The following is a 125,042-nucleotide window of genomic DNA, read 5'->3' on the forward strand; positions in this document are numbered from 1 at the left end:
ACTTTTCATCTTTACAGTTTGAACAATTTCAGTGACTTCATACAAAGTAATATTTTCTTCAAAGAAAAGAGTGACATTCTTTCACATGATTTATTTAAATTTTTAGAACATAATTCTTTAAGGTAAATGAAAATAAGCAGTTTGCTTTACAGTTTTTGCCTGTTGCTTGAACACTATAGACCCATGCTTAGACTAAAGTAACACAACTTGAAGCTTTTGTTACCATACCTCAAACAAAAGCGCAGCTTTGCACTCTTGTTGCAATTCTGCAACACACTTACTCCTTAATGCAACACACTTGGTCCTGCATACTACACACTACTTCATACATAAAACACTTTGTTCAAAAATGAAATCTCAGGGTACCATTGGGAAAACACATCTATTCAAAATATAACACACATTGTTTACAGTTTTTCTCCATCGATTTGGTACATTTCTCCAAACTCAGGTAACAGCTCTCAAAACAGTTAACACAGCAAACTAAACACACTCTTATGCTGGCAAAACCGTTAAGTATTCACTGCACAATGAAACACAGCATTTTATTCTAGTAATGCATTTATTAAAATTCAATATTAACATCAAAACTAAAAGTGTGTTCTCTGTTGATTTAACAAATTCAGCTGAAGATACACAAAGAAATAAATGAAAATACATGTTTTTTTATTAAGTTCTTTAATGAGGAGTTCAGGTGTATAACAAGTTGTCACCCCACACACACAAATATATATATTATGCAAATAAGTGCATAGGTATATAAAAAAATAAAGTGATAAATGTACTGCATTCATTGAATCAATTATTTTATTGATCATGCCTCTCAATTACATCTGGCCAGAGAATTTCATCAACATCACAGAAAATATTTTCACGAGTCATGCATCGTGGGGAAAAAAATGCCTTGAATGCTGTATCCATCCTTGACATGCTTGTGCCCCAATATCTCCACAGGCCTCTTCCATCGCTTGAAGAAGACTTACTTGGTTGTAAGGGTTGCGATCATGTACTTTCCATCTCCAAGAGGAGAAGAATTCCTCAATTGGATTCAGGAAAGGAGAATATGGTGGAAGAAACACCATCCTGAATTGTGGGCGATTCTCAAACCACTCTCGCACTAGTGCTGAATGGTGGAATTGGACATTGTCCCAAACAACTACAAAATTCCGCACCATTTGCTCCCGATCACCCTGCGGAAAGAGGATTTCATTGAGGAGGTTTAAAAAATGTAGGAGCCTTGCTGTGTTGTATGGTCCCAAGACACCATTGTGTGCCACAACACCAGTTGTAGAAATTGCTGCACAGAGAGTGATGTTGCCTCCTCGTTGTCCAGGGACATTGACTGTAGCACGATGGCCAATCACATTTCTCCCTCTTTTTTTTTTTTGAAGATTGAAGCCTGCTTTATCAATATACAGGTACTCATAATGAGTTGCGCTGCTATCCAACTCCAAGATTCTCTAGAGTAAAAAGAACACAAGGTAAAATATAGTAAATTTGTGTTTTACAGTAATGGGATTGATTGCAGTCAATACTACTGTGAAATTGTTGCTGAAGTTTGAGTTCACACTTTGAAGCAGCAGTATACATAGATATGCCTAAATCTTTTCACATGTAGTAGCATGGAATAGTTTATGGACACATACTTAAAATTCAGGAAAAATATATCTTTGAGTTGACAGTAAAATTGCAGTAATCGGGTTGCACATACTTGAACAAACTGGAATCGCAACTCCTTCACTCTAACATAGTTCCTCTCAAAGGGCACTTTGTATACTTGCTTCATTCGGATAGCATTTCTTCTTAGAACACGGTCAATTGTGGAGAGACTGCATTGGTGGATATTGTGGAACAGTTGATTGTCCTGTGTTATTCTTTGCTGAATTTCTTTGAGGCGGAGGGTGTTGTTCTGGACCACCATGTCAACAATGGCATGCTCTTGTTCAACTGAAAAAAAGTCTTGTTCGTCCACCTGAATGTTCTCTAACTTCAATTCTGAAAAAGGTTTGGACAAGCAGGAACATTTACTGTAGAGATCTAGACCTATGTCAAACAAGACTACATGGACTCTCATTGTAAAAGTAGAATGATATAGTTACTTACCGGTTTTCCCTCTGAAATGTACGGATAATTGAAGCCACTGTGTATCTGTTTATATTGGGCTGAACTCTCTGGCCAGCTTCTCTCAGTGAGAGACCATGATTTATGACATGGTCAATAAGTGTGGCTCTGATTTCATTTGAAACACGTGTGTACCCTACCCTCATTCTACCTCTCCTCCCTCCTCGTACACCTTGGCCTCCTCTTCCTCTTTGCCCTCCTCTTCCTCCCTGTCCACCTCTTCTTATATTTTCTCTTTCCACTATACCATTGCCCTCCAATCTATCCATCTCTTCAATCTCTTCTCCTCTTCCTACATCCTCAGCTCTTCTCGCTCTTCCTCCTACATCTTCAGCTCTTCCTCCTACATCTTCAGCTCTCATCTCTTCTTTCTCTTTCTCTATCTCCTCTTTCTCTATCTCCTCTTCCTCTTCCTCTTCTCCCTCTACCCTGGCCACCACCTCTCACTCTTAAACCTCTTCTGTTTCCACTGCTCATACTTCTTTTTTTTTTTGTCTTACTGTATCTCCTCATTTGTCTTCTTTGTTCTTCTTCTCTTCCCCTTTTGTAGTTGTTGTAATTACGTAAGACAGCTGTGTGAACAATTAGAAAATTGGCTTTTTCTGTGTTGAGTGGATTACTAACTCATCAGATAACAATTTGGCGTTAATTGAAGACACAAGGTGTGCAACTGACTATTTTACAATTCACAGAGTTTTGTTTGTTGTGTTTTGAAAATGGTACAAAAATGCTTGTGATCTTTGTGAAGAACAATGAAAAAGTTACAAATGTTTTTCCTGATATATTAAAGATTTGGTTGGCTGTATGAACTGCTGTGATAAAATTTGGGATTTTTGTGCACAGTGTTTTGAAAAAAATATGCTTTTGATTTGTGATTTGTATGAAATGAAGGAGAATTTACTATCTGTTTAGGACAATTACAAAGTGTACTGATCACTGTGTTAACTGTTTTGAGAGCTGTTACCTGAGTTTGGAGAAATGTACCAAATCGATTGAGAAAAACTGTAATTGAAAAGACGTTGACACACACCTCAAAACATTTACTTACAAAACTGAACACCAATCAGGCAGCTACAAAAAGGCCTCAGTTAAGCCATTTTGAGAACTTTGCAAGCATGGAGAGCAAGAGGTGGAGGCAGAGGAAGAGGAAGAGGAAGACAAAGAGAGAGGAGTAGGACATGGTCAAAGAGGCTATGCACGGAACAATATTTCAGATGATATTAGAGCAACGGTGGTGGATCATGTGGCCAGACCCAAACAGACGGCAGGATCTATAATCCCACCCATGCACAATTGGCCTGTTTTTCTGTTTTTACAGTAGTGTATTTTGTTTTATTTTTGTATTATTTTTGCGTTACTGCATTTACTGTACTTTAAAGTATAGTACTGTGATGTGCAGTATTGAGTTGATGTCATTTGTAAACTTTCAGTACTTTCATTATTGGTTGTTGTGAAAACCTTGCATTGAGCTTCACAGAATGCTAACTGATGAACTGAATAAAAACAGTGAAAATTAAAGACTGCAGTGTTTTATATAAAGTAGACTAGTGTGTTGCTGCTGATCTGAAAGTGTATTCATATGATGCAAGTGTGTATCATTTTGTCATCAGAGTGACATTTTGACAAAGGATTGTTAGGTTTTGATAGCAGGGTTTAGGTTTTGATAGTCAAGTCAAGTCAAGTCAAATTTATTTATATAGCGCTTTTACAATTGGTAATTGTTTCAAAGCAGCTTTACATATTAGAAGCACAGAAAAAAGGGAAGTGGTTAAAAATAAGCTGTACAAACAAGCGTGGTAATATGTAACATATACAAGATGGTGCTACATTAAGCCAATGTCGGCTGACTCCCAGGGGTGGAAAAAACCCCCTAGGAGAAAAACCCAGCGTGCTAACACTGGGAAAAAAGTCCTAGGAGGGAAAAAACCCCTTGGAAGATATATATAATATATGTAAATGGATATGGAGATCAAAATCTGAATTATACATTTTTATTATAGAGATTAAAAATAGATTATATATAAATATATGTAAGCGGATACGGGGATTAAAAATCTGAATTATAGATGCAGCCAGAACTGGATCTGTAGGCCCATTGTCTCCTGGGCTACGTTGTAGTCAGGTCCAGACACAGGTTCTCCATCTGATCTGGATACGGCCTGGATCCAGCACCCGGCAAACCTCAGGATAAGATAGTAGAGTTTCAATTTGACACAGATGTGAATGGTATATTTCCCAGTGTTGTGTCATGTTTACTTGAGTGTAGAGTTTTGGCACAATGAGCGAAATTTTGCAAAATGTGTTCAAGCAACGGGCAAAAACTGTAATAGTCTGTAGTAATTTACGGAATTACAGTAATGAGAAAAAAAGGTAGAAACTAAAAGTACATACTGTAATTCAAACAAATAATTGAGGGACTAATCCTGCAAAATTGCAATCAGCAGTGTTTGAAAGGCACAAGGCTGAAATCTATTGTGTTTTGAATGTGTGGTTCACAGTTTTGACAGCAGAGTGTTAGCATTTGAACAAAGTGCTATAAATCCACAGTGTTGTGCAGGTTGTGGTTAAAGTCATGGGATAAGTGTGTAGAGTTTTGAAAACTGTGTTCAAGCAATGAAAAACGAACTAGAGTTTGGTCCACATGAACTGCTGCTGTGCAGACTGTACTTAGAGTTTTGCACATGTGACTCCAGTTGTGCCCACTGTCGTTTAGCAATCGAAAAAAACTGTAATAATAGATAGCTTAGCTATATACTACAGAATTTTCTTTTAAAATTTAAACTAGGCCTGTGAACTAATAAATGGGCAGCATGAGATAATGAGATAATGTGTACAAAGAAACTTTGTATCCAACTTATTTTTTAATGTAAGAGCATGCAGCTTTTTCACCTTGAAGTGTCAGTCGCTAAAAAAGTTTTACTAATGTTGTTTGAATAACTTTCACATGAAATTGCTTGTAAAATAAATAGCGGTGAAAAATAAGTTGTATTTTAGTCCCTGGATTGGTTGATGGTCCCTCTGAAAAGTTGAAATCCCCTGAAATATGCTAATTATTACTCTTAGGCTATTAATTATTATTATTATTATTATTATTATTATTATTAATTATAATTAATTATTATTATTATTATTATTATTATATGACTTTTGAAACGCCTGCTTTAAAACTGCATTTCCCATAATAGCTCGCGGTGTGAGTGTTTCGTTACCCATAAGGCTGTTCGCCCTCTATCTCCAGGCAGGAAGGTCGTTGAGAGTCAGACTCAGCTCGAGCAGATCTAACACTTCAGCGGGAAATAATGCTTGGACAAGCCGTGCGACGATTCGCAACTTCTGCGGTTCGCTCCAGCCACTATGCGGAGGGACCAGGAAAGGTGAGGAGATTTTAGGATATGACCAAAACTAGTCGGTTCTTGTTTAAAGCCTCAACGCCTGAATGCCTAATCGGCACAGGCCTGGTGTTCACCTGAAGCCCGACCGGAGGTCGTTGAAAGCGTTTAGTTTAAAGTGTTTAGTTTAAAGTGATCAGGCTGATTTGTACATAGCTGCGGTTAAGCTTGTATAAATATATGTATTAAGTGTTAAACAGTGATTGTGATACGTCTGCAAGGGCTGAATTCAGGAGTTTCCTTAGCTTAGCTTAGCTTAGCATTTGATCAGGCCACCGCGCCTGTGTACGTTAACCGCTTATTTTACATGAAGGAAGACCTTCAATGATTTTCAGTATGAGTGCATTCATGTACTTTTATCTATGATTCAAGCAGGCTAACTTATGTTACTGTAGTGTTTAATGTCCTTGAATTGTCATTAGTGCACCTGCTGCTTGATATATTGTCTTTATTTCACGGTCATGGAGAAGTTGGACGTATCACTTATAGTCAAGGAAATTAATAGTTTTAAATCATGGTCATTTCTATTGTTACTAACGTACTTTTTTTTTTTTTTTTTTTTTTTTTTTTTTTTTTTTGCAGTTATGTTTAGCTCTTATATTTTTCAATTGGCAATAAATTGCTTATTGTAATTATCCAAATAAATTACTATTATTTTAAATCAAACGACTGCAGAAGTCCTTGAAAAGTTATGGAAATCCATTGATCTAAAAGTGTGAACTCTTTCCAGTCAGTACACATACACACAAATACACCTAAATAGTGAAATGCATAATCTAAGTAATTCAAACACTTTGGCAGAGATTGAGCAGTGTGATCATTTTACAAGATTCCCACTGCAGTGGAAAACCTGGAAATATCAGAGAATGTTAAACCTATTTTAAAATGTGATGATAAATTCTAAAAATATTTCTTTTTCTAGTTAACTCTAGAATATTTAATTGTCTAAAAATGTCTCTTTTTAATCTAATCTGTATACAGTTATATCCAGTAATAACAAATGATTGGAAAAGTCATGGATTGATTGGTCAGAAGCTCACTCGAGGATTCTGGCCAGGTCACAAAAGCCTTGTTCAGACTGAATGCAGACTTGACGGTCCAAATCCAAATTTTGTGCATATCTGATTGGAATCCAATCAAGTGTGAACAGCAAAGTAAATCATTTAGATCAGATTTCAATTGGATACACAGAAAAACGGATTTGGACTGACACTGTGGACGTAGTCAAAGACCTTATTCAGTTTAATATATTTTAAGGAAGCATATCTTCAGTTATAAAACCAATAGTCATAAACCAGATGGAAATGTTTATCGTTTTTTACATTATTTTTTTTTTTTTCCTTAATGTGGTTTCAGTAATTTTCAAAATAAATCATTTATTTTTGCAGAATCTGCCATTCTCGGTAGAAAACAAGTGGAGGCTCCTTGGCATGATGGTGCTGTTCTTTGGCAGTGGATTCACCTTCCCGTTCATTGTTGTCAGGCATCAGATCCTGAAGAAATGAAGCTCCTATCAGTCGCACATTGTAAGTACCTTTGCATCATACAAATTCTGAGCACAAGTACTTCGTGACTCTAAGGGTGTACTCACACTAGGCGCTCTGAACCGTGCCCGAGCACGTTTGACCCCCAAAGCCCGGTTTGACAAGTGTGATCGCTCTGTTCCGTGCCCGGGCGTGGTTCGTTTAGCCAGCCCTGGCCCACTTGGAAGAGGTGGGCCAGAGCACGGTTCGGTTGGGCTCGAGCGCAGCTCGCATGCAGTGTGAGCGCTAACCGTGCTGGAGCACGTAACAGCTACTACTTTGTGTGCGCTACTGTCATCATTATGACGACAAACAGCTTCATTACTACTTGGATAGTAAACTTTTAAATTCATGTACTTTTAATTTGAGTGTATCTGGGTTTATAACGGGTCTGGTTCTCACCTTATTGATGAACAGGAATTGTAGTTTGTGAGTAAAGCTGCAAAATTCCTCCATTAATGTGAGCTGCCTTCGTATTTTGTAATAATCCTCTGATACATGCAAGTGAAAATTGCTGCGCGGCATAAATGATAAATCTATTGGGCAATATCTTGGCGAAAGAGCATTTCTTCGTGTTTTCTTGCGTACAAAAAGTTGCATCTTATATGACGTAAGCGTTAAGGGCTATGTGAGTGCAGGCCAGCAGGGAAGGGGGGACAATCACGCTCGGGCTTGGTTCGAGGCAACCGTGCCTAGTGTGAGTACACCCTAAATGACCTTTAATGCTCTTTATCTCTATTAAAATTTGAACACCGTCACATTGTGAACCATCCAAACAATATTCAATAATTTAGAATGCCATTGTTTATTCTCCTCTTACATTGCTCCTTTGTGTTTTGTTTTTTTAGGTCAGTGTGATTCTTGTGCAACACAGCTCTCAATTTCTACTGGTGTGGATCCTGTAATAATGTTGTAAATAAAATGACCGATTACGTTTACTTTGTGTTTTTTTTTTTTTTTTCTCCTCCTTTATCCCATGCTTTTCTGAAACTTCAAAAACATAGGTTGAAATTACACATGAAATATTTACAGGGATTGAGTCCCTCCAGTATTTTGGAATTTCTATATCAAATAAGCAAACCTCGCTATTCATGCTAGTTTAATTAAATGTAGTTAGTCATTTTTTTTAATGATAAAATGTTTACTTAAAAAAATCATTGATTAGTACAAAGTAAGCTACTATGAAAACCTGTGAAGATTTTAGTTGTTCACAGCTCTTGCATGGTTTTATGCTCATACAGAATCCTAGGAGAGCTCTCAATGAGAATTAAACGCATTCTACGACAGTGTGATTACAGCATAAATAATATTATAATGAGAATGTCAACCGGAATGTTAGATATTCAGTGAGATGTCAGTCACTAACAGCTGGGAAGGTGTTTGGAAGGGTATTGTTTTCCCTCCACACTTTTCAGCTTTATGCCTCTGCTCCTGAATTTCATATATGAACCCATTATAGTTCAATTAACCTTCTACTGCCAAAAGCTATAAATATCTGGGAACAAAACAACAGGGAGGGAGATTTGCAAAGTGACAGGGTAATATTGGAAAAGAACTGGCATTACACTTTTTATTTCACTGGAAACTGGCTCAGTCGAGTTTTATGTACATCATTCAAGGCAATGTGGCTTGCCAATTTTTAAGAAGACCAAAGGGGTAAGGGGTTGTAATAGAAATGAGCTGGAAAACTAGCTTGTCATTTAAACCATCTTGTTCATATACAGTTTGGTTGATTGATGGATTCCTCTACTTTTCAGTGCACAAGAATCGCATGTAGTTGGTTCTGTATGGGAATGCCACTACTATGAAGTAGGTTTGTAATGTGCAGCCGGCGTTCAGACATTGAACTCGGAATCGCTGCACTGTTTACTATGTGAACAGTGAAGGAGACTGACTTGGAAGAGACATGGAGTTTAATAAAGTCATTTATTTTTGTTTTTGCGCACAAAAAGTGTTCTCGTCGCTTCATTACATTACATTAAGGTTTAAACACTGTTGTCACATGGACTATTTTAACAATGTCTTTACTACCTTTATGGGCCTTGAAAGTGGAAATAACGCTGCAGTCAATCGGAAGCCAGAAAGCATGCTGATTTCATCAAAAATCTTAATTTGTGTTCCGAATATGAACGAAGCTGGGTTTGGAGCGACATGAGGGTGAGTAATTAATGATGAACAAACTCTAACTCAATAAGTAAATCCACTTCACTAGCTAATTATTCTTAGACAGCAATGTCATAGAAATATACAGAGCTAATGCAAAAACAGAAGTTCAAAGACAAAATTCTAAATTGTGTGCTCATTTCTCTGGTGAGGGTTAGTTCACCCAAAAATGAAAATTCTGTCATTAAGTAGGCTACTTACGGTCATGTTGTTCCAAACCCGTAAGACCTTCGTTCATCTTCGGAACACAAATGAAGATATTTGATGAAATCCGAGAGGTCTGTGACTCATCCATAGACAGCAATATAATCACCAATTTCAAGGTCCATACTAACGTCGTGAAAACCGCCGACGTGACTACAGTGGTTCAACCTTAATTTTATAAAGCAACGAGATTACTTTTTGTGTGCAAAAACAAAACAAAAATAACTTTATTCAACAATATCTTCACTTCTGTGTCATTCTCATATGTTGTTTACTTCCAGCACTTCCAGGTTCTACGCCAGAACGCCGACTCATTGAGTCGTAATTACTCATTATTACTGCATAAGGCTAATGATGGAAGAGAAGAGATTGTTGAATAAAGTTGTTATTTTTATGAAGTGACAAGAATACTTTTTGTGCGCAAAAACAGTCCTAGAGTCCTATACCTCTCAGTTTTAATCAGTCTTAATTTGTGTTCCGAAGATTATGGATGTGGAACGACATGAGGGTGAGTCGATACCAAATAGTATAGTTCAACCAAAAATGAAAATGTGATGTTTATCTGCTTACCCCCAGGGCATCCAAGATGTAGGTGACTTTGTTTCTTCAGTAGAACACAAATGATGATTTTTAACTCCAACCGTTGCCGTCTGTCTGTCTTATAATGCGAGTGAATGGTAACACAATTTATAAGAGTCAATAAACATGCATAGACAAATCCAAATTAAATCCTGCGGCTCATGACGGCACATTGATGTCCTAAGACGCAAAACGATCGGTTTGTGCGAGAAACCAAACATTATTTATATTATTTTTTACTTCTAAAACACCACTATGTCCAACTGCATTCAGTATTCGCTTAGTGAGGTCTGATCGCGCTCTGACGACGGCAGTGATGCCTTGCACTCATTGAAGTATATGCGCGAGACATCACTGCCGTTGTCAGAGCGCGATCAGACCTCACTAAAAGAGTGCAGAACGCATTTGGATATAGTGGTGTTTTAGAGGTAAAAAATTATATAAATAATGTTCGGTTTCTCACACAAACCGATCGTTTTGCGTCTTAGGACATCAATGTGCCGTCACGAGCCGCAGGGTTTAATTTGGATTTGTCTAAGCATATTTATTGACTCTTATAAATTGTCTATAGGTAATGATAAATAAAGCATTAACCGACGGGAACTTATTGTAACGTTTTATCAATTATTTTAACTAAAGTAACAATTAAGTATATTTAATTCACATATTCACTTTTAGGTTGTCTTTATATTCTTGTGAGAAGGCTGACTGTTAACTTTTGTTTTATGTTGTAATTGTAAACATTATCTCTACTGTCAGTGTGAACTTACCAAAGACCTCTTTTTCAAAGACCTGGCTTAGCGTAAGTGTTTATGTATCCCTATAACACTACGTCCTTGAGAACAAAGATGCTATCTTTGCCAGCGCCAGAACTCTAAGGTCACACAGAACAGGCCATTAAAAACCAGCCACCCCTAAATCAAAGTCTGCCAGATTGTATGATAACTCGTCCCTGGACACAGACTCTGATTAAAACAAAGCAGAGCCATTAAAAATCTATTCCATAATTGTATATTAATGTTTAATGATTTTGGACCGTCATGCAGCTCTATAAAGTTAATGTACCATCAAATTTGCCATAAGCAACAAAAGGGAAGGCAACAATAAACTGTGTGTTAATTTTGGATAAATTTGTATTTGCTCCAGCTTTGAAAAGAATATTAAATTCTAGTCTGTTTAATGGAAAGCTACCATTTTACCTCTGGGCTCTTTATATCTTGTAAATACAAAGATGTCTGAATGGGTCTAACTTTTTTAGGTTAATTGCCAAAATAATTAGCAGTTTAATGGCTGTTGTATTTGCTCTACCTGTACCATGCAGTGACTTTCAATGGAGAATGGACATGCTAGGTCATAAAGTGTTTATATTTACATCGGATTTTATTATCACATGTAGTTTGAAATGAGGAGGGAAGCATCAGATTTTAGATGTGGGAAAGATACCTCCAAGACAGCAATACTTAATAGGATATGACTTGAAAGGATAGTTCACCCGTAATTGAAAATTCTGTCATCATTTGCTCTCGTGTTATTTCAGATCTCTTTCTTCTATGGAACGTGAAGGTTTTTTTTTTTTTTTTTTTTTTTCAATATTCAAAATATCTTCTTTTGTTATTTGCAGAAGCAAAAAAGTCATACAAGTTTGGAATGAAATGATGGTGAGTAAATGATGAAAGAAATGTTGTTGTTTTTTTTTGGTGAATTCTCCCTTTAAAACTCTATGATCCCATATACTCTATGATCCCTTATACATTTCCATTAGTTTACCATAAGTCACTATTGAAATGTCACAAGACAAAACATTTTTAATGCTTGTTCTTAACCCTCTGGTGGTGTTCGTTCATTTTTTTTTATTTTTTTTTTCATCCGAATGGTACCAAACTCGATGATTTTTATGGCAGTTGCTATGTGACCACAAAAAAAAAAAAAAAAAAAAAATTGTAGATTTGTAGACTGATTTGAAAAAGAAAAATGGTCATAAAAAATAGTCACACTTGTTTTGTTTGTGGTCAAAAATAACCGCCATAGGACTGCCACTTACACACACTCGCAGACACACATACAACACATATTATACACACAAATCAACTGTTGGCTGTAACAATATGGCAGAATTGAGCCAGAAGACTCAAATAAGAGGTTAAAATCAGGTTGATTTACCTCTGATAAAGCATTTCTGTTCATTGTTGTTACATGTTTGTTGAATTTCGATGTTATGTGTAACAAAATGTCTTTCTCTATGTTCATGTTTGACTGTGGAATTAATGCAAAAACTGACACTTCAAACCAACATAAAAAAAATAAGAAAAATTTAAACCTTTACAAAAAGTTGTCTTTGAGAATGTCTAATTATATATCCAAATATCCAAACTTAATAATGTCTAAAAATAAATATTTGTCTAAAAACAACTAGATTTTAGAAGTCTTTTTATATAGAGCTAGAAACAAATCTAGTGCTTAAACCATGGCATTACAGTTGGCACCAATCTGCCCTCAAAAACTTTATTTTAAAAACATTGTTTCTATTTTAACATGAAATACTGCTTTACTTGAAAAGTAATAAAAAATAGAAAAAAATAATTATTTTCAATGGGGGAAAATTCTCCTAATTATTGCATTAATACCATGAAATACTATTCTCTCAAAAACAAGATACAAAATGATATATATATTATTGAACAAAAATATATTACATTGATTTTACTGAAAATACTACAAAATACAAATACAAAGAATACAAAGTTTCCCGGGGAAACACAGAACATTTTGCGAGTGCACGCAAAGTTTCTCAGGGAAACGAAAAACATTGACGAGAGAACGTAAAAGCATTGACAAATAATTTGTCCACCCATCTCTTTTTTTCCCCCCTTCACCGTGTCCCATTATGAGCTCCTTATTACATTTGCCAGATTAGCTGTGGTGTAAATTTGGAAGAAGAAAAACAAAATATCAGTGAAAATAAAATAAAAATATAGTAACCCAGAAAGAACAATAACAACAGTAAATGTTATGTGAGACACTCACTGACTCTCACGCGATATTCTGCTAGGTTTTTTGTGTACTGTAACAGGTAGGGTAGATTTTATTGACATGAAAATATCAATAGAAATTCAGTCTGAAAATTTGTTTTTATTGTGGCATCAGTGCCTGGTTGTGTCTGGAAACATTTACATGCTTTATCAGTGTGTACATTTCTTGAAGAAAAAAAAAAAAAAAAAAAAGTAAAATGCACATAATGAACAAACAAACAAGCCAATAAAGAGTTTAGAATTCCTGTGAAATAAAAATGTATTTTCCCCAAAGATTTATTCAGATTGAATAAACAATATCTGCAGGTTGACAGCAACCAGAAAGTTTGGAAAGAAATGACAGGTTGAGAGCTTGTTGTTGTTGTTTCATAGATGACTCTCCATACAGTCTCATCAGAGGCAAACAGCATGAAATGATGAAGGCTTTACTCTGTTTCTTGCATTTCTTTTAGACTTTAGACTTAGTCTATCAAAAAGGAAGTATACATCATTTAGCTTTGAAGTACAGGTCATTTCTCTTGACATTTCTTTCAAAAATATCCTAACTTCTGTCAAAGATTAATTGCTGTGCTTCAAGATCTCATTAAGATCACAATTTGATACTTTCCTTGAGTTAATTGATCATATTTTCCTTTGAGTGAAAGGTTTATTTTCCATTCATTTGCAGCAGAACTGACTGGGTAGCCCACCATAAAATATTTTCAACATGTAGCAGCTGTAGAGGAAGTCTTTTTTTGATGGCTTTCTTTTTGGGGTATCAAGCATTTTTTTTTTTTTTTTTTTTAAATGTCCTAACAGTTGAACTATATCTGAAAATGAATCAGACTGAGAGGATATTAAAGGTTTACATGCTATTGACATTGGATGCTGTTAATTTTTAAAACACACTTTACAGATTTGAATTCTGTTTGGGAGACATTATAGTGTTTACTCCTAATGAGACATCGAGAGGGTGGTAACATATCTTTCCACTAGTAAATAGGATTAGCCAAGAGTACATAACTCTCCCATTATGCCTTTCCTCTGCCACAATGTTGTTTTTGCGTGGAGTTTGGGGGCCTTGAATCATTATTTGTTCCTTTTCGCAGCTGCAAGCTCTCTTTCCCACCCACGGACATAAATAGATGTCTTTTGAACCTGACGTCTTGATGGTTCTGAGGTCTCGTCTGTTAGTTTCTACCTGGTTGTTCGTGCATTGGCAAATCTTATCTGGCCTCTAAAATACGCCCTCACAAAACAAGTCATCAAGTGCCAGATGCAATATGTGTTCCACTGGAGTGGTGGCAGACACTTGTCTTTATTATAACCCTGTCCTTCATGCCACAGCGTTAAAATGAGATTCTTCCTCAGTGTTTATCAAGTACATCTGACCTTTTAATGAAAAGTAGATTTACTAAAGATAAATCGTTGTGGCTGTGAGTCTTTATAGGGTTCAATAGGGCCCTTGTTTGAAATAAAAGAATGCTGGATGTTATATTAAAGGGTTAGTTCACCCAAAAATGAAAATTCTGTCATTTATTACTCACCCTCATGCTGTTTCACACCTGTAAGACCTTCATTAATCTTCAGAACACAAATTAAGATATTTTAGTTGAAATCCGATAGCTCCGTGAGGCCTCCATAGGGAGCAATGGACACTTCCTCTCTCAAGATCCATAAAGGTACTAAAAACATATTTAAATCAGTTCATGTGAGTACAGTGGTTCAATATTAATATTATAAAGCATCGAGAATATTTTTGGAGCTCCAAAAAAACCCGAAATAACGACTTATTTAGTGATGGCCGATTTCAAAACACTGCTTCAGGAAGCATCGGAGCACAAATGAATCAGTGTGTTGAATCTGCTGTTCGGAGCGCCAAAGTCACGTGATTTCAGCCGTTGGCAGTTTGACACGCGATCTGAATCATGATTCGACACACTGATTCATTTATGCTCCGATGCTTCATGAAGCAGTGTTTTGAAATCGGCCAGCACTAAATAATTCATTATTTTGTTTTTTTGGCGCTCCAAAAATATTCTCGTCGCTTTATAATATTAATATGTAACCACTGTACTCACATGAACCGATTTAAATATGTTTTTAGTACATGAATGGATCTTGAGAGAGGAAGTGTCCATTGCTCCCTATGGAGGCCTCACGGAGCCATCGGATTTCAACTAAAATATCTTAATTTGTGTTCCGAAGATTAACGAAGGTCTTACGGGTGTGGAACGGCATGAGGGTGAGTAATAAATGACAGAATTTTCATTTTTGGGTGAACTAACCCTTTAAGAATCATTACCGAAACTAAAAAGGAAGACAAATTAAGAAAATTACAGCTGTACAGTAGACCAAAGGTGTTTTATGACTCAACATTTATTTGGTTTTCATATATATATATATATATATATATATATATATATATATATATATATGTGTGTGTGTGTGTGTGTGTGTGTATATATATATTCGTGAGAATAATAGCCTGAAGAGTTCATTCCACCCTAAATTGATACTATTGACATCTATGCCAGAGGTATTTCCACTATATGATAACATGCAATGAGAAAGAGAAACAAAAAATATAAAGAATTTTCTAAAAAACAATTTGAAGCAGCGTGAGATTTAAGCACCACCTATATTAAATGTTGCCTGACATGGAACGTTGCATAATATATGAAACCAAACAGGAGTGATGGGAGAGATTTGCCTCTCAGCAGAATGATTTTGTTAGAAATAAAATCTTTAGAGAGCTGCTGATGATGCGGATCAGCTTGGTACAAACAATTCAAAATTGCTAAACTTACTCTTTGTCTTTCTCAACAATTTCAGAGACTGACAGTTTTGTCACCCAGGCAGTTCACTGATGACAACAGTAAGCGCTTGTCATTGTTGCAATTTGCAGCTCCTACTGCTGTCATTTGTTCCAGCCTTGACATACACAACAGCAGAAACACAACCAATTGCTGATTGGTTGCAGCTCTTATTTCAGTTATTGTTTTCAATACCAGTGCCTTTTTTATTATTGTCTTCATTATCACAGAAGGTTTATTTCACCTGAACGACACTGCAGCTGTGGCTTGTTTGAGTTTAGATGGTCATGTGTCTTCATTTGGGAATTTGGGTTATTTTTTAAATCTTCTTTAGCGTGTTTCTATAAAATCATTGGTAAATGAAAGAGATTATTGTTGAGGCTAATTTCAAAACAGTAGATGTGAAAACATTAAAAGATAGTTTTTGTGTGAGACAATAAAAAAGTCTCCATAACATAAAACTATAAGACTTTATAGTCTTTATATAACTTAATTCATCTGTCTAGCACTTTTATTACACTGTCTTCACCATTATAGAAAGTATTCAGGTCATCTGAGCAAAACATAATCTATATTTGTGGGTCTATATGTTTCTCTTGACTGTTGTATGTGTGTTTGGTAACACTTTAGTTTGGGGAACACATATTCACTATTAACTACAACTTATTGATAGTTAGACCTAGTTGTTAAGTTTAGGCATTGGGTAGGATAAAGAATGTAGAATACGGTCATGGAGAATAAGGCATTAATATGTGCTTTATAAGTACTAATTGTCACAGACACGTCAGGTTCCACCTCACTCCCTTACCCACGCACCCAATCACCGGAGTACTGATCACCGCCACCTGCAACTCATTATCACCATGATCACCTCATTACTTAAGCCCCACACTCACACACACACATTGTCCGGTCTCGTTTGTTATACACAAGTTGTATGCTTACCTCAAGGACTCCCAATACGATACTTACCTGTCTCCATACTCTCCATCGTCTCCTGGTCTCCTCGTGTCTCTACCTACCTGTGTGTGTGTGAGTGTTCCCGTCTGCCAGCTCCAACACCTGCATCTGCAACATAAACAAAGGACAGTATTACCTCTCTCTCATCTCCAAGTTCGTCTAATCCATCATTGCATTTACCCGTTGCTCTGCTGATTGTCTCAATAAAACCCCAAACTGCTTCTACATCTGTCTCCGGTGTCTATATTGTAACACTAATAAACAGCCAATAGTATATGCAAGCTAATAAGCAACTAGTTAAAAGACCCTAAAATAAAGTGTGTCTTTTTGTTTGTTAGTTGACTGTTTTATCTTTATCAGTGTCATCTAAAACAACAACACACAATGCAATCTACTGCACATCATGATGTCTTGTCTTGCAAAGAAGACACTACTCTATCTTTTTTAAAGTCAGACCTTCATTAGCCACAAGCTAGAACCAAGGAAATGCTACAAAGGCATTGCTCATTTGACTTCTATCGTCTTTCCCTCCAAAGCGAATGTGAGATTGATATAACACAACTAATAATGTTGCAATGCACGGATGAAATATCTACAAAGGTTCTGGACTTCTGAGGCAGAGACAGTTCAATTTAAATCTCCTTTCACTGTAAATCATTTACAAAATCACTCAGTCCTGCCTTCATTCAAAGTCCTTGCCTTGTACCAAGATTCATACCTGAAAGGTGAAATGGCATTGAACTTGAATCCAGAGATTCTCTGAAATTATCACAGCTACTAAGATAATAAAAAAGGATTATTTTCACTTGGTTCCTTACACAGTACTATGTTATGACCTCAAAACATTTTTAACAGTGTATGATTCATAAACTAATACATTTTACATCACATATTCAGCTCCATATGTATGACTTTTCTTGCTCAGTTATAGCTATAGCATTGTACTTGTGATGCAGAGCCCTCGGGTATGATAATATAACAAAAATATATACGAATACGATAAATGGCCTACTTGATAAAACTGCTCAAACACATGTAGGTTAGCTCAAATGGCAGGGTTGTTTCAGCGAATAGGTTTTTATCTTACGTCTGCTTTTGTCAACAGTATCATTTAGGTTTAGTGTATGTGATATTATTTTAAAACGTGATAGAACATTAACCTTTTAGCAGCACTCACAAGACATTTCATTTCATTTCAACTCTCATGATATGTACAATATCGTGAGAGTTGAAATCTGGTTCATATAACAATAAAACCAGATTCACATTCATCTGAACTTTTAGCACCACTAACTGCAAATTCACTAACTGCGAAATGTGCAAGAAGATAGTAATGTGTCAGATCGTTTTACAGAAATGTCAGGTTCTTCCTTTAATGAGCCTGGGTTGTAAATGTTTTAATTACTGCTGCAAATGTATATATTACACATTTCATTCTTAAGTAGCCCGGCTTATACTGAACAAATGCTTAAAGGATTAGTCCACTTTTAAATACACTTTTCCTGATAAATGTACTCACCCCCATGTCATCCAAGATGTTCATGTCTTTCTTTCGTCAGTCGAAAAGAAATGAAGGTTTTTGAGGAAAACATTCCAGGATTTTTCTCCTTACAGTGGATATCAATGGCTACCAACAGGTTGAAGGTCAAAATTACAGTTTCAGTGCAGCTTCACAGGCTTTAAACGATACCAGATGAGTAATAAGGGTCTTATCTAGCGAATCGATGGTCATTTTCGAAACAAATACAACCGTTTATGCTTTATAAACAAAATATCGCCTTGAACGTACTTTCCGCTTCCGCATTCTTCATAACGCTTACGCTGAATGTTCCCTATTCAAGTTATGGAAAAAAACGAAACTGGCGCCGCGTTCGTTCCATAAGTAGAATAGGGAAGGCGTAGAACATTCAGCGTAAGCATTATGAAGAATGCGGAAGCGGAAAGTACGTTCAAGGCGATATTTTGTTTATAAAGCATAAACAGTTGTATTTTTTTTCGAAAATGACCGATCGATTCGCTAGATAAGACCCTTATTACTCATCTGGTATCGTTTAAAGCCTGTGAAGCTGCACTGAAACTGTAATTTTGACCTTCAACCTGTTGGTAGCCATACTGGAATGTTTTCCTCAAAAACCTTAATTTCTTTTCGACTGACGAAAGAAAGACATGAACATCTTGGATGACATGGGGGTGAGTAAATTTATCAGGAAAAGTGTATTTAAAAGTGGACTAATAGGCTATGTGAAAGATGACAAACAAATGACATTTTATTGAGTACCATTTAGTTCACTTCCAGCCTCAGTGCCCCATTCAATTAGTTTTGAATACTTTAATTAATTGAATTTATTAATTTGCTCTCCATGTCTCGACAATTTGGTTCTTAATGGAATACTACTTCAACCTTTTTTGCAATGCTAATTGATTTTCAAGATCCTTAAGCTTTGGGTGGATTTGCCTTATCATAGATTAGCTATGTGATACGCCTCTCCTTCCTGAATCATTTTGTGTGATTTTTGCATGGGTGGGCATGAGAAAGGGTTGTGAGAAGTTAATTACATTTTATAGAGGCCAAAAATGGTCTTCCATACGAAACTGATTTAGAAGACTAATGCTTAAAATGACTCTTTCTTTTTCAGTCTCACAGTAAGTCAGGCTGGAATTAACCATTCAGTTTTAGTCTATGATAAATGAGCTGTGTTCTGTAATTCTGAACTTTTATTAAATAGATTAATCATTACTTCATTAAAGATGTATCCTTTGGGTTGAGCAGCGGACTGAAAAAGCCATCTCTTCCTCATATCAGTTCATCTCTTTCTGTCCAAGTCTCTGAGATATTGGGTTAATAAAAGTTCCAGGCTTTTTATGTCTTTAAGAACAATCTGAAGAAAGAAGAGTCAATGGTCTGATCATATGCATCAGCAGTTTGTTAATTTAATTTCAGCTAAAGTTGGTCAGACTCCCTCGGGGGAATATTTGACATGAGAAAATTAGATTCAGGATCAGCTGTGCTGCTCCCCAAGTCTATATTTAACCTTAACATCTTAAAGAAATAATAGTGAACCTGTGAGCAATAGTAAAAAGCTGTTACGATTCACAGGATCCCTACAACTGCTCCCTATACTCAGAGGGCACATGGCAGTTTACTGTGTAAATAAGTACAGATTTTCCTAATTTCATTTCACGAATTCACACTTACAAATAGCCATGTAGAGTAAAAGCGCATTTGGTATTTGGCATGCTGTCCGAGGGGAGGCCTCCAAGCTCCCGGATTACTCCTCCCTTATCCCTGGCTGGGATAGGAACCAGTGAGGTTCGGGGTGGTGGAGGGATGCAGAAAAACAGTCGAGGAACATAGGTGAGTTGCCTATACACACATATATATTTTGCACATTTGCAACCCTTAAATTCTTTGCATTTAAAAACACAAGACACTGGGCTGTGGAATAAGGCCTTGACACTTGAACCCAATGGTCAAACACCTCTGTCTATTGCATGTTTCAAAGAAAAACAGTGCCTTGGAAATTGGAATGCAAAAAATGCATTCTGTGAGAACGGCCCGTAACCACATGCCCGAGCGCTTAACCAACGCTCTGCCAATCCATGGTCTGGCTGAACGTATTTACCATACTCTTTTGTATTGGTATGGAGGCAACAAATTTCAGTGTTCAAGGGGGCAATAGAGTTACATTCAAATTTCTCCCACACTAAGCCTAATACATTATTCAGGTAAGCTGCTATAAATTTTACTAAAACTTTAACTAACTTGCTTTTCAAGACTCTCATCAAACTGTTGCTCTGCCACGGCAGCAGTTGACCTGAAGAGGACTCATTTGATGCTAATTCCATAGGAATTTCATAGGAAATTGCATGCATAAATCATTCGTTGTGCGTGTCATATCCATACACAGAGAAAGTAGCTCTGGCTACGGGCACATGCATGGTGTGTGAATAGCGCAAAGCTGAAGTTTTGTCAGAAAGATTTACTATGGGTCGTTCAAAACGGGAAACTTTTGTGGAATCAGTGGTTTCAAAACAAAAACATTTTTATTTATGTGTCTATCAGGTCTGGTAAGATGTTCTATATCTCAAACCCCAGTCATCTCTGCAGGGGAGCTCAGAGGAGCCAAAACATAACTAAAACAATGTTCTTCCACAAGACACATGCAGTTTTATTTTATCTAACCATTTTAGGGCCAAACGTTACATAGTGTAGCTTTAAGTTCTTTCTAAAATAACAGTATTGATATTGCTTTTTAATATGTTAAAAATAATGGCAATGAGAGATGATCAAAAATTGTCCCACTTTCTTTATTTCCACCCAATATATGTGTGTCTAATCAACCCAGTTTGATCACATTCACAGTTTCCGAAGCTAACAGGGAATGTTCTCAGAACTTTGGCTAATGTTCTGGAAAGGTTCTTTCAAAGTTCTCCCAGTAACATTTATAGAATGTTTGTTTGAAGTTATCTGGTCTTTAATAATGTTCACAAAAACTTTATTTGTACATCACTCATGGGATTTTTATTTTTTTTTCCTGAAACTTACTTTAAATTATCCTACTTGTTCTAGAATGTTCAGAGACCATTAAAAAGTAACACGCCCATAATGTTTACAAAATGAAAGTTACCTTCACGTTTAATAATAATAAAAAAAATAATAATAAAACATAAAAAATTCAGATACCGCGTTTTCATAACTTAGCAAAACATTCTTAGAGCATATTTCTGTTATCTGGATTAGAAAAGTTATTCTACCAACACTTCAGGAAACTATGTGCTTCCCACTTAAATATTACACATTGCTCACTGTGCATGGGTTTCCTTAACATCACTCTTTAGTCCATATTATTTGTCTGATCAAACAGGCAGTGCATGTGTCATGGCTGTCAGCTTTGAATGGGAGAAGAGATATCAAAAGTCTTGAAGGCAGACAATCTAACTCCTAGTGTGAGGTCCCCGACGGACAGCGAGAAAGAGTTCAGGGATGGGCCGGGGCCAAATGAATGATGGGGGTCCAATCTCTCAAAAGCACTGAATCAAATCATTGCTTCAGCTGCAGAATGAGATATGTGAAGTGTGTGTATGAGGCAGAGAAAGAGTATGTGAGAAAAGGAGACAGAGTGTGAGTGTGTTTAACACAGAGTGTTCTTCTTGATAAAGTCTTTAGATGAAAAGAAACTGGGCCCACTGAGGACTTCCATCTGTGTGCTTCTTATAATCTTAGTCTCCACGAGGAATAAAAGAGAGATAGCATGTGAGAACGCAGAATTACAGATAGAATGGGGGGAATCAAAATTAGAAAGGGCATGTGGCATTTGGAAGTGGTTACATTTTCCCCCCAAAAAATACACACACATTCTTAATGAATTTCCAAAAGGATGAATTCATTCCCACAAAATTATTACTGAATGCAGCCTGCATGGATACTTTCCACAAACAAAGTTTTGTGAATAAGCCTCAATCTATAATCAGCCTAATTTGGTTTAGCACTATTTTAGCGTAATTTTGCAGTTGGTAAATGAATAAGATATTTTATTTAGCTGAAATGTTTAGTGGATTTTATCACATTGAATTTTTCAGTTTCTAAATTTTTGCATTCTTTCATTTGTGTCTTACATACTGATTGAAGTCATAGTGCTCTCTCTCCCGTGTTTATGTACACTATCACAATATCACCATGGTAACACCTGTCATATTTATTAAGTAAATTCTTATGGACCTTGTTGGAGCCTTGTTTACACACAACTTGATTTTGCATTCCACTACACTGCTTTTCCATTGTTTTTCAGTGTAAACATGCGCTAGACAGACATGTTTGAACATTGCGCTAACTTCTTTTGCCTTGTCTCACTCATGACACAGCATTGTATAAACATGGTGCTCAAGTTAAAAGTAGTTCAGCATTTAAAAAACATTTTCCTGATACTTATTTGATATGAAGCACTCCTTAGGGTCCGTTTACACAGAACGTGTTTTTGTGTTCCACTGCACTGCTTTTCCATTGTTTTCTACTTAAACATGCACTAGACAAATATGTTTGATTGTTGCATTTGTGTCTCATGTCTTTTGAAAAAGAAGATCAACTTTAAAGGATTAGTTCTCTTTCACATGACAATTACCACAAGCTTTACTCACCCTCAATCCATCCTAGGTGTATATGATTTTCTTCTTTCTGATGAACACAATCTGAGATATATTAATAAATATCCTGACGCATCCAAGCTTTATAATGGCAGTGAGGAACACCAATGAGTATTAAGCTGAAGAAAGTGCCTGCTCGGCACAGAACTGTTCAGCACAATGATTGGAACAGCAGCTAATCCTAATGAGTGTAAAATATTTTAAATCTGAAGTGTCTAGAGCGTTTGTTAATCGATTATCTGTTGAAGCCACCAGCCTGAATTAGTTCAGCTTACTTTTAAAATGATAAAATAATTAACAGTGGAATTTGTGTTGAAAAACTACATTACCCATGATGCTATACAGACAATTCCACCAGAGAGTCGAAACGAGCATAGACAGACCTTCAGACTGACAGCAGTGGGTCTGGAGTCTGTCAGAGTTTTCATTGGCCAAGGACCGCTCCAAGAGTACATTTGACTGACATGTAACGCAACCAATCACAGTTTGCTTTGTTCCGCGTCGTGTTTAGGGGCGTGAAAATGTAACGTCAATGTCCCTACAATAACAGACTGGCGTGCATCTAATAAATTATTCATTCAAGAACATTGTGCAAGTTTACTGCAACAATGGAGCCGCGAACTTCACATACTTTTAAATCCAGTGTTTAGTTGATCCTGATAAGCGCTCGTTGTCACAGTTGTAAACACAATGGCGTTCTTCTTCCACAAGGGGGTTTGGCATCACAGCATTTGTTTTCCGGCGGACTGTTAAAGAACGTGACACACACGTCTCCCGGACATCCTGTATAATTCAACCAACCAGATGACGACTTTGAAAATGTGCCATATGCATCAGACGTTCAGCCAACAGTCCGTGGGTGTGACGTCTGAGGCTGAAGGTGCTTTCATGCAGCCTCGTAATTCCTGTGGTTACGAGATTCTAGCTTGTAAAAAGCGTTCATGTCCTCGTAGAGCTCGTAATTACAGCTTGTAAGCTGGGAGTTTTCTGAAAGCTCCCAGATGTACCACGTGGCCGCTGTAGATTCATAGGCGTTGATAGTAACAGCTCCAAATATAATGTTGCATGTTGTCATCTCAAGATTCCAGTAAATACGAGGTGCCATGAACGCAGCATGAGACTAAAATGAGCACAACACACAAAAAAGCTCTTTAGCTCCACCCCCGTCCCATGAAGCACCACAAATGATGAAAAATCGAGTTGGTCTCCCTACGATCTCAAAATACTTAAAAATTTGTGTATGCATATTTTGAAATAAATTTTAAATATTGTTTTTATATATAAATGAGTAGTTTTGCTTCAAATCAAAGTTTGTAATGTTATGATTCACCTCATCACTGGTTGGCTTGGTTTGTGGCTTATAACGCCTTTTTTTTTTAAGTCCCTATGAGAGAAATGAAACAGGGAGAGAACTGAAGAGGAGGAGGGTTTTTCTGTGTTCGTATGCAGCAAAATGTGACAAACTATGGTGCTGACTGCTTATACCTGAGCGCCAACTCAGGGAGGACAATGTGCACTGTTGTTCAGCAAAAACATCAAAGTTTGTTTATCACCTCCCTCGCCCTTGATATGGAATCACAGAAATGAACTACTGTGTTTTCTTCCTTGCTGTGAGCTCAACAGTCCATATCAGCTTTTATTACGATTCAGTTTTACAGAGTATGTGCACTATTGTATCTGAAAATCTAGAGATTAACGTCTGTGTCTCAGACTCTTCGTTCATTTTATTGTTTTGCAAAATCTTATTTGAGGTTTATTTTTCTCCCTCAGGTGCTTGCTTGCAGCAAAGTTTAAATCTCAAGAAAGAATACAGAGATAGTAGTAAGGAGTAGTAGTAAGGATAGTAGTAGTAGTAGTAGTAGTAAGGATCTTAGTAGTAAGGATAGCAGTACAAGTAATGTTCCCATAATGTTTGCAAAATTATAAAGAAGAATTGTTGTTCTGGGTTGCTTCCTCTGATGAACCACCATTATATTCCAAATACTTCTACCACCCTTTTCACTCAGTTTTCCATATTTTAGCATTTAAAAAGTTACATACTTCACTTTTAAATTACATTTCTCAAAATCTATCTATGCACAGAGATCCATCCCAAAATACATCACTTGTAATGATATGAGCTTCCTGCTTTCCCGCCCATAACATGAGAGCCTTGTTACATGAGGAAATTATGGGCTAAATGGACTCTTAAGAGGGTTTTGTTAAGTGCTAAGATGGACTGGGGTCTTGTCCTGTCACCTTCAGTGTTTAGCACTCTCTGATGGACGCTATTTTGGTTTCAAGCTACACCACTCTACACTTTAATTACCATTCTGTAAGCGAGCCCTTTAGTGATAAGCTGTTACCCCTCCCCCTAAAATGAATACGACACTATTTTTGAAAATAGACTCAACTTCAACTCCCGTAGAATTAAACAGTTGAGTTTGACCATTTTCTAATCCATTCAGCTGATCTCCGGGTCTGGCGGTAGCATTTTTAGCTGCAGCTTAGCATAGATCATTGAATCTGATTAGACCGTTAGCATCTGGCTCAAAAATGACCAAAGAGTTTTGATATTTTTCCTATTTAAAACTTGACTCTTCTGTAGTTATATCGTGTTCTAAGACCGGAAAGTTGTGATTTTCTAGGCCGATATGGCTAGGAACTATAATATCATTCCGGCGTAATAATCAAGGAACTTTGCTGCTGTACCATGGGTGCAGCAAGCGCAATGATATTATGCAGCGCCTGAAAATAGTCCCCAGCAAGCTCATCTTAAGTGTATTCCGGTTCAAATAGATATAGTTCAGGATCTACTCCAAAGTAAATGTCTTCTGAATCGGCTCTCACAAATGTCTCCATGGTCGCAAGGCGTGGTACGGCAGCAAAGTTCCTTGATTATTACGCCGGAATAAGAGTATAGTTTCTAGCCACATCGGCCTAGAAAATCGCACTTTTTCATTTTCCGGTGGTCTTAGAACACGATGTAACTACAGAAGAGTCAAGTTTTAAATAGGAAAAATATCGAAACTCTTTGGTCATTTTTGAGCGAGCTGCTAACAGTCTAATTAGATTCAATGATCTATGCTAAGCTGCAGCTAAAAGTGCTACCGCCAGACCCGGAGATTGGCAGAATGGATTCGAAAAACGGTAAAACTCAACTGGGGAGTTGGAAAATTAGCCTATTTTCAAAAATAGTGGCGTGTTCCTCTAACTGTCACCCCCCTTTTTGAGCATAGATGTGAAAATGCACTATTCAAACTTAAATTGACCCAAGTTTGGTCTCTTTTTAAAGAAGATACTCAACAGATTATTGCTGAAGTGAAAGCACTTCAAAAAAAAAAATGTAAAGAAAAAAAGTTATAGAAGTTTAAATTTATTGTAAAGCAAATGTACTGTACTAAACATTTTTTTAGTTTATATAAAATGTTTTACAAAATAATTTTTAATCTAAAAATTATATAAAATCAAAGCCATATATTTAATCAAGTTATGTTCCAAATTTGATATCACTAAAATTAGTAGTGAAATTGGTAAAGTTCCTTTGAGATTGTTTATGCACTGTACCAAAAATAGCCACATTCCATTGGTTTTTATACATTCTTCTGTCACAAATTAATACATTTTTGTCACAATATCACTTCTATCACAAAACAATCAGCAAATATGTGTTTTATCAAGAATAGAAAAGGTTTTGATCATAAAATAGTGCAGTAAAATTTGTAATATGAAACATGACACCGCCCACTAGGGAGGAGGAATTTTAGAACTGTTTCCATGGTAAGGCAATGTCTGATTTCAAAATAGTTTTCACATGAGAAATTCTGAATAAAAATAAAAATAGAGCGCCATGTGTTCAGTTTTTGTTTGAGAGTGTTTCCAAGAGATTGTTAAAGAAATCCAGAAATCCTTAAAAGAATAATAAAAATGATTCTCAGCTTTTCCTGCATTTTTCTCTAGGGTTATTATAAATCAGAGGCATTGAAAAACAATACAATGTCAATCCAAAACTGTAATCCCAAATCAAGAGGTAACTCAAACTTTGAATGGATAACCTCCCCAAATACAAAAGACAGAATAACTCTTCAGTTTTTAGAAGAAAGTAAAAACATTAAGTCCAATGACACATCAGCTTTATCCAACTTTGAGTCTCAACATCTTTAACACAGATGCTATATAAAAAATTGTGAAATTATGAAAAAAACATCAGACCTGAAGTCCAAATCACAATCCGCAATACTGTAGCGTGAAATCTGCAGCTATTTCACTACAGAAATAATAAATGAACGTTAGGTATTTGGTAATGCACTCTATTCATCTTTTTGAATGCTGCTAATGGCACGAAACACACTGCATGAACTCTGCAAATTCAAAAGGAAGCTTAATTTAATATCAATCAATCAAGAGCTACTGTTCAGTGACTTTAGCATATAAGCAGAAAGAAGTGGTAGATGGAGGGTCAAACAGCAAATGAAGGAAGAGAGATCTCTCTGCATGGTTAAAAGCTCCTCAACATTGGAAACGTGTTTGTGTGTGTGTGTACAGTTTCTGATTTGCACACAATGGCTCATCAGTTCCTGGGATACATCTCCTGTTGTAAGCTATTAATCACATTATGCATGCCTAATGATGTAGAAACATTTCAAATCATAGAAATGACCATTCTGATGCTACTGACTAAATAAAACATCAATTACTGTATTTACTAATGCGTTTTGGGCGATATTCATCCCACAATCTCAGGGGAAGTCACAGGGGAAGCAAAAGAAATCAGACACCTTTCATCAAACCAGAAGTAAGTTCATGAAGAACAGAGCAGAATGAGGAAAAAACACAAGAAAAAGGTTTTGAGATTTGCTTTATTAAAAGATGCTCTTCTGAAAATGGCCAACTGTGGGCATTTGATCCTCAAGCACTTTTTTTTATATTAATATTGTAGGCCAGGGATGTCATCTGGTACAGGATACACAGAGACCAGCAAAATTAAAGAATTAGTTCACTTTCAAATGAAAATTACTTTTCTCACCCTAAAGTCATCCTAGGTATATATGACTTTCTTCTTTCTGATGAACACAATCGGAGAAATATTAATAAATATCCTGACGCATCCAAGCTTTATAATGGCAGTGAGCGAGGATCAACAAGTATGAGTTGAAAAAAGTGTCTTCATCCATATCCATCCATCATAAACTTACTCCACACGGCTCCAGGGGATTAATAAAGTCCTTCAGAAGTGAAGCAATGGGTTTGTGTAAAAAAAAATAAAAAAAAAATCCATCTTTAACAAGTTATGAAGTAAAATATCAAGCTTCCGCCAGCCCACACAGCAAAAAGGACTCCGCAGCGGATCGGTCGCGGAGGTATCGCGGCTTCCGGAACGTATCCGCGAACGGACCCATATCAGCGTCCACTTTCGCGCAGTGATGGATCCGCAACAAAGGCGGATTGCGGACCCGCCGTGGCTCCGCGCTGCATCCGCGATTAAAACCTTACCTCCGCGGCGGGTCCGTTTGGGACCCGCAAATTGATACAACCATTACAATAAAGGCGCGTGCGCGGATCTTGTAGCAGAACTTCACTTGCGTTAGCATCCCATTGACTCCCATTCATTTTGGTGTCACTTTGACAGCGAATAACTTTACATCTGAGGCGTTTAAAGACTCCATTTGTCCATTATTTATTTCTAAAGATACACGACAATGTATAAAGGGCTCCATTACCTTCTATGTTACATTATGGCCCCGTAGAAACAGTTTTTGTAAAAATAGGCTAACGATTGCGTCATAACCACTCGACTCTCTGTCGCACAGTAGAGAAATTACCATACAGACAGGAGGAGAAGCTCGCAGGCAATAGTATGCATTAACTTAATATGGTGTACTGGGGTTACATTTTAAAATACTATACAAAATAATTAATCAGAATACTTACTCTTGCTCACTCACGCCAAAGAACTCCCCGCTCAAGCTCGCGTCTCTGCAAGATTAACGATGGCAGTTTGCACGCACAGCTACTAGAAGATTTACATCTGTCAGACAGGTTGCTGACGTCATCAAGCTTAGTGTGAGTCTGCGCGTCAGAAACAGAAGTGCTAAAAATCGCTAAAAATGGGCTTCACTTGTCTCAATTGAGTTCCAATGGGGTCGCTGTGTCCATTTCTTTTACTGTCTATGGGTCTGCTCAGGATCCGGTGATTGACAGTAGAATTTACGGCGCCGCCCGGAGGTGGAACTGATCCTCTGGGTGGTGCCAAAATGAATGTGATAGTCACGCGGGTTTGGCGACTAGAATGCGGATCCGCCTAGGAGTCTCCTGCTGTGTGGTCTCCACCTTCCGTAGCCTATTCGAGTTACGAAGAAAGTGTAAACTGGCATAATGTCAGTTAAGCTTTTTTCCATAAGTTGAATAGGGAAGGCGTAGGACGTAAGTGTTTTAAACTGCGAGAGTTTTACACTTTCTTCATAAGTAGTATACGGAAGGCGGTATGGTGGAAGCTAGATATTTTACTTCATAACTTGTTAAATATGGATATTTTTTTTTACACAAATGTATCACTTTGCTTCAGAAGGCCTTTATTAACCCCCCGGAGCCGTGTTTATGATGGATGGATGTGGATGGAGGCACTTTCTTCAGCTCATACTCATTGACCCTGCTCACTGACATTATAAAGCTTGGATGTGTCAGGATATTTATTAATATTTCTCTGATTGTGTTCATCAGAAAGAAGAAAGTCATATACACCTAGGATGGCTTGAGGGTGAGTAAATCTTGGGATAATTTTCATTTGAAAGTGAACTGATCCTTTGTTGTTTGGTCATCGTACAAGTAGAATGCGACCACCCCTCTTCCACTGTGAATGGACGGCTGGGTAAAAGGTGATGTTAGTGATGAGCATTTTACCCAAAGTTGGACATTTTTCAACTCTTGGGGACTAGAAAGAAAAAAAAAAAGATGAAGTGGTGCAACTGTCAAAGACATCCCTGTAGTGCATTTTAAGAGAGCTTTACAACAACTAACAACTGACATCAGAGCTTCTGTTTAACTGGCAGTGATGTCCGAGGAAATGTACCAGTGATTTTAGAGGTGTTGGGTTGATTGAAGTTGGTTTCATTGCTTGGCATTGGAGCCAAGTCAATGTCAGGCACCTTTGTCATATCAGCTTAATTAAATCAATAAATCACCCCTCAGGGTCCCTAATTCAAGACACACAATTTAGCCCAAGTGCAACACTAACTTTATGAATTTCCTAGGGAGAAAGAGCGAAAGAGGTAGGTGTCATTTCAGTCCCACCCATTTAAAGCTTACTGAAATGTTTCTTGTGGCTGAAAACTGTAAACAGGATTTATGCATTTTAATTAAGCATTTCTAGAATTACCTTTATTTACGAGTGCAGAGGCCAGGCTGAGGGAATTGGTCCATTACTGGTGTCTGGGGACTCTGGAATTTTCTTTCTCTCTCATTGTTCCTACAACAAAAGGACACTATTCTTGCATGGTCGTACATGTCACGCATGAGCAAACGTCACATTTAAGTCTGAACATCATTGATTTGTAAGGTTGCTGGTTTCTGGTGCAGCCAAATTTATGGGTCAGGTAATTGAAAAGGCACAAATTTGGCAGGAAAGATGGAAGCCAAGGCTGCAGAAAAATATTTAAAGAGAGAGGAATGAAATTGGAATGGAAGTGAAAATCTGGAAAAATTCAGTACAAATCTCTCACAGGTCACAGGTGACAGTATGCCTTATATTGTATATCTGTAATGAGGTGAAACTGAGGCTAACATGTCACATTTAATTATGGCCTGTCAGAGTTACAGTTTTTCTCAGTCGCTTTGGTGCATTTCTCACATCACTATTTACATTTGCACAACAGTTAGTTCAATCTCCACAACATTTAGTCATTTGTGCACATCATAGTAGCAGTTTCTCATTCCTTCGAACAAATTGCAAATGCTTTTGGACATGCATCAATTGCTTTCATACAACTCTCTGCTGTTTTATAACATTATCATTTGCTTATGTCATGTCAGTCAAAATTAACTATACTTGTGAATGCTGAATAGTCATTCCATATAAAACTAATAGTCCTCATTTCATTGCTTGAGTCATTACATACAAAAATGTTGAACTAGTTGTCAAAATCTGTCAAGCAAATTTTACACATTTTTTTTTTTAAATCTTTTTTTTCCTGAAAATGTCTCCTAAATTGAACAATTTCTCTCAAGTGAATCTCAACTTTCACTGATGAGAAGGTGTGTGTGAAGCATTAGTTGCAACCAATGATAAGCCACTTCTCCACAATCACTGTCAGAGGTGAATCCCATAAACCCCCATTTTACAAGCATATACGAACCAAGCAGGACATAGTGTGTACCATTTCTACAATACTGTGACACAGAAGTGGAAGGTCAGCCTCATGGAAGAGGGGTAAGGGTGCGGGGAGGAAGGGGAAGGGGACAGAACAGGGGAAGAGGATGAAGAGGCCAATAGGCAGATCCCTGATGAAATCAGGGCTACAATTGTGGATCATGTTGTCAATCACGGCCTCACAATGGCTGAGGCTGGTCGAAGGGTGCAGCCAAATGTTGGGAGAACCACTGTAAATTCAGTTATTCAAACATTTCGTCATGAGAACAGGTGTGTATAAATGGACAGTAATTCAGCACTAAACAATCTGCACTGCACTACTGTCATCGTGTCATACATGAAGCTTGCAGTGGGACAAGAACTTACAGTTTACATTTAGACGTACAGCTTTACTGCATCACACATTTAGTGTATTGTAGTGTACAGTAGTGTTACAGTAAAGATTTGCCATATGTACTGCAATATTGTTTACAGTTGTGCACAGCTCTACCCAAAGGGAGTTTATGTTTGTTGCAAATAAGGGTGTATTTTTTCTATTGCACAATGCTGTGAACAAATTAGAATTGCAAAGAGCATATGCAGTAAAAATGTGAAACATACATATTCAGTGTCTTGTACTCAGTTACCTCACTAAATACAGTAATGTGTAACTTTACTGTATTTTTCAAATGGCTGTGCAAATAGTATATAGTGCTGTCTTGAGCATTTTCAGGTAGTGTCACCAAGATCTGACTTTTTTGCATTGGAAAACATTGACATTGAGTAAACTGTCATAATGAAAACATGATAAAGCCATTTGACTATCTTGTTCATAAACAATGGCGTCAGGACTTTTCATCTTGATGACACTGACACTTTCATTGACATGAATACTTGCTTTTGAGGAATGACCTATCCATTTTGAGCAAGTGACACGCTTTTGCAGGTTATCAACTAGGTTTTGCAGTTTGTACTAATTGTTTTGAGAACTGCATTAACTGTTGTGCAAATGTAAATATTGATGTGAGAAATGCACCAAAGCAACTGAGAAAAACTGTAAGTTTTGCTGCCAGTTTAGTCTTTCTGTGGCATTAATGGAAGATGCCATATTAGATAACTATGCTTTAGCTATAGTGAGATTTGGTGATAGGTGTTTTGGGAAAGACATTGTCATTGTCCTTCACAATAAAATATTCATTAAATTGCTGTCCCGTCACTTTTACTGCTGTACTCTGACTGTCTATGGCTTCAGAGGGAATATGTCAGTACATCACATAAATGAAAAGACGCTTACTCTATATCAGGAGAACTGAATTATCCGCTGTTTGGATGACTGAACTGCCTTTGTTGCAATGGCCAGAGGGACCCCTGCTGGAGAGAAAAAAAAAATCTTTTAATCAATGTGTGTGTGTGTGGAAGGTCATTGTGTGTGATTATTTTAATTAAACAGCTTTACATATATACAGGGGTATACAATGACGTACCCTTTTGTGTGTGTACACAATGGACACACTGCGCATTGTCTCACAAGCTCATAAACACGACATCTTTAATATTTACTTGCTGCAATGTTTATTTCACGGCAGTCATAATAAATATTTGCTTTCATATGCACATTTTATATTTGCATTCCAGTGTTCCTTAAAAAGCAACTTAAAACAGTGTATACATCACTTTAACTGCAAATATCAGGACATGTAGCTGACAGTACACAATGCTTAGCCTTAATCAACAAGAAGAAGCTCCTAATAACTGCAGGAAACCACTGTGTATACCTATGAGTCCCTAAATGCTACTATACATCTGTATATAAACTTAAATATGTCCCAGAGAAAATAGGTAAACAGTAATGTAAGGGGATAGATAGATAGATAGATAGATAGATAGATAGATAGATAGATAGATAGATAGATAGATAGATAGATAGATAGATAGATAGATAGATAGATAGATAGATAGATAGATAGATAGATAGATAGATTGATAGATGATTGATTGATTGATTGATTGATTGATTGATTGATTGATTGATTGATCCATTCCCATGGGGTCTGGCCAACTTTGCAGTTTATTCTGACCAAGAGCTTAAATATAAAAAATGACATTGGTACCACAATAATATCTGATAGCTGATAGCTGATATCAGCAGGCTCTAGCTGTTATGTGTACGATATGAATCAAATAGTCTGTGAGACTGTAGGCTCTCCTTTGGAGTATTTACGATACGGAATCATGTTTTGAATCAAATTTTTTAGCTTTCTGTAAGCACTGACAATTTAGCTGCCTCAATGGGGAGTTTAAGGCACTATTTCCCGTAAAGCTGCAACCATATGTATTGGGAAAGTGCTATACAAATAGATTTAAATTGAAGTAGGTCTATGTGAAAATGCATGTTTCAATGAACAGTAAAATACACCGAAAAATCTTCTTTCTTATACTAATTGAATGGTAGCTACTGGCTCATTTAACGTTAATGGTTCTGTACTACCAAGTTTAACCAAACGAGGGCAACACAAACACAATTTTGTACTCGTGTCACTTCAGCTTCCTGTGTTATATGGCTCAGTTTATCTTAAACATGATTTTTCTTAATGGCTAATGGGACTGCAGCTACTAAAAGGTCAGCAGGTCATAGAATTAACTTCAGTTCATGAGTTAAATTCATCAAAATCAGGGATATGTCATAAGTATAAGCTGTTAACTAAAATGTGAAATTAATTCAATAAAAAATAAAATAAAATAATAAAATAAAAGTCACAGAAAATATATGGAAATTTCCATTGAATATATTCCTTAGTTACCCTCAACTCTAAAAAGTAATAATAATAATAATAATAACAATAAAATTATAATAATAAAAATTTTATATTTATATATATATATATATATATATATATATATATATATATATATATATATATATATATACAGTACAGTCCAAAACTTTGGAACCACTAAGATTTTTAATGTTTTTAAAAGAAGTTTCGTCTGCTCACCAGGGCTAAATTTATTTAATTAAAAATACAGTAAAAAACAGTAATATTGTGAAATATTATTACAGTTTAAAATAACTGTTTTCTATTTGAATATATTTCACAAAGTAATTTATTCCTGTGATGGCAAAGCTGAATTTTCAGCATCATTACTCCAGTCTTCAGTGTCACATGATCCTTCAGAAATCATTCTAGTATGCTGATCTGCTGCTCAAGAAACATTTAATGTGTACAATTGTACAAAATATTTGTGTACAATATTTTTTTTCAGGATTATTTGATGAATAGAAAGTTCAAAAGAACAGTGTTTATCTGAAATCTAATCTTTTGTAACATTATAAATGTCTTTACTGCCACTTTTGATTGATTTAATGCATCCTTGCTGAATAAAAGTATTCATTTCTTTAATTTCTTTTCAAAAAAATAAAAATAAAAATTATACTGACCCCAAACTTTTGAACGGTAGTGTATAATGCTACAGAAGCTTTGTATTTCAGATAAATGCTGTTCTTTTGAACTTTCTATTCATCAAGGAATCCTGAAAAAAAAAAAGTACACAACTGTTTTCAACATTGAAAATAATCATAAATGTTTATTGAGCAGCAAATCAGCATATTAGAATGATTTCTGAAGGATCATGTGACACTGAAGACTGGAGTAACGATGCTGAAAATTCAGCTTTGCATCACAGGAATAAATTACTTTGTCAAATATATTTAAATAGTACACAGTTATTTTAAATTGTAATAATATTTCACAATATTACTTTTTTTACTGTATTTTTAATTTAATAAATGTAGCCTTGGTGAGCAGACGAAACTTCTTTTAAAAACATTAAAAATCTTAGTGGTTCCAAACTTTTGGACTGTACTGTGTATATATATATATATATATATATATATATATATATATATATATATATATATATATATATATATATATATATATAAATGATATAATAATATAATACATTTAAGGATCCACAAATCAAAGTCATGTAAATTCACTGTTTAGAAAGGTGTGTGAACCCTGCACACAGCATCACCACCACACTGCAGTCTGCAAATGAGGGTTGAATGCCTCTAACAGGATGTGCACATTTTAATGGAATCTGATGTTTCTCTTGTTCAACTAATGAACTGATTTGTCAGAGGCTAATAAAGCCAATGTGTTTCTCTTTCTAAGCCCTAAGAGTAGCTTTCAGTCAGCTAGTTTGTTTATTTATCTTTTTTCATCTCACTGAATAGGTCAGTATTGGAGCTCAGAAATGAAACGGGCCTAGAGGCTTCTGAGCCAATCTCTCTTTTTTTTGTCATTGTTACGGTCTCTCATAAAGGAGCTCTTGGATGCAGCTTGCCTGAGGGCATTCATAGTGAAAGCTAATTGAAAAACTTGAGTGGAGCTGACTAAACATCAGAGAACATACACTACAGACTTACAAGAGAACAGCTTGTTTCTGAACTGGCAGGGAACCCGAGCCTTTTTGATACATGTGACATCAGAGCAGCATAAATGATTCTTGCACACAGACATGCTTGTGTGAAGCCTGATTGTGATGATTCTGGTTTTGTTAATGAAAGAATATTAAGTTAAAAAGCACCTTAGGAGCAATTACAACAAGTCAGTTTTTGCATAAGCTTGTCAGCCTTTGTGTGTGCGTATGTGTGTATGCATGCGCGAGTGCGCGCGTGTGTGCGTTTTGTGCAAGCAGAAGGCTTGCATAGGCTAGGACAGAAGTACTCTCGCAGGGCTCCTGTGCAGGCAGGAGTCACAGATGGGCAGCTGTCACGTACACTCAACCTCATCAGAGCCACAAATGCTTCCTACAACCAACCGTCCAGAGAAGCTGCACTGAAGATACTTCTCTTACTTTATAGAAAAACAAGCAAGTTTTCTAATGTAGGCTGATAAAGGAACATATTATGTAGATTTTTGCTATTCAGAACATAGTCAGTAATGCATGTTCTAGCAAAATATGCTGTCGTTTTTTTTCCACAACACACAGTAAGTATTTCGGATTCACAACTGTATTTTATAACAGGTGTGACTCCCAAACTGCCCCTTTCACACTTATATACCGTATTCGAGCTGCGGCTGTATGAACCAATGTCAATCTCCTTTTTTTGTTCTCGTGCTAGACATGAATTTCACCAACTTATGATGTCAACGTCCATTACACTGGCAGTTTTAATAATCAGTAACAGATAATCAGTTTTATTTTCGGCATGAAATACTCAGCATTGTGACTATTGTGAGTGAAACTTCACAAGAAAAAATTAGGGCGGGACTTCATTTTGTCCATCAGGAATTGATTGGATCATTGGATTGTTGTGTTTTGCTATTGCTGTGATCTCATATATGAGTGACAGGTTGTCCTGCCCTAAAATATTAGTAAGTAAATATTTCATCACAGAAGAGAAGAGATGCCATTGCAAGAGAGAGGGAAAGTTATTTTGATTAAAGATTATGGGTACATACATTTAATTAAATATATAAATAAATAAAATAAATAATAATGTGCACAGATAAATAATTAATAATAAATATACTGCAACATTCCAAAAAAATGACAAAGATTTGTCAACTTTGATTTCACAGTGACTTTAAGAATGAGCTCTAGAATAGTTTTACCCATACTGCGATTAAATTATCTGTGCAGTACTTAGTAAAACATATTAGCTTTTCTTCACACAGAGAAATGGAGCATGCCGTGTCTTTAAATAGTGAAAATGACATAAAATAACAATAGCATGTTTTCGTGTAAGGTCTGTCATATATATTAACTGTAATCAATTTGTTTATTAAATGTGAAGAAATATCCAGAGATCTCAGAGTTTCATTTCTCATTTCGATGAAGAGACTTTCTGCCCTGCACAGCAAGCAGTGTAAGGTTGGATAAAAATAGCCCATGTATTGCCAGTAAGGACAAAAGCATGCCTTGTAATCTGCAGGCAAATCAACATCTTCTCTAAAATGTGAAAGCTGAGACCTACAACAGGTGTTTTAATGAGTCATTTGGCCATAATTTACAAGAGTGGCCAAAACATTAGCTGATTAAATGAGATTTAGTCAGTCATGGTTTAAGAGGAGTTTATCATCATTAATGTTTTAATATGGTACACAAGACTTGCCCACTCCAGTCAGTGTAAACATATTACTTGTGGATGTCTTGCCTATTCCTTTTGCTTATTTAATTCCAAAAAAAAGGGAAGAGGAAGTGTGTTCTATGTAGTGTCCACATGTAAATTCCACCCTCAGCAAAATACTGAAGATACTGAATACTGCAAGATTCTGCCCTTCCTTACGACAAGTTATATAAGCTCTGTAAAGTGCTGCTAGTCATTAATGCTTCTTCAGTCAAACGGTTTGCCTCAAGAGGGGACAGGAGTGATAAATGTGATTTCTCATTGATCGACCCCACTTTTCAGCCTTTTGAAAGGACACACAGACATGGTGGGTGGCTGTGAAAGCAATTGTACACTTTTTATTCAACACAGTTTCTCATCAGCAGTGCATTCACAACACTTTTTACCAAAACTTTTGAGTAAATGCTTGCAACTGACAAGGACAAATGTATATAGCCTATATATTGTCGCTGTTGGGCAGAAACCTTCAGCTTCGACCGCCCTCACCACTGTTGACAGCATTGACACCCCCTGATCATGCTGCTTTCTAGGAGCTGTACCGTACAACTGACCTCCCCTGCATGCTACCAAGCCAATGGCCCAGGCGATCGGCAGTGTGATGGCCAGTTTGGTGATTTTCAAGCGCCACCTCTGGTTAAATTTAATGGAGATAAAGGATGCAGAGAAGACCACTTTTCTCGACTCCCCAGTTTCTGACATGAGCCTGTTTGGCTCCATAGTGGACAGTTTTGCTAAATGCTGCACTGCCTCCCAGAAGTCATTGCAATCTATGCACCACTTCTTGCCAAAGAGGTGCAGCTCGGCTGCTTCTTTAAGTTGGCAAAACAGAGCCTGATGTCAGATAGCACTCCCGTAGTACCAAGTGCTACTCTGAGAGGAGAAGACACTCAGGTGGCCTGACCACCTCCCAAGAAATCTTGTTTTCACCCCCAGCCCCAGCCTGTTTAGTTCCAAGCATTGGGGGCACTGTGTTTCTTGCCAGTGTTGGGTTTGCCCCACTAAATGTGTGTACCCAAGCAGTTCAGCGCTGTTATAGAGAATCAAAAATAATTTAAAAAACACCTTTAAAAAAAAGTGCACTTCTCTTCACTTGCTCTCTTGCAGTGCGGCGACCTGCTGCCCATGGTGCTCAAGCCCCTTGTCAAACAAGGGGTTTGTGTTATCAAACAAGGTTACTCGCTCCAAATTGCTTACAGACTATGGGGCTATGGTCCAAAATTTGGTACAGAGCAATGAAGCTCATATTCTTTGTTCTGAAGTAGAGAGCTAACTAACAAAAGGTGCCACGGAAATAGTTCTGTGTGAGGTGTTTCTGACAACTGCAAACTGCGTGGATGTGGCCCTCTCCCCCCTGAGATGGAAGGGAGTCCACATCCTGAAGTATCTCGACAACTGGCTTGTCTTGGCCCAGTCAAAAGACAAACTGTGCACATACAGTGTGTTTATCCTGCTCTTCAGCCACTGGAAAGGCCAGGGGTTAAGGATCAGTTTAGTCAAAGTTTGTTGTCTCCCACCCAATGAATTTTATTCCTAGGTGCAGTTTTTGATTTAGCCCAGATGCGGGCGTGTCTCTAGCCAGAGTGTTATTCAAGGTTGGGGTCTTACTTCCCCTCAAGACATTTCAGAGGCTGCTGGGTCAGATGGCTGCAGCCTCCTCCGTAGTACCCCTGGGCCTGCTGCACATGTGGCCCCTTCAATAATGGCTTGAAGCCTGTGTCCCACCCCGCACCTGGCGATTGGGTCAACTCAGTCTCAAGGTGACCCATGGCTGTGTCAGAGCCTTGGCGCCTTGGAAAACATCTCATCTGTATCAGTTGGGGGTGGATCTGTTTGATGGTCTCTAGAACAAAAGTAGTCACAATGAATGCCTCCAACTCAGCGTCCAGTGTTTGTCTCCTGGTCAAGCACCAGAGCAGCACTGGGAAATCAACTGCCTGGAAATAATGGCAGTTTTTCTGGCACTCAAAGCCTTCCTGTCAGAACTAAAAGGGCACCACATCCTGGTCTGTTTGGATGACAAGACAGTGGTAGCTTACATAAACCACCAGGGGGATCTCTGGTCATGCCCTCTGTACCAGTTGGTGAGGCGCTTCCTCCTATGGGCACAGCGCAACTTCCATTTGTGAAGGTGGTGCACATGCTAGACAGACAGACATGCTGTCCCTGAAAGGAGTATCTCTTGGGGAATGGAGACTCCACCCCCAGATGGTTCAGATGATCTGGAATGACTTTGAGTGAGCAGAGGTCGACCTCTTTGCCTCAGAAGAGAATTCTCACTGCCAAATTTTCTTCTCAAGGAAAAAGGATGCGCTACCCCAGCTTGCACCTGTATGCCTTCCCTCTTGTAGCTCTGCTCCCTCAGGTTATCAGACAAATCAAGCAGGACAGATGCTCGGTTCTTCTAGTAACCCTGAGATGATTTGGCACCCCCCAACCCGAGCCTCCATCTAGTGCCTCTCGACGGGAGCCTTTGCGCCTACCCCAGAGGTTTATGAACACCATTTCAGAGGCCAGAGCACCTTCTACTGGGTGTCTCTATGCCTTTAAATGGTCTGTCTTTTCCAATTGGTGCACAGTCCAGAACGAAGGTCCCTTATCTTGTGACAGTGCGTCAATCATGTCTTTCCTACATGAGCTGCTGGATGTGGGGCACATTCCCCCATAGCCGACCAGTCAGTGGGTAGAAACGACTGAGGTTTCTAAAGGGGGCCAGAAGGCTGAATCTGCCTCATCCCCATACGCTTCTGAACTGGGACTTGTCCACAGTTCTCAGGGCCCTTTTAGGCCCTCTGTTTAAACTGCTACAGTCAGCCAAGCTGCAGCAGTCAAGAGATTAGGTGACCTGCAGGCCCTGCCATTGAGTGCATCCTGCCTGCTTGAGTTGGGGCCAAATGACTGCAAGGTTGTCCTCAAGCCGAAGCATGGCTATGTACCTAAAGTGCTCTTCAATCTGTTCAGAACACAGGTCATTAATCTGACCTGTGCTTCAGAGGCTGCACTAAGGGGCTGCCTGTTACAAAGCAAAGACTATTCTGTTGGATAGTGGATGCAATAGCGCTGGCTTATGCCTCCTTGGGCTTACAATGCCCTAATGAGAGCCCACTCCACCAGTATAATGGCTTCCTCCTGGGCATGCTCCAGCGGAGTGTCCATTGGTGACAACTGTGCGGTGACCGGTTGGTCCTCACTGTCTACCTTCATCAGGTTCTATATGTTGGACATCTCTGTCCTTCTGGCATGGATCCTGTCCACTTAAGCCAGTCGAAGACCTCTGTCTAGTCTGCTTAGGGTATTATGCCCCAGGCTGGGCATGCCCCAAGGGCTCCAGCCTCATGGCTTAAGCCTAGCTATCCTAGGAAAATTCTTGCTTCGCCCCAGATATCTTTCACCCAAGTATTGGCCATGAATAGCCTGTTTGGGGCCCTGGACTTGAGTGCCCTAGGGCTGGGCTCACAGGATGGGCTTCCATTCTGCATTTTGTAGCATGGTGCTATTGGATTGCATTCCCCAAAGCATAAGCAACTGATGCAGTGCGAGTGAGCCATATCAAAAGGGAACGTCTCGGTTACTCACGTAACTTCAGTTCCCTGACATAACGGGAATGAGCATTGCATCTGGATGTGATACATTCTGATAAATGGCATTCAGGGCTGATTTATATTGGCAGGAGGCCCGCCTGTTTTGGTGGGCTGAATTGCCATTTGTCTTGATTCAGGCTTTAGTATTTCGGAGAAACGTTCCCGTTATCTCAAGGAACTGAGGTTACATGAGTAACTAAGACATTTCCTGTGTTTAGTTCCGGTTTCCTATGTTTCTTATGCTCCCTTGTTAGTTTCCAGAGAGTTACCCTCGTTAGTCACCATGACAACTCATTTTCTACATCTCCAGTTCCTAACTCTTGTTAGCCTGTGTATATGTACCACTGTGTTTCAGTCTTTGTTGTTCACTTGTTGTGTCACATTGTGTCTCCTGTTTCCCTGTTGAATTATTCTTGTCTTCCTTGTTGGATTTATGTTTTCTTGTTTAAATTCTAGTCTTTTGCCTTTCCTATTTTGTATTATCTTTGTATGTGTGTTTTGTTAATAAAAACTGCCTGCGCTTAGATCCTTGCCTCTCCTATTCTATTATCTTCTCACTGTGACAGTTAGTGTCATGATGATGTCTTGCTTAGTTTCATTATCTTGTTCTGTTTATTTTCACAGTCATGTGATATTTAGCTTTTTGGTCATGGTTTTCATTGTCACTGTCTTTGCTTGAGTTCTCCTTCATTTGTAACTATGGTTTCTAATTAGTTTTCACTATTCGTTGTTCTGTGTTAACATTTGTGGTACAGTAGATGTGTAGTGTTTTTGAGTCCCTTTGTGTTTATTAAAGTTTCTTGTAAGTAGTTCATTCTGTGTAAGTAGTTCATCGTCTTTGAATAAGTCCCAAATACTGAGTATTACACTGTAACTATAGGCTATACAGTATATATCTTGTCTGTCACCATTTGTGCTATGAATATTAATGGAACCTCAAATTGTACAGCTTGTACAGGTTAAAGGTTACTGTTCTTGCGAATGGCATTTGCATGGGGGACAATAAAACAGCTGAAAAATACCATATAAACTTTCAATGAAGGAAAGATGAAAGTCAGATTTTTTTTTTTTACTTTGGCTATAAACAAAAACTCACAAGATGCTAACACAGTAGCATCATGGTGGAATATTTTGCAAAGTCAAGCACCATTTACATTTTCTTCTTATTCATTGCATTTAGTTGATTAGGAATGTAATGCTCCACATATGGTCAAAATGAATGTGGTGAGATACAGTCTGGCTCTTCTGTAACAACATATTGTCATACACTATAAATACAACACAGGCATTGAGGGAAATCTTAAAAGCGATTCACGTCCTCTCACTCCATGATTGTCTGATGGAAGCGTATTGATCCAGCTCTCTCACGAGTGGCTTTATTGAATCATCTTGAGAAGTTCTGTGATTGATCGACTGCGAAAATCGCTGTTGCCAGTGATAGCATCACATGATTTTAACCCACTCCATGGTTTAGCTTAGTTGTTGGAGATTTCACAAATGATAAACCACTCTAGTATTTCATTATACATCTACAATTGGTGGCAATATCAGTGTAAATATGTCTTATCTTGTGAGTGAAGTGAGAGAAGATGCGTCAAATTTTGTACTCATGTCACTGTAAGTACAATTAGCATTAAGAATGGTCAGCACTGAGTTTGGACTATAAGGCATTATGAAGAGGAGGAGGCCAGTTGAGAAAATGTCTTCTGGGACTTTCTATTATTTACAGTCTGCCTTCCTGTGGACTCAATGTGAGTTGACAGCAACCATAAGAAGCTCATGAATAAAACCATGGGTGCTTAAAAGCAAGAGAGAATTCACAAAGATTGTGAATTTTTATGTTGTCACTGGCCAAGGGTGATGGATTGTGTGTTTTGAGGTTTGAAAAAAATAAAGCTCAGTTAATATCTAATAAAGCACGACTAATGTCCTTCAATTTTCTTATTTCCCTCTATTTCCTAAAACCTAGAGTAAAACCTAAAGCCTTGTCAGAAAACATTCATAAATGGACACACTGAAACCCAAATCACACTAATTTAATGAGAGTTTTATGCACCACTGTCTTATGCTATATAAATGCATATACAATGGGTTCCAGAATGAGGCTACTAAAGTTTTACACTCTTTTGTAACGTAGTACAAAATTTTAATTACAATTTGAATTAACATTTAGCATAATATTTTGAGTCTTTTACTGTTGTGTTGCGTCTCACTGGCTGCATTATTAAAAATGGGATTACACTTTATTTTAAGGTTTCCTTGTTACATTGTAATTATACATTTGAGTACTGAGTAATAATAATTAACTACATGTACTTTACTGTAGGGTTAGGATTAGGGTGTGGTGCAGGATTAGTTGCATGTAATTATGCATAATGTATAGTTATTACTACAGTAACTACATGTCACATGTGTAACAAAGACACTGTAAACCAAAAAATGGTACTATTATGCAGGATCTCACGTTTTAAAAGCAAAAATCAGTTCTGTGTGAACTGCTCCTTACGCCTGTCACTCAGAATTCAATAATGTAGTAAAATCAGACAGATCAGAAAACAGTACTTAGTTTAAAGGTAATTTCAAATGATTAACATTCCAGAGTTTACCGCTAATGTGTGAATGGTATTTTAACACTAAAAAAGCCAAAACACATTGCTTGTGTGAAAAGCAGATATGGAACAAGTATTTCTTATACATGACTACTATCATTTGCTTTTAATTTTTCAGAATTCTAAAAAATTCAGTATATTTCAGCAGTTTGGATCCCACTGTTTACATAAGAAGATAACATTCATTACAGCTAATTTAACAAATGCTTGTAATCCAACTAACTGCAGAAGCTCTGCAGCATCTTGGGAATAAGTGCCTTGTTCAGGGCCACAGTGGTGATAGGAGAGCTCAGTATCCCTAAACACTTGTCACAATCTCATTAAGATTCTATATTGTCAATCCCTGTGGCTCCAATGTGTCTTAACAAGCAGCAGATATTAATACCTCATTATATCACTCATTATGTCTTTGAATGCACGCCAGTGGAATGAAGATTTTAAGTGTGCTACATCACATGGTCTCGCCAGAGGCAAGGATTATAGACTGAAATCATATGTTTAAAAAATTCTTTCATAACCAATCAGGAATTTTTTTTTTTTTTTAAATAAATTGACTGTGACAAGTTATTCTATAATGATGATAGTTTAAACACTGCTGTGCTCTTATATTCACTTAAATTCAAAAAGATCTTCTAATGAGCACGAATGCTTTATTACTTATACAAACATCTGAATGACGAAAACAACTTCTTGTTTATAAAAAAAAAAAAAGGTTGTGCTTTTAAGATTGTAGGAAAGTAAATATAAAACACATTTTGCAACCAATTTTACTTTCATAATCTGATGTATTTTAGTTCCAAGGATCATGAAATGTGGTTTTTATATACCAGAATAAAGCCAGGTGATTGAACAGGAAGGGATGAAAATTTAAAAAAAAAAAAAAATTGTTTTGTCATCCAAAAAGAAAAGACATTTTGGTGGATAATTTAGATCAAAGAAAAACATAGATATATAATATAAAGATTTTTTTTTTTTACTTGGGACAATAATACCAGGAATGTGCATTAGGAAAGTAAATAAATATTCTATTATGAATTTATGTTGTCTGTAGAGCTTTCATGCTCTGATGAAGTCATCCAGCTGACAATATATTTCAGAAGCCTGTCATCCATGAGAGCCTTTCAGTCTGCCATGTTATGGATATTTCAGCCTAAAAAAAATTTAAGAGGAAAAGGTTCCCAAAAACGAGTCCTCATGCAGACTCTCTGAATGTTCTTGTCAGTCTTACCACGGCAACTCCAGACGGGAAGAGAGGTGAGCTGCTCTTGCAATGCTGGTATAAAATCATCTGTAAATTACATTAAAGCTGCTCTGCTGTAGGCGCAGTGCCATAAAATGCATTTCTCAAAGTGACAAAACTTCTTCAGTGTGTGTGTAAGGCTTTTGTTATAGTTCTAGACATTGATTGCATACAAGAAATTGAATTAAGTAGCAACAAGACACAAACAGGGCTGGCAAAACTGATTGCTACCAACATATAATCTTATTATATAGTGCTCTATATGTGTATACACTATATGGACAAATATATTGGGAAAACCTGACCAGTACACAAACCTTGACTTTAATGACATCGCATTCTAAATACATAGACATTAATGTAGATTTATAACAGCTTCCACTCATTTTGGAGTGTTTCTGTGGGAACTTTTGCCCATTCGTGTGAGGTCAGGCCCTGATGTTGGACGAGAAGGCCTGACTCACAGTCTCCGTTCCAGTTTATTACAAAGGTGTTCGATGGGGTTGAGGTCAGGGCTCTGTACTGGCCAGTCAAGTTTTTCCTCACCAAACTCATCCAACCATGTCTTTATGGACCTTGCTTTGTGCATTGGGGCACAATGATGATGGAAAAGAAAAGGGCCTTCCTTAAACTGTTTCCACAAAATTGCACTGTCCAAAATGTCTTGGTATGCTGAAGCATTAAGATTTCCCTTCATTCGAAGTAAGGGGCCTAGCCCCGCAAAAACAGCCCCAAACAATTGTCCCTCCTCCACTAAACTTTACAGTTGACACAATGCAGTCAGGCAGGTAACATGGCATCCTCCAAACCCAGACTCACCCATCAGACTGCCAAATTCCACAGAACACGTTTCTCCAGTGGCATGCTTTACACCACTCCATCCGGCGCTTGGCATTGTACCTGGTGATGTGAGGCTTACATGCAGCTGCTCGGCCCATAGAAACCCATTCCATTATGCTCCTGCCACACAGTTTTGTGATGATATTAATGCCAGTGGAAGTTTTGAACTCCTCAGCTATGGAATCAGCAGAGCATTGGTGACTTTTACACCTCGGCACTCGGTAACCCCGCTCTGTGACTTTGCGTGGTATTCCGCTTCGTGGCTAAGTTGCTGATGTTGCTTCCACTTTCCAATTCCATTCACAATTGACCGTGGAATAAGCAGGGATGACATTTCACAAACTGACTTGCAAAGGTGGCATCCTATCACAGTACCATGCTTGAATTCATTGAAATCTTGGCTAGATGGCTATGCTTGATTTTATACACCTGTGGCAGTGGATCTGATTGAAAAGTCTGAATTCAATGTGTTGACATAGCATAGCCTAAATACTGACATGTTGGTAGCAATCAGTTTTCCCTGCCCTGTTTGTGTCTTGTATAGTATACAGTATGTTGTTTTAGTAATAGTGCTGCAGCAGGTGGGTATCATTTTTAAATGTGCCTAACTTGTTTATATCCACACTGCTGAATTACTGTCACTCGCAAAAAAAATATTTCTCCCAGAATAGCACCCATGCTTACATGTGTCATTTAGTGTGACAAAGCTCTGTTTGGTGTAATGACTCTTGAACACCATGTAAATTAGATATGTTATGTGCTCAATATAGCAATAAATTAGATTATCTCACACAGTACTTTTTCTTATTTAAAACTAATCAGATTTTTTTTTAAATGAAATCTGTTGATGTTCACAGTGAAACAAAAGATGTTCATGTTGCATTTTAGGTGATAATTAAAAGCACACCACTGTCAGAAATTATTGTCAGCATGATACACTGTCTTTCAAGTCATTTGAATCATGTCATTTTATTGTACTCCATTTGCAGGCCAAAGTTCTCCTTGCTTTTAGGTTTTTTTTTTTTTTTTTTTTTATTATACACTAGTCATGTTGCTATACAGCCATACTTTAGAGAGCTCTCTGTGTGCTCCATAAATATTTCATGAAGCCATTGCAAGAGCGACCAAAAATCTAATTGCAGACCAATATAAAAGAAGAACACCACGCTGTACCCTGAGGTGTCCCAGCAGCAAAGCATCATAGATGTTTGCCTGTTTGTTTCTCCCAGTCCCTCAGGGGAACTAAGTGAGGTGTGGATAGTCCATATATTTTCTACCACATGTGAATCGAGACAAGAATGGGAGGATGGAGACAAACTAAGAGAGGGACTGTGGCTTCAGATGCCCAATTAAAACAACAACAACAACAACAATACGCTAGAATGTGTAGGGTACTGAAATCTGACAAGGAGGTGATTTAACAGGTGAGTAGTAGAAAAGTATTCAGAAAAAAATTTCTGGTCATGGTCTTAAGAACATGCTACCATTTGAAGAAAAGGTTAAATAGAACCTTTAAGGAACCTTCATATATAGAAACATTTAGGGCTTCCCCTATTTCTTATACAGAACCCAGAACCAAGAGTGTACATTGAAATAGAAAAACAGGATATATCCAAACAGATCTGCAGGATGATGATGAGACCTTACTGTCCACCTTAATTTGTCCATAACCAGAATGTTTCGTCTATGTGTATGAAAGCACTCATATCCTCCAGTGCCTTGAGCTGGCTAGAAGACTGCTTAAACATTCATGGATTTCCTCATTTTAGAAATATAAAATTCACATCATTTATTTTTAAGAGCACTGACTGCTTTTGGACATTTTCCCCTTCAAGACTTTCAAGAAGTGATAATGCTAAAATTCTCTAAGGACACTTCCTGACCTAGACTTTTTATGACACTCAGGCTGCTTTAAAGTTTTATATTAACGCAGAGAAAAGTTTGTTGTAATTTTGATCTAACTGAGCCATCGGATTTTATCAACATCAAAAAATCTTAATTCGTGTTCTGAAGATGAACGAAGGTCTTATGGGTGTGGAACGACATGAGAGTGAGTAACTGACCCTTCCCCGGGAGTTTGATTGACAAGCTATCTAACCAATCATAACGCTAATTCCACCATTTTGTCCGACAAAGCAGTCAGGAGTTAGAAGATTAACCTCGGTGGACATGAACTTGAAAAATGTGTATTTATGTCTTTCCGCGTTTGAAACAACATTCCTTCTCATGTTCATTCATGTTTATTTGATGCTATAAATTTACTAGTGGGAAGAGATGATCGGTTCACGAGCTGCTTGAGCTGAGGCACTAAAGCAATCTGTCACGACACATTAGAGACACAAAACAGTTTAATGTTTGAATTTCTTAAAAAAAAGTACACAATTTGAAAGCTGGGAAGTAACCTGCTCTGTCTTGTCTGTCGACGTGTTCTCAGTGTCCTCTTCGCTCCGCGATGTATTTTTCACTGCATGTGGCATGACAGCGCCATGGCTTGTCGAACAAAACAACAGTAACTAAGGGGGGCGGGTCTTTGTGAAGGGTCAATTAATGACAGAAATTTCATTTTCGGGTGAACTAACCCTTTAAATGCTACATTACCGTGGCCCCAGAAAAGTTGTTTTGTTTATTTTTAAATGTTAGTCATTGCATTACAAAACAAAATATCAAACCAAGTGACATTTTTTACTATTATTATTTTTGACATTTAGATTTATAGACAGATGTGGGGGGGGCAGCAGACATAACATGGACTTCTTGATTTTACTTGTTGCTGGACTATGAACATTGGGATGACAATTGTGGTGCAAGATATACCACTGATCTGCTCTCAGCAAAAATATCTGGATTCTTGCACTATATCATATTGTTTTCAGTACCTTCAGCAGTGAGACACACACACACACACACACACACACACAGAAAAATGTCTATAATGACGAAGTGAGGGGCTGGTACTCATCAGCAGGTGCTTGTGCTTCTCCACTTGGCTAACAGTCTAAGATGGACGATTAGCTGCTCCCTGCTTTGAATCTCATTATCGTGGGTCTGGCAGACGCCATGGCAGCAGCAGCCTGTGCAGCAGGACAAAGAGCCATCCCTCTTCCCTACAAATCATCCACACAACACAAGCTGGCTTCCTGCAGCGCAGCCCAATCACACCACTGAGACAACACGGCCTCACTCCTACTTTGAGCACAAAAGAATGAATTATTACAGTGTATGGGAGAGGGTGATTATCTTGCACAGTTTCATGATAATATGTTACAGTGTTCTGACTGCCTATAGGAAGAAGAAAAAAAGATGTATAGGTTTGAAATAATCTAAAAGGGTCCTAATAGGATCCCCAAAAAATTCTAGTAACACTTTACAATAAGGTTCATTTGTTAAAATTAGGTAATGTATTAACTAACATGAACTAACCATGAGCAATACATTTGTTACTGTATTTGTTAGTCTTTGTTAATGTTAGTTAATAAAAATGCAGCAGTTCATAATTTGTTAGTTCACAGTTTTCACAAAAGTAATAAGCAGCACAGCTGTTTTTAACAGTGATAAATATAATATAATATAATATAATATAATATAATATAATATAATATAATATAATATAATATAATATAATATAATATAATATAATATAATCATTTCTAAGGGATCATGTGACACTGAAGACTGGAGTAATTGCTGCTGAAAATTCAGTTTTGTCATCAAAAAATAAATTACATTTTAAAATATATTAAAATAGAAAACAGTTCTTTTGAATTGTAATAATATTTCACAATATTACTGTTTTACTGTGTTTTGATCAAATAAATGTAGCCTTGGTGGGCATAAGAAAAACAAAACATTAAACATTAAATAAGAATAAGATAAAAACAGAATAAAATGTTAGACTGGACAATTGAAGGATTAGTTCACTTTCAAATTAAAATTTCCTTATAATTTACTCACCCCCATGTCATCAAGATGTTCATGTCTTTCTTTCTTCAGTCAAAAAGAAAGTAAGGTTTTCGATGAAAACATTCCAGGATTTTTCTCCATATAGTGGATTTCAATGGAGCCCAAACGGTTGAAGGTCAAAATTACAGTTTCATTGCAGCTTCAAAGCGTTCTACGCGATCCCAGATGAGAAATAAGGGTCTTATCTGGAGAAAACATCACTCATTTTCTAAAAAAAATAAAATAAAGTTTGAACTAATTGTTATATACTTGCACTAGCATATTGTATATGACAATTTAGTTCAAACTTTGACCTGTGGAGGGCAGTAATACACTTAGCAGCGTCTACACTGCTGGAATTCAAATAGAGAAGAAGAAGAGAGCTAGTTCAAGATGAGCATTTCTCGTCTGGGATCGCTGTAAACTGTAATTTTGACCTTCAACCATTTGGGCTCCATTGAAGTCCACTATATGGAGAAAAATCCTGGAATGTTTTTCGACTGAAGAAAGAAAGATATGAACATCTTGAATGACATGGGGGTGAGTATTATCAGGAAATTTTAATTTGAAAGTGAACTAATCCTTTAAACAAAGAAAAGTCTGTAGTAAAATAACAATATAACCTTGTATTTAAATTATTCAATACATGTTTGTATTTTCATATCTTTCCATTTTCCTTTTAATATTGAAATTCCAAAATGTAATTTTTAAGAGTGTAAAATATGCTTGTAGGGCCACTTCAGTTCACCATGAAACTTTGCCACAGCAATGCACAATGTACAGGCTGTGCTCATATCAACATGACAGAGGCAAGTGTTTGGTCACCTGACATTTGAGAAATGTCATTGAGCTTTATATAGAGTCCTCTGCACTGAAGGCAGATATGTTTTGACTGTAGATGAGGAACAATGAACACAGATGCATCTGCCAGCCCGTAGTTCCCATGGCTACATCAGATCATTGCCTGATTACTTACGTCCAGCAACATCTCTGCCTCCTCTCAAACACAGCTGTGAAATATGACTTCAACTGTAAAATATAAACACCAGCTCAGTTATGGAGGTCTAAGAGTGACACTTAAAAATAAAATGAAATAAGTTGTCAATTTAATAATGCAAACATAAAAATGGAAATAAATAAATCACTTTCATAAACGGAAACACATTTGACATTTTACAGTTTACTCGTGGAGGCAACAATTAGCTTTTGATTTATGTCAAGAGCAATACACAGGCTATACAATAGGCTACTATGTAAACAGTTAAGCAAACATGAGAAGTCAGTTCTGTTTTATTCTTGTTAGTTCTTAACTCAAACTATTACCACAGGTCTGAAATAGGCTATTCAGTTACAGTAATTTCAAAACGTATAGCCACTGTGTCAAAAAAATATAGGCTATATATGCAGGAAACCATGACTCAGCTATGGTATGATTTCATTAGAACAACAACAACAACAAATAGCACAAAAGCACCTATAGTCTATATTAGCCTGTGTTGAAAGGACAAACTATTGACAGATAAATATTTGTGGTGCGGTCAACATTTATTCCGGGATCAAAGGGGAGGCTATGTGTTTTGAATATGGGCAAATATCTTTTTTCTTTCCTTCTCCTTGATCGCCGAGCTCAATGATGTGAATGCATCGGCTCGGTGATCTGCTAGCTTGGTCTGCGCATGAGCGGGGACGCGCAGGGAGAGGAGTGGGACTGGGAGCAGCTGTGGCAAATGTTCCACCAGTCCAGCAATCTCGAGAAGAAAAGACAATTTACGGCAGAAGAAAATACTTCAACATACTCTTTGAGCGGAATCGATTAAGGAGAAGCGTGTCGGGCGTCCGCGATAATCTGCGAAGCGTTCAAAGTGGCAGATCGGCGCGTTTTCTGAACTCAATGCAAACAAAATAACAACCCCGAAAGACTGACAATAAAAGCCCACAACTGACACCAGACCGAACCAGGGCCTCGACACACCATCCTCTCATCTACTCGGACATTTATCTTGCATCATTTCAGAAAAGCCCTTCTTCTCTTTGTGAAACTCAGGAAACAATGAAGACCTAAACTCATGTGCTAGCCGCTGAACTGAGAGTGTGTGTGAGTGAGTGTGAGCTCTTCTCCTCTCTTCTCCAGGAAACTTTCTCCCGTCGCTTTAAAAGACTGGAAGCACAAGAAGCTTTGACAGACTTGGAGAAGAAGCTCAGGCTGTCTTCTAGATTTCTGCATGGAGGTGAGGGGCGAGGACAGGGGATCGGACGGCAGCAGAGGCCCCGACTCGACCCACTTTCCTCTTTACAGCAAACCCGCGCGAGTGCGGGTCACGGATCCTGACATGATGATCTACCCCAGCGCTGGAGGAGAAGATCTCACGGGGAGAGCTGCTGCTGCTGCTGCCGGCTGCGAGTCTCCCTCCTCAGATGGGCCTCAGATGTCACCTACCGACGGGCCCACGGTCTTCCCACCTTTACCGCCGCCCCCTCCGCCGTCTGGAATCGGGGCGCAGGGGAGTGTGGATGAAAGTGATCAACAGGATGGGCCAGAGTATGAGGAAGAGGAGGTTGTATTCCCCCTCTCTGCGCCGCCCACCAACCAGTAAGGATTCATCTCGCACACATCTATCTGTTATGTTAGTAATTCATGATGGGGAAGCATCATCCTATTGGCTGTTTCTCAAAACCTAGCAAGCTTTCTACATATATAGGCTTGATTCTGTCTTCCACAGTCATTTTGTTGTTTTCAAATAACTGGCAGTTGTTGTCTCCAGAAATCTACCTTAAATACAGTGAAGGTGCAAGCATTAGATGAAGTGAGATAACTCTATACATCGAGGCCCGGTTTCACAGACAGGGCTTAGCCTAAACCAGGATTAAGCCTTAGTTCAATTAGGATATTTAAGTGGCTTTAATAAAAATACACTAGAAAAAAACATTACTGGTGTCCATCTTGAGACAAAACAATGCCTCTGACATATTTTAAGATATGTCAGAGCAAGTTACTTTCAGTTAAAACAGCTCAAACATGCATTTTAGTCTAGGACTAGCTTAAGCCTTGTATAGTATATTAAGAATAGTATATTAGCTATTGAAATCTGCCTGTTGTGATAATTCAGGTGATACAATGAAAGGCCACATATAGTCTCTCAAGAAAATGTAGAAACTCAAAAATAAAACGCCATTAAAATAACGTAATAAAGCATTAAATGTATCAAAATACTCCAATATATGTAACTGATAACAAAATAAGAAACAATTTTTAAATAAAACCCGTTATAGTCTGGTAAATATTTAATGCATACAATTCTTATATAGTCCCGATTACTTGTAAAATAATACAAGTACTTTTTACTCAAAAAAGACATCATTTTAACTTGTTAAATATACTTATATATAGTTTTGTATAAAATACCTTTGTATAATTCATATGTTTTTACATCATTTTACTGTAAAACCACATGAAAAATATACGAAAATATTAAACTATATAATATTTCTTACTGTGTATTGAGTTACACTTAAACAGTTATTAGTTTTTTAGCATTTGTACTTTCCTTTTTCTTTATATTTTTTTACCGTATAGGTAGGTAGCAGCTCACTTACTTGAGACCGACCCTTTGACACGCATTCATGACAACTCTTTTGTAACTAACAAATGTAACTGTCCATATGCATGTTCGCATGGGCTTATTTACATTTAGCAGACACTTTTATTAAGTCACTTTTGTGACTTTCAGATTATATATTTGACTTCCTACTACTGCTGTCAATGATTAATTGCAATTGATCGCATCCAAAATAAAAGTTTGTGTTTACACAATATAGGCCTGTGTGTGTGTACTGTGTATATGTATTATGTATATATAAATACACACACATATATATATATATATATATATATATATATATATATATATATATATATATATATATATATATATATATATATATTATACACACACATACATAATACACATATACATGTAAATATTTCTTAAATATATAAATGTGTATTTATATATACATAATAAATAAACACAGTAGCAACACATAGATTATGTAAACACAAACTTTTATTTTGGATGGGATTAATCGTTTGACAGCACTACTTCCTATATTGCAGAATGTGAGGCTATGTATTCTAGCAGTTATGCTATTTATTTTGTAATATGGCATAGCCATATAACTTTACCACCTTCCTTCATGTGATATGTAGTCTCATGTTTCACTTTTCACTGTATTCCGCCAATACATTGTGTTTTTTAGTTGTAGAATAATATTGTGACCTATGCATTGCATTAATACAGTGTTTTGGATTCCTTTATGTATCCAGACCTTCCTTCTGCACACATTGTGAAATGACAGTTACTGATAAATGATAGCGACTGTTTTCTGTGTCATCTATTATCATACTGCTGACAAGATCAGTGGCTGAATCTAATGAAGAATGTCAGGGTGGTGACACTATGTTCCTAGTCTATATCACGATAAGCTAAATGATAGTGTGTAATTTATTATGCTTCTCTCATATCTTTGGTTGCTCAAGAGCAGGTTGCTAATCTGGCCTGGAGTTTTATATTACGCACAGTTGTTTCGGCACATCAGTTAATTAAATAAAAATAAAGACAAAAAGTTTTATGCTTATTTCACTGATCAAGCCAAAGCATGATGTTTTTGACTATGATTTGACAGCAGCTTCTCTTTCATCTTTCAAAGGAAAAGGAAAAAAAAAAAAAAAAGCAAATTTAGCATTTTCACAACGATGGTAAGGAGGATATAAAGCCCTGTTAGTTGTCAGTGGTTTCCTTGAAAGAGCTGAAAGTTGTCACAGAAAGTGTGGGGATGATTTAGAGTTTTCTCTTGGCTTTTTGGCTTTTGGCTTTTCAAATGCCTTTTTTTAAGTACTGCACAGTGCAAAAGAGAAACGATGAGTCTGATCTGTGATTTGTGCACTGCTGCTCTGCTCATAGTGGTTAGCTCTTGAGATACACTGTTGCCTTAGACTGGTGACCCAATTAGGATGAAAGTTTCCTCAGAGCTTCCAGATGATTGACTCTGACAGACTCGACTGCCTATAAGGCTGGGCAGAGTTGCTTTCTGATGCACCAACTCTGAACCATAGGTGCTCCATAAGCTTATATTACCGCATGCACTCAGCGACTGCTGATTTTGCGCCATGATGAGGTATTATTCACATTTCAGCCCTTATCTGCTCAAAATGGCTTAGGCTGTGACATAATAGAAGCCTGTGTCGGCTTATGGCTCAGTGCACGTCTAAAATGTGCAACACCTTTGCAGTGAAGAGGAAGCATGCGAGTGTCCCATTCGATGCTGGTGACGTTAACAGCTTTCAGTCTCTGTCATTTTATATTTAGTGTATATTCTGATACCAGAACATGAAAAAAAGTGCTTCTTGTGTAGGAAGTGCATAATTTGTAAAATGTGTATTGCTACATATTCCCTTCATTTCGAGATCAACTTTCATTTTCTTTTCAACTGAGGCAGTTGTTTCAATGTTTTCTCACAGTAGTAGGTTGAATGGCAGCACAGTATGGTACACATTCTCCGGGTTGGATGCGGTCCTGCTTGTCAGAATGTGTGACTAAAGTTAGTGCTTTAGTCGCGCACAGAAGACAGCCATGATCGTTCACGCCTCACTACTGTGCACTTCATTCATAAACAATGATGCCAGCAGCGGAATAAATATTTCACAGATGCTTTCTACTGTTTAACAAAGACAAAAAGGAGAGCGCATGAAGAGCGCTCTCAAACACTGGGCTTTGAACGCAAGCAAACAGCACTGTGGAGAAAGAGCAGGTTGATTTTTTTTTTTTTTTTTTTTTTTTTTTTTCACGAAGATTAGAAAGGATTTTGAGTCATAAACAGTTTCCCTCAAGAGCTGGAAAGAGAGAGAAGGAGAAAGAGTTTGATTTGGAGATCAACAGAAGTGCATATTGTGTCTGCTAGATAAGCAATTGCTCAACAGCCTCACTCTCAGTAAAGGGCTTGGCTAATTGAGCGCCCATGCTGGTTAATTGCCTTTTTTTTTTGAGAAATACAGGGACTTTGGAATGCCAAGTGGCACGGCGAACTAAAACTGCGGGTTACTGCGCTGAAATAGTTCTCCATGCAGTCGAGAGGCTTATGCACTAGAAAAGTCTTCTTTCCTCTTTTTTTTTTTATTAAAATAGCCTGGAACAACTTCTCCAATTAATTTTTTTTTTTTTTTTTTTTTTGACTGTGTTCATGATGTGTTTAGTTAAAGCAACAGTTCTTTTTGGACTGATTGTTTTTAAAGGTGCCCTAGAATTCAATATTGAATTTATATTGGCATAGTTGAATAACAAGAGTTCAGTACATGGAAAAGACATACACTGAGTTTCAAACTCCATTGTTTCCTCCTCCTTATATAAATCTCATTTGTTTAAAAGACCTCAGAAGAACAGGCGAATCTCAACATAACACCGACTGTTACGTTACAGTCGGGGTGTACGCCCCCAATATTTGCATATGCCAGCCCATGATCAAGCCATTAGACAAGGGCAGAATGTCTGGATGTGCACAGCAGAATCATCAGACTAGGTAAGCAAGCAAGAACAATAGCGAAAAATGGCAGATGGAGCAATAATAACTGACATGATCCATGATAACATGATATTTTTGTGATATTTGTGAATTGTCTTTCTAAATGTTTCGTTAGCATGTTGCTAATGTACTGTTAAATGTGGTTAAAGTTACCATCGTTTATTACTGTATTCGCGGAGACGAGAGTCGTCGCTATTTTCATTTTTAAACACTTGCAGTCTGTATAATGCATAAACACAACTTCATTCTTTATAAATCTCTCCAACAGTGTGTAATGTTAGCTTTAGCCACGCAGCATAGCCTCAAACTCATTCAGAATCAAATGTAATACATCCAAATAAATACTATACTCACATGATCCGATGTATGCAAGCAGCATGCATGACGAACAACTTGTAGAGATCCATTTTGAGGGTTATATTAGCTGTGTAAACTGTGTTTATGCTGTTCAAGGCAAGTGCAAGCTCCGGGGGAGGGGGAGCGGGAGATTTAAAGGGGCCGCAACCTATATATCGGTGCATAGTTAATGATGCCCCAAAATAGGCAGTTAAAAAAATGAATTAAACAAAATCTATGGGGTATTTTGAGCTGAAACTTCACAGACACATTCAGGGGACACCTTAGACTTATATTACATCTTTTAAAAAGAAGTTCTAGGGCACCTTTAACCAAAATGTCTTCTGTATTTACTTTTAACCACCTCCTTGTTTCTTGTTTTAAAGCATCTGAACACCAGGATTTATTCAAGCTTTGCACATGTTTGATATCATTTCTTTGCTGTTTCTGGACATCTATTGATTGAAGAATGTAGGTCATGTAGGCCAAGTTGATATGATGCTTTTCCCCATTATAAAAAGTCTAATGCTCTGGTCTTATGGATTGTCTAAAGAAGTTAGAAAACCCATTTCTTAAATTTCACGATATATTCATGATTTTGCATGAATATTAGCAATATATTGTGAATATATTTGGTAATTTTTAGATGATTTGCTCTTGAGGATAATTATGCCCAATTTGTCATTTGCCAACAGCCTTGTCATTGGTTAATGCACATTTTCCAACTATTTGTATTTGAAATTTTAATAAATCTGTTCTAAAACCAAGTGCCTTGAGCAAGCTGCTTTGCTCTGTTGTGTTTGCCTTAGGCATCCGCCTTCTAAGGCAGCATCCTAACTGAAATGGTACCCCAGGAGTGACTGATTTGGAGCATTCTATATAGGCAGAAACTAGGGCTGGGCGATGTATCGAATGCTTTTGTCACGCGCATTTCTTCAGTAAAGCCGGTTCCCTGATTACCGCTAAATCGCCATCACCTGCTTTCAAATGGAGCGGCATTTAATAGACAGAGCCGTAGATCACTGATAAGCCACGCAATATCGCGTTCAATATCGATATGTATCGCCGTCGATATTGAACAACTCTAAAGGCTGGAATACACTTCATGACTTTTGCTCAGATTATTTCCCCGATTTGCAGTCTAAAGGAGTTGACAATAGTTGCCAAGACTATGATTCCATCCAGTTGGAGGATATCAACATTTTTGATATTTTGAGCCGATTTTAGAATGGCTATCATAGTGTATGATGGATCGCTACTGAAACCTAAGCTGTCCTTTATCTACCAGTGTTGCAATAAAATACAATACAATTACAATATAATTAACAGGCCTAACACATTTATCAATATTTGACTCATATAAAACAACTGAATATACCACTCACCTGTAATTCCCATTGTAATCTGTTAGAGCCCATACCAATACTTCTAGCAGCGAGACGCGTGTGTTTTTGTGAGTTTGTTGTGTTCAGAATGATTTGAAAGTCTGGTAGTGTATGATCAGTAATTAATTTATAGTATTCTATACTACTATAGTATAGTAGATTCCAAGTTTTTCTCTGTAACCATTTGCAAAGTTGACAAATGCATGATGCCTAGTGTTTTGAAATTGTTCCGATTTTAAAAGTCATGACATGAAGTGTATTCCAGCCTTAAGAGCGTGCAAGAAACTACTATTTATTTCAGTGAAGGCAATGCACAACAGCATTTAATGTGTATAAAGTGCATTTTAGTTAAAATAGTCTGTTTTTAATTAAGTATTTATAACCAACAATTCTCTCACATTACCCACCATCTTGTATTTAGTTTTCCACAGAGTTTTTCTCCATGCAGTCTGGAATTGTCATTCCTGTGAAGAATAGTTGTAATGGTGCCTTTGAATTTGGCCAAAAAAAGTCTCTTATGAGGCAACATAATTGCCTAACATTTGGAACGTTTACCTAACTTTATTCACTTTCTTAATCGAAGTTGGTTTTTTGACAGAGCTGTTGTTTAAAATAAGAGTTCATTTACTTTCACTATGATATAAAATCAAAACATAATGTATTCAGACTAGGGCTGCAACAAAAGATTAATTTGATAATCGATTAATCTACAGATTATTGGAACGATTAATCAACTAATCATCGATTATTACACTGATTAATCAGTATGACATACAGTGAGTCTCAAAGTCCATTGTTTCCTCCTTCTTATATAAATCTAATTTGTTTAAAAGACCCCCGAAGAACAGGCGAATCTCAACATAACACCGACTGTTACGTAACAGTCGGGGTGTACGCCCCCAATATTTGCATATGCCAGCTCATGTTCAAAGCATTACACAAGGGCAGCCAGTATTAACGTCTGGATCTGTGCACAGCTGAATCATCAGACTAGGTAAGCAAGCAACAACAATAGCGAAAAATGGCAGATGAAGCAATAATAACTGACATGATCCATGATAACATGATATTTTTAGTGATATTTGTAAATTGTCTTTCTACATGTTTCTTTAGCATGTTGCTAATGTACTGTTAAATGTGGTTAAAGTTACCATCGTTTCTTACTGTATTCACGGAGACATGACTGTCGTTATTTTCATTTTTTAAACACTTGCAGTCTGTATAATTCATAAACACAACTTCATTCTTTATAAATCTCTCCAACAGTGTGTAATGTTAGCTTTAGCCACGGAGCACTATCAAACTCATTCAGAATCAATTATAAACATCCAAATAAATACTATACTTACGCGATTAGACATGTTGCATGATGAACACTTTGTAAAGATCCATTTTGAGGGTTATATTAGCTGTGTGAACTTTTTTTATGTTAAGGCAAGTGCGAGCTCTTGGTGCGTGGAGCACGAGAATGAAAGGGGCCGCACACCCTGAATCAGCGCATTTATAATGATGCCCCAAAATAGGCAGTTAAAAAAATTAATGAAAACAAAAACTATGGGGTATTTTGAGCTGAAACTTCAGACACATTCAGGGGACACCTTAGACTTACATTACATCTTTTAAAAACGTTCTGCGGCACCTTTAAAGAGCGCCAAAACTAGGGCTGTACGATTATGGCCTAAAATCAAAACCTCGTTAATTGAACATTTTACCTCGATTACGATTAATGAACGATTATTTTGTTTCTGGGTTTTTTTTTTGTTTGATTGTTTGTTTGTTTGTTTTTGCCCTCATAGTTCACTGACAAGGTTTGTACTGTAAATATGATTGACTATTAAAGGTGGGATATTTTTTCCTATTGAAAGAGCGATCTGACATTATAGCTCACTTTCAGCAGTTATTTTATCTATGGTTCATAATATTTCTTACAGATTTCTACTCGTTGTAAATCAGATAAAGATAAATTAGCACAGTACCAGTACGAGTGATTCCGTGTGTGAGTTAGTTATACCATCTCTCTATTAATTGTGAAGCTGTGGGTTGTAAATAGGTCCTTCAAAAGTAGAAAAATATATGCTATAATAAGTTTTGACTTTCTAAGCTACTTTAGTGATGAATCACAGGACAGCGCTGACAACTAGTTTCTGTGTTCCTCTCAGTGCCCGTGATCTTCACGTTTTGCGCAGCTCCTGTTTGTATGAGTGTTCGTGTCACAGTGCAGCTGCGCGAGTGTGGTAGCTCGATATATTAATACACATCCGATCGTCTAATCGCTTGAATGTCCAAACCATAAAACAAATACAACTGACAAAGTTTAGTATAGACGCAAGGCTCACCGCTCGCACGCCATCACTATGTGTTGAACCGCCGTTCACCTCTGTGTTGCTTTTATGCCACTGACTGGACGGGGCAGAGTCATGTGGTTACACACGCGGTAGTATGTTTTTAAGGGGGAAGTATTAACAGGATTAAAAAAACGAAATAACCGACATGGGAAAATTATGTCGGTTAGAGGTTCTGAATTTCGGTTTCGATTACTTTTCGATTAATCGTCCAGCCCTAGCCAAAACCACATGTATTTTTTGAATCCTGTAGTAAAATTGACAGAATTGAAAAGCCCAGACTGTTTTATATCAAAAGCAAATGTGTATAAAAAATAAGACCGCACACTCAACTTGCGAATAGTTTATTTACCAGCGTTTCGGCAAAAAGCCTTTAAGGTATAATTTCACTCCAAGTGGAAAGAGCATAAATAGACAATCAACAGGTGCATACAATTAATCCCAATCAAATATACAATCAATTAATTAAGTATTCTAAGAAACTGTCCAATATACATGACAAGAATAAATACACGTCAACAATAGAAAACATCACCAACAATAAAAAGTAGAAGAAACACTTATAGAAAACAGCTTAGATCGAATTCAACATTCAGACCGCAAGGAACAAGAGTCCTCAATTTATATGTCCAATAGGCTTCACGTTTGAGTAAGATACAATCAAGGTCACCAGGAGTCACGCGCATCAGTCACGATAAACTCGCACTGTTTGATTGACAGCTTCAGTGCACGCTGCTCCAACGATTGCAAAGGGAGCTTTCTTTGATTGCTTTCTTTATATAATCACTGTTAAATAACAGATTATAATTACTGTCGAGTCCAGGCACTGCACAATATTTTGTAATCCTCAACGGCATGTTTATTGCTTGGTAGCTTGGTCTGGTTTATCACCACTATGTTACTTAGACTACCTATTCTGTTGCATTCATGCGCAAATCGTTGGGCGGGGATGAAGTAGGCGTTGATTTTCTTCTGCAGAGGTGTTGCTTGCTGCCCTTTGATGTCATAGAGCCCCACTTTGTAAATCCTGTCATTTGCTGGGCCTGGTGTCAAGCTTTTATTGGACAAACAAGGACGTTTTCAGCTCTAAAACATACAGGATATTCTTAATGTATGATGACCTCTTATATGTCAAAAGCTCAAGGAAAATTTGATTTCTCAGTTCATCACCCCTTTAAATTTGGTAGCTAACACTAAAAAGTTGATGTTAAAGGGGTCATGAACTGCGTTGTTTTATGTTTCCTGGGGTGCACTTATGTTAGTATGCTTTTTACTTCAAAAATCATCATAATCTAGAAATCTAAGGCATTTTTTCTACCCTGATTTTAGCCCTTTTATCTGAACGCTCTGTTTTAAAGGGCATTTCTGCTGTGAGACTTCATTGTACACGCTTCACTGCTGACATCTTTCCATTTGAAACAGCTAAGTATTACTCTCTCGAAAACTTTTAGAACATTTTTACTATTACAGCTCTCAAGGTTAACTAATCATGAAAAGTTTTTCATTACATTTATATCTATGGCATTAGAACATTGTAGCCGATCACAGACATGTTGTTGAGCGCATGAAAGCAGTGATCTCGTCATTGCAACTCAATTTCTGCAAACTAACGAATGCTTTCATAGTAACTAATAGTGCAAACGCATTGTAAATAAGAGATTTGTTGAATAAAATGGGAGTTTTGACACGTTTCCAGAACTCAGTCACTGATAAACTCGCGCTGTTTGATTGACAGCTCCAGTGATTGGAGCATTCTTTGGTCGCTGCTTTATATAATTTAATCACAGTTTAAATAACATATATTTTCATCCTACTAAGAGAAACAGCGTGAAGTTGACCATAGTCGCTGGTTTGATTTACTCTGACACATAGACAAAGAATATCTGACTGTACATGAATCATTACATATCAAATCAGGCTTTAGAATGAACAGTTACTTGCATGTTGTTGCATTACTGTCGAGTCCATATAGTAAAGTCTGTTTGCAAAGCTTGCACCGAAATGCGATTGATTTACCAAAGAATCAACAGTGAAATCATGAATACAAATAAATTAATGTTCAACTGAGACATTCACATTGTTGAAAATAACCATATTCCTAGCATTAGGATCCTTTGAAAGGTAATGTTATTCTTGTCCTGTATTGCTATTCTCTCCTCATCATCTCACTAACACACCAGTGGGCGGGGCTAAAGTTGCAATGATGAAGTAGGCATTGATTTCCTCTGCAGATGTGGCGTTTCACCTATCTTTCGATGGGTCTGGTGTCAATAAAAGCTTTTATTGGACTACCAAGGAAGTTTTCAGTTCTGAAATGGGATATTCGTATAGTACAATGACCTCTTATATATCAAAAGCTCAAGGAAAAGTTGATTTCTCAATTCATGACCCCTTTAAATGATTTTAAATTCTAGAAGTTGGTAGGAGATAGGAGTTTGCAGATAACCAAATTATATAACATTAGGAACAATGTCAAGTTTAAAAACACAAAATAACCTTTTACATGATAGCAGTGACTTTTTCATTTCTTTGAAGAAGACAGCCCATTTAGACTAACAGCAGATACATGAATCAGTTTGATACAGTACTTTGAGGATGTATAATCCATCCTTCGTGTGACCCCTTTTCAGCTCCTACCGCACTATAACTGCTCGCTGAAGATGGGCTCTTTAGTCATCCATCTGTGTGCTGGAGGACAGTCCCCGTGTGCTGACTCTAACAAGCTGTGACGCTCCATCATGTGTGAAGAAAAACAAAGCTGTTTGGCAGCTGCTCACAGACCTTGTTCATCTCCACCTTTTTTTCCAGTGCGGAAACTCTTGAAAAAGGACATCGCTAGTCCAGTCTCTTTAAATAATTGTTGGTCGCTGAGCAAACCAGTGGGTTACTGATGTTCCAACCTGCCGAATTTGCTCACTTATGGAGTATGACGCTTTTATTTTGGCGTTTGAAGGAGAGGAAAGGTGTGTGGAAGTTTGAATTTAATCATAAAAGTTGCGGATACATAAATTCCGTACGAAATAGTCAAAAATTGAAACCTCTACCATTATTTCCAGACATAACAAATATCATGAAGAATTTTTTTTTGTAAACTATTCTTTAAATCTCTTGAGTGGTGGTCAGGTTTTATCCTCCCACCTTGGAGTTCTTAGTGTCTCGCACCCTGTTTGTCCCCTCCCTCTCTTTTGCTGAGCCGTTTCATACTTTGCATTATTTGAGTGACTGCCTTCACAGAGGAAGGATGTCAAAGGCAGACAAGGCAAATTCATAGGAAAGGTCTTCATTCTCAATCATCTCCTAGTTAAATCGTACTATTGAAGGAGTGATAACCGGCGTGGATTATTCCGCATTTTGGACATTATCTAAAACTGTGCCGACCATATGTGAGGTAGAGCCCCCCCCCCCCCCCCCTCACTCGCATGCAGACATAGTTTCTGCTCACTGACTTCAAGAGCCGTGTGGTGATCACAGTCGAACAGCAGGTTCTCTGGGACATGGCGACGACCAAATGGGATGTTTGTCTGGTGAGACAGAGACAGACCCCAGCGACTCGGCAGCTGAGCGGGATTACTTTGTGAGTGAGTGAGTGAGAGCGAGCCGGACAGCCCAGGATGCAGCAGAGGATGAATTCAGCGTAAGTGGGGCATTGATGCTTCTGTTCGGAGCTCAGACAGGCAGACTATGGAGTCAAGAACTTCCTTTTTTCTTGCTCTATTTGCCTAGTTTGTTCCATTCTCATTTTTTCACTTTTATTGAAATTGATGAGCACATTTCTCGCCACAGATCGCTGATTTATTACACATTCATGATATATAAGACAGATGTTTTAATATAGTCTCTGATTTAAAATGAGCAGCAAAAATGGCATTACAGTTTGTATTTTTAATTCATTTTTGTGAATCACTTCAAACTATCTATTTCTCTGAATCTTTTAAAAATGGTGATTCAGTTATTTGTTTTATATATATATATATATATATTATATATATATATATATATATATATATATAATATTTATTTATGTACGACTGCATGATAAATAATTTTAGCATCGATATTGCAAAGTGTGCATTTGCAGTAGTCACGCCGCAGGATGTGCGATGTCAAGAATAGGGATAGTTGATCTGTGATCCATACAGACCTAGCACTATGGTTTGAAATGCACATGATTCTCAGATTAATGGCGAAGTTTATCCCTCATAGAGTGAAAGTTTATCATTTGCATGTGTTTTTGGTCCTGTCAGTTTAAACATTCAAGTGATTTTAAGCCATTCAAGCTCACAAAGACACAAACGAGAGCTCATTTCTGAACTCTAACGCAAACACTGAATTCCGTTCTCTTCCGCCTCTATTTGTGCTTGAACAGACACATACACACAAAATTGTTAATATAACCTTCTCGGCGAGTATCCTCATAAACACAGTCACATATGGTTTACGTGAACTTAAACAACTGAGAAAAGAAATGGATGTGTATCATTGTATTTGATCCGTTCTTTTTGTCACCTTATTGGGTCAAATACACACACTTGTGTGTCAAATGACCATCTTTGCGAGTATTCTCATAAACACAGTTTATGTCTTAAGTGAATGAAAACAGTTGAGAAAGAAAGCATGTGGATCAGTATATTGGATCAGTGATGCTGGTCATAAAGTGACAGCAGCCTAATATATCTCATGCTCTTGACTAAATCACTTTTCTAACTTTAATAAGAATAAATGTATATTAAATTAACACTATTACATATAAATTACACTCTGCAGTATTTTTGTACATTTAATTACTTTATACAATTTATATAGTAGCCCATTTCTATAGGTCTATCTAGTGCTTGAGGTTTTTCAGGTCTCTTCTTGTATGTGTGTGTATCAGCTTGTAACTAGCTGTAAATATGTATATATGCGTGTATATGTGTGATTTTAATAGATAGATAGATAGATAGATAGATAGATAGATAGATAGATAGATAGATAGATAGATAGATAGATAGATAGATAGTGTTAGTTTTTTGGTGATATAGAAATTGGTGATGAGATTTATGAAATTTCAATGGTATCAAAAGTTTTGATATAAAAACTTTAAATTAAAGCAAAAATAACTATATTGTGATATATATCATTAACTTGTTAAATAAAATAACTTGTATCATGATATGTATTTATTTCTATTTTTTATTGTTTTGTATTGTTGGAGTCTATAAATGGAAAAAGTTAAATATTGAATCTATTCTTTTGATTGAAAAAAATTAATTTAATTTGAACAAATGCATAAATATTGAAATGTATATTGGATATCGCCAAAGCACTATGGAGAATTTAAGCTACATTAATCTGCCCTAGTTCTCACTGAAGATTTATTATTTATCTGAAATATTTCTCTTTTACATTTTTATATCATACATTTTTATATAATTTGACTGTTAACAATGTGTTTAGTCATGAAATAATTAAAAGTGTTGCAGGTGGATAGATGTTAGTCTCGCGTAGCCAGACCTTCAGACTGACGGCAGAAGGTCTGGACTCTATCGCAGCTTTCATTGGCCAAGGACCGCCCAAGAGGACGTTTGACTGACATGTAACGCAACCAATCACAGTTTGCTTTGTTCCGCGTCGTGTTTAGGGGCGTGAAAATGAAATTTACGATGTACCAACAATAACAGACTGGCGTGCATCTAATAAATTATTCATTCAAGAACGTTGTGCAAGTTTACTGCAACAATGGAGCCGCGAACTTCACATACTTTTAAATCCAGTGTTTAGTTGATCCTGATAAGCGCTCGTTGTCACAGTTGTAAACACGACAGCGTTCTTCTTCTACGAGGAGGTTTAGCGTCACGACATTTGTTTCCAGGCGGTCCGTTAAAGAACGTGACACACACATCTCCCGGACATCCTGTAGAATTCAACTAACCATACGACAACTTCGATACTCATGAAGTGTTTCCAGATAAGTGTGCCATATGCATCAGACGTTCAGCCAACGGTCCGTGGGTGTGACATCTGAGGTTGAGACTAGACAGATGTTAACTTCATGAATTTGTAGTTGTGGGTGGTTACATATTGCTTGTAGGAAGGGCTGTTAAATTAGTCATGTGTTTTTTCTTCAATATGAATGTTTCAAACCATTTGAGGACAAAGTTGCTTATTCATCAGTTTCAGACTGTCAGGGTGTTTTCACAACAGTGGTGCTATTTTTCTGGGGTTCAGATGGAGATCATGAGTTCTTTGGTGTCCTCCTCGTGCAGAATGAGAGATGGGCTGAGATGACAGCTGACAGCAGTGTTGAAGGGCACTTTTGTAAGGTTGTGCAGTTTCATCATCATACTGATGAGCAGTGACGTGACCCCTTTAGAGGTGTTTTTTGAGGTAGTTGAGACCTATCACGAGAGACGAATGTGTTGAAATTGCTTAAGACCGCAAATACGACCCCTCAGTCAAGTCTCAACAAGCCCGCTCTGCCCTTGCTTCCTCCCAGATGAAGTGTTGTAAATTGAGCGACTGGCATGGACTAACCACAGAAAGGTCATGTCCTGTTTTCATTGAGCCATCTATGAAGATGAAACATGCAGGAAGAATTTTGCCCTGCTTCCCTGGTATCTTGTCACGATCTTTTCATAGCATTTTTTTGGTGAATAATTCAGAAGCCTTTTTTTTTTTTTTTTTTTTTTTTCAAGGCTATATGGATCTAAAAATACAGCCATTGTCTGGAAATCATAACATATTCAAGTGTCGAGAGATTTGTGCTTCAGGGTGAGGTTTAAGTGCCTGAGTGCTAGAACATTGACTCTCTTATTGGGTTAATTTTGCAGTCAAACAAGTCTTTTCACTTCATGTGTGAAGTACCACTTTTCTTGTGAAGTGTCATTATAATGTCCTGTTTGTGGGCTAATGCTCACATGGTTAACTAGTCAGTGCATATTTTGCACTCCTATTTATGGTTCAAAGCTCCTTTCTGTCAAGGCTGTGAATGAAGTTGCTGATGACATGCCGCTGTGGTTGTAACCATTTATTTTTGTCCACCGTGCAGCAAATATCAGTTGATTTCCATTACAGCAAGGCATAAAAAGTGTCAAGACATGTGAGTGGTTTGAGTGTTATTAAGAAAGTGCCACCTGTCCCCCTCAACACACTTCCTGTTCCTCTGCTTTTGCATGAATCGGGTTTGATGCAAACAGCCTTTTGCAGTCATGCTTGATGTATATTAGTTTCAGTCATTTCAAATGCAAATGTGTTTGCAGATCATTTGAGAATTTTATCAGAGTGTGTACAGAAGATGCGTTTAATTTGAGGACACTTGGCTTTTGGCCTGTACTGAAAAATAGGCAGATTACAGTCTAACCATTATTGAGATTTTAAACCTGTGAAAGGTGAAGCATCCGTTCTTATTGTTGTGTTTATACTGTTTTCAGCATCTGCCATCTCAGTATAAGAGAACAGTCCACATCAACTCCAGAGCTTCTCTGCGATTTAACTTCATCAACATTTCACCATTTTATTTGATATAAGGGTCAATGACATATAAGGATTTTCGAAAGGCCAATTTTAAAATACAAAAATAATATCTATTGCAGTTGTTCAAACATTAAGAATGTTGTTTACACATAAATTCATATTAAAATTTTAAAATAAGTGAATTTAGTGGGGGTTTTTTATGCAGATGAATTGGCCATAGCCTTAAAAAATGTCATGTGGTGCGACCGTGATTTATCTTATCTTTTTTAATTTTATTTTTTTTACAAGTTCTCTAATTAAAGTGTTGAGAAACAAAGTATTTGCAGTTCTTTTGAGATTCTGTAAAGAATGACCTTATATTTTTGTTCTATAACTTCAAAGTTGCTTTCTTAAATGTAGGTAACAGACTTATTTTTCCTGTAAATCACATAAAACTGATAAAAATGTTTTAAAAATACCATTCACTTAAGCATGCTGTATAGTGATTCATATTTCAGCCACAGAAATTGAATATTTTATTTTTAATTTAACACAGTTATTGCTATTATTGGTTGCACCACGTGATGTGTGGTCACTCCAAATCACATGAAGACCTTAAATATCATTAAAAATCTATAAACAATCAATTTTATACAAAAAAATTGATTTAAACCAGATTTTATTAAAATTTCACAGAATTTTCATGAACAAAAATTGTATAAACTTTTTTTTTATATTAAAAAATATCATCACAAACATAAGTGCACCATTTAATTTAAGTTGACTTAGAAAAAGTTAATTAATACTTTAATTCGTCAAGGACACATTAAGCCTAAATTGATCAAAAGTGACAGTAAAGACATTTATAATTTTACAAAAGATTCTATTTCAAATAAACACTGCTTTTAAACTTTCTATTCATCAAATAATCATGACAAATGAAATATATCATAGTTTTCACAAAAATATGAACATTGATAATCAGAAATTTTACTTGACCAGCATATTAGAATGATTTCTGAAGGATCATGTGACACTGAAGACTGGAGTTATGATGCTGAAAACTCAGCTTTGATTACAGGAATATATTTTAGTTTACTATGTATTCACATAGAAAACAGATATTTTAATTTGTAATAACATTTCACTCTTCTCCTAGCAAGGTGTAAATCTATTCTTGCTGCAGGGTCAGAATTGACACGCAGTCTATGGCCAATGGCATCTGGTAAAATAGATTGAAATAGTTATAAATAAATAGACAATAAATGACTAATATATTCATAATTACCAAACTGAAATTATATTCTCATCATCATTATTATAATTTTTTTTTTTTTTTTGCATTTTTCTCATATTGTACAATACAAACATAAAATGTCTGAAATATTTTTTATAAAATGACCCAAATTGCATAAAAATCTATTCCAAATGATACTAAAATAAAGTACTTCATGTATATAAATTATCAATTGAATACAAAAGCACAAAATTGCCAATCTAGGACATGTATCTCTCATGGAAAATACTTTGCACCACATAATATTAGGTCGCACCATATGATATTTTCAAATTCAGTCAGAATTTACAGGCAAAGAATTGGCCACCTAAACAAAACAAGCTAGCTTCCCACAAAAGGTCACTATATTCGCAGAAATAACTTAATATTCTTTTTTTTTTTTTTTTTTTTTTTTTTTGAGGTCATACCACATGATATCCAACTGTGGTAACTACATACCAGACGTTAAAAAGATTATTTTTTTCCCCCAAATTTAAGACAGATTTGCAAACCTGCTCGCTGCTTCCATGGGTCCTTCACAAATTGGTATATGATGCAACTTCCTGTCTTTGAATGGATTTCAACATGAAAGTCACAAAGTGGTAATTTTTTGATGGTCACACGACATGAAATTTCATTAAATGGACATCATTGGACAACGTTTTTTCGTATATTATGATGGAAATATAAATACAAATGCTTTGCAGTTTTGTACAGGATTACAAAACACATTGGAAATCATTTAGAGTAATTTCAAAGACATTTCCAAAACAGAAGTTATGGCCGGACGGTCACACCACATAATATTTTGACACTTTAAATAACAGAAAATTACAAACAACTAATGTTTTTTTTGAAAAGTTGAGGTGAGTACATGCACGGGAGAGGTACTACATATATATGGTATCTTTTTATGCATTTAAACAAGATTTTTTAAAAAATGTAGGTGTCACGTCATTGATCCATGAACTATTGTCACATCGTATACAGACAGAAAATGTCTTTACGACAATCTGTCAAAATTTTGGTTTAACTTGATGAAATTGTGACAGAAATACATTATTGTATGGTAGAATGTACTTCTCAAAGTGATAAGTTTTAATTTGGTTATAGTTTAAAGATTAATGTAATTGTTAATGTTTTATGCTATCGTTTGATTACCTCTGTTTTTGATAATAAATTAGACAAATAAACACTAGACAGAATTTCTGAAAAACATTTCATAGGGCCCTATTATTGTAATTGTATTGAAATTTAATAAATTATTAAAGTATAAAAGTTTTAGCCTATTAATAATTTATTATACGTTTTATTCTAAAACAATTTGTTTCTTTTTTAAACCATTAAAACTGTATTTCTGAAATAAAAGAATTTAGGAAAAACCCACCTTAATGCATTTTTTTTTTTAACTTAATTGTTTTTTTTAAATTGTTCAAGTAAAAAAAAAAAAAAAAAATCTGAATCCAGAAAAATTGAAACTGAAATTTAGATAGCTCTGTAAATATTTGTTTTATTCAGAGTTTCCTTTTTAAATCACTTTTCGTCCTTCATTCGTTCCAAGTGGCAAACCAAAAACGCGTCAGTCTTTGCATTGAGTAAAGGCCATCAGTGTAGAGCATTACATAGTCTTAATACTCACAAAAGAGGATATGAGACTTTCACCTGCTCTTTGTCAAGTACACTACACAAGTCAGTGGATGCTTGGCACAGTACAAATGTCAGCTAATTTAAAGGGATAGTTCACCCAAAAATGAAAATTTGATGTTTATCTGCTTACCCCCAGGGCATCCAAGATGTAGGTGACTTTGTTTCTTCAGTACAACACAAATGATGATTTTTAACTCCAACCGTTGCCGTCTGTCAGTCAAATAATGCTAGTGGATGGGAACTTCTACTATAACAGTAAATAAAACTTGCATAGACAAGTCCAAATTAAACCCTGTGGCTCGTGACGACACATTGATGTCCTAAGACACGAAACGATCGGTTTGTGCGATAAACCGAACAGTATTTATATCATTTTTTAACTCTAATACACCACTATGTCCAACCGCATTCATCACTCGATTCGTTTGGTCTGATCGCGCTCTGACAACGGTAGTGATGTCTCGCTCTCATTGAAGTATATGCGCGAGACATCACTGCCGCTGTCAGAGCGCGATCAGACCAAACGAATCGAGTGATGAATGCGGTTGGACATAGTGATGTATTAGAGTTAAAAAATGATATAAATACTGTTCGGTTTATCGCACAAACCGATCGTTTCGTGTCTTAGGACATCAATGTGCCGTCAAGAGCCGCAGGGTTTAATTTGGACTTGTCTATGCAAGTTTTATTTACTGTTATAGTAGAAGTTCCCATCCACTAGCATTATTTGACTGACAGACGGCAACGGTTGGAGTTAAAAATCATCATTTGTGTTCTACTGAAGAAACAAAGTCACCTACACCTTGGATGCCCTGGGGGTAAGCAGATAAACATCAAATTTTCATTTTTGGGTGAACTATCCCTTTAATGCAAGCATCAATTTCCTGAAAGGTAAAGAGACTATGATGTAATTTGCTATTTTGACTTCATGGCTTCTATTCGTTGAAGGCACCAGCTAGTGATCAAGCACTGACACGATCAGGCATTCCTCAGGAGGATGAAGGCTGTGCTTGTCTATATCCCATCTGGATGTGCAGAGGGATCTGTTATTTACCCATAGGCCTTGTTGTCGGCACAGGAACTGAACTCTACTGCTATGAAGGAAGAATGGTGAAATCACTAGCCTAAAGGCCAGTTTACACTGAGTCTGATGTCATTCTCTGGGGAAAAAAAAAAGACGCTTGGCATCCAAACAATTTAAAAGTTGATGATAAATTTCCATTGTACTTAGTTTTCTCTAGAAAAATTCCATTTAAATATTGTAATTTTAGTTACGCTTTCAACTCTTTCAAATTCAACGCTTTCAAATTCAAAGACTTTCTTGTGTTGATCATTGTAGCCAATCACAGACAAATCTGATGAGCGCATGAACACAAAGGCCAATCAGAGGAATCTGCTTCACAGCACTCAAAGTATCACATTTTTTTTAAAACTTCAGTAACGACTTGGTATCGCGGTTGGTGCTTTTGACAACACTAGTCCACAGTAATGCAGTGTTGTTGGTGTGAACAGATCTCTAGAATGTGTGACTTTTGTTGCTTATGTGTTTGCTTATACATCATCTCATCTTCGTCATGGCCAATATTGAGGATGACGAGGCCTCTTCATCCTGTTCACACATCTGTGTTTTCAGGAGCCTGTGATTCATCTGACCACAGAAGTTTTAATAGAGCACATTATCCAGTGTGCTAATAACCTTGTATTGCTGATGTCATTTTTATAACGTACAAAGCTGGGAGGCAGTCCCGCTGAGAAGAAAACGCAGCCTCTGGGAATTATGAGGGACTCTCCTTCTGCTAACGGTGCAGTTTTACTCAAAGGACTGCTTCATAGAGCCTGTCTGTTCAATAAATTAATATAGAGAGAAGAGGAACTTAGCCTAGTTAAGCCAGCAGTGTGCAAATTACGCCTACACTCTATATCACTGTGGTTGATAAAATGGGCCAATAGTTTACATGACCAAGTGCGTTTCTCATTTTACATTTCGGATTATGTGTTATGGACTGAGCTTGGGACTGTCATGATCACAACATATTTGCTGATGAATATTTGTCATACAACTAATTGTAATTTAATAGGGTTTTTTTTTCATGTCACTTACAGTGAAGGCTTAATACACAACACTTGGAAAAAAAAAATAATTTACATTGAACTTAGTATGACTTTGCAAACAAATATTGCACAGGGGTAGAATGACATGACACTTTTTTTTTTTTTTTGGAACACAGATATATAATGTTATAATTACAAACATTATTATGAATATTATAATATTATTTAATCATAAAAATATTAATTCATGCAAATATTAAAATAAATTAAATTGTTAAGCATTCAGAATTCACCCTTGGTCCATGTGGTAATATGTCGGACAGAAGATCCAAAGTGTTGGAACATTTCCAGAGGGTAAAGAATGACCACAAAAAGGTGACGTGCAGCCTCAAACATGACTTATTATTTAAAAAGGTATGTTATCCATTTAACATGGCCGCTCACTCCATCATTAATGTGAACCTAGATAAATCTGTGCTTAGTCACATATCCAAGTGTTCAGTATAGCCAAATTGTCTAAATTGTTGTGTTTTAGTTTGTTGCTATACTTTATTTATTCGTTTTTATATAATGTATATTTATTTAGTTTGTTTTTTTGGAATTTTTATTCTATGTAAAGGCTACTTGTCCAGTGCTTCCCACACATAGACTTTACTTGGGCAGGCCGCCCACGTATAATAACGGCCGCCCAAGTATATTTGGAGACACATTTTTGCGTTTATTATTTTTATCCTCTTATACTTTTATATCCGCGCAAGATAATGAAACCATCCACGATCGAATAACTAGTCATTTCGTACCTGCTCATTATGTGTGCGTCAGAACTGTTTACTCCCGCTAGCATTCCCACGGGTGCTATATTTTGCAAAGTCACAAGGCGGCGCTGTTGCGCGTTCTACAAGCTCGCGCAACAGTGCCTCAGACTGCTTCAAAGTGATTCTCAATCAATGAAAAGCGCAGATTTATGCCAAGTGATTGCTAATGAACTCAAGTTGATGAATTATTACAGAGTCTACTTCCTGGCCTTTATAGAAAATGTTTTAGACGATTGTAAGAATCTGAAGGATCAGCCTGCAATAGTACAGACATTTCAAAATAAGAGTCCTGGTGTATTTCAGGCTTGTTTATAATTAAAAGTCACACGCTAAGTTTTTTCTTTTTCTTTTGGGCATTATTGGTATTTTGGTTACACAATAAATTGTATTTAATTTGATTTCCATTTAATTCATAGTAAATTATTGTAGTCTCCCCCACAGGAAGAAAAGATTAAGAACATTATTTGACACATTTATTATTCATTTTATAAATTTTACTAGTAAAATCTGTGTCCCATTCACTGAGAGAGACACTATATGACAGCAAGGAGAACATACGAAAAGGTGAACCATTTAAATGCTGTAATTTTGCATCATTTACAATGCATGATAATGCATAATATTAGTATGTAATTAAATGTAATATGCTATGTAATTAAAATTAATTTCAATAAATAAAAATACTGTTAAAAATCACACATTATTTGTTTGTCGTATGTAGTAGACGATTTTTGTGACGTGGGTAATAGGAGGATTTTTTGCCCGGCTACCACCGCAAGTATATTTCAAACCTGTGGGAAGCACTGTTGTCTGTCGGCCTGACTATGTTTGCACTGATATTTCTCTTTTAAGTGTTATCCAGTGTTATCGGGGGCGGTGCCCTGTGTGCCTGTCCGCTACGCCACTGCGCTCAAATTAAAAAGATCAACTTTTAAAAAAACTATTCTTGAGCTTCCCCCGCCCCATTTTACTGACCCACACCTCACATTTTTAACCACAAAACAGTGTTCTGTGTGAATGGCCCTTTACAGATTTTGGAGTCCGTTTGTACAGACAAAAACAACATTTTGTCAAAATCAGAAACCTATCCAGTGCCTCGGTGACACATTGCCATGAGCAGTTTGCCAAATTTCTTTTGGACTTTATTATACACAGAGTACAATAGAAATGTTGAACTGCAGCATCTCTTGTACACTGAGCAAAAGTTTAGAAAATCTAAACAGAAAAGTGACATTCAGCACAAATGAAACTCTCTGGTGCATATGCTTCCTCATGAATACAATAAGTTTGAGTGTGGGAGGGCTGCATACCCACATGATGTCATGCTCTCTGCAGTCAGTGTGACATTTCAACATGAGCAAGACTCAAAAATATCACAGTTGTTCCTGTCTCACTCTCATCTATCACCTCCTTCACCTGTCATCACTTCCTCTTTGCCACATCAACAACACACATTTATGTGCTGACTGTTCTGCTGTAATTGATTTTGCATTTTTCACCTATGTTTGCAGTGCTAATTGGCCTATGCTTCTGAATGAAATTAACTGTGCAGCCAGAGTCTAAACAGTGTAAGCGAATACATACCATGAAGCTTTTCACAGTTTGGATGTTTTGATCTATATTCTATTATAAATAACATTCTATGGAAAAAATTTACGAGTTAGGTTACATATTGTCTTATACCCTAAACCACAGTGAAAATGCAAAATCATGATTAAACCAGATGAGAATGGTTTATTCCAGGAGTGGGCAATCGTTTTGACATAGTGTTTTTTTTTTTTTTTTCACTATATTTAAGGATGCAAGATTTTTCAGTTTTTATTTATATGTATTTTTAATTATTACCCAAATATTATATTGTGTATGCTTATTTTTTTAACATTTAGATTTAGTAACAGTGTTAAATTCAGCAAATCTCAAAATTAAAATCCATTTTTCATACTGTACATTTATTGTGTTGTGATGCCTAAACTCACTTGTAGCATTTAAAACAAGTTATTCTAGTTTTTAGTGTTTTGTTTTGTTTTTAATTTTATTAGATAAAATAGTTTTGCATTTTATTGGTGAATATCTGCATGCTTATAATCAGTATCAGCCAGAATTTAATATCAGTGTGTCTACTGTATTGCAAGATGATTTTATTTTGTAGAGATCCTCATTTTAAACCATTTCTTGCTGTAACATCTCATTTAGACAAAGTATTATTTTAAGAGCACATAAGAAAGCAGACCAAACTACATTTACATACATACTTGTGCACAAGTGAGTGGACCCACTGGATAAGCAAAGTGGTTTACTTGTTTTGTTTGTTTTTAGTTAAGTTTTATCCACAATGCGCAATCCAGTTAGAGTATTTGGCTTCCATACAGCTAATAACTAAATAAATCAGGCTGCAGACGATGAGGAATGATTATTGCAAGAGGAATTCAACGTTTCTTAAACGACTATATAAAATAAAAGCTACAATTAATATGAATCATTCTCACCCTTAATGCCTGCATGTTACATGATCATTCCTTCAAGTGGCACATGTGCCCAAGATTTATGTACACAGTTATAATCAAACTACTAAGGCTGCTTGATTATGGTAAAAATCGTAATCACGATTATTTAACAGTTATGAGTGAGCCATATGACCAAAACCTTATGAGTTTACTTAAAGGTCCCATTTTTCGTGTTTTTTTTTTAAGCTTTGATTGTGTTTATAGTGTGCAATATAACATGTGTTCATGTTTCGCGTGTAAAAAAACACAGTATTTTTCACATAATTTACTTATCTGTATACCGCTGTTTCCACTGTCATAAAAACGGGCTGATGACTTCCTTGTTCTATGAAGTCCCTCCTTCAGAAATACGTAACGAGTTCTGATTGTGCCAGCGGTTCCTGTGTTGTGATTCGACAGCAGCTTAGCGCTCCTTGCCCGGAAAGGTCACGCCTCTTACCATAACGTGGAGATGCATGCGCTCAGTGTTATTGTAAACATGTCTTTAATTTGACCCTATCAATTTGAGCCGGAATCAGACCCGGTGATTGGACTGCGGGATGAAAATAACAGCGTTTCGACGACATGGCGACAAACACACTCTACAAACGCAACTCTTGTGTATTCCTGTTTTAGTGACGTCATTAAAGAAGGAAGTAGAGGGATGTAGTCCAAACTGGCCTTTCGATGTAGGCGACTTCTGTTAAATAAAATATCTCGCTTGGCACTGAACTTTGAGCTTTAAAATTTTACAGATTTTATTTATACTCTAACAACAACATTACACACTAACTAAAGTTTGAAACATGGGATCACGAAGAACGGGACCTTTAAGATAACCGACTAGGTTTACATAACTACTTGCCAAGCCCAGCATTTTGACAAATTCTTGCATGTATTTGACCATTTAGAATGCACACCTGAAGCTCAAAGTTCACTTTGCTTGTTCGTCTTTCACTCCATCTCGGAGCGTGCGTGCGCACAGAAAGCCACCTGAAGAACAACATGAGTTCTTTTTTTGCACTTTTAATAACTCATTTTAAAGGGTTACTTCGCCCAAAAATTAAATTTCTGTCATTAAGTACTCACCCTCATGTCATACCAAGAGGGTTTTTTTAATCCCCCATAGAAAGCAATGTAATTACCATCATTCAAGGTCCAGAAAGTAAAGACATTTAATGACAGTAATTATCTTGCTTTCTGTGGGGGATAAAAAAACCCTTTTGGATTTCATCAAAATATCTTAATTTATGTTCTGAATATGAAAGAAGGACTTGCGAGTTTGGAACAACATGACAGTGAGTAATTAATGACAGAAATTTCATTTTTGGGTGAACTAACACTTTAATATCAAGCATGTCTTACTTTACAAAAGTCACTTTATATGATTTTACTAATTTGCATGTCAAATTAAAGTGCACCACTGGACAGGGACAGAATGGGGCAAAATAATTTTTAGCTTGATTATCCTACTTTCATAATCTTTGGAAGCCAAATTCGAAATCGAAACTCAATTTTAATTAATTGAGTACAAGCTACAGTGGGTTCATGTGGAGTCTCCATCCATCCAAGTCAGTGTTAATTTCGTTGACGACAAACAATGACGAAAAATGTTCGTTGACGACCTTTTTTCCATGATTAAGACGAGGCGATGAGAGACGACACCAATGAATGTCATTTAACGATAACTTGACTAAAACTACACATGCAATATAGTTGACTAAAAAAGACGAGACTGAAATGTGGCTAAAAGACTAAAACTTTACCAGAATCACTTTTTATTTTTGTCGAATAAAGGAGACAAAACATTACAGACTGTCTTTATGAGCGGTCACGCTTACGGTTGCCAGATTTCCAGAATTTAAACCCCCCTTTCAGAGCTTTTCTGTTAAAAGAACACGTTTTACTTAATCTTTGCTATCTGGCAACCACGCGCACTAGCCCTCTCTAGATGAAGCGTGGATGATCACAAGTAAGCTCAGCACTCTTCATTTGAGATTTTCTACTTAAAGTGTCATTCAGTCGGTCTATATTGCGCTGCTCGTTTACTGACTAAATCTGGGAACAAAATGAAGGCTGATATCCAGCAGTGGTTCTCAAACTGACGCGAAAAGTGCCGTTCATTTTATTCTTCTCCACTTTAAAATAACATGAAAACTTAACATGTATTTCTAACAGGTAAAATGTTGTATATACACGACATTCAATCAAATTACCTCATCTTTCGCGGTCAAAACTGACTGCACCCACACAAGCCAGCATCGCGCTACATTAGTGCTGTTCTCTAATATAGCCTAACGTTATCTTTTAGCACTACTAGCATGAAGAACAAATATAGACACAGACTGCATGTAGATTTAAGATTAAAACTCTCTTTGATACAAAAACATACCCTTCTGCGAGTTACTGTTTTTAATGTTGATCATATTATACCAGCAAGAATATTTCCCCAATATAATATAATATCCAGAATATTGATTTTATACAACAGTTCAACAAACATTTTAAACAGTATTGTCAGTATTTTTGCCCTATTTTGCAACGAAAGCCACAGCAGAACTGCAGCATTTGGATATAATGTATTCTTCACTGTTTTGAACGAATCGTCAATGATTCAATGATCCATTCATAAATGCAGCCGCTTGCTTTGATACTGAAAGAATGAATGACTCTGATTCACTCATTAAAGCAGTGAATCATTTTTTGTAACATTTTTAATGTAATATTTAAAAGTATTACTTCGTTTTTATTATCATTGTATTTATTGAATTAAAAAAAATATATATATATTTAAGGCATTATTTATTTTACAAAGGTATTTATAAAGGTAAAAAAAATGCACTGGAAAAATCGATTTAAGAATGCAAATATTGTCCCTTAATGGAAATGTGTAACTGCAGTCTAAGTGGAAGGATATTAAATCCCTCAGGGGGTACTACACTAGAAAGTTTGAGAACCACTGAAAGAGGATATATACAATTGCACAATTGCTAAGAGTGCAATGTCAATACAGTCTGTTACCGTGATTCAAATTTTTCATAAGCTTAAATGAATTGGTCTAAAGAGAAAAATTATAATGACTATTTTGTCTAAAGACTACATATAAAACTAGACTAAAATATGAAAGACTAAAATGACTAAAATGTGACTAAGGAGCATTTTCGTCTGAAGTTAAAGACTAAGACTAAATCAAAAATGGCTGCCAAAATTAACACTGATCCAAGTAAACATGACACAATGGTTAATTGAATATTTGTAGGGTTAAATACACGGCAGCTCTGTCTTTTACTCTTTTGTATTCTGTCTTGACCCCCTGTAGCAAAACATTAAAATCAGACATGAGTGTTATTTTTTTTCTTCTCCAGGGATCTAAAATCTCTGAAACATTAAGCAGTGTTGTTAGAAAAGCTACTGTTTAATTTAGAGACCTGCATGTTTTTAATGGCTGAGGCTCTGCAGTAAAAGCTTTTTAAAATTTCTCGCTGTGCTGAGGCACCTTTTTAGAGCAAGATTTCACTTTCAATATTTCCGCATGAGTTTTTGTCAAGAGAAAAATTCAGCCGCCGGAGCCCTGTCACATCTCTGTGCAGTGAGAGGGTGGCATGCATGCTTTTCTTTAAAAAAAAAAAAAACTAAAAAAAAAAAATCCAATGCAATCTCTGCAGGACTCTGAGCTACTGCATTATAGCAAAGCTTTTTCACAAATCTGGAAGGTGATTTGGAATAACATCAACTAAATATAGGCTTATGTCAGCATGGCAAAAAAAGAGCCTTTAAAAAATCTACTTCAGCATTTTCCAACATTCAGGGTTGCATTAAAATCGATGCTGATGGACCGAATAAAGGAAGACACTAAAATCTGATTTATTGCTGACTAACTTCTTGATCTGTGCTTGATTTCTTTCAGATGGTACCATGGAATGTTGGACAGAACCATTGCAGAAGAGCGATTGCGTCAGGCTCGGACACCGGGCAGCTACCTCATCAGGGAAAGCGACCGCCGGCCTGGCTCCTTCGTACTGTCCTTTCTCAGCGTGACCAATGTGGTCAATCACTTCAGGTGAGCAGTGCTGACTGGACCATATAGTTTCACTGTAATGAGCACACAACCCCATTACATTTCACAAAATGTATGTCCCATCAAGCAGACGGTTGTCTTTGACGATGGTCTTTAACTATTAAACGTACATTGTCCTGCACTGTATCTACTATTGACAAGATTGATGCCTCAAATCATGTGAACCTGTTTGAGAAAAGGTGTGTTTTTACTTTTTTAAGTGATCAGACTTATGATTTTCACCTGATAAACTATAAAACAGCCAAACAACAGCAACCTTAGACTTACATGGATAGTGGCACTGAAGCCCTATCTATAGACTAGAATATTACAGAGACAATTGTGAAAACAGTTAGTAGTGGAATAGTGGAAACTGTGATTTTTTTTTTTTTTTTAAGATTCTTTGATGAATAGAGAGTTAAAAAAAAAAACAGCACTTGCTGACCTCAAACTTTGGAATGATAGTAAACATTTAAAGGTGCCCTAGAATCAAAAATAGAATTTACCTCGGCATAGTTGAATAACGAGTTCAGTGCATGGAAAAGACATACAGTGAGTCTCAAACACCATTGTTTCCTCCTTCTTGGGTAAATCTCATTTGTTTAAAATACCTCCGAAAAACAGGCGAATCTCAACATAACACTGTCTGTTACGTAACATTTGGGATCATTAATATGTATGCCCCCAATATTTGCATATGCCAGCTCATGTTCAAGGCATTACACAAGGCAGTATTAACGTCTGGATCTGTGCACAGCTGAATAATCAGACTAGGTAAGCAAGCAAGGATAATAGCGAAAAATGGCAGATGGAGCGATAATAACTGACATGATCCATGATTACATGATATTTTTAGTGATATTTGTAAATTGTCTTTATAAATGTTTCGTTAGCATGTTGCTAATGTACTGTTAAATGTGGTTAAAGTTACCATCGTTTATTACTGTATTCACGGAGACGAGCCTTCGCTATTTTCATTTTTAAACACTTGCGGTCTGTATAATGCATAAACACAACTTCATTCTTTATAAATCTCTCCAACAGTGTGTAATGTTAGCTTTAGCCGCGGAGCACCATCAAACTCATTCAGAATCAAATGTAAACATCCAAATAAATACTATACTCACATGATCCGAAGCATGCATGCAGCATGCATGACGAACATCTTGTAAAGATCCATTTGAGGGTTATATTAGCTGTGTGAACTTTTTTTATGCACTGTATTATAGTCGAGAGCTCAGGGGGCAGTTAAAAAAATTAATTACTAACAAATTATTATTATTATTAACAAATTACAAATGAGAAACATGCAAGCAAATAATCATAAGACAGGATAAAAGGTATCTTTTCCATGTTAATCAGAGTTTTTGTCCTAACCAGCCGCGACAGCGATACATGACGATTCTATTTTAGAAACGGTTTCTATTTCTGCGATGTTGCAGCTGGAACAATAACATACAAAGTATGTTTGATAATCTCAGTGTTACGTCCCCTAGTGGCGTAGAGGTATGAGGGAGACGCACATAATAAAAATTTAAACAACCTATAATCTTGGTCTCTGGGAAGTACTGTGGGTGAGTGACACAAGGACAAACAATGTAGCAAAAAAAGTGGTTCGCTTTATTTACAAAGGAATATAAGTTTACACAAATGGAAACACCAACCAAAAATAAATCCCTATTTACAGCTATATACAAAGCAAAGAAATTATAATAAATTGAAACAAGCCACGGAGAAAAAGAAAATGAGCGGCGCTAAACAAACGAAAAGAACAAAACCAAAACAATCACTAACTAATCCCCCGCCCTCTAAACTAACTAAAAACAAAACCAGAAAATAAAGAAATCTTCGGCGTTCACGCCATAACTAAAGCTTCACTATCTATTAAACAAAACTTACACAAGGTTGCACCCGCTCCTTCCCTAATGTGTCTAGACAGAGTCAATCCTGCGTGTTTGTAAGATGTAAGTCACGTGACATACTTTCCTTTTTTGATCTCCGGGCTGATGAAGTTTTCAGATCAGATAAGACATTCTCTCTATCAAACACTCAAGAAGGCAAACAAGCAAGCGAACCACCACTAAATCACAGCATTGAGCAACAGACACTCCAAACTCTCTCCTCTTCCGTTCTCCACGGCGTCCTTTATCCTGTACCCGGTAATGATCGGATGTCGATTCATCATGATGGACAGATTACTTGACCAATCACAGTACCTGCAACAGAGAGACAGCGGAGAGCGGAAACACAAGAAACCAATAACAAAGGGGAGAACAACAACCAATAACAAAAGGGGAGGAGGCAACAATCTCAACACGTAACACTCAGATTCTGTTTATGTGCTTTATTTAATGGTAAAAGCATCCAATATGAGTTTGAGTATCATTTTGTTTGACCTTTTATAGCCATACTGAAAGTGACAATGGATAATTCATCTCAGATCTTGAAAATAAATGAAAGCAAACAAGAACATTCAAACTGTCAACTCGGTATGAACAAACAAGTGTATTCTATGACAAAGACAGTTTGAGGCACTCAGTATGTATTTTTTAAAATGTTAAAATGGTGTAATATTTATGAATTTGATTATATACTTATCAGTTTTGTTGTGAATGCAGTGCGCTTGCAGAGAGAGCTCCGCCCATACACTCTTCTGATTGGCTGTGTTTTTGTTTTTTGTCGCGTCTTGCAGTCTCATTGTGTCTGGTGTGGACAGACAAATTGCTTGTCACTGGAATCTTATCGCATTGCGTCTGGTTAGGACACTGCATAAGAGCCAACAATTTTTGCAGTACCCAATGCCAAGTTTCGAGTATAGGCTAGATTAGTACATGAGCTAGAGCAGTAGTGAAATGCAGTAACATCATATTTCTAAATGATAAACACTGGCATTTATAGGGAAAGGTTACATGCTGTCTTATATCAATAATGAACAAACTTGTTCAGCTCATAATGATGGATTTATAAAGAAACAAGCAATAAACAAACAAGTCTTTTAGTAAAATATTTATCTTATTCCCCATTACACATGCTTCTAGAGTGTTGCATTGTCTTGCTGCAGTAAAATAAAGCTCTCACATTTAAATAAACATGACCATTTGCATAACTTGAGCTTTACAGCCACTGCAAGTGCTTTTGTGGCCCTGTTGAATGTATTTGGAATGACTCACCGAAGTAAATGTTTTATCACAGTAAATGTCAGTCTTATTCACTCGGGCATTGTAATTTTAATGAAGTAAGGCAAAACACTTTCTTCTTTGTGTGCGTGTTCAGGATCATTGCGATGTGTGGAGATTACTACATCGGTGGACGGCGCTTCTCGTCCCTGTCAGACCTCATTGGTTACTACAGCTATGTGTCTTGCCTACTGAAAGGTGAAAAACTGTCATCTCCAGTGGCTCCCCCAGAGGTATGATCAAAACTTCTGACTTTATGAATGATAACACATTCATGTGCTCCTCGTATTTGTTGCTATGTCTAAGGTTTTGGATCCAGAATCAAGTTTGCATTTTGTTAATCTTACAGTGCTGATCATCATAGCAGTAATATGTGCCATTGTCCTTGTGATGTTGCTATAACCCTTATTTCTCCTTCTCCAGCCAGTGGAGGACAGGCGACGAGTGAGAGCCATACTTCCATACACCAAAGTGCCAGAAACTGATGAGATCAGGTATAAAAACCCTCTTAAAAGTCATCCTATCTCATATTTCACAATCCTGTCTGAAGTTTCCTGTGTCCTAACTGTGTCCTGCCTGTTTGCGGGAATGAAATTTAAACCCATTTAAATATTTGTAACAAAGGCTGCATGATTAATCATATTTTAATGGTGATTTCACAATTTCTTCTTTTGATTAAGCATTTCTGGCAGTATTGGCCCAAAAAAGAAAACATAATTTAGTTGATACTTTTAGTAATATTTCACTTAGCGTTCACAGTGTCAGTTTTAAGACTGAACATAAGGATACTTTTATGAACTTACCAAAAATCCAAAAACAATGCTGTGTGCATGTGTTGCACATAAACTAATATCTGCTGCAAGGGAACGCGGCTCCGACGCTTGAACTAAACTGTATTTGGCAATGTTACTCCTATAATGAGAAAAACCAGGCATTCTTGAGCTTTCTGTCCTTTTTAGGGATGCATTTTGTGACATCACATCCTGTTTTTGGTTCGCTTAGATGTCTTTGGTCCGTCCTTTTCAGGGGTCTCGGTCCGCTTGTTTTGTGCGTGATTTTGTCACTAGATTTAGTGACTTCCCCGCCCCTTTTGAGACTTTTTTCAAAAGTTTAGGGACCAATCTAGCAACTTTTTGGACAAACCTTATCTAGATTCTTATTTTGCCCACTGATCTATATTTATATTTATTTAGATCAATGAATTTGCCATTATGATGTCATCTAGTGACATTTAGCGACCAGTTTTAGCTACTTTCAATTGAAAGCAGTTTGCAATACTGGTTAGGGTGGCACTTATTCAAATGAACTGCACTAACAAAGAAATCCCACCGGAGTTCATTTGAATCGAACCAAACCTGCCAAGTGTGATCACACCCTTAATGTATATGACAAACACAATAAGTCAAGAAACTAGATGAGGTCAAATCCTGCATATGAATTGACATTGTTTTAATTTGTGCGTACATGAAAGTGCAATAATTCTAATATAATGTAAAAGTAAATTTCTCAAATGAGAACAATCATGATTAATAATCAAAGTTATAATTTTTTAATAAAAGAATTGATTATCAGTTTAACCTTTATCGTGCAACCCTATTTCAAACAATTTCTGGATTTAAATTCATTCAATCTAGCACTTAGTAATACCACTTCATCCAAAAATTAGTATGAATACAATTTAGACACACTACATCCACAGTGTTGACGTTATCATGTGACCTACAATGTCAGCTGTGTCACTGTTACCCACCATTTATGCATAAGATGAATTCCCTGTTAGCTTATGCAATATTAAAGTGTCTGTCAGACTTCAGAATGTGGGGTCGGAAGCAGTAGGTCATTCCGGTATTTTTTTCCTACTATTTTGAGTATTCAGACATCACTCATTTCATTTCACATGCTGCTTTTCACATACTGTATAGAAGGGAAGCAGGCATATTCAGATGCGGGGCAGAGCCTCTAGTTATGAGCTGCCGGTAGAAATCATTTGTGTTAAATAAGGGAGACATCCAAAATGTGCAGTGCTGGGCTAATCCGAGACCTGGACTGAGATGTTCACCTGAATAGCTGGATTGCATAATCTTCGTCTGTGGTGTTCAGTGGCACTTACAGGAAGGTACAAAAAGTTACTGTGCAGGAAAGCAATTAGATTGCAAGAAAAGCTGGAAAATCCTCTATAACAGACTAATTCCCACCCTAAATTTAAAACCTTTTTTAATAATATTTGAAGCATTTTAAGCCACCTTGTAATTTTGAAAAAGCTATTTCAAACCTCCCACAGGGACTCTCCAGTGACTCCGTTATCTGAGAAACAGATGTTTTTTGCCAGTCGCATTTATAGTTACTTTTACATTCAAAAAGGTTATCTGAAAAGATCAAATAACTTTTTATATCTTTATAGTCAAACATTTTAAACAGTATTTATTGAAATTATTTTGTCATTTCATTCCATATATTTTCTACTTTATTATGTGTCTCAAGTTTTCTCAAAGGAGACATGTTTATCGTTCACAATGAACTGGAGGATGGTTGGATGTGGGTGACCAACGTTCGGACAGAAGAACAGGGCCTTATCGTGGATGATCTTGTGGAGGAGGTGGTAAGTGTCTCTGAGCTTTTGTCCTGCAAAATCTCCTTACAAAAGATTTCAGTGATCTTCCTGTGAATTTGTACATTGTGTAATAGATTTATTTAAATATATTCACAGGGACGAGAAGAGGATCCCCATGAGGGAAAAATGTAAGTACATAATTAAACAATATATATATATATATATGTGTTGCACTTTTAAAAGCCCTCCAAACATAGGCACTGGTAAAATATCTACTATAATATATATATATATATATATATATATATATATATATATATATATATATATATATATATATATATATATATATATATATATATATATATATATATATATATATATATTTTGATACATGGTTACTTTTGAATGGCTGTCAATGGAGAAGCATGTTTTTTGCCCTCAGAATGGTATATTTACAACATGTACCAGCAAAGGTTAACTGCCCATGTTAACTAGCCAAACTTTTTACCCCTTGGTCTGATCTAATCCTATCCAAATTGACCGAACTAAATTGCTCAGAATCATGAAGCGATAATTTTCTCTGCTGCAATCTTTGTTTAGTTTCACATATACATCTCTTCTGCCCAGTTAGTTTTAGTTAGTTCATTGTGCCATAGCAAAAGAAACATCAGTCAGAATCAGGGACCAGTGCTACGCTTATGCAAATGAATGTGAGCGTTTGAGCCTGAGGCTGTGGATCTGATCAGAGTTGATCCCTTGTGCTGTGACCGTATTAGGCTACACTGACTCAGACCTGAGTCACAGGGCCTGGGGTGCTGCTCCCTCTGCCCTGCTTACTTGTCTCATTTCCTGTTTCCCTTTGTTTTTCCTTTTCTATCTTCATAGCTGGTACCACAGGAAGATCAGCAAACAAGAGGCATACAACCTGCTAATGACAGGTACATGAGTGTGTCATAAAACGCTGGCTATTAATGTTTGTGTAATGAGCATAATAAAAAAAACCCTGACAGGTTATTTTAGCTCACTGTTTTTCACTAACATATTTGACATTATTAAAGGAATAGTTCCTTCCTATATTAGATTTTTTGTTCATGCTTGTTTCCCCTATATTTACATTTATATGACCTTTGCATCATCTAATACTCAAAGTTAACAGTTTAAACCCGTCATCCCCCGTTTTGAGCGTAGACGTGAAAATGCTCCATCCAGACTTAAAGGTAGGGTAGGCAATTTCAGAGAGGCTAGCAATAGCAAGCTAGCTTTGATGAGATCCCACCCTCCCTTCAGAGTGCTCTCCAAAGCCACGCCTCCTTCAAAACACATGAACGCGCACAGCAGAGTCTGCAAAGTGCCACAAGACCAGCTAAGGCCAGTTTCGTTTTAAAGAAGACACTCAGCAGATGCTTACTGAAGTAAACATAAAAAAGCACTTCAAAAAAGCTGAAGATGTTTGTTTATTGTAAAGCAAAATATATATTTTACAAAATAATTTGGACTAAAATTGCTAGAAATTTTGTGAAATTTTGTTTAGGTATTATACCAATTTTTTTGTGCGTTTTCCTCTCACAAATTAATACATTTCTCTCACCATATCCAGGGTTTCCACGGGTCCTTGAAATCCTTGAAAGTTTTTGAAAATAAACATACATAGATACAGTTTGTACTAGGGCTGGGCGATATATCGCATGAGATTGTCACGTGCATTTCGTCAGTAAAGCCGGTTCCCTGATAGATCACTGACAAGCTACGCAATATCGCGTTCATTATCGCAGATGAATCACCTTCGATAACGAACGCGATATTGCGTAGCTTGTCAGTGATCTACGGTTCTGTCTATTAAATGGCGCTCCATTTGAAAGCAGGTGATGGCGATTAAGCGGTAATTAGGGAACCGGCTTTACTGACGAAATGTGCATGACATTCGCATGCGATATATCGCCCAGCCCTACTTTGTACAAGAAGTTTTCTGGAAAAAAATTCCATATTATTCTCTCCAGTCCGTGTGTGTTTTTTTCGCCAACACTTCGTGGCCTATGCATACTAGCTTGCTTGATTTACATTAATTATGCGCACTTATGCATTACGTTAAGTGTTTCCTACGTGAGGTACTTTGTGTTGGTACGTTGCCATGACGTTCAGCGCGCACAAAACTACTGCGATGGTACTTAAACGTTTCACAGATGTAAACTAATGAGACAAAAAAAACTTAAAAGCATATTCATATGTCTTAAAACTTCTGGTTACATGAGCCTAAGCTCTTTTCAGTAAAATCCATGCAAAAGTTAATATCAGATCATTGTAGAATACAGTATAGGATGTACCGAATATTCTTCAGTTTTATGCAAATCAGAAATGTGACAAATAGAATATCAGATCTCAGTCATATGGCCAAAAATAAATGCAAAAAATGCTTTTTTGCATAGTTGTGTTTGACACATGAAAGCTGTAACAATGTATCTTACAAGGTAACATGATGTAACCTTGCTCTCACTTGAAATGTGTCCCCACATTAAGTCCTTGAATTTGAGGGTATTGGACCTGGAAGGTCATTGAAAGTTCCTTGAATTTGAAGTTAACCAAGGTGTGGGAACCCTGCATATCACTTCTATCTCAAAACAGTTGCCAAATATGCAACCTTGAGTCTCAGACCTTTCCAATAATATGTGTTTTGTTGACAAGAAAAAAATATTTGATTATAAAATAGTGCAGTAAATTTCGTAATATGAAACATGACACCACCCGTTAAAAGGATTTAAAGCCCCTAATGATTTAAAGTATCTTTTCTATGGTAATGCAACATCCAATTTCAATTTTGAGTGTTTAAGCTTTCGAATGATATCTGCTTTGATTACTGATTACTACTCTCAAAGTGAATATCAAATTTTCATTCTGAATGCTCAGTTATCATACAACAGTCTTTTATCTGTTGTTAGCCAAAAAACATATCTGCCTGTCAGTGGATTTACTCGCCCTCATGTTGTTCCAAACCGTGTTGAATTCATAAAATAGATTTGTTGGATGAACAGATTAAATAATGGTATAACTTCCACTTTTGGACTAGCTATTCCTTTAAATCATGAAATTGTAAGCACTTTTGATTTATGAAGGCATTACATGCATTATAATTAGGCATTATATGCATCATAATAAAGCATTATGTGCATCATTTGTCATATTTTGCCATATTTGGTCTCACATGCATTAGCAAAGATTACAAACTTTTACTGTTTGCAAACCTAAAAGGGGCAAATTCATCAAAGATCAATTATTATGTTAGAGTACAACAGAAGCTGTTATTATTTCATAACTGCCATTTAAATCTATTCAAAAGCACTTCTGACACATTACTTCTCTGCTTCCCAGTTGGCCAGGTCTGCAGCTTTCTGGTCAGGCCGTCAGACAACACACCAGGCGACTACTCCCTCTTCTTTCGTACCAATGAAAACATCCAAAGGTTCAAGATTAGCCCCACTCCCAACAACCAGTACATGATGGGAGGGCGGTACTATAACAGGTAGGACTGCAGGCAAAGGCTTTAAAGTGCCTTGACAATGCATCAAGTGGGATCTGGAAAAAAATAATTTACTTGCAAACATCATTTCTGTTCACATTACAAATAAACTAAACAGATTTCAGTCATATGCCCCAAAAATCGGATTTTTGCTGCCTGTCTGACAGCATTTTAGAGATTAAACCCTGTCCCGCATATAGTGCCGCAGAGCTGATTTAATTAAAATGTAATACTTTTTAATTTTCCACACAGTAATGAAAAATCACACAGCTTTATATATTCTGCTGGTCTCTAATTAAATAATGCTCTTCCTGGCAGTGTTGACGATATTATTGAACGTTATCGAAAAGAGCAGATCGTGGAGGGCTACACTCTGAAAGATCCTGTCTCAGTCCAGGTAAATTAAAGGTCATTCCCATAAGCTTAGATATTGCTGAAGATCATCGCAATAACAAGCATAATACTGTGTCCTTTTTGCCGTTTAGCAAAAAGAACAAGTTCTCTCCGACGTGGTTGACGGCAGAGAAATCTATAACACTATTCGACGGAAAACAAAAGATGCTTTCTACAAAAACATTGTCAAGAAAGGATATCTTCTCTTCAACAAAGGTACCGCAGGCTATTTTTTTTTTTTTTATGCAGCCAACTGCATCCATTGACTTTTTACTGATTAATAACATATAAGGCTTTTTGACACTCTTTACATTTGTATTCAGTGCTCAATCTTTCTCAGTGGGACTTTGTTTGATCACGAGAGGATGTGGGTAATTTGTAGCACATAAGCCCCATATGAGTGTGGTTTTGTTAAACCTTGACAGTCTTTGATCAACTGGGAAATGCTCAGCAAGGCTCTTCACAGACAGCTCAGGGTGAGCTATGCAGAACAAAAAGCAAAGCGTTTACCTGAACACATAGAGCTGTCCAGTTCAATGACAGTGGCTTTGCTTAATAAGAGATTTGGCGCTCTGTGGGGTTCACTCACTGATTAAAGGGTATGAATCTTAATTAGTTCTGGCACCTTGTCTGGTTAGTATTCAGCTGTTGTTTGTATTTAATATTCCGGTGGTTTAATGTGTACTGAAATCATTATATCTCAGATCCTGGTTGTATTTTAAAGGCTTCCCATGTACAAATTAAATTTCTCAACTCTTAAAAATTGAAGACATAAATGAGGTGTTCTGCAAGAAATGAGAAGCTTTTGCTCAGGCATTATAGTTATTATACGATATATGTACCTCAGTGTTCTGCATTTTAAAATGAATTTTACATAATTCTGATTAGGGCAGAGTTGACAATGTAATTTAATCAATTTTAATAAATATAATGTTGATGCACCAATATCGATTCTTAAATCCCAAGATCAGTCTTTTAGTTAGGGCTGCACGATATATCGCACGTTAAAAAAAAACAAAAAAAAAACATTGAACTTGAACACGATTATCGCTTAAACGCAATTCTTAGTGCGATTTATGAAATCGCAAAGGCTGTTTTTTTTTGGGGGGGGGTTATGCACAGCTCCAAATGTTAAACCATCTGAAAGCACTGCGAATTTGAGTCGCTTATAATGCACATTTGAAAAAGCAACACGCGTCAAACATCTTTTCAGACGTGAGAAGCATTTATTAACATCTTGTCCAACAAAAGACAACATTTAATAACATGTTTTACTCCAAACTCACTTTATAATGACAGTTGAGCTCCCTTCTGTGAGATGATGTGGCTTCTTACACAGAATAAGGCAGTCATGTGTTTATTAGTCATGTTTAATGAATCAAAGTGTTTCAACCTTCTGTTTATTCAGCTACAATGATATGACAAAGTTATGTATCCTGTGTTATCATCATCTGCTGCAGGGAGGGCATATTTGGAGTTTCTGCGCAAGAGCACCCTCTGGCTTTCAGATGGAGAAGCATTTACTACTGATCACAGAGCCGTACAGCTCTGACAAGCTGTGCATTAAATAATCACAGCCTTTGCCATATCGCATGCTATTTTATCGCGATAAATTGTGCAGCCCTACTTTTAGTCTAATACTGTTTTCTGTTGATGCGCGAACCCAAAAAAAATGCATTTGTAGTCCGCCTGCCATCCATTAATCATAATAAGCTTTTTGATTTTTAAAAAAAAAAATTTTATACAAAACAAAATCTCAGCTTTTATATTGTGTTGCTTTTATATTCTGTCAATTTTATTACAAAATTCAAAACAATATCATTTTTGGCGCTCTTTCGTATGACGTGACAGATTTTGGAGTTTGTTCATCCAGTCAGTCATGTTCCAAGGGGTATATAAGCAGTGTCTTAGCTTACCATCTTGCGATGACGTCGCTCAAGCATCCTCTTTCTCCCCTTCTCCATCTTAAGCCTACATTTATCTTTCTATATATTTCTCAAAGGGGGGGAGAATCTAAATGCTCAATCTCGATTTAAAGGATTAGTTCACTTTCAAATTAAAATTTCCTGATAATTTACTCACCCCCATGTCATCCAAGATGTTCATGTCTTTCTTTCTTCAGTAGAAAAAAAAATTAAGGTTTTTGATGAAAACATTCCAGGATTTTTCTCCATATAGTAGACTTCAATGGCCTCCAAACAGTTGAAGGTCAAAATTAGTTTCAGTGCAGCTTCAAAGCATTCTACACGATCCCAGATGAGAAATAAAGGTCTTATCTAGAGAAACCATCACTCATTTAAAAAATAAATAAATAAATAAATAATGTATGTTTTAACAATAAATGCTCATCTTGAACTAGCTCTCTTCTTCTTCTTCTTCTCTATTAGAATTCCGGCAGTGTAGACACTGCTAAGTGTATTACTGCCCTCCACAGGTCAAAGTTTGAACTAATTGTTATATACTTGCACTAGCATATTGTATATGACCATTTAGTTCAAACTTTGACCTGTTGAGGTCAATATATATATTTATATTTTATTTTATTTTTTAGAAAATGAGTGATGGTTTCTCTAGATAAGACCCTTATTTCTCATCTGGGATCACTGTAAACTGTCATTTTGACCTTCAACTGTTTGGGCTCCGCTGAAGTCCACTATATGGAGAATAATCCTGGAATGTTTTCATCAAAAACCTTAATTTCTTTTCGACTGAAGAAAGAAAGACATGAATATCTTTGATGACATGGGGTTGAGTCAATTATTAGGGAATTTTAATTTGAAAGTGAACTAATCCTTTAAGAGCAAACTTTTAATTATGGACAGCAAGCCAAATCTGTTTACCTATACTTTGCCATTATGATCAAGCGAAAGTGCATCAGTTCAAGCGAAGCATGTGATCTGATCATCTCTTCCTCTTTACTCCTAGCTATAGCATGAAGTAAACATGAATGAACAAAACTTACTGAAATATATCATGTTTCATGTAATAGCTCGGTCGGTGTTTCAACTGCTAAAGACATCAATAAAACAGGCTGTGTAAAATCACATAACTTTGCCTTTACCTCAGGAAAGCCATTCAAAGCTTGTAGCTCATAAGTCAGCCTGAAATAAAATAACTTTAGAGAGCAGCATATTGCTAAATATGTCTTCATTATTTCATGTATGTTTAAATAAATGTTATGAAATCATGTTTTTATGTCAGCCACTGTTTAAATGTTGTACAGTGTAGAATGTGGAAACAAACATAATTATACCATTAAAGAGTTCATGCAGCTTAAATGTTTGTATACAACTTTAGATTGTTGATTATTATGTCTAAGAAAATGACAAGGTTTCTGTAGAGTTTACATTTTTAGTTGAAAGAGACATTTATACCTGATATATATCCAAATGAATCGATATACAAATCGGAATCGAATCATAAAACCTGTGTCAATACCCCATCTCTAATTCTGATGAGTTTTCTTGTTGGCATTCAGCTGTTGTTTGTATTTAGCATTCAGTTAGTTTGATGCATACTAAAATCTTTTATTATACAGCCTCCCTGTGGAAAAATTAATATGCTTGTCTCTTAAAAATTTATGACATAAATAAATCAGGTGTACTCCCATGGTTTGGCTCCCTTGAATTGATTTTTTTTTTTTTTTTACCCTTCAAGAAGGTGATGTGAGTCTTGCTCATGTTTTCACTTGTACTTCCACAGGTAAGGGCAAGCGCTGGAAGCACTTGTACTTTATCCTGGAGGGCAATGACGCTCAGCTCATTTACTTTGAGAGTGAGAAGCGAGCCACCAAACCCAAAGGACTAATCGATCTGAGCGTGTGCTCTGTGTACGGGGTCCACGACAGTCTGTTTGGCAGGTATGTGAACAACAAACAAGTCAAACAAGTAAAGCTTAAAGGTTTAGTTCACTCAAAAATGAAAATTCTCTCATTAATTACTCACCCTCATGTTGTTCCAAACCCGTAAGACTTTTGTTCATCTTCAGACATTGATCAGCAAACATAAACCGAACCGACTTGGACCAAACTGCTCAATTCATATGGATTAGTTTTAAGATCTCTTTGTGAACCTTTTGAAGCGTCAAAGTGGTAGTTGCGTGGCTGTCTATGGAGGGACAAAAACTCTCAGATTTCATCAAAAAGAGCGCTTAATTTGTGTTCCGAAGATGAATGAAAGTCTTACGAGTTTGGAGCGTCATGAGGGTGAGAAATTAATGACAGAATTTTCCTTTTTAGGTGAACTAATCTTTTAAGTGTCTGCAATGTTTGGGGCCAGTGTGCCAATAGCAGACAGACGTTACATGTTTTCTGTTGATGTTATTTTTTTCTCCAGGCCAAACTGTTTCCAGATTGTGATTCAGCACTTTAGCGAGGAGCAGTACATTTTCTACTTTGCTGGAGAGTCACCTGAGCAGGCACAGGTACATATCACTATATATATATATATATATATATATATATATATATATATATATATATATATATATATATATATATATATATATATATATATACACTCACACACACTCACATACTACCATTGAGTTTGGGGTTGGTAAGTTTGTAAGTAAATGATGTAAATGTCTCTTATGCTCTCGAAGGCTGCATTTATTTCAAAATTGCAAAACTACAATAAAAACATGAATATTGGGAAATATAATTACAATTTAAAGTAACTGCTTATAACTGTTTTACAGGACTGGATGAAATGTCTGCAGACGTTCTGCAATAATCTTAGGAAACCCTTACAGACCACATTCAACAAGCGTTTGCGTCAGGTAAGAGAGACCAGCCGTTGTGTGTGAAATCTTACCGTTTTCATGAAACAGTGGCTGCCGTTCCCTTAATCATGAGTTCAGGTGTTCAGATGGCTCTGAATGTGCTGTCAGAAAGGGCCACAGCTGAACCGTCTGGATGCCGGTGAGCAGGGGGATGAAAACCTCTTTCAGTGCACCTGATCCCAGACAAGCCATTTGGGATAAATCTAAAAAGAACATCGTCATTACCACAGGCGTATTTTTGGAAAAAGATCTCTGCATGTCATCTGCCTTTGACATCTCATCACTTATTCATTGCAGAGCATGGAAAAATCTAACGTTTGCTTGTCATTCTCTCACCTTAGGTTAGCAGTTTAGTCCTATATGTGGAGGAAGCCCACAAACTTCCCATCAAACACTTCACCAACCCCTACTGCAACATTTCGCTGAACAGTGTGCAGGTGGCGAGGACTCACCCTAGGGAGGGACAGAACCCTGTGTTCACTGAAGAGTTCATCTTTGAGTGAGTTTATTGTGACTCTCGACTTGTTTAGAGGTTTTAAAAGTGTTGCTCGATTAAGGTTCTGATTACCATTCCTCTCTTGCAGTGACCTGTCGAGCGACATCAACAGATTCGAAATAAGCTTAAGCAACAAGACCAAGAAGAGTAAAGAAAGTGACATCTGTGAGTAGTACCATTGTCTGTACTTTACCATACAATTATAGTATTTGATTTATTTTTTATAGTACCTCATGGTGGGTCCAGAATTAACACTCAGCAAGTATCAAGTGTGAATAAAAATATGCTCGTTTAGACAAATGAAATGAGCTAAATGATAAGAATGATTTTCTGACTGAAGCAAATGAAAACCGGTTCAAAGGTAGAAGTCTCTATATGTACCGTTCAAAAGTTTGGGGTCTCTTATGTTCACCATGGCTGTATTTACAAACCTGATTCCAAAAAAGTTGGGACACTGTACAAATTGTGAATAAAAATAGAATGCAATGATGTGGAAGTTTCAAATTTCAATATTTTATTCAGAATACAACATAGATGACATATCAAATGTTTAAACTGAAAAAATGTATCATTTTAAGGGAAAAATAAGTTGATTTTAAATTTCATGGCATCAACACATCTCAAAAAAGTTGGGACAAGGCCATGTTTACCACTGTGTGGCATCCCCTCTTCTTTTTATAACAGTCTGCAAAAGTCTGGGGACTGAGGAGACAAGTTGCTCAAGTTTAGGAATAGGAATGTTGTCCCATTCTTGTCTAATACAGGCTTCTAGTTGCTCAACTGTCTTAGGTCTTCTTTGTCGCATCTTCCTCTTTCTGATGCGCCAAATGTTTTCTATGGGTGAAAGATCTGGACTGCAGGCTGGCCATTTCAGTACCCAGATCCTTCTTCTATGCAGCCATGTTGTTGTAATTGATGCAGTATGTGCTCTGGCATTGTCATGTTGGAAAATGCAAGGTCTTCCCTGAAGGAGACGACGTCTGGATGGGAGCATATGTTGTTCTAGAACTTGGATATACCTTTCAGCATTGATGGTGCCTTTCCAGATGTGTAAGCTGCCCATGCCACACGCACTCATGCAACCCCATACCATCAGAGATGCAGGCCTCTGAATTGAGCGCTGATGACAACTTGTCCTTGTCCTATTTAGTCCGGATGACATGGCGTCCCAGTTTTCCAAAAAGATCTTCAAATTTTGATTTGTCTGACCACAGAACAGTTTTCCACTTTGCCACAATCCATTTTAAATGAGCCTTGGCCCAGAGAAAACGCCTGCGCTTTTGGATCATGTTTAGATATGGCTTCTTTTTTGACCTACAGAGTTTTAGCTGGCAACGGCGAATGGCACAGTGGATTGTGTTCACCGACAATGTTTTCTGGAAGTATTCCTGAGCCCATGTTGTGATTTCCATTACAGTAGCATTCCTGTATGTGATGCAGTGCCGTCTAAGGGCCCGAAGATCACGGGCATCCAGTATGGTTTTCCGGCCTTGACCCTTACGCACAGAGATTGTTCCAGATTCTCTGAATCTTTGGATGATATTATGCACTGTAGATGATGATAACTTCAAACTCTTTGCAATTTTTCTCTGAGAAACTCCTTTCTGATATTGCTCCACTATTTTTTGCCGCAGCATTAGGGGATTTGGTGATCCTCTGCCCATCTTGACTTCTGAGAGACACTGCCACTCTGAGAGGCTCTTTTTATACCCAATCATGTTGCCAATTGACCTAATAAGTTGCAAATTGGTCCTCCAGCTGTTCCTTATATGTACATTTAACTTTTCCGGCCTCTTACTGCTACCTGTCCCAACTTTTTTGGAATGTGTAGCTCTCATGAAATCCAAAATGAGCCAATATTTGGCATGACATTTCAAAATGTCTCACTTTCAACATTTGATATGTTATCTATATTCTATTATGAATAAAATATAAGTTTATTCCTTTTTTATTCACAATTTGTACAGTGTCCCAACTTTTTTGGAATTGGGTTTGTATTTTATGAAAAATACAGTAAAATGGTACTATTGTAAAGTATTATTACAATATAAAATGGCTGTTTTTGATTTTAATATATTTTAAAATTGTAATTTATTTGTGTGATGGCAAATCTGAATTTTCAGCATCATTACTCCAGTCTTCAGTGTCAGTCTTCTTCTTCTTCTATTAATCTGTATTTGATTAATAGAAAGTTTAAAAGAAATCTAGTTATTTGAAATAGAAATCCTTGCTGAATAGAACTATTCATTTCTTAAAAAAAAAAAAAAAAAATCTTGCTGACCTCAAACTTTTTCCCCCTCAGAGTTATCATCAGATATTATCTATGGTAATCAACAGCATGTCACAGATGCTCCATACATAGAGCTTAATTTTTGCTGACCTGCAACATTTCTTTAAATCCCTCCTTTCTTTTTTTTTTTTCTTGCACAAGTGCGCCCTCTGCTGGGACATTGTAGATTAAAGCATGAATATTGTTTTTTTCTAATTTGTTTTCCTTCTGTATTGTTTCAGTGTTCATGCGTTGCCAGCTAAGCAAGCTGCAGAGGGGCCAGATGATCGATGAGTGGTTTCCTCTGAGCTCCTATGTGCCGCTGAAGGGAATCGAGCCAGGTTCACTCCGTGTAAGAGTGCGATACTCCATGGAGAAGATCATGCCTGAGGAAGAGTACAGTGAATTCAAAGAAGTGAGTGTACACATGGTAATTTTTTTACACACAGATGGGGATGTGGCCTTGTAGTTGACCATACAGGCTGGTAACAAAAAGAATTAAAACAATTTAAACTTTTTTTTTTAAATTAATCTTTGCTAGATTCCCAGTTCCCAATAGGGAACATTCTCAGAACTTTGGATAATTTTCTGCCAAGGATCTCTCAAAGTTATGAACAAACAGTCTTCCAGTAACAATAATAGAATGTTTGTTCAGAATTATCTGGTCTTTATTAAATGTTCTCAAAATGTTATTCTCACAAAAAACATCATTTATATTCCAACAAATATTTTAGTTGGATCTTCAATCAGGATGTTCAAAGTACATTCAAAAGTAACATTCCCATAATGTTTGCAAAATTATAAAACGGAATGTTCCCTTTATGTTCGCATAACCCAGAAAAAAAATATATATATATATATTTTTAAACTGGATGTTTTGAACATTCAGAAATAATGATTTCAGGACTTATTGCGAATGTTAGCAAAAAGATTCTTAGAACATATTTTTTGATAAAAGCAGCTTTTGCTGACATGCTCTCGCTGTCCATCCCCAGCTCATCCTGCAGAAAGACTATCATGTGATCTATGCGTTGGCTCACGTCTGTGGGCAGGACCGCACCCTGCTGGCCAGCATCCTGCTCCGGATCTTAAGACATGAGCGAGCTGAAGCCCCCTTACTGAGGACGTTGAATGACAGAGAAATTAATATGGAGGGTAGGGCTCTTTCTTTGTATTATTCAAAGTTCAGTATTCAACAGCAAACAGATGTCACAGCTGCATCAAGGCTGGGCAGCTTCCCTCAGGCTTGTTCATCATGTTTTAGCTACAGAACAAAGCTTTTACAGTTTTGTTTGTGCATTTTAAACAGTTCCTCTTTTCAAGCAATGAACAATTGTTCATTTAATAGACTTAGAAATCAAACACCTTCTTGAAAATGTGCAGTGTGTTAAGAGAAGGGTCACGAAACCAGCATTAGTATTGACTCAATTTGGTATGTGGATGAATTTACAAACTCGAACATCGTGAAAGTTTGCCTCATGAATGTTAGATTGTGATATGACCTGCAGGAAAGTTATGAGGCAACAACAGCATGAGCTAGTTAAAATTTATAAGCTAAGACTCTGCATTATTAAAATTTACTTCTAATTAATCCATCTTGACATCTCTAATTCTGAGTGGATTGGACAGTGTAGTTTGGATGTGAAATTAACAATTAATTTGAATGATTAATAGTTAAAAATTAAATCGCAGAAAGAATGATGAATCCAAATACTGAGTGTACATAACTCACCCTTAAGTTGTTCCAAACCTGTATGAATTTCTATCTTCTGCTGAACACAAACACCTTGCCAAGTTTAACTAGAAATTAATAGTTAAACTTGGCAAGGATGCATTAAATTGATCAAAATGACAGTAAATGCATTTATAATGTTACAAAAAATCTATTTCAAATAAATGCTTTTTTCATATTTTTAAATACAATCTACTTTCTATTCATCAGAGAATCCTGGTATAAAGTATGACAGTCTCTACAAAACTGTTAAGAAATGTTTTGGCATTTTGGCATAATTTCTGAAGGAAACAACAGGAATTAATTACATTTTAAAATATATATAAATCAAACAAATGCAGCCTTGGTGAAAGACTTCTTTCAGTCATTTACAAATCTTGACAACCACATTTTCCTCTGAATTTTAAAGTATTTAAACTCTTTCATATAAATTAAATAATTAATATAATGTTAATTTATTGCTATAAACAATAGCAATGTATAGAAAAGGATGCAGTATTTCGGACATTACTTTTTAAATCGGGCATTTTTATATACAGGTGCTGGTCATATAATTAGAATATCGTCAAAAAGTTCATTTTTTATTGTAAATTATTTTTTTAAAAATGAAACTTTCATTTATTCTAGATTCCCTACATGTAAAGTAAAACATTTCAAAAGTTTTTTTTTTTTTTTTTTTTTTTTTTTTTTTAATAAATTTGTTGATTAGAGCGTATAGCTCATGAAAGTCCAAAATCCAGTATCTCAAATTATTAGAATATTTACATTTGAGTTTCATTAAATGACCATCCCTACAATATAAATTCCGGGTATCTCTTGTTCTTTGAAACCACACTAATGGGGAAGACTGCTGACTTGGCAGTGGTCCAGGAGACAATCATTGACATCCTCCACAAAGAGAGTAAGTCACAGAAGGGAGAAAAAGAACTGGACAGTGAACAGGGGTCGAAAGTCCTCTTTTCAGATAAAAGTAAATTTTGCATTTCATGTTGAAATCATGGTCCCAGAGTCTGAAGGAAGACTGGAGGAGGCACAGAATCCAAGCTGCTTGAAGTCTAGTGGGAAGTTTCTGAAGTCAGTAATGATTTGGGGGGGCCGTGACGTCTGCTGGTGTTGGTCCATTGTGTTTTATCAAGTGCAAAGTCAATGCAGCCATCTTCCAGGAGATTTGGGAGCACTTTATGCTTCCATCTGCTGACAAGCTTTATGGACAATGCTGATTTCCTTTTCCAGCAGGACTTTAGCACCTGCCCACAGTGCAAAAAACACTTCCAAGTGGTTTGCTGACCATGATATTACTGTGCTTCATTGGCCAGCCAACATGCCTGACCCCTGAATCTATGGGATATTTTCAAGAGAAAGATGAGAAACAGTCGATCCAACAATATACAGATGATCTGAAGGCTTAATAGTGCCTCAGCAGTGCCACAGGCTGATCATTTCCATGCCACACTTCACTGATGCTGTAATTTGTGCTAGGAGCAAGTCATTTGCTGTAATATGTGCTGCCGACCAAGTATTAAGTGCACAAATGAACATACTTTAAAGAACTTGACCTTTTCTGTTTTGCAAATCCATTTTTTTATTGATCTTAGGAAATATTCTAATATTTTGAGATACTGGATTTTGGACTTTCATGAGCTGTACGCTCTAATCATCAAAATTTAAAAAAAAAAAAAAAAACTTTTGAAATGTTTTACTTTACATGTAGGGAATGTAGAATATATGAAAGTTTCATTTTTAAAAATAATTTACAATAAAAAAATGAACTTTTTGATGATATTCTAATTATATGACCAGCACCTGTAATGAACGTCCCTAAATGTAGCTTTGTGTTTTGGGTTTTGCAGATGAAGCCACAACGCTGTTCCGTGCCACTACTCTGGCCAGTACTTTGATGGAGCAGTACATGAAGGCCACTGCCACACCTTTCGTCCACCATGCCCTCAAAGACACCATACTGAAAATCATGGAGAGCAAGCAGTCCTGTGAGGTAATGGAACCAAACAGAACATTCAGCAGACAAAAAATTTCCCACTGTTAACGTCATATGCCATTGTGCCTCATACAGTGCACAGCATAAATGAGTACACTCCCTCTGGAACTTCTGAAAGTCAGCAATTACTCAATCACTTAGAAGACATGTTAGGGTTATTTAGAGATATAATGTTCCAGCAAGTCTGTTTAATCAATTACCAAAGAAGCATGTCAAAATTATTCAGGAAAATAAGATTTTCTTATCAAGGTGATAAAATGTTGTGTAGCAAAAATGAGGACACCCTCCTAAAAGTTACTAAATAAAACGAAATACAAATTTTCTGGTGTAAGTTTCAGGCTATATTTGGTCAACAGGTAAATATGTTGAACCAAAACATTAAAAGAGAAGTAACTTCTTGACAATTAAAAGTGTTATATAGCCCACTGAATCATTCTCAGACTTAATGCTGAAAACAATGGAATCACTTGGGAGAGAACCGTCAGGAGACTTATTTCTTAGTACAAAAGAGGACAGTGGTACACGAGGATTACCAAATCATTGTTTTAAGTGTGAAAATATAGCAAAAGTAACACAGAAATTAAAAAACAATGGACTTGTGACAAGGCCACTGAAATAATCAGGCCTTCATTTTAAGTTTTCATTTAGTGATGAGGGATTTTTTTGCTAGATAAAGAGCTGGAGAAATACCAAGTGAGTGTCTCAGAGCCAGCAAAAGCTATGAAAAGAGTGACTGTTCATCTCACAGAGTAAGATGCATCCTGCAGAAATGACATGCATGGTTGTTGTTCTCACTAGAACGACCTACTGTAGCCAAAGCACAATAAAGTCAGTTAGCCATTTCCAAAGCCCATATTTACAAAATATAGATTCTGTGAATCAGTACTCTGGTCTCATGAGACCAAATCAATCATTTCGGATCTAACAGCATCCAAAATGTTATGGTGTTGCTAGAGGAGGAGTACAGTGAGAAGTGCCTGGTTCCCACAGTAAAGTTCAGTGGTAGTAAAGCTCTTATATAGGGATGTATGAGTGCTGAAGGTGTGAGGGAGTTGTGCTTTATCAGTGCTGTTATGAATTCCCACACCACGGTGTAATTTAATACACAAACTTGAAACACAAGATGTTACCCTTTTCTCTTTCCCTGCATTGTTGGGCATTTTTTCAGCATGACAATGAGGATATGCATTCTCCCAAGGTGAAAAACCTTCTGTGGACAATGTATTGCACTCAATCTTAACACTCTTGAGCGCCGAGGGACGAGTTGAGCAACACTCCCCATTAAAGATCAGGGCATTTAAGGAGCTCATCATCCAGGAGTTAAACAGGACAGATGTGACAATTTGCATTGAACTTGTACACTCTGTGCCAAGAAGGGTCAGATCAGTATATTCAAAGTTATGGAGGGCATACTAAGTACTAGAATATTATACAATTGTTGAATTTAATCTAGGGTGTACTCATTTCTGCAATCCTTAATTTATGGCTAATTATTTTATGGCTATTAATGACATATATTTCTCAGTTTTTATTATGTATATGTTTAATACATTTTAGTTTTGCCATATTTCCATGAATTGTATTAGTGATCATAAAGAAAATACATCTTTTGTATTTGTTCAGAGGGGGTGTACTCATTTATGCTGTGCACTCAATCTGCAAACATTCTGTTCTCCTTGTCCTGATGTTTTGTGTTTGGTATGTCTGAGCCAAATGCGTCAACATGGGGTTCTCTCCAAAGCTCCTGCCTTGAGAAAATTGGCTTTTGTCAGGTTTCTGTTGGACAGTGAATAAACTGAACTAGCAGTCAGAATCCCTTTTTCCCTCATGTGGAGTGTTTTCTGGTCTCCCTCCATAGCTGAACCCATCTAAACTGGAGAAGAATGAGGATGTTAATCTGAATCTAACTCATTTACTCAACATCCTGTCGGAGCTGGTGGAGAAGATATTTATGGCTGCTGAGATCTTGCCCCCGTAAGCATGATAGCGCACCACAATACAGTGTCCTATAAGCATTACTGCTTTGTAGTGCAACCTTATAAATGTGGTACCATACTGTCTACTGATTATCCAGTTTCAGTACAACACTGTATATACTGTAGGGATGCAAAAATGTATCTTCATAAACAAACAAACAAAAAACAAAAAAAACATTTGCTGTTTATTGGTCAAAATAACTTGTCCATGTAGTGATACATTGATATGTTTTACGGTATTCTTTACTGTACAATGCTGTTTATACAGTCTGTGTATTCATAGTTAGTCTGTTTCCTTCCTGTCCAAGGACCCTGAGGTACATTTATGGCTGTCTTCAGAAGTCTGTGCAGCAGAAATGGCCTACCAACACTACAATGAGGACCCGAGTTGTGAGGTAGCAAGTTGTCAAGCTACATTCCACATGTTTACAGAGGAACATCTTGCAAAGTGCCAAAATGTGTTTGTCTCTGTCTCTCTGTCCCCCAGTGGTTTCGTCTTCCTGAGGCTCATCTGCCCTGCCATTCTCAACCCCAGAATGTTCAACATCATCGCTGGTGAGTGCACAGCTCGCATCACAAGCTCCTATTTCCAGCTGCAACACATTGAGGTCAACAACCCACTTAGATATTTAATTCTGCACCTGTTAGAGCTTCAGTCTAATAGAAGAGCACTTAACAGTCCAAATGTGTACATGCATAAACATGCCATTGTGATAGTCGACAGATTATTTCATATTTTTATATAAAAATGGAAGAATTGCACATTTTACATAGACCTGCAAAAAGTTAATTGTTAACAAAGGGTTTTAAAATTCTTCCTAACAAAAATGTAAGATCATAACAAAAATGATGCTGCAACATATTGCTTGCAATGATTTTCGAAGATCAAGAACGATCTAGGAAAAATATAGTCGATTGAAATTGTCCTGTCAACTTTCAAAACGAAACTAATACTTGAGCATACTACTTATAAGCCTCTCATTTCAGAATATGAAGTATAGTATTTGTCTCATGACCTTATGGGGAGCTCAAGGCTGCCCCCTACAGGCTGCATTTAAACAATGTCACATGATGTGCAGCTGTTCTATTGTGCTGAAGATCAATACTGTTATATGAAGTTGTTTATGTTGAGTGTTAAGTGTTCACATAAATGAATGTTTACACATTTTGAGAATGTTTGTTTCAGACGTTACTGTTCAAAGGTTTATTGTGCTTTTGAAAGAAGTTAATACTTTTTATTCCATAAAAGTGACACTAAAGACTTATTACATTTTTACATTTCTATTTAATTATTTCAAATGCTTTTCTTTTTAACTTTTTATTCATCTATTCTTAAGCACCAAATCATATTAGAATGATTTCTGAAGGATCATGTGACACTGAAGACTGGTGTAATGATGCTGAAAATTCAGCTTTGCATTTACAGGAATAAATTCAAATTTAAAATATATTAAAATAATAAAAAAAAATCTCTTAATTTGCAATAATATTTCACAGTATAACTGTTTTTACTTTATTTTCTTCTATATATCATCATAAGAGACTTCTTTCAAAAACAATAGAAAAACAAATATCTTACTGACCCCACATTTGATTGGTTGGTAGTTTACATCAAAAGTGGGTCACAGTACCATTTTGAGTGGGTATACAGTATCTCACAGAAGTGAGTCCACCCCTCACATTTTTGTAAATATTTTATTATATCTTTTCATGGGACAACACTGAAGAAATGACACTTTGCTACAATGTAAAGTAGTGAGTGTACAGCTTGTATAACAGTGTAAATTTGCTGTCCCCTCAAAATAACTCAACACACACTAAACCGCTGGCCACAAAAGTGAGTACACCCCTAAGAAAAAATGTCCAAATTGGGCCCAAAGTGTCAATATTTTTTGTGGCCACCATTATTTTCCAGCACTGCCTTAACCCTCTTGGGCATGGAGTTCACCAGAGCTTCACAGGTTGCCACTGGAGTCCCCTTCCACTCCTCCATGACAACATCAAGGAGCTGGTGGATGTTAGAGACCTTGCGCTCTTCCACCTTCCGTTTGAGGATGCCCAATAAGGTTTAGGTCTGGAGACATGCTTGGCCAGTCCATCACCTTTACCCTTAGCTTTTTTTTAGCAAGGCAGTGGTCGTCTTGGGGTCGTTATCTTGGGGTCGTTATCATGTTGGAATACTGCCCTCCGGCCCAGTCTCTAAAGTGAGGAGATCATGCTCTGCTTCAGTATGTCACAGTACATGTTGGCATTTATGGTTCCCTCAATGAACTGTGGCTCCCCAGTGCCGGCAGCACTTGTGCAGCCCCAGACCATGAAGCCTTGTTTACACTGCACGCGTGTGCGGCGCGTTACGGCTCCGGCAAGGTTTTGTTCTGTCCTCTGAGCGGTGTCAACTCACACCTGAAGCGTTTCAGAAACCGTAACGCTCCGCACAGTGTAAACGAGGCTTGACACTCCCACCACCATGCTTGACTGCAGGCAAGACACACTTGTCTTTTTACTCCTCACCTGGTTCCCGCCACACACACTTGACACCATCTGAACCAAATAAGTTTATCTTGGTCTCATCAGACCACGGGACATAGTTCCAGTAATGCATGTCCTTAGTCTGCTTGTCTTCAGCAAACTGTTTGCGGGCTTTCTTGTGCATCATCTTTAGAAGAGGCTTCCTTCTGGAACGACAGCCATGTAGACCAATTTGATGCAGTGAGCGGCGTATGGTCTGAGCACTGACAGGTCGACCCCCCGACCCCTTCAACCTCTGCAGCAATGCTGGGAGCACTCATACGTCCCTTTCCCAAACACAACTTCTGGATATGACACTTAGCACATGCACTCAACTTCTTTGGTCGACCTTGGCGAGGCCTGTTCTGAGTGGAACATGTCCTGTTAAACCGCTGTATGGTCTTGGCCACCGTGCTGCAGCTCAGTTTCAGGGTCTTGGCCTTCTTAAAGCCTACGCCATCTTTATGTAGAGCAACAATTCCTTTTTTCAGATCCTCAGAGAGTTATTTGCCATGAGGTGCCATGTTGAACTTCCAGTGACCAGTATGAGAGAGTGAGAGCGATAACACCAAATTTAACACACCTGCTCCCCATTCACATACTGAGACCTTGAGTCACATGGAGAGAAAATGGGCCCAATTTGGACATTTTTTTTCTTAGGGGTGTACTCACACTTTGAAAACCCCTGGACGGCATTACTAACCCGAACTAATGTGGCATGCCGAAAAAAGTCGAAAAAATCAAATATTTCTCTACTATATAGTATGTGAAAAACAGTACGCCAACAGAGTAGTAATCCGAATCCAAATTTCATTCATACTACCTATATTCATACTATATAGAACATGCTTTTTTAATGGTCACGAAGTTCAAATTCAGATGTAGTACCTACTCAGTACGTGATTTCGGATGCAGCGCAAGTCTTTTTTTTTTTTGTCAAAAAATTGACTGTAGTATAAAAAATGAAATTAACATTGCTAATACAGCTATTTTAGTATGATATTAACAATGATAAAATTGTGTCTTGTTTTTGCAGACCCTCCATCCTCCACAGCAGGTCGAACGCTCACTCTGGTAGCAAAATCTGTGCAGAACTTGGCCAACCTGGTGGAATTTGGTGCTAAGGTGATTTGATTTTCACGCTGTGTTAGAAAATGAGTTACCCTGAATAGGCGTCAAAGAGTCTGTGAATGCTAATGTTACAGCAGTGGCATATCAACTTTTGTTGTGATGTGTTTGTGTTGCAGGAGCCTTACATGGAGGGGGTGAATCCTTTCATCAAGAACAACAAACAAAGGATGATCATGTTTCTGGATGAGCTGGGGGTAAACTGCCCTGTATCCATTTTTAAAGCAGCATGGGTTGCCTGCAGCTCAGTTTATGAGCTCTGTGTGAAGTACCTTTCCTATAACATTCTCTCTGTGCTGTTTCTCCAGAATGTTCCTGATCTCCCGGAATCTACCGAGCACTTTAGGACTGATTTGTCCCGTGACCTTGCTGCCCTGCATGAGATCTGTGCAACTCATTCTGACGAACTCCGCACCCTCAGCAACGAGAGAGGAGCACAGCAGGTATGCCTCTCTCATGATACATGATAGTAAGAAATAAACAAGACATAATGTGCAGTCAGCCGGTCATTATCCCCGACAGAGTGATCATGACCCTGACATGAATGTATAGACTGACTTTGTGTTATCGTGTTTATTACACAACTACTTGACAAATAGTAGCTAAAAATAATTTTATTTCATAAGATGAAAGAGGCTGTTTTGAGATATGTGAAATTAGCACAGCTATGGAGAAAATAGGTTACCAGGGAAAACCTTCAAATATGTAGTTTAGAGGTCATTATACAAACATATTTGTTTGGCCAGTCAGAATCAAGTATTCCAAAGAGCCATGTGATCATATTGTGCATTCAGTTCACAAAATCAGCATCATAATCAGTCAGCACAACTTCTTGGTCATGCAAATATTTTATAATATTTACATGTAGCTTTATATAATATTTATTATATAAATAAAAAATAAATATTAAGAACATTTGTGATTATTTAACAATAATTAATAAAATATGATTATTTTACAAACACTTTTTTTTCAACATTGTCATATCTCCAAAAACACTACTTTTCAGGAAATGGAAAAAACACATTTTTTTTATTACACTGTGCTGTTAAAGTTGATATTGTGGCTTTATATATGGAAGGACACGTGCATGTGTCATTATATTATTATTTTACCAAAATCAAGCTCAAATGGTGTTATGCGTTTTTTGACCTGTGAATATTGCATCTGAGGCAGTACATCGCATCATGTTTTCAGCATTTAGTTTTAAATGTTATTGTGGCTATGTGGGCGCTCAGTTTTTTCCATCATTTGGCCGAAATCTCAAGTTATAAAAGATGAAGTGATAGGCACCAGCTGTTTAAGACAGTATTGGCTATGACTCGACGACAAATTCTAGACTAAGACGCTCTTCTCTGCTCCTCAAATACATAAAACATTAGCCTTTATATATAGTATTTCTTGAGTAAAGAAAACACTGTACTTATTCAAACAACCAGTTCTTTATTGACCCAAGCAGAGACGGCCTAAAATGTGTGTGGCACTTCATCATTTCTAAAATATTTTAGAGCTTGGCATACCTTTTATTCAAGGTAAGCAAATAAGTAAGTAAAGTAAATAAATAAGAAATAACTTTATCAAGTCTAGAAATCCATTTTAAAATTAGGCTATCTTATACATATCCAGGTTTTCCAGCCCTGTTTCTTTGTCTTATTTTAAATAATTTGAATAATAATAATAATAATAATTCCTTACATTTATATAGCGCTTTTCTGGGTACTCAAAGCGCTTTACATATATTGAAGGGGGAATCTCCTCAACCACCACCAATGTGCAGCATCCACCTGGATGATGCGACGGCAGCCATATTGCGCCAGTACGCCCACCACACACCAGCTTATTGGTAGAGAGGAGACAGAGTGATGAAGCCAATCAGTGTACATGATTGAAGTCATCTTGAGGCTCCCTTGGAAGTTTACTGAGGTCCCCTGGTTGAGAAACATATATGTGGCGTAGTATCTGAATTGGAACAATAAAAGTGCCGGTACTCCCAATGCTCAGCTGAAAACACATTCCTGAAAAGGGAGGGCGTGGTGGACTTCCGTGCACGCAACATGTCGGAAGTGGTGGTACTGCATACCGGTGCGTACCGGCCCATTTCAAGCACTGATGTGTTTTAAGTCAACTTTGAAAAATGTTCTTTCTGTGCAAAACACAGTTGTTGGTGCAAACATTAATAAAAAAGGCCACCAGACGGTCAAAAAATGACTCAACATCACAAGAATGTCTTAAGTGTTCCCTGTGCCAAACCCAGCAGGTGAAAATTATAATGCTATTGTTCCCCATTGTCTTTCTCTTCTTCACAGCACGTGTTGAAAAAGCTGCTGGCCATCACTGAGCTCCTCCAGCAGAAACAGGTGCACTATGCCATGTCCAACAGCAACAGGTAGTTCCACCTCGGTCATTTTGTCTGTCAGTTTGTCTCCGTCTTCCTGGAGTAGCCAATGGGACCCCAGCATGCTCCACCCTCATCCCCATGTCAGTTCCCACCCTTCCCATATCTTCCATCATCCCTTTTCCTCGCTCCTCATTGTCTGTGCCACGAGAACTATGCAAAATACAGCTGCAAAACAAAACGGCCGGACTCCCGAAGTCCGACACCAATGACTTTATAATCACACGCCCAAATCGTTCGGTTTGACTGCTCGCAGTATCTTGGGTACATATCAATTTAACAGACTGGTCGACCAACCGGCGACCCATTTAGTCCACAGAATAATGTTTTTGAATACAGGTTGCCAAAGTGTTTCTTTTCATCTGCTTGATCTGAAACTGAACTGACACAAGGCTGCAACGATTCTTCTCTATAACTGGATTATGAGCTAAAATGATTTTTATACTGTAATTTGTTACTGATTTACATGGCTATGAATATGCAAAATGTGCTCAGACTAGTGTTCTTTGTTCTTTTTCCTGTTCCGTTTAGTTCGAATTGTGCTGTAGACTGGATTTTGTTTTTCTTTTTATCATCCTCAGAGAGTATGATTATTTTATATCAGAACAATAAATTCTCTTGCTGGAATCATGAGTATATAATTTGAGGTAACCTGATTTGTTTTCCATATTGTACTTGTGTTTGATTGGTTCAGTCTTCCCTGAGACAAATTCAAAGCCAGACACGTTCTCAGGAGAAAAGTTCATGGTAAAAAAAAAAAAATGTTTACATCAGTAAAGATTGTATCAGGAATGCATGCACTTATTAAACATGTTTTCTAAAGTACTGACTGGCTTATGTCTCAGATCAGCTCATGAAAGCAGCTTTTGAAAATAAAGCTGTTGTGCTCTAAAAATATTCTAGTGTTTGTCTACGTTTTCGGTTCTTGATTTCAAATAAAGAACCATTATTATGGTTATCGACAGCATCTGTGATGTCAATTGAGCATAACTTGAACCCAGAACGCCCCTTTTACATCAGTTTTCTTTAAGGAGACTGTCACTGTAATAAGTGTACTGTAAGACATCTGCTAAATGACTATTTAAAGGCTAAAAGACCATTGCAAGCAAATCTTAAGTGAATTTTAACTAATAGTACACTACCATTCAAAAAATATATTTTTGAAGTAAATCTTTAATGCTCACCAAGGCTGCATTTATTTGATCAGAAATACAGTATAGAAAAGTAATATTAAACATTACCACTTACTATAATCACTGATTTCAATTTTAAAATGTAATTTATTCAGCATCATTACTCCAGAAATCATTCTAATATCCTGTTTTGGTGCTCAAGAAACAATAACAAGAAGAAATGTTGAAAACAGTTGTGCTGCTTAATATTTTGGTGGAAACCGTGAAATTTTTTTGGTATTCTTTGATGAACAAAATGTCAAACAAGCAGCACTTATTTGAAAGATTTTCTGGTAACAATATGAAAGTCTTTACTGTCACTTTTAATTAATTGAATAAAAGTATTTCTCAAAAAACCACCACCACCAATTATGGGAATAAAAAAAATATTTTATTTTAACAGAAGTAAAAGACTTGCATGACATTTTACTGAAATATTTACATTCTAGTTTGAGAAATGTGTCCTCTGTTAGTGATGACAAGTGTCAAATGGAATCGCTCAACCCGTTCATGAAATGATGGGGATGTTGCTGATTTAAAAATTCCATCGTCACAATGCATCCAAATCTTCATCAGTCCATTCCTGCAAAACAGAAAACCCATAAGCTTCAAGTGGCAGCCTGAAGACATGCATTTGAGGAACAAATCTAAACTTACTTCCTCAGCAACCATCTGCCTTTTCACAACGTGATCGTCATCTTCATATCCATGTTTTCTTTTCCTGAAGGACATGGACAGAGGAAAGCATCAGAACCATACGCTGTTATCATCCGAAGACTGCATTCATTTAGTGACTGTCTTTGGAGACTCATCACTCTCACACACATCTAAGCATGCAAACTAGTGCATCACTGTAGCTCATAAATGTGTAGTCATAGATCATACGTAGCTTTTGTCCGTGTCAATTTGTTGTTTAACTGTAGCGTCAACAGAAAAGTGCACACAGGTGACAAACAAGCTTATCCATAACATATAGGCATCACAATGCCACGGCCTTCTGAAAGTGCTTGAAATTTCTTATGGCTCACTATAAAAATCGCTCAAGACTTGCATAATCCTGAAAGGTCACCATGCCTAATTTTGTCTTTATTTTGCAGAACTGAATGTACCTTTATGGCTGTAGCCACCACTATCCAGATCCTCTAAAAGAAAAGATTGGTAGCAAAGACAGCAAGACTTGTTGCAAGATGCAAAGGAAGAAGATGGATGCGCGAACCAAGTTTTGCTCTGACTCTAGATAGGCAACACACTGCCAATCTCTCAAACCTACTGATTCAAAACTTGAATTCACAGACAAGCCATCAAACAGATGGTTAGGAGGTTATATCCATCGAAAAGTATATCTTGGATCTTCCAATACTGAAAATCATGAACGCTCCAAGAGAATAACCAAAATTGAGTGTAAATCGGAAATGCTTGTTGACTAAACCCCTCTTGGAGACTTCTGCAAAATCAACGTGGATCTGTCCGACTTCGATTCATAGTGCTGGCGTAAGCGGTTTGGGAGCCGCGAGTGCTAGACTGGTATCTGTAGCAAGCAAGAACTTCGGCACTGCATTGCTTTTGACCATCAGGGAAGCAAGATGCACTTATGGTGCAAGCCTTAAAAACCGTCTCTACACTCAATTCTGCCGCACAACCTCTTCCTGTTTTCGACTGCGGTTTCAGGTGCAGGTAGGCTTAGATCCTAAAGATAGCAACTGATTCCTATCTTACCTACTGAGCCGCTTCGCTTGACAAGATGCTGCATCCTGGCTTTTATCTCCAAACCAGTGTTTGTGTGTGATACGTGAGCAGATCAGTGAGACCGATTCAATTTTGGAGGATAGATTACACAAGGTTGGTGCATGTGCCCACTTTTAATAACCTGCCCCCTGTTCTTCCACTGAAGCGACAGCAACAAACTCCAGCTCAAATTCATTTTGTAGCTTTTCCCCAGAAAGGGCCAAGTGGATTATGGGCTTCCTGGTTCATTTCATATGATAAAAGAAAGACCTATTGACTATCAAACTGTATTATTTTAAAATATCAGCCTGTTTGTGTTTATCAGACTTGCTTAAGGAGTTAATTTGGCAGTTTTTTGATGTGTAGTATTATTCCCTGAATTATATAAAACCGCAAAACGTATCTAGATGATTCTACAATGTCTTTTTGTTGGACAGGTAGTTGCATTGTCCTGTACTCGCTGAGACCCTTAAAAAGAAAGTACTGAGGTGGTACCATCGGTGATATCTGATGCTAATACCATGGTACTCTGACATACTACATCACTGTAATGAAAGATTACGGTGGTGCATGTCCAAAAAAAACTGGTTTAACCATTGTACTGTGTCCTAAAAACATGGTAATACCCTGTTACATTTATGTTAGTATGAGGTGTATGTTCACTACCACTGACTCGAAACAGCTTACTCTGTATTTATGTCCTGTTTTCATCTACAGCTCATGTAGGGGATTCTCTACAGTACATTTAGCTGCATTTTGTGACCCAGCAAATCTATGAAAAGCATGACGCAGATTTACTTTTTTTGTTTGTTTTGTATTTCAGGTAGTTCATGTATTTTTATTTTTCTATTTTATACTCAAAAAAAAAAAAAATCTTTTGCATCTTAGATACAAAACACCAAGTGACTAACCTGGCTGAATAAAACTTAGTATGATTAATTTTGTGTGCTTTTTAAACTGACTGATCTGCTTAAAACTATTAAGTACTGTGTCATTTTATTTTTCCCACAAATACTCACAAGTTGTAGCAAATTCAGCATGAATCCTTTCCAGTTTCTGTTTGCAGGCATCAACTTCCTCAGCTTTGGGAAACTCGTATGCTTTAACTAGACTTGTTATTCCTATAATGAAAACAAACAATAACAAATTGATAATCCTTGATAATTCAAGGTACAAAATAATGACAAGCTTCTAGCAAAAAGTATCTGCTTTGTCCAAGACGAAAGTTTCAATTATGCACAACGCAAACCATCTGATATGATACACACTACTACCATTGTAAAGTTTGGGGTTGGTAAGATTTTTTTTGATGTTTTTGAAAAGTCTTGCTCACCAGTTTAAATGTAATTTATTCCTGTGATGGTAAAACTGAATTTTCAGCATCATTACTCCAGTCTTCAGTGTCGCATGATCCTTCAGAAATCATTCTAATATGCTGACTTGGTGTTATAAAAGTAGTAGTGATATTTTTTGCGTGCTAGTGTGCATTAAGTCCACACAGGGTTACAGTATGGAAGGCTTTGAATGGGTCTTCTATATTCTATAAAGTTATAGTCTAAATCAGGGGTCTCCAAACTGGAGGTCTGTGGTCCCGGAGGGCCACTGTCCTGCAGAGTTTACAGGTTGGAACGACATGAGGGTGAGTAATTAATGACAATTTTCATTTTTGGGTGAACTAACCCTTTAAACACACCTGAACTATCAAACTAGCTAATCAAGGTCTAATTAGGTATACTAGAAACTTCCAGGCAGGTGTGTTGGGGCAAGTTTGAGCTAAACTCTGCAGGACAGAGGCCCTCCAGAACCGAGTTTGGTTGAGACTATAAAGTTTTTAGAATGGCATTTCACAGCACTATGGATCTTTAGAAAATAAACCTCTCATAAAATAACTTTGATGAATTTACAGGCCATCGGTTATCAGATTAACTGGCTGAATATGTTATGAAGGTTTTGTAAGAGTGTTCAGAGTTATGCATCTCTTATCTAGTGACATTTTAACAGGGGGGGGAAAGGAAAAACACTTACGTCTCATTGACTCATACATCTTAGAGAGGGTCTCTTTATCCTCTTTAAGCCCCATGCACTCAGTTAAATATCTGTAAATGTCAAAGAAAATTTTTTTTTTTTTACACCTTGCCATCTCCACTGTTAGAATCTCAGAATTCTGAAGGAGAAACCTACGCCTCGATCTTCAGGCCAGCGCGTGCAGCACTGTTGAGGATGGCGGTGAGGGCGATCTGAGACGGAGAGAAGAGGAGTCCGGCATCTGTCATTGCTGCTCTGTTGAGAAAGTCTTCGGCACTTTTTCTCAGCATCTCTGGGTTCTCTAACAATGGGTATCTGGTCTGCGAATACAGAAACCATGCACTCGAATTTACTTTAATTATCTGTTTAACTTTTAAAAATGAAGTGCCTATGATCTCTGGCGCCATTTGAGCAGCTCAGCCAATGGCGTGCCTTTGGAGTGGGACTGCCTGCAAGCAGGCTTTAGACTCACCTTCAGGTCAATCAGAAAACCCTCCAAGGGCCGATACGGATTGTGAACAACCAGATGAAAATTTAGCTGCTGGATAAGGAGCAGCTCATACTCCAGAATCTGTTCTAGAGCCCTCTCCTGTCCCGCTGGGCTGTCCTGAAGGTTCCCCACAAACTGAGTGCTGGACACATTAAACTCATCCACTTTACAGGAGAGATACGCGCATGTCAGCCTGCAAAGGTAAAGCATGAAGGTCAGAAATGCAAAAATCTAAAAAATTACGAAATTATAACTTATTCCACTCTGTCGACACACTTACATTATTGTCCGAGGGTGGTACTCCATTAAAGAGTTGTTCAAATAGAATCTTCGAAAATACATACAAGCTGTTCCCTGAAAAATATATACAGGTTAAACAAAAAGCCAGAACTAGAAACAACAGAACTAGATGATCCCATATTTAACTGATATAAAACTGATATTGATTACCACAACAGATTTGGGCATCGCAGGCTTGAACATGGCACAGAAGTCTAACAATCTCTTCTCGTAGTGTCTGAAAAGCACTTTCTCTTCCCGTCCATCAAGAAACATGGATTCATTTATTCCAGGCTGAAAACAGATGAAGATATAATGAGATTGTGGTTCATGCTGTTAACACTAAATTATTGGTTTACTGTGCATTGTGGTGGGATATATATACACACAGTATATAGTACATAAAGAACTCCATATTGTGACTTACCTTAGCACTGGATAGGGCTTTTGAGCAGAACTTCCGATTAGCTTCATGTCTTAATTTATCTAAAGTTTCCTCTTTATCATAAGTCCAGAATTTCTTCTGTGAGCTGTTGTGGTACATGTTGAATAGTAGCCTGTGGATAGAACAATACACATATAATTACACAGCAAATACGTGTTGTTTGACATCCTGCAGCTCTCGTGCATAAGCCCAGTTGGTAGCAGACAAGTATACACATATAACTACTAATTTCTAGTATTTAAGTTAATGTACTGTACTTCCGAGGCAATGTTTTCACATCTCATTAAAAGTATATTTCAATCTCACCCCTTTTGGGCACACGGTGATGTTCCGCCTGTGTAGTAAATCAAGGATGGTTGTACAAATATTAAACGGTTGTAAAAGATTCAGCTGATCTTTGTTTCAACCAAGATTTCAACAGTAGACATGCGTGTTTTCAAACATCGCGAGAACGCGTCGCGTGCCATTTACGCCACTCTTTAGGCGCCTTTGGATGATGTCGATTGTGTTCCTCACTCACGAGTCTGATTCATTTCAGCGAGTCGGTTCTTTTAAGCGGTTTGTTTCAAAGAATCGGATCAAACAAACAATTCAGCAATTATTACAACAATACTTCATGGCCTCAGCTTATCACACCCTCTAAAATGACCAATTAAAGTCATTTATGATCACGTATTTTGATTAGGTTTTATTAACAAGGGTGTTTATTCAAGTTATACTTAGTTTCTTTCCATGACTTACGTTTTTACGAAATGAATTTGGATAACACATGAATTGGTACGCTTACAATTACAATAAACACTGAATAATTCGTATTCGTGTTGATAAACTGTCATACAATCATGACATAAACACATTCCCGGTATATTTGTAAACTGACCCGAGCAGTGACAAACAGCAGTTTACAAATAAAAAGCACTGAGATTGTGTTGAGAATCATTCTGACCGAACCGGTTCAACTGATTCACTGAAAACATCCGACTTAAAAGAATCGCCTCCAGAGTCCAAATCTCCATCGCTTTTCAAAAGCATCTAAACATGGCCACAAGGAAATATGTCCGTAGATCAATTCAGGAAAAAAAGCGTCTATTGGAGAAATATGATCAACTTCCTCCAATGTCCCATAGCGCTGCTGCGCGTCTGCTAAACGTCTCAGGATCTCTGCTTTCTTTCTGGCTCCGGAAAAGGAATATGAAAACTGCCAAGTCTAAACTTCCCAGGACTGTCTTTCCATCTCGCAAGACGCCTCGCGTTGAAGCTGCACTGTGGAAGTGGGTCGATACTTGTCTCGAGAACGGTATTACAGTCAATGATTTGGTAATTCGTAAAAAAGCGACTCAAGTGGCTAAAGAAATGGGTCTCCACAATTTCAGGGCGAGCACAGAGTGGTTGACACGCTTCAAAACCCGGGAGGGAGTAATACGACAGATGTTTGACCGAAAAGACGCGCCAGAAGAGCCCAAATCTTGTAATACAGCGGCGGAGCGGGTTAGAGAGCATAAGAAAGACCTCACAACCAAACCGACGCACCGAATCGAAGCTGCGCTGTGGCGGTGGATCGATTATTCCCGAGAGAACGGTATTCACGTAAATGAATCAATGATTCGTTCAAAGGCGGCTCGGTTGGCCAGGACGGTGGGTCACCGTAACTTCAGGGCGAACACAGACTGGTTCACGCGCTTTAAAACCCGAGAGGGAGTAATACGAGCGATGTTCCAGAATCGACCAGAAGAGCTCACATATGAAAATAAGGCGGTGGTGCCAAGGATGGATTTTACATCTACAAAGATCCTACAAATTGAAGGCGCGCTTTGGAGATGGATCGATCGCTCTCGTGAGAACGGCATTACAGTAAACGAGTTAATGATTCGTTCAGAAGCGACTCGGTTGGCTAGGATAATGGGTTTCCGTAACTTCCGGGCAAGCAGAGACTGGTTCAGCCGCTTTAAAATCCGGGAGAGAGTCGTACGCGGGATGTTGCTGGTCGACCAGCCTTCAGAAAACACACCAAGTGACCAAACTGATGACGAAAGCGCGTCCGAACACGAGCGTGTAATGCAAGCCAGCATGAGCCAATCTAACTATGAAAGCCAAGCACTAGCGGATCTGGACGTCCCAAAACTCGATCCAGCAGTGGTCACAGCTGAGCTCAATGGCGATTTACACTCTGTCACTGTACCCTCACTGTGGCAAATGAAGGAGGCTATGAAAACACTGGCGACCGGCTTACTGTACAGAGGATTCTGCGACTTTAAACTGCTTCATCAATTTGAAAAAGAGGTTGAAACTGTTGTGAGAAGATCTTTGACCATGGGATCATAAAATCCTGGTTTAAATGCATCTGTATTGAAGTCTACAGTTGACTTTTAGAGAGTAGTGTGTAGTGTAATAACGGGACAGGTGCTACGCAAACGCGCTCTCTCAGATGACCACATGGAGGCGCCAAGTGTTTAACACATTCCCCAATATTGGGGGGGGATAAGTGGTTCCATCAAGTGTTCATTTTAATCCACCTTTTATTTTGTAGCATTGATATGTATTGCATTATTAAGGTCTTTAATTTGTCATTTGATTTTGGCTTGAATTTTTAAGCCTTGTTTTAATGATATATATATTGTTTTTTTTACATAAAAGCTTTAATAAAATACCATGTTGCTGACTTCTTCTCATTTTGTACATGAATAACAGTAAATCAGACAAAATATTAGCTTTTTTTTTTTTTTTACTGAAGCTTATAAAGCAAGACAGAATAAATTACCAACCTCCTATATGAGTAGGGCTGTGTAACCTAATTTGCATAAACATGAGTAATTTATGAATAATAAATGTCCTTGTATTCAGCGTGATCCATTAATTTGCATATCACCATGGCACTAGAGTTATTTTTCCTGTGTGCTGTGCTACCATGAAGCGATAAGAGCCTGCACAAAACTGAATCAAAAGGTGAGTGTTTATTGCCTTTTTACACTCTAGTCTCCTGCTGTAGTTGATATATATGTTTTAAACTAAATAACTTTGTTTGTTTTTTTTTCTCCCATGCTTTTGAGAGGGCATAGGCTGTTGTATGCTTGTAGTGATGTTGTCAGTATGTGACTGCAATCACTATCATGTACTAGTGCTCTGTCATTGTGTGAATTGCATAAACATGATGTTTCGTTGCATTATTGATGAGATCCGAGCTCTGCCGTATAGGTGAAGTGATGGATCATGAGTGTATTGTTGTCTACACCAAAGATGATACCAAATATATAAATATGTCTTTTAATGGCAGCTTCTCGGACCCTTGATCAGTGTTTATATTTTATTGTTTTTATCATTATCAGGTGGTCTGGTGGAATGAAAAGCACAGGTATGGTTACAGCATTCTGCTGCCGTATAAGATTCCTACTTGTGAATCCATCAGAGGTCATTTGCATGATCTGTTTGTCATGCAGCATCTGATTTCTGCTATCAGCAGCACTGCCTTCAGCCTAGAAATGCAGGCTTTGGGTTGCCAAGGAAATTCACAGTTTGACATTTGTGTGTAATGCAGGTGGAGATGAGTAAGGTGTCAGAGCTTTTATCCTTAAATTGTGAATATATTCTGGCAGATGACTTTATTATCAGCTGATGTCTTTGGGTGTTGTTGTTTCAGTCTGTACTGAAATCAGATGTGTCCCACACTCTCCTCAGTTTATCTTTATTTATCTGTCAATATTTCCTCTCTGTAATTTCTACAAATGATACATACTGATGGTTATGAATAAATCAATGTCCGGCCATGGCAAATTGATAGAAATGTCTTGTATACTGTCGACATGATGAACAGCTGTCACTGTGTCCCCCGAATCACCCAAATATGCAAGATTATTGTGTGGAGGCTCGCTGTTGAGCTCTGAGCAAATCAGTAGAGCTTTAATAAACTTATGTTGTATTCAAGCTGAAGCATGTGTTATGCACATATTGAAAGTGTAGAAGTCTCCGATCATCTTGAAGGAGCAATATCGTGGCATTGACCCTACTCCTTATTTCTTTAGTAGATTACAATATGCTTTATAGTTGCGAGCATGCAGCAATAAAGAACCCTTGAAAACACTTCCGTGGTGTTTACCTGCATAATGCCAGCCAACGTTACCCATCTGTATGATTGTCTTCTAGAGGCTATACATTATGGCTCATGCATGTTACAAGAACATCCGTTTAGAGTTAGACGATCCATTGCTGTGGCCTTTCTTAACTTATCAACATAACGAAGTCACCACAGATTCTATAGCGAACCAGAACTCACTTACATTCAGTGCAGTAAGTTGGAAGATATTATGTAAATTTGTTTAGTTATGTAAATTTGTACCCAATAGCACTTCTCACCCAACCTAGTGCAATATCTAGGACCTCCTTTGTAAAATGTTGTACATATTACTTTTCCACTTTAGACGTGAATAATGTAACTCCTGTTTTTATAGACAATTCTTTTTTTTTACTGTCATTTATTTGTTGCTATACTTAAAGTAAGAGACTCTGTAAACATTTTTTGATATGTAATAGGGATGCATAATATATCAGAATCATATTGGTTAATGACATTTTATCATTTATAATTATCAGTATTTTTATATTTAGAAGATGATGGCTAAGGTGAAACACTATTATTTTTGTTAATATATAATTTCTATTTTTACTGTACATTATAATTTGATACATTTAAAACCAATTATTTTATTTAATTATTTTAATTTTGATTTTCTTAGACAAAATAGTAAAGAATATTCAAATATTGTCCATTAATTAGGCTAAATATTGGCACGAAATTAAGTATCAGTATTTTTATATTTAGAAGATTATGGCTAAGGTGATACACTATTATTTTTGTCAATATATAATGTCTATTTTTTACTGTACATTATAATGTGATACATTTAAAACCAATTATTTTATTTATTTATTTTAATATTAATTTACTTAGAATATTCAAATATTGTCCATTAATTAGGCTAAATATTGGCACAAAATCCAAAAGTTATTTATTTTTTCGCCTTCGCCAAAAAGGGAAAAAAAATTTATCCAGTAACCATTAATATGCAAGAACAGCAAAATCAAATTCCACCTCCAAAGTGAAAGAATAAATTTCCCAACAGTCAAATTTATGTTGAGAATGATTAATATTTAGTATTTATAGTTTTTTTTTTAACTGCATTTAAACCCAAGTTTTTGGTTTCGGCTCGGTCATATATTTGGATGTGTACCAGACACTAGCACTGAACAAAGGCAAGCCCAGGCTTTCACATATCATCCACTCTTTATGCAAAATTAATGCATGCACCCCCATGACAGCATGATTTAATTTCCTCCTTTCATTTTCTGTCGCCCGTTGCCATGGACACCAGCGGAGGGCTGTTGTGATATTAGCTGCTACAATATGGACAAGTGCAGCTCTCTCCATGAAGCAAACAGCTACTAAATCACATGACCTCATCAAATCTCTATTCTGCTTGCAGACTGGCTGGCACTGTGCCATGATCAAGAGATGTAATGTATTCATAGCTTACTTACAATTTCAGGTTGAAAAACCATTGGCGATTTATGTCACACATACCATTGGAAGTATTACATTGACAAACCAAACTATTTTGAAATGACTGAAAAATGTATTTGAGAGAAACGCGACATACTCTCATTGCACGTTTTGGAGGATGCTATTGGCTTGTGGTCCTCGTTGCGAAAAAGGCGATTGCGTTAGACAGAATGGCGTCATAGTGTTCACTGTGTTGCCACCCAGATCATGTTTCTTGCAGTGACCAATTGTGTGTGTTTATGTGTGTGTGGAAGCATATTAGTCTGCCTTGTCTGCCAGCGGAGTAATGTATGCCTGTGAATCCAAGTGTGGAGATCAAACTGTCTCAGGTTGGCATCGGGCACCCTTCCCCCATCAGCTCCACACACACCGCAGGTCCCATCCTAACCATCTCTCTCTAATTGGGCTCTGTCTAGATTCCTCAGCTTAATATTGCATCCTATTTGCCAGTTGTATTCAGGGCATCTCGAGCTGTACAATACCACCGACTTTAGTTTCAAAACTGGTTAAACTAGTTTAAATAGTCGCAAAAACACAATTCGTCCATTGATGAATTCATTATTGTTGTTTTTTAGGTACACAAACCTTTAGTTTGAGGGAGAATGTAATTAAATAATTTAGTACAGTAGTGAGGAAAAAATGCTCACCCAAAAATGGAAATTCTGTTTATGAAATTCATGTCATTTTAAACCTGTATGACTTTCTTTCCTCTGTGGAAAACATTTTTTTTGTTTTGTGCAATTTAATTTGCAATTTAATTTGTGGATGAACTATATCCATTTAAGTGTTAATTATTATGGAGCATTACTAAGCATTTTAAGAGTTCAAATATTTGTCCTCACTATACCGCATTGACTGAGGAAATATAGGCTAAGTGGACACTCCTCGTACCCCCGAATCTAAATTCTGGCCACTTTCATTCTGACACACTTCTCAATAGCAGTGTGCCCTGTCAATATAGCTGGAGGTGAATAGATAATCAGACAGCAATCAGAAATTGAGATCTGCCATTCAAAGGCTATCTCTGTGTGGACGAGGAAGAGGACGGGCAGCCTGAGAGTGTGAGCATTCATGTGAAAATCCAATCCTTCACAGTACACAGCCCCCGCAAAGCCTGCAGAATGACCCTTTTATCAAAGTGCCATGTCCGTAGCTCTCCAAATAGCCAGTGCGCTCTCAAGGTATAGATGCATGTACAAACCTGGCTGAGTAATGTATGACCTGTCTTCACAATGTTCTGGGTTTCTGACCCTGCCGTATGTGTGTGTTTGTTGCGAGAGTGTGTCTGTATGTTGTCCGTGGAATGTTTTGAAATGGCTTTCTTGTGTTTGGGTATACCGAGTATTAAATGTGTTATTTACGTGTTGCTTTGACATGTGAAAATCATATTTTCCTGATAGTCTTGAGAGTGTTGAAAGTGTCTCCAAACAGACCGTATGAAATGACAGTGTTTTCATCATAGGGTAAGAAGGGTTTACTGACACAAAAGCAATATTGTATGGTAAATTCTTTTAATGTTAAGGTATTGGGGGGAAATTTGGTTTGTAAAAGAAATAAATTTATTGACATGACTACGTGATTTTTAGGTTGTTGGAATGTTCTGGTTTGGAAAACAATGATGGCATTTTACAAACTCCAGTTCAACAGCGTGGTTTGGCATTATAGATGTACTCATGTCAAAACAAAACATAACATGTATATTTTTTTTTAAGTATTTAATTTTAATTACAAAATAACAAAAGCATGCATCTGAAAAGTTTTACCCCCAAAACAATTCCATATGATTTACATATTTTAAATTATGAATCAAGCTTGTTTTATAATTTAAATGTAGTTTTCATTGTACTATTTCATAATCATATTTGTATGTGTGTGTGTGTGTGTGTGTGTTTCAGGTATACCCTACATTATAGGGACAAAAAGTCCCCACAAAGATGGCAATAACCGAAATCCTTGTCTTTGTGAGGACATTTTTGGTCCCCATGACGAAAACAGGTTATAAATCATAATAAGATGTTTTAATTATTTATTTATTTATTTGGAAAAACATGCAGAACATTTTCTGTGAAGGTTGTGTTTAGGGGTGGGGTTAGGGGACAGAATATACAGTTTGTACAATAGAAAAATCATTATGTCTATGGAATTTTCCCATAAAACATGAAAAGTGTGTGTGTGTATGTGTGTGTTTGACTTTAATTAGTCTATACTATATTCAAATTGCAAATGGCCCCCTTGTGGTAGTAAAGTCAAAAATAATTTCTAATAGACTATACTGAACAACTAACGGTACAATATTCATAATCTCATAAAACAGTGCTGTTGTTTGCCTTGGAAATCTGAATTTGTTTCACAGTCCTTATTCTATTTTTTCACTCAAGTTGTCTGTTAATGTAGTTATAGTTATTTAAAAATAATAGGCTATGGCAGTACAAATCTAAATAAGTAGGATAAAACAAGAAAAATATAACCTTTATATTTCATAATACCTTTTAAATATTTTTAATTTTAAGGATAAAAAGACTGCTGATGGTGCCCACTTCCACCTCAAGATGGCGCAAAGACCTTATTGTTTGACTTGGTAACTGCACCTTAAAAATTGCCCAGATGTGATTTTATGGCATTTCTAAAATCCTCATGCTTTGCAACATCCTGAACACTACATACTTAAGAAAGCAACACTAAGAGTTTATTTCGCTTTCTCTGGCTTGATTATGTGCTTCTAACTACATGAGCGAGGAAGGAGCATAACTTGTAAGCTAACAGTGGAGTTTAGTACTATGGTGATTACAAGTGGCTGTTGATTAAGCTATTGGCCTTTATGGGCTACTCGTCTGTCTTTCTTTATTCATTGCATTCGCCCCTTTTTTCTTCTTGAAAGAGACCAAATGGATCCCAGCAGGTGAAAGTAAAGAAACGTGAAAAGACGCCCCTTTTTGGTTCTGCTTTCACACCAACACAATGCCCCGTCCCACCTCTTTCTGTTCGGGTTTCCTACCTGATTAAACCTCTTCCTATGAACCCATTGATAGATGGTGCAAAACCTAAATCAACAAAAGCTGTATGAGCCCCTCTTAAAATTTCAAACCCTTTTAACAGTACGCTTCAATTAGCTTTTGTTTCATGTGTATAGTGAGCATGTGACAGAGAGAGAGAGAGGGGCAGAAAGAAAAAGATGTCTTTTATATGCTTTAATGTATTAGTTTACTTGCTGATTAATTCTGAGATTTCAAAGATAAAACTGGACTCTTTTTATATTAGTTTCTGTCTTTCTCTGTATGTTTGCAGAATTCCATTTAGCTTATGCTTTCTTATTTCTTATTTGTTGCATTAAACAGCACAAAAAAGCACATAGTAAAATTACAGAAATGTTCACGTTGTTTGTCATCAGACTTTTTGAATTTGTGATTTGTCAAGAATAGCGGTTTTATTTGTTTTGGAGACTTTCATTTTCTGTCACTTTTAATTTCTGGTGCCTATAAATGTGTGCAAATTGATTCTATTATCAGTGTGTTACCAGGCCTCCTTTTTGTCATTCAAATGAGTAAAACTTCAAATAAGATTTTTTTTTTTTTTTTTTTTGGCCTCATCCTCCATGCAGTGTTTGGTGTTGGTGAGTGACATGGGAACCCATAATTGACTGAGTGTAAAAGAGTGTATGTCGTATAGCATCGTAATATGTAGATGCCATGCCTCTGTTCTTCAGGAGTGACATCCTGCATCCATGACAATTATACACATACACACTAAAGCTTTGATCAGCACTCTGTCATACTCTTTTCACATCTTTATATCAGTATAGTATTTTTATTATACTGTATGCTTGGTGGCAGATTTAACATTGTGTACCCCAATAAAAAAAAAATAAAAAAAACACCTGGGCATCTTAAGGGTTTTAGTAAATGAGTGCAAGCTATTCTTCTAATAAATGTTTAGATAAGATTGTGTGTGGATGGCAAATTACATGATATAACCTCAGTGACTAGTGTGAAAATAAAAACGAAAAAAGCAGCAATGCATTTATTTATACAGTATTCAATAATTTATTGGATTTGAAAAAAAAAAAAAGTCATTTTATGTTTATTGTAATCCATTTATTTTTACTAAGTTTCTTAACATGAAATCAACATTTATAGTTTAATGCTTAATTGCTTATTTGGGGGACTGTTAATCTGAAGCAGTGGAAACATTCAATAAAATTAAAATTGGTAAACTCAAGCTCTATTCAATGATGAAGTTTATTAATAACCAATAATCTAGCCTACAATAGCAAAGAATTTGTAATTTCAGGAGTCATTTTTCTCCTTAATCTTAATTCTGGTAAAATACATTTTACGAAGACTAACAAGCAAATTTATTTTAAAGGAATAGTGCACCTAAAAGTGAAAATTCATTTACTCACCCTCATGCTGTTCCAGTGTTAACAACATTCACAATAAGTCTCGTAAGGTCATACATACAATAGCTTTG

General features: G+C 36.9%; 4 protein-coding genes across 5 annotated transcripts; 3 read left to right on the forward strand and 1 right to left on the reverse strand.

Annotated features, from left to right (window-relative positions):
• Positions 1–5,323: 5,323 nt before the first annotated feature.
• On the forward strand, positions 5,324–7,971 carry LOC125267467 (cytochrome c oxidase subunit 7C, mitochondrial). The gene is made up of 3 exons (XM_048189140.1): positions 5,324–5,495; positions 6,899–7,036; positions 7,882–7,971. The coding sequence occupies exons 1-2, from the start codon at positions 5,421–5,423 to the stop codon at positions 7,013–7,015; spliced, it is 192 nt and encodes a 63-aa protein (XP_048045097.1). The 5' UTR covers positions 5,324–5,420; the 3' UTR covers positions 7,016–7,036; positions 7,882–7,971.
• A 43,179-nt stretch (positions 7,972–51,150) lies between these two features.
• On the forward strand, positions 51,151–109,785 carry rasa1a (RAS p21 protein activator (GTPase activating protein) 1a). The gene is made up of 25 exons (XM_048189142.1): positions 51,151–52,162; positions 79,823–79,975; positions 83,246–83,381; positions 83,572–83,642; positions 85,630–85,747; positions 85,856–85,887; positions 86,588–86,640; positions 89,066–89,216; positions 89,532–89,610; positions 89,699–89,822; positions 93,309–93,465; positions 93,941–94,028; positions 94,305–94,385; positions 94,730–94,887; positions 94,973–95,049; positions 97,396–97,568; positions 98,149–98,308; positions 100,736–100,878; positions 102,740–102,855; positions 103,166–103,252; positions 103,345–103,412; positions 106,402–106,490; positions 106,613–106,690; positions 106,802–106,936; positions 108,800–109,785. Exons 1-25 carry the CDS (start codon positions 51,795–51,797, stop codon positions 108,881–108,883), a joined length of 2,979 nt encoding a protein of 992 aa, XP_048045099.1. The 5' UTR covers positions 51,151–51,794; the 3' UTR covers positions 108,884–109,785.
• A 644-nt stretch (positions 109,786–110,429) lies between these two features.
• Positions 110,430–116,019, reverse strand: ccnh (cyclin H). 2 transcript variants are annotated; one of them, XR_007184675.1, is made up of 10 exons: positions 115,331–116,019; positions 115,007–115,136; positions 114,751–114,873; positions 114,581–114,654; positions 114,283–114,493; positions 113,967–114,130; positions 113,811–113,881; positions 112,805–112,906; positions 110,718–110,781; positions 110,430–110,643 (listed from the first exon to the last, which is right to left on the reverse strand). XR_007184675.1 is itself a non-coding variant. In XM_048189145.1 (10 exons), exons 2-10 carry the CDS (start codon positions 115,121–115,123, stop codon positions 110,611–110,613), a joined length of 969 nt encoding a protein of 322 aa, XP_048045102.1. In that variant the 5' UTR covers positions 115,124–115,136; positions 115,331–116,019; the 3' UTR covers positions 110,430–110,610. The 2 variants fall into 2 exon arrangements, 1 of the variants encoding a protein (XP_048045102.1); XM_048189145.1 differs by having other exon boundaries at positions 112,795–112,906.
• LOC125267470 lies at positions 116,006–118,942 on the forward strand. Its single transcript, XM_048189144.1, has one exon. The coding sequence runs from the start codon at positions 116,063–116,065 to the stop codon at positions 117,344–117,346; it is 1,284 nt and encodes a 427-aa protein (XP_048045101.1). The 5' UTR covers positions 116,006–116,062; the 3' UTR covers positions 117,347–118,942.
• Positions 118,943–125,042: the final 6,100 nt, after the last annotated feature.

The sequence above is a fragment of the Megalobrama amblycephala genome, linkage group LG4 (assembly GCF_018812025.1).
Source record: "Megalobrama amblycephala isolate DHTTF-2021 linkage group LG4, ASM1881202v1, whole genome shotgun sequence".
Classification (NCBI taxonomy): domain Eukaryota; kingdom Metazoa; phylum Chordata; class Actinopteri; order Cypriniformes; family Xenocyprididae; genus Megalobrama; species Megalobrama amblycephala.

What these genes read in the sequence shown, in the direction of transcription:
- LOC125267470 (XM_048189144.1), top strand. Translation starts at nt 116,063, where the DNA reads ATGGCCACAAGGAAATATGTCCGTAGATCAATTCAGGAAAAAAAGCGT.
- ccnh (XM_048189145.1), bottom strand. Translation starts at nt 115,123, where the DNA reads ATGTACCACAACAGCTCACAGAAGAAATTCTGGACTTATGATAAAGAG. An exon ending in CGATGCCCAAATCTGTTGTG is followed by an intron (nt 114,655 to 114,750) that starts GTAATCAATATC and finishes TATATTTTTCAG; the next exon opens with GGAACAGCTTGTATGTATTT. An exon ending in TACCACCCTCGGACAATAAT is followed by an intron (nt 114,494 to 114,580) that starts GTAAGTGTGTCG and finishes TTACCTTTGCAG; the next exon opens with GCTGACATGCGCGTATCTCT.
- LOC125267467 (XM_048189140.1), top strand. Translation starts at nt 5,421, where the DNA reads ATGCTTGGACAAGCCGTGCGACGATTCGCAACTTCTGCGGTTCGCTCC. An exon ending in ATGCGGAGGGACCAGGAAAG is followed by an intron (nt 5,496 to 6,898) that starts GTGAGGAGATTT and finishes TTATTTTTGCAG; the next exon opens with AATCTGCCATTCTCGGTAGA.
- rasa1a (XM_048189142.1), top strand. Translation starts at nt 51,795, where the DNA reads ATGGAGGTGAGGGGCGAGGACAGGGGATCGGACGGCAGCAGAGGCCCC. An exon ending in CTCCAGTGGCTCCCCCAGAG is followed by an intron (nt 83,382 to 83,571) that starts GTATGATCAAAA and finishes CTCCTTCTCCAG; the next exon opens with CCAGTGGAGGACAGGCGACG. An exon ending in TCAACAAGCGTTTGCGTCAG is followed by an intron (nt 94,386 to 94,729) that starts GTAAGAGAGACC and finishes CTCTCACCTTAG; the next exon opens with GTTAGCAGTTTAGTCCTATA.